Genomic DNA, 144,179 nt, shown 5'->3' on the forward strand with positions numbered 1-144,179 from the left:
TATTAACAAATAAGGTTATTTGTTATGAGAAACTAGTTCCTTGGCAACATTTCTAATATCTAGTGCCCTCAGTACAGAGTACATCACAAATTCTTCTCGCCAGTAAAATTATTTTCTATTAATTATCACATCTTAGCATATCTAGGTGTCTGACTATACGAGGGTATGATTATTCTCTCTGGTTAACAGATAGTTTGAAAAGCAGAGATTTCACAGCAAGTGCAAGAGCCAGGCCAGGCCACGCCAGGCCTTTTGTCTATAGCCTTGGGATCCTTCCTGAATAGACACAACCTGATTATTGACTGTGAAAGTCCCCCACAATTTATCAAAGAATGACTGTGGGGAGCTGTGCTCTCCAAGTCAAAAGTCATTAGCTCTATGTTGCTATTGAACACTTTAAAAGTGGTTCAGGAAAATCTATGAGTTCAATATTTTGGGAGACATCAACCTATGTGTCCCTGATGTTTTTCCCAACCAGGGCCCTGATTTTGATAAAAACAAGCTTCCTTGGTTGAGAGTTTTATTTTCTTTGCAGCTGGGGTAGTCAGATGGTTAAGTTTTGGACCAGGTCCTCAGCTTTCTCTGACTTCAAAAGAAGAAGGCATATGTGTGATCTCCCAGGGAGTCCCTTTCTTTATCTTTTGTATTACTTTTCAGTTACCTGTCAATTAGTAGTAGCTTTTTATTATGTTTTTCTAGGGCATCAGTTATGGTGCTTAACAATAGCCATTCAATCCCATTGTCCTTAAAATGACCATTTCCCCTTTACCTGTTACTGGAGTTAGTATACCATCTAATTCACTGGGTGGTCCAGAATTCCATATCAACTACTTTATTTTTATTTATTTATTTTTTGGCCTTGCCACTCGGCATATGGGATCTTAGTTCACCAACCAGGGATGGAACTCGAGCCCCCTAAAGTGGGAGGGTGGAGTCTTAACCACTGGATGGCTAGGGAAGTCCCATATCAACTACTTCTAATGAACTGTTGTTTATCCCTCAGCTCACATCTATGGCCTCTTAGGGAGTTCCCTATGACCAAGTGACAGAGAGGGAAAATTCTGGTCTGGTTCTCAGATGGGTCAGCTTAATAGCTTGATGTAAGCTGAAAATGTACACCTGCTGCACTTCAGCCAGTCTAGGTATGGTCCTACAGGACAGTGGTGAGAGAAAATCCTTCCAGTAAGCAGAGTTGGGAGTAGTGTCCTTGGGCATTCACTTTGTTGAATTGGGACCTAGACAGACAAAGATTGGAAGACAGAAAAAAAGGAAGTCTGGAGTATTATATGCAGATGGATTTGGGGAAGGCACAAAGTTTGTGGATTATTGTGCATCTCATATTAATGTATGATAGAGACATAAAGCCTCTATCACAGAAGAGATGTTCAACTGCTAGGTGAACAAGATGGCCCATCCTGCTGATGTCAGTAAGCTCATTTCTCAGCCAGCACAATGTTTGTGCAATGGGCCGATGAACAGATTGTCCATGGTGGCTGAGATGGAACTGTGCATGGACCCAACAACGTGGGTTCCCTCTCCCTATGGCTGATTAGCTATTGCCACTGCTGGATAGATAAACTGTCAATGGCAGCAACCAGTGCAGGCCCTCAAGTTGAATTTGGAAGCATGTTGAAATTAGACCCTTTCAACCTTGGAGGAGGCAGTGATTTAATCCCACCAGAGTTGACACAATTTTGGATATGAATTTGCTTTCCTACATACAGTACTTCTGCCAACCCTACCATCCAGGCTCTTACAAAATACCTAATTCATTGGGATGGGATCCTGCAAATTTCCTCAGATGAACAAGGCAATTTTATGGCAAAAAAAGGTGAGGCAACGGGTGACTTACCATGGAATCTACTTGTCTCTTTACACACTTATCACCACAAAGTGCCAGACTAATGTGATAATGGAACTATCTGTTCAGTAAAAGGTCAGCTCAGAGCCAGAGCAGGTTTGGTATGCTGTTCTTTAAGATGTGCAATATTCATTAAACTAATGTCCAATATTTGGTGCTGTGTCCCTAATATCTAGAACATCAGTTTTGTAACCAACTAATAAAGGTACCATTGGCTCCTCTTCCCATTACCCTTGTCAATCCATTTGAAAATTGTGTTTCATGTACTCACAGTTTAGACTCTTTTAGCTTATAAGCCTTGATTTCTACTGTGGGAATGTTTTTTCCAGGGGACACAGTAAAGATCTCAATGAACTGGAAGCTAGAATTACTGCCTTATCAAATTGGGCTGCTCATGTGCCAATGAACCAGTAGGAAGGAAAGAGGTTCTGATGCTGGCAGGGTATTGACACTGATCATGACAAAGAGTTAGAGTGCGTGCTATTTGATGGGGAAGGGGGAGGGTATACCTGGGACCAGGAAGATTCACTGGGTGTGTCTTGGTGCTTCAGGGCCCAGAAATAAATCTGGGTGGATGATTGCAGCAATCAGCGTCTGCCACAGACAAGTCAACTAAGTGCTCAGACTCCTTGAAGATCTGGGTCACACGTTGGGCAAGAAACCCACACTAGCTGTAGTGAGGGAGCTCTGGGAAAGAAGATGATGAATACCAATTATGACGTGGAATGATTTACAGATGATGGGACTATAGCTGCCAAACTAATCCTCACATATAAATTCTTCTGTAAAGTTTACAGCCAACTAACAATTTGGAGAGTTGGTTATGGATTGGAATTAATGGAGGGCCCAAGCCCATGCAAATGGTGCCCTGGAAGGACTATAGCAAACACCTTGTGTAGCATCTCGTTTCTTCTCTGCCTCACCTCTCATTTCAATCACTAATTCAGCAAACTGTATTGTGCAGACATGTCAAGTATGCATTGTCTTCCTTGCATGCTTCTTGGGTGCTTTTCTAGCATATGCTTTGGGACACCTGTGGGAGCTAGCTTAGGATTCATATGTGCAACTCAGAAGTTCAGGGAATTTATGACTCATAAAGAAACTCTCAATGGAATGTAGGATCTGATGGGTAATTGCTTCCTTTTTACACCCCTTGAATCCTGAGATCCTTATCATAAATTTTCTCAGATAGTCCAAGTGGGATCGCACACTCAGTATTCACAGAAGCAGTCAGTTTGAAAACATATCTTTATATAGGCTTTCTCTCCTTTACTGTTACACTTTCCCCATGTCTTAGCCCACTCAATATGCTATAACAAAATATAATAGACTAGGTGGCTTATAAACAACAGACATTTATTTCTCACAGTTCTGGAGACTGGGAAGTCCAAGATTAAACCACCAGCAGATTGCTGTGTGGTTTGAGGGTCTGCTTCCTGGTTCAAAAACAGCCATCTTCTTGCTGTGTCCTCACATGATGTAGGAGGTGAGGGAGCTCTCTTGGGTCTCTTCTATTAGGACACTAATCTCATTCATGAGGACTCCACCCCCATGACCTCATCACCTCCCAGAGGCCCTCCACATACCATGACATTGGGGATTGGGTTTCAACATAGGAATTTTGGAGGGACACATATATTCAGTCTATGGTACCCTGGTTCCACACTTCTGTTTCCTGGAAGCATTTGCCCTATAGAGTATTTACATTAAAACCCCTTTGAGTTGTGTTTTAAAAGGAACCTATACTGTGAATATGACATACATATGCACATTTTTCTATGAATAGATTCCTTAATTTTATTATCTCCACATGGTCATACATCTGCCACTTTACAAAGCATTGGAATCGATAAGATCTCTAGAGGTGTGGTGATAAAAGAAGACAAGAAAAATCTTACCGAAACATGTTTTAGGTAAGGACATAAAAAAAGGAGCCCACAGAGAAGAGAGAAGGCATGGTCATTGAATGAGAAGTAGTATTAGAAGGCTCCCATTCCACATCTTGGAAAGTTTGGTCATATGGATTTTCATATTCTGGAATCATCACAAAATCAAACTTAAAAGTCATGGTAATTTGGAAACATGTATTGAAGTAACAGAAATAAATCACTTTAAAAAGTCATTACTTGGAAGTAAGCACAAGATGCTTTCTTTTATGTGCATTCCTCCAAGTTGGAAATACAAAGTAAATATTACGACAGAGACATTTGGAAGTGGAGGGTTTTGTATAGTGGATACTTTCAATAGGTCTGCGGTTACTTAGTCTTGGGAGTAAGCTCTTGGTTTAGGGTGAATTTCAGCTTTATTAAAACTTGTAATTCAACAATGATTCTGGGGAAGTATGGTCAGGAGCGGGGTGGAAATTGTGTAAATTCCATAAGCAGGGATTGTTGAATATTTCAGTTTTTTAGGATAATAGTTTCTCAAACCCTACTCATTAGATTATAAAAACAAAAAAAGAAACAACAACAAAAAATCCCCGCTGGGTCTTCTGTGTTAATGGAGTATTGTTTGTCTTGATTCTACCACCTGACTACAAATCGCTTTCAAAGTAGCCTGTGTTCTCTGCCTGGCCCCTTCTGTACTGCCCTAACTCTCTGGGCACTCTAGGAATAGAGCACTTGCCACCAAAGGATATGATTATTTACCTTCATGTTTTTCTCTTTCATCTAAAATTTTATAACCATTAGAAAAGGTATTCCTCATGTTTCATAATACTGCCTAATAGGTAGTATTACTTTACAAAAGTTGAATAAATGTAACCATTTTATAAGATAAATTATTTTTAGATTTTACATGCCATCAAGATTTGCACATACATATTAAAAGAATTGATAAGCTCACATAAGAAAACATGCCATCAGTGTCTATAGAATTAAATAAAATTACCCCATAAATGAATGCCCAGTATATTGATAAAGAGTAGGACTGTGAACCATGAACACAGATGATTATTCTGACAACTCACAAGAACACTAACAATTACAATGTCTGTAGAAAAGCAGAAAGTATTCATACTTTTCTTTTACTAAGCCTATGTTTTACCTTTGTGAACTCAGCAAATACAGTCTTAAAATAAAAGCCCGTATTTTAAAGAAGAAAATCCTTGACTTATTAGGAGGGCCTTCAGAAACATTTCTTCATATATGTACATGGTAAATATTACACATTGGAGCCTGCATCTACCCTGTTATTGTTCTCTACCTAAGAGACAAACGATCTATTTGAACACAATGACCGTCTGCCCAAATCACGGAGATGGACGAACACAGAATCCAAAGCAGCACAACTCTGGTGGTAGTGATCTTTCCTGGAAAACATCTGCTACCAGCTGAGTGTGTTTACATTTTGGCAGCACTGGCAGATGTGCTTATAGACAGCCCATCTGTGTGGTGATGGAGGCTGGAGTGAAGGAAGCTGGGCTGGACAGACAGCAGAGCCACAGCTTACTATAATACACTGAGTTGTTCCGGAAAATGCAAATTAGCACCTCATAGCATGTTTTTTCCTTCCTGTGCTATTAATGTTTTAAAGCTAACTAATTTGTGTATTGCCCAGTATAAGCAATAAAGCTTAGGTTTGGGACTGCTCTTAGGAAAGTAGTCATGGTATGATTACTATTTTAGAAAAGAGAGTAATTGTTACTGTAAAAATTAATGTAAAAAGTTTAGAGAATAAATATATGTTTAAAATATTTTCCTATTTGAAAATATTTTCAAAAAATATTTTGGCCTGTGGGAAAAGAAAACACTGAATAAAGTAAGCATCGACCTTTCTAACTGAAGCTTCTTATCTGTTCTCTTCTTTTGTGTTGTTTGCTGTATTCAGAAGTGTTATCCAAAATCTGTTCTGAAGAACATAATTTCATACTTAATGGAAGTTATATACAAAATTATCCATGACTTTTTAAACAATAGAAATATCTCTCTTTATCTCAAGATTTCTCTGATCTTTTTCTATGTTAATGTATTTTCTGAATCTCCAAGGAAGAGATATACAGAGTTGTCATCCACTGAGCACATTTTTTGGAGCATGTCCTGGACCAGTGTTCTCTTGTGTTCACTTGAGAAATTCCACTTTGGGGACTGAATCAGAAATCAGCAATCTGGAAGCAAAAATATTTTTAAAGGAGATGTTTATGTTAGCATTAGATTCTTTCACATAATTTATTGATTGAGATTCCAGAAATTAAGTACCTAAGTGACGGAAATCTATCTTTTAAGAATGGATTGAATAATACTTATAGTCTTCTGAGAGTATTTATTTATTTATTTGTTTTGCTTTCATGAACTCATGCATGATGAAGCCAGTATATAGGGGAAATCACTAAACTGCTCCTTAATTTGGAGATCAGGTTACTTCCATTCTCAGGAAAAGAAGGAAACTAGTAAAAAAAAAAATCAATATAAAATGGATGAACTTAGTCATCTGCAGAATTTCAACCTTAAGATATTTCTGTAAATATCATCTAATGCTAAATTGCTAATGGAGATGAAACACCCAGATTCAATTAAAATGTTTGTATAGAAATCTCATAATTAGACTCTAAAATAACTGCAGTATGATCAATTTTGTGGTACATAAAGTCAGATTCTAACATAACAGTAATCCAGCTTGCATGAAAAAAATACAGGAAAAGTTTGGAGCAAGAAACATCAGTGTTTATGCAGCACCATCCAGGAGACACTGCCCTGGAAGGCATAGTTCTTCTTGTTATTAGAGATAATCATTTGTATTTCACTTATTAGACTGCCCCAAAGTCTATATGATATACCCTGCCTATAGACTTACCTCAACTTTTAATCTGTGCTCCATAAATAATGACTTATTTGCAAACTAAGTTTCCCAGGAAACTTCTTGCCAGTTAAAAAGTATTGGCATAAAAATCTGATCATTGGGCTTCCCTGGTGGCGCAGTGGTTGAGAGTCCGCCTGCCGATGCAGGGGACATGGGTTCGTGCCCCGGTCCGGGAGGATCCCACATGCCGCGGAGCGCCTGGGCCCGTGAGCCATGGCCGCTGAGCCTGCGCATCCAGAGTCTGTGCACCGCAAGGGGAGAGGCCACAACAGTGAGAGGCCCGCGTACCGCAAAAAAAAAAAAAAAAAAAAAAAAATCTGATCATTAAGGACGCTGAAGTCAGACAGACCACTTGGATTCAAATCCTTGTTTTCTCACTTCTGAGCTTTGTGACCTTCAGCAAATCACATAATCTCACATCTATAAAAATGGGATATTACAGCTCACATCTCACAGGCTCATGATGAGGTCTGATTATACCCCAAGAATACAAAGGGATTCCCTACTGTATATGGATTTTTGAAAGTAAAAGTTAATTATGCAAATTATTCATCAACCATTGTTAATGGTTCATTGTTGGTCTCTAGCAAATGTTTCAAAATTACAAAAGGTTAAAAGTGACCTCAGGAAAAAAAGTTAATAATTTCTGGAGAAAATAGTGCAGTCTGAAAACATAGACTAGCCAGTTCTAGAAAGCCATGGAAGATTTAAATATGCGGTTTTCAGAATCACCCCCTGGAAGGTGAACTGCAAACAGCACCAAGTGAGTGGAAGAGCAGTCAACATCACAAGTCACAGGGAAGCCATATGAATGTGCAATGTGTAAGGTGCCACTGGCTTCTTCAGCCACGAAGCTGGAGTGACCCACTGACAACAGTCAGTGGGAATACAAATTGGATATAAATGACTGTAACTTGTGTAACACTCCATTCCCTCAACCACAAACAGAATGCACTACACAGAAAACTGTCAAGGATCTCCTGATGTTCATGGGCTTTTGATATTGTTCATATTGCCAGGTATACACTTTAAATAAATGATTTGCCAAATTGCCAGTGGGTGGGGCTGAGGGGGAGGGAAAACAGAAGCACTAGCTAAAGCTTGTTAAAGCTTTACACTACCATATGTTGACATGTAAAGTGGAACAGAGGTCTTAGATATAAGAGATAAGAGAAAAATTGAAAAAAAAATGGGGGCTTAATTTATTTTACAGTTTTACAAATGATAAAACAGTAACACCCAATTGCTATACATAAACAAAAGGAAAAACAGTGTTGAACAGAATGAACTTGACAGAATAAACCTCATCTTTCAATTCCACAAATGATGTAAGAAATACTCAGTAGCAATTATCCTGTGCAGCAATACTATCTCTGTAAACTCTTTTTCTTCCCCCTGCTATATACATTTGAAACACTTGTGCTTTTGCCTACACAAAGAAACAGTATTTATTAAAAAGTGCTACTTAAATGGGGAGACACAGAGTCTGGAGCCACAATCTGAAAACTGCAATTCAAATACATTGCCAGCTTGAAGACATTTTTTAAATTTTTTTTTTTAAAGATTTGGATACACTAGACCCTTATTGTAACTCTAGGTATGAACAATGTAGAATTCAGTTATAAATAGATCCCTTTAAAGCAGGTTAGCAACTGAAGTTTCAAAAGAACTTCTTTATTCTAAAGTGGTCTTATCTCCAGAGTGCTTCACAGTGCAGGCCCCGAAGACATTAGCATAACACAAATCTAGTGTGTGTATATTACAGACTAAGTGTGTATACACACAGACACACATATATAACATTGTATATATGCATCACACATGTCTATTTGTACTATGTAGATATATCTATAACACATATATAATAAAATATCTATTTCTAGGTGGGCTTTATTTGGATTTTCTTCCATCAAATAGGAACAATAACCCTCTCTAGCTCAATCTGTCAAACGTTGGTATATTGATGTCTGATGGGGAAACTCTCAAACTTGTAGAGGTAACAACTAACTATACATAACTCTTCCTACACCCCTTCCACAATTATAGACACTCCAACAATAACCACATGAAAACAATTCTTTTATGAACCAAATACCACACTGTGTGCATTATGACTAACTGGCTCAATTAGAAATAAATTACTTTGTTCACCCTTTTCCTGTGTAGTAGCTTAATAACTAGTTGGTATGTACACTACCTATAGCATTATTTAAATAAATTGTTTTTGTAAGCATATATGTAGAAATTCCCATTAGCAACTGATATATATTTCGTATGATATACAATACATAAAGACATTTGAATGCCCAGCACCTTCTTTCAGACAGAAAAACTTCCACAGTCATTTCATCAGTCCTGTGGGCTGAATCATTAGATTTGCCCAGAAAAGTCTGTTACTGATTTATTCTTTTTATTCCAGCAACTTAATTTTAAGTATAGAACAGGCTGGGTAATAATGATGAAAATGTTTCCATGGCCTCTTCATGTCAACAGCACAGTAACAACCATGTTCTCTAAAGGACAGGAATATTTCACAATCAGCTGCCTGAGCATTGCCAGGTACAGGTTTAAATCGTGAAAAGGAAATAAAATATTAAAGAAGTGAACGTATGATAGTCTCAAAAGAAAAAAAAAACAGATATTTCAAGTATGTATTTATAATTTGATTTCATCATTATCCCTTTTGCCCCCTGATCGGTTAAATCTCAATTCTTTTTCTTATTCTTGCTGTTAGCCTTCAGTGATTTCCTTGCCCTATCCCCGTAAGAAGGCCACAGTGGATCGCGAAGGGGAAGGGGAGATGGAAAGGTATACAACAGGGAATGAATTGGTCTTGTACAGTTTGTCTTCTTTGAACACTAAATGCCTTTAATTGAATTCATTCTTGAGTATTGAAAGTTCCCTGAGATGAACAAAAATAGTCTCAGTCGATACTGAAGCCCTTTTTATATGCTGAGCATTTTCAGAACTGGGCACTGTATTTAGAGAACACAAAGCATAGGGTAACAAAGCAATGTGAAGCTAAAAAGGCACTACTCTATGTACATCTATGAGATAAACAATGCACAGAACAGCGAATGCCTGGGATGCTTTTGCTGTGGCCTTATAATTGTTTAAACACATTTGTTGAAAATGCAGTAAAAATGGCAAGGTACCTTGCTGCTGCTTTTTAAGACATACTTTTAATGAGTTCTGACATGTATTTTATCTACAAGAATTTACTCATGACTTCAAAATTTTTATTGAATTCAAATTAAAGGCTACTCAAACAACTTGTCTGCAAATAGTCCAAATTAAGTAATTACCTACTTTTGATTCATTGGGTAAATCAGACTTTTCAACCTTACATTCAAAATATTTATCTAGTACTTTAAAAACTTCCAAGAGGTAAAAGGTTCAATGATAAAAGTACATCATATTCTATCCATTTTTAGCTATGTGTCTTTATGGATTCTATTTTATGGGTTCTATTCTGTTTTCTTAGAGACACATAAATTTTCAGGAAATATAATCTTCTGTATCTCAAGGTTCTATCATATTTTTAAAAAGAATACCACATATTATTAATATATTGAAAACTGTAGTTACTGTGAATATCCTTTTTCTTGATAACAAATATATATATATATATTCTTTATGCTATTCATTCTTTTTCAGACGGTCTTCCCTAAGAAACAAAACATACATACTCCTCATGCTATTTCTTCTTTTCTCAGACTGCCTTCCCTAAGAAACAAGAAGTAATCTATGTTGTTTCAGGTCAAGAGTAGAAATGGGAACGCAGTATTTCTGCTTTCTAAAGAAACAATTTACCATCAGAATTACCTACCAGCATAGTAATTACCAGAAATTGGCCTATTGGTCAATTCTATTATGTGTTAAAATGTTTAAAAATCACTTTATAAAGAATTTCATGTGTTTCTCTGAAAACACATTAATGTGATAACGTGAATAAATTTAACTATAGAAAAAATATTGGTCAATTTAATTAATCTGAAGTGCAAAATACTGATGTACAGTTTCATTGTTAAACCTCTTAAAATTAATCATCTCCGTGATGAAAGCAATACTCTATTAATCATATTATTTCTGCTCTAAGAAAATTTAACAATAATCTAGAGAGCATGCCAATCTTTCCATCTGAATAACAAGGGGGATATCAAAGAAAAGTCACATTTCAGCCCTATCAAACATTTATTCTAATGGGCAAAATGCTTCCACAAAATCATTATGAAATGTAAAAGCTGTGGAACCTTCCTTCAAATAAAAATAAAGTTTGAATTTGGAAAATTTAAAATGCCTAGAGACAGCTTTCGCTTTAGTAGCATAAATAATATATTAATATGTTATTTTCATGAAAGGAAAATGGTTTGTTGTGTAGACACATCAGTATAATCTTTGGTACCAAAAGAACATTTTTTTCCTGCTAATTTTACCATCTCAAATGACAGAGTTTATCTTTCCTTTAGAATGGCTCAAAATTACTGAGTGATACAGTTTATCTGGTACCTTCTACACTGTTGGGAAAAAATCTGGAGGTTTAGAGTTGTGCAAAATAAAACTTTTTTTACAAAGTCATTGTGTGATAACCCTTTAAAAATACAAGAACTTTAAAAATGATCACTTGAAGGTTATTTATCTCATTCATTTTTATCTCAGAAGGATTTTCAAAGCACCCCAATACCCAAACCAAAAGAGATTCCAGAAGGCAAACAGAACAGAAACAAAAACATAAAGTTCATGATCAGACTCAGAATCCTGACTGAAGGCATTTATTTGAGTTATTTAATTTTATGGATTTCACTGCTCAAACTGTTTCCATCTTGATTTCTGCTGACAGGACGGTTCAGTTTCCCCAAGGGCTGAGTTGTGTTCCTGGGTTCCTCTTCTCATGTTCTTGGCGTTGCAGTGGCAGCCCAACAGTGATGAAGATTTTTGCTTCATTAACTAATGACGAGTGCATTGTTGGATCTTGTAAACACTACTGATTATACATTCAAACTGTGTTCTTAGTGGAAGTGGCACTTACTAGGACCCTTGAAGTCAAAAATACTTAATTTTCAGAGCACTTTGCAGGTATTTCATCAGTTGGTAGTGCATTTCTCATGAACGTCCTTTATCACCTTTCAGATAAGTGGTGGATGCTGAAACCCAGTCTTGTTTTGGATCCTGTTTTCAAATCTTAGGAAGCATCTTCAAGAAAAGAAGTGCATATTCAGTCTGTCTGTATGTTTCAGATGTGCTTTATTGCTTTATGCACTTTCCTGTTGTCAGTTTCAGAGCTCCTCTATTATGTAGCACATTTAATGTTTTGAATTCTAATGGCATTCTATGAGGGCTTGCATTGGAAAAGTACCTGTATTTTAAGTCATCATAGTAATGATATTTGACAGCTTTTCCATTCAGATCCTTAGGGAATGGCCAGAATCCATACAGGTGAATTTCATCACAGAATCTTGTGGCTAGGGTATACATGAGCAGACCTGTGCTGGGTCTTTTGATGGGAACTTTGTTTGTCAGCCAGTAACTGGGGAAAAAAACATACACACAAGAGAAGAATTTAGAGAAATGTTCAACATACCCTATAGCAAGTACACTTTGTATAATTAAAGTAAATGAAATTTGAAAAGTAACTGTATGAATGACATTAAAAAGACTGCTGAAGAAATAATATATTTCTTAAGAATTTAGAAAGTGGAATGCATTTATTTTATCTTCCTTATCCTTTATTTTCTTGCTTATTTTGCGGTCATATGAATAGCCAAGGGACCTGGAATGTGAGTAAATATTACTGTGGAATCTTGTATTCAAAAAGAACTAGAACAAAACATTTATATAACCTACAGAGTAGAATCTTCTCAGAAAGGGTTAAATATGACTGCAAAAGGTACAGTAATTGGGCAGTGATTAAGTAATTTTCCTAGATAAAGAGGATTTGAAACTATGCCTATAGGTTTTCAAAATCTTTAATATTTCAATTAAAAATCCAAACAAATAAATGCTTTGCCTGTATTATACTGACTTTTTCAACTCCAATTTCTAAGTCACAGTTTACTAAAGCTAATTAAGAATATTGCCTCAACCCGCAGAACAACATAACACAAATAACAAATATTTGTAAATAGTTCACCACTTATGCCATTTAAAATTTTGTTAGATAGGCAAACATATTTCAATGCTGGTAAGTATTTTATACTATTCATTAAAAAAGGCAATAAAATACTCCAAAATGTTTGATCCACCACTGTTGCCAAATTTTCTTCACCTGAAAAACATGCACACTCACAACTTAATCATTACCTCTGGCAGGGAAGGAGGTGGCCAATACTTCTTGGCACATTCATTATCTTATGTGGAATCAGCTACAAGTTAAGGAAGAGCGTGGATTTTCTCTGACATTCAAAGTTGTACAGTTATAAGTAAAGTTAATAAATTGTTTGGTCTTTTTATTTTTGTTTTTATTATCTCCTATTCAGGGAAATATATACCTGGTGATCCAAATATGAGGGGAAGATTGTTCAATTCTGGTCGTTGCTGTGCTTAAATACTTGCCTCAGATTTTACATAATATTATTTCCTTTTTCTTAAAAAAAAATAATTTATGAAGCTTTCCAGGCTGGATCAAATACATGTAGACTACTGAATATGAAAAAACCCAAATTTTGTTTTATTTCATTTGGTTGAAGAAATATTCACTACAAACATCCAAAAAGGGAAAAATATACTTAACCATTATTATTCCGGTTTATTTTTTTCCTTCTTTTTCACCCTTCCTTTGAACCAGGTTTGACCTTTCACATTTTTAATTTTTCTTGTTGGGTAAAGGCCATGTGCTAAATTTTGTGAGCAATGTGAAATGCATTATGAGCCTTTTGTTATCACAAGTGTTTTGAGAAAGCATATTCTCAGTAAAGAGGATTCATAGGGAATTGTTAGAGAAGAACATCTAAGAATTTTCTCATAACCCAAAGGTATGAGCAAAAGCCATAGCATGTATATTGTTAGCATCTTGAAGAAATCACAGACATAGATTTCATGCAAGGAGAATAGTAAAACCACAGTCTGAAGGCTTTGAAGAAACTTTGATACAGCCTGAAGCTCTCTCAGCTCTGAGAAAGCAGGTGTTCTTAACATGGAATGGTTATTATAGGAAAGTTTTGTGAGCATGATTTGTGTGTGGTTACAAATGCCAGCTGAGGCAGTTGGTTAGTTTAAAAAAGCACATTTATTTATAAATTTTTAAAGTGAGTGAGGCAAATTCAGTCAAAAAAATGATTATTTCCATCAGGGAATGTCAATTATTGGAAATAGTTTGGCAGTATGAAGGTCATGCTGAATTATCTTATTTCTAAAGCGGGGAAAAAATAGCTAGGAGAATATAACGTAATGCTATATCATTTGTATGGTACTCCAAGGTCACATTATATGTAATTATAAGATCACATTATAAATAAGCTTTGTGATGTTTGGCTTATAACAGTTTGAATAATTTCAAAGAAAAATAAACTACCCATTTGTCAGGACGTTTTTGGAGAAACAATGCAAAATAAATGGCTCTTATTGATTTCTAAAAAGAAATCAGAGGAAAATAGGCCTTAACAAATGGCATCAATATTTAACAGATAAATTGAAATAAAACCTTAAAGCAGGTCAAGAACTACCATCATAAGTAGTAACATTCTGTGAAATTAAAAAAACATAAGGAGAGAGGAGCTTCAAGATGGCGGAAGAGTAAGACATGGAGATCACCTTCCTCCCCACAGATACATCAGAAATACATCTACACGTGGAACAACTCCTACAGAACACCTACTGAACGCTGGCAGAAGACCTCAGACCTCCCAAAAGGCAAGAAACTCCCCACGTACCTGGGTAGGGCAAAAGAAAAAAGAATAAACACATTCAAAAGGATAGGGACGGGACCTGCACCAGTGGGAGGGAGCCGTGAAGGAGGAAAGGTTTCCACACACTAGGAAGCCCCTTCGCGGACGGAGACTGCGGGTGGCAGAAGGGGGAAGCTTCGGAGCCGTGGAGGAGAGGGCAGCAACAGGGGTGCGGAGGGCAAAGCGGAGAGATTCCTGCACAGACGATCAGGGCCGAATGGCACTCACCAGCCCGAGAGGCTTGTCTGCTCACCCGACGGGCGGGCGGGGGCTGGGAGCTGAGGCTCAGGCTTTGGTCGGATCCCAGGGAAAGGACTGGGTTTGGCTGTGTGAACACAACCTGAAGGGGGTCAGTGCACCACAGCTAGCCGGGAGGGAGTCCGGGTAAAAGTCTGGACCTGCCGAAGAGGCAAGAGACTTTTTCTTCCCTCTTTGTTTCCTGGTGAGCGAGGAGAGGGGATTAAGAGCGCTGCTTAAAGGAGCTCCTGAGACGGGCGGGCGCCGCGGCTAACAGCGTGGACCCCAGAGACGGGCGTGAGATGCTAAGGCTGCTGCTGCCGCCACCAAGAAGGCTGTGTGCGAGCACAGGTCACTATCCACACCTCCCCTCCTGGGAGCCTGTGCAGCCCGCCACTGCCAGAGTCCCGTGACCCAGGGACAACTTCCCCAGGAGAACGCACAGCGCGCTTCAGGCTGGTGCAACATCACGCTGGCCTCTGCCGCCGCAGGCTCGCCCCACATCCATACCCCTCCCTCCCCCCGGCCTGAGTGAGCCAGAGCCCCTGAATCTGCTCCTTTAACTCCATCCTGTCTGAGCAAAGAACTGACGCCCTCAGGTGACCTACATGCAGAGGCAGGGCCAAATCCAAAGCTGAACCCCGGGAGCTGTGTGAACAAAGAAGAGAAAGGGAAATTTCTCCCAGCAGCCTCGGGAGCAGAGAATTAAATCTCCACAAACAACTTGAGGTACCCTGCATCCGTGTAATACCTGGATAGACAACGAATCATCCCAAACTGAGGAGGTGGACTTTGGGAGCAAAGATATATATATATTTTTTCCCTTTTTCTCTTTTTGTGAGTGCGTATGTGTATGCTACTGTGTGTGATTTTGTCTTTATAGCTTTACTTTTACCATTTGTCCTAGGGTTCTGTCTGTCCGTTTTTTTGTTTAACTTTAAAAAAATTTTTCTTAATAATTATTTTTTATTTTAATGACTTTATTTTATTTTATTTTACTTTATTTTATTTTATCTTCTTTCTTTCTTTCTTAGTATTTTTTCTCCCTTTTAATCTGAGCCATGTGGATGAAAGGCTCTTGGTGCTCCAGCCAGGCATCAGGGCTGTGCCTCTGAGGTGGGAAAGCCAAGTTCAGTACACTGGTCCACAAGAGACCTCCCAGCTCCACATAATATCAAATGGTGAAAATCTCCCAGAGATCTCCATCTCAACGCCAAGACCCAGCTTTACTCAACGACCAGCAAGCTACAGTGCTGGACACCCTATGCCAAACAACTAGCAAGACCGGAACACAACCCCACCCATTAACACAGAGGCTGCCTAAAATCATAATAAGGCCACAGACACCCCAAAACACACCACCAGCCATGGATCAGCCCACCAAAATGAGAAGACAGAAAAACACACAGCAGTTGAAGAAGCAAGGAAAAACCACACCAGACCTAACAAATGAAGAGGAAATAGGCAGTCTACCTGAAAAACAATTCATAATAATTACAATAAAGATGATGCAAAATCTTGGAAATAGAATAGAGAAAATACAAGAAATGTTTAACAAGGACCTAGAAGAACTAAAGAGCAAACAAACAGTGATGAACAACACAATAAATGAAATTAAAAATTCTCTAGAAGGGATCAACAGCAGAATAACTGAGGCAGAAGAACAGATAAGTGACCTGGAAGATAAAATAGTGGAAATAATTACTGCAGAGCAGAATAAAGAAAAAAGAATGAAAAGAATTGAGGACAGTCTCAGAGACCCCTGGGACAACAATAAATGCACCAACATTCAAATTACAGGGGTCCCAGAAGAAGAAGAGAAAAAGAAAGGGACTGAGAAAATATTTAAAGAGATTATAGTCGAAAACTTCCCTAATGTGGGAAAGGAAAGAGTTAATCAAGTCCAGGAAGCACAGAGAGTCCCATACAGGATAAATCCAAGAAGAAACATGTCAAGACACATGTTAATCAAACTGTCAAAAATTAAATACGAAGAAAACATATTAAAAGCAGCAAGGGAAAAACAACAAGGAATACACAAGGGAATCCCCATAAGGTTAACAGCTGATCTTTCAGCAGAAACTCTGCAAGCCAGAAGGGTGTGGCAGGACATATTTAAAGTGATGAAGGAGAAAAACCTATAACCAAGATTACTCTACCCAGCAAGGATCTCATTCAGATTTGATGGAGAAATTAAAGCCTTTACAGACAAGCAAAAGCTAAGAAAATTCAGCACCACCAAACCAATTTAAAACAAATGCTAAAGGAACTTCTCTAGGCATGAAACACAAGAGAAGGAAAAAACCTACAATAACAAACCCAAAACAATTAAGAAAATGGGAATAGGAACATACATATCGATAATTACCTTAAATGTAAATGGACTAAATGCTCCCAACAAAAGACACATATTGGCTGAATGGATACAAAAACAAGACCCATATATATGCTGTCTACAAGAGACCAATTCAGACCTAGGGACACATACAAACTGAAAGTGAGGGGATGGAAAAAGTTATCCCATGCAAATGGAAATCAAAAGAAAGCTGGAGTAGCAATTCTCATATCAGACAAAATAGACTTTAAAATAAAGACTATTACAAGAGACAAAGTAGGACACTACATAATGATCAAGGGATCAATCCAAGAAGAAGAAATAACAATTGTGAATATTTATGCACCCAACATAGGATCACCTCAATACATAAGGCAAATACTAACAGCTATAAAAGGGGAAATCGACAGTAACACATTCATAGTAGGGGACTGTAACACCCCACTTTCATCAATGGACACATCATCCAAAATGAAAATAAGGAAACACAAGCTTTAAATGATACATTAAACAAGATGGACTTAATTGATATTTATAGGACATTCTATCCAAAAACAACAGAATACACATTCTTCTCAAGTGCTCATGGAACATTCTCCAGGATAGATCATATCTTGGGTCACAAATCAAGTCTTGGTAAATTTAAGAAAATTGAAATCGTATCAAATATCTTTTCTGAACACAATACTATGAGACTAGATATCAATTACAGGAAAAAACCGGTAAAAAAACCAAACACATGGAGGCTAAACAATACACTACTTAGTAACCAAGAGATCACTAAAGAAATCAAAGAGGAAATAAAAAAATACCTAGAAACAAATGACAATGAAAACACGATGACCCCAATCCTTTGGGATGCAGCAAAAGCAGTTCTAAGAGGGAAGTTTATAGCAATACAATCCTACGTTAAGAAACAAGAAATATCTCAAATAAACAACCTAACCTTACACCTAAAGCAATTAGAGAAAGAAGAACAAAAAAACCCCTAAGATAGCAGAAGGAAAGAAATCATAAAGATCAGATCAGAAATAAATGAAAAAGAAATGAAGGGAATGATAGCAAAGATCAATAAAACTAAAAGCTGGTTCTTTGAGAAGATAAACAAAATTGATAAACCATTAGACAGACTCATCAAGCAAAAAAGGGAGAAGACTCAAATCAATAGAATTAGAAATGGAAAAGGAGAAGTAACAACTGACACTGCAGAAATACAAAGGATCATGAGAGATTACTACAGGCAACTCTATGCCAATAAAATGGACAACCTGGAAGAAATGGGCAAATTGTTAGAAATGCACAACCTTCCCAGACTGAACCAGGAAGAAATAGAAAATATGAGCAGTCCAATCACAAGCACTGAAATTGAAACTGTGATTAAAAATCTTCCAACAAACAAAAGCCCAAGACCAGATAGATTCATAGGCGAATTCCATCAAACATTTAGAGAAGAGCTAACACCTATCCTTCTCAAACTCTTCCAAAATATAGCAGAGGGAGGAACACTCCCAAACTCATTCTACGAGGCCACCATCACCCTGATACCAAAACCAGACAAAGATGTCACAAAGAAAGAAAACTACAGGCCAATATCAGTGATGAACATAGATGCAAATATCCTCAACAAAACTCTAGCAAACAGAATCCAACAGCACATCAAAAGGATCATAAACCATGATCAAGTGGGGTTTATTCCAGGAATTCAAGGATTCTTCAATATATGCAAATCAATCAATGTGATACACCATATTAACAAACTGAAGAAGAAAAACCATATGATCATCTCAATAGATGCAGAAAAAGCTTTTGACAAAATTTAACACCCATTTATGATAAAAACCCTCCAGAAAGTAGGCATAGAGGGAGCTTTCCTCAACATAATAAAGGCCACATATGACAAACTCACAGCCAACATTGTCCTCAATGGTGAAAAACTGAAAGCATTTCCACTAAGATCAGGAACAAGACAAGGTTGCCTACTCTCTCACCACTATTATTCAACAAAGTTTTGGAAGTTTTAGCCACATTTATCAGAGAAGAAAAAGAAATAAAAGGAATCCAAAATGGAAACGAAGTAAAGCTGTCACTGTTTGCAGATGACATGATACTATACATAGAGAATCCTAAAGATGCTACCAGAAAACTACTAGAGCTAATCAATGAATTTGGTAAAGTAGCAGGATACAAAATTAATGCACAGAAATCCCTAGCACTCCTATAGCCTAATGATGAAATATCTGAAAGTGAAATTAAGGAAACACTCCCATTTACCACTGCAACAAAAACAATAAAATATCTAGGTATAAACTTACCTAAGGAGACAAAAGACCTGTATGCAGAAAATTATAGGACACTGATGAAAGAAATTAAAGATGATGTAAATAGATGGAGAGATATACCATGTTCTTCGATTGGAAGAATCAACATTGTGAAAATGACTCTACTACCCAAATTAATGTACAGATTCAATGCAATCCCTATCAAACTACCACTGGCATTTTTCACAGAACTAGAACAAAAAATTTCACAATTTGTATGGAAACACAAAAGACCCTGAATAGCCAAAGCAATCTTGAGAACGAAAAACGGAGCTGGAGTAATCAGGCTCCCTGACTTCAGACTATACTACAAAGCTACAGTAATCAAGACAGTATGGTACTGGCACAAAAACAGAAATATACATCAATGGAACAGGATAGAAATCCCAGAGATAAACCCACTCACATATGGTCACCTTATCTTTGATAAAGGAGGCAAGAATATACAGTAGAAAAAAGACAGCCCCTTCAATAAGTGATGCTGGGAAAACTGGACAGCTACATGTAAAAGAATGAAATTAGAACGCTTCCTAACACCATATACCAAATTAAACTCAAAATGGATTAAAGACCTAAATGTAAGGCCAGACACTATCAAACTCTTAGAGGAAATCATAGGCAGAACACTCTATGACATAAATCACAGCAAGATCCTTTTTGACCCACCTCCTAGAGAAATGGAAATAAGAACAAAAATAAACAAATGGGACCTAATGAAACCTAAAAGCTTTCGCACAGCCAAGGAAACTGTAAACAAGACCAAAAGACAACCCTCAGAATGGGACAAAATCTTTGCAAATGAAGCAACTGACAAAGGATTAATCTCCAAAATTTACAAGCAGCTCATGCAGCTCAATAACAAAAAAACAAACAGCCCAATCCAAAAATGGGCAGAAGACCTAAATAGACATTTCTCCAAAGAAGATATACAGATTGCCAACAAACACATGAAAGGATGCTCAACATCATTAATCATTAGAGAAATGCAAATCAAAACTACAATGAGATATCATCTCACACCAGTCAGAATGGCCATCATCAAAAAATCTGCAAGCAATAAACGCTGGAGAGGGTGTGGAGAAAAGGAAACTCTCTTGCACTGTTGGTGGGAATGTAAATTGATACAGCCACTATGGAGAACAGTATGGAGGTTCCTTAAAAAAGTAAAAATAGAACTACCATATGACCCAGCAATCCCACTACTGGGCATATACCCTGAGAAAACCATAATTCAAAAAGAGTCATGTACCAAAATATTCACTGCAGCTCTATTTACAATAGCCAGGACGTGGAAGCAGCCTAAGTGTCCATCGACAGATGAATGGACAAAGAAGATGTGGCATGTATATACAATGGAATATTACTCAGTCATAAAAAGAAACAAAATTGAGTTATTTGTAGTGAGGTAGATGGACCTAGATTCTGTCATACGGAGTGAAGTAAGTCAGAAAGAGAAAAATATATACCATATGCTAACACATATATATGGAATCTAAGAAAAAAATAAAAGTTCATGAAGAACCTAGGGGCAAGACAGGAATAAAGACACAGACCTACTAGAGAATGGACCTGAGGATATGGGGAGGGGGAAGGGTAAAGTGTGACAAAGTTAGAGAGTGGCCTGGACATATATACACTACCAAACGTAAAATAGATAGCTAGTGGGAAGCAGCCGCATAGCACAGGGAGATCAGCTTGGTGCTTTGTGACCACCTAGAGGGGTGGGATAGGGAGGGTGGGAGGGAGGGAGACGCAAGAGGGAGGAGGTATGGTAACATATGTATATGTATAACTGATTCACTTTGTTATAAAGGAGAAACTAACACACCATTGTAAAGAAATTATACTCCAATAAAGGTGTTAAAAAATCAAAAAAATACATAACCCCCCCCATAAAAACCATAAGGAGCTAATCCAAATGCCATCAGTAAGAGTTTACTATGTGCTTATATAACTTTAATGTCATGCTTGAAATTGTTTAGGCTAACCTAAACTATGAAGATTCAGTATTTCCCTAGGAACACAGTACAATTTTAAAGTATCTGAGAGTGTCCACTTATATACAAGCTGACATTTAAATACTATACATTTCTTGTGAAGAATTCATCAAAAATAGACAATTAAATTTTTAACCCTAATTAGGAAAAAAAGATGGAAAACAATGCATTGGTAAAATAATGAACTATTCATACTCTAAGTCAGTACAAGCTGTTCTAATTTTTATTTCAAGTTCATATCTGTTACATTTTAAAATTTAGCAATGTTTTCAATTTAGCAAATAATCTAGTTTCCATTGTATGTATTTCTTTTTATAGAAATCGATGTTTTAAAATCATAAAATCCATGCAGGCTCCCTGTAGAAGATTTGAAGCAAAAGTAAATGAATGAGGAAGAAAACTATTACCTAAAATCCAACCACATAGAGATAATTACTGCCACAATGTGCTGCATCCTTTTGTTTTTCTAGCTGTTTTGGATCTTAATATATATTACAATCATTCATAGACATACATAGAATATTTTTCATCAGCTAGGCTCAGTTTTACTTCAGATATTATTAATTCCCTCTCTCCCTCCCTTCCTTTCTGCTTTAATACTCTAATAGTCTGTCTTGTTGTATGAAACAAACTCACCCTGGATTTGCTATATAAGCTTTTGAACATTTCTTTTTATAGATGCAATACTCTCCCTAGGTCTCACAGCTTCCCAACAAGGAGTCTTATCTACTCTTCCTCCAGCATATCAGTCCCATTTCTTACTGCAAACAAACTCAACTTGGAATGCCTTTACTCACCAAATAGGTGAGGTATAGAAGGCCATATATATGGTTACAAGATGTGGATGTGAATCTGTAATATAATGCTCATGAGTCATTGGGAAAACTACTTCATTTCCTTGGAACTTGGTTAATAATATTTAACATACAAGATTGTTATGATAAAGTAAAAGAGATTGTAAGTATGTAAGAACATATCATAAAGCTTGACACATAGTAACAGTAGTTGAACTTCAACATACCCCAAACAACCCATTCTTCAATCCCACTCACACATCCTACTTTTCTCCTGGCACCGTCTATAACTACATATTGGTTGGACAATTGTGGTCATGTCGTTTCACCTCAGTGGTCTGTTTCCTTAGGTGAGAAACAGAACCATCTGACTGTATGGCTTTGGGGCTTCCTCTATCTATAAGATTCTATTGCTGTTTCAAATCTCTCCACGAAACTGCACGCTCCCTGAAGCTGTGTGAAACTCTCTTGCTACTGCTCCGCTTCCTCCTCCCCATTCTGTTCCCTTTACCTTCTTTTAGTTTTTAATATACTGCAAAGCAAAGGTACTTGGTGACAAGTTGATATTATAATGGGTAATCACAGGCAGGCGTACAAAATGGAGTTGGGAGGCTATTGAGGATCTGGTCTCAGACACATCTCTGCACCACTGAAAACCTGAACTGTCTTTGAACTGTACCAGGCCCAAGCACACCACCAGCCGTATTCAGAACAACACCTGCCAGCTGCAGCCTTACGGTCTCAAGGTCTCTCCCTGTAGCCATGCAACCATTTCGGATTCCAATCAATCTCTTTACTTAACAAACACCCATATTTCTTCCCAGCTCCAATTATAATTACTGATAAACAACTCATGTAACTAACTGCAACCTTGTGTTTTTTGCCTTTATAAGCCTCTCCTATTGTATAGTCCTGTGGAACACAATTCAAGTGCTTCTTGAATATATGTCTCCTGGGCCACAATCCTAACAAACCCCAAATAAACACCTTTTTATTTCCAACAGGTCTCCATTTCTAAAATTTTGCTTAACATACTTAATAGTTGCTTTTTAAAGCCTGCAATATGTTCAATTTTATCTCATAATAAATTAAATAATCACCTTATGAGCCAAAATAAATGATTTCAGGAAACCCATGTTTTAGAAATAAAAGCAAAAAATGTTATATTCAAAAGTAGTGATTAATATACTGATGACAGCTCACACTCAACACACTGGCAAACAAGGAATATTAATTTGTATTTATGTTTAAACAGAGAAGCCAAAACGTTTAGAAGTAATATAATATTTTTTCCTCTTAAAACATTATTATTCTTCTTAAAATCAACCATGAAAATGTCTGGAAGAATTTGAATACAGAGTATGAAATCCCACTGTGCCAAGAGTTTTAATTTAGTATTTATACTATATGCAAAGTTTCCATTCATGAGTCCAGAAATTCTCTTCTCTGGGATGGGAGATGGAGCACACAGCATATTGTGCCTGTGCATTCTTACTTCCGCAGGAGTCTTCTCTATTTCTCCTCCCGTATTTATCTTCCCACAACCGAGCTTTGTGCTTGGCTCCAGAGGAAGAGTCTGTTAAAGGTAAATAACATGGCTTCTGGTTGTAAAACAGCTGCAGAAATTTGAGATATTATAAAAGAATTAGCTTTCTGTAATACATCTTTGCAGAAGATGTTTGCATCTTCCCAATTCTACACTCCACCCCCCAAAACTAATTCTTTTATAATATCTGAATATTATATATGAGTATTATATTCTGGGATTTTGTCTTCCACATTTGTCAATATGTTGGTTCACTGTTAGGAAGAGAATGTGTGTACAGGTTATAAAATGTAAAACTTAAAAGCAATCATCCCTGGAATGGAATGGAATATCTCTGCTGTTTTATTTTCAACTGTTCAAATCGTCCTTTCATTGTATTCCCAGTCTGCGGTATACTATATAACATGAATTCATTTTTAAAATTTTAAAATTTTAAAATTTTAAAAATTGCATAAAACTTACTTTTTAAAAAAAACTGTTGTGGTAACATTCATGACACCTTTTAAGATTATGAGATGGCTTATCTTGTCACAAAACTAGGGTTGGTGATAATTTCTTTAAAAAAAAAAGAACTTCCAGCACTGTATTCACTGAGAATAATTCAGTCCACCATGAGTTATTCTATTATTCCAGAGAAGAAAAAAGTAATAGATCTTACATCCAATTCTTGTGTGAGGAAACAAATGGACAGAGTAGCATATTTAATGTGATTTGGCAAGCTAGGAGTAAACCCAGGAATAAAAACATAAGCAATTTATTAAATGGTAGTGTTAAGAACTCTACGTATGTAGTTTTTTTCATTTAATCCTCACCACAAACCTCTGAATAGATGTTATTTCACAGATGAGGACACCAAGGCCTAGGGAGGTTAAATAAACAGATTAAGGTCATGGAATTTGTAGATGATGGGACCAGTATTTAAGCCCACACCTATCTGGTTATGATGATTTCAGTTTTAACTAAAAAAGAATTGGATTCCTTAGCTTTTACAGAGCATTCAGCTAGGAATAGCAAGTCCTCAGGACTATTTGCAACACAGAGTTCACATGGGGAAAAATAAACATCTGTATGGTGTTTGGTGACTAACAGTCTAGTGTCAATAATGATGTGTTTTATGCACAGAGCTTTCTCGGTTTTCTTTGTTTTTTTCAAAGGTAAATAAGAGCTGACCAGTATAAAGGACCCACTTTTCCCATGAACACTCTCAAAAGTGAAGTCAGAAGATGATTTTGTAGTTTCAACATGTAACTTAACCACATTGCAAATGCCAAAGGCAATGACATTGAATCAAAGGGTAGGGATTTCCATGCAGATTTGCATAAGGCTTCTTAAAGTATTTTGAAGTGTCATTAAAATGAAAGCAGGAATTTGTAACCTCAAAAGGTCAAATCTATCAATATTTTTTTCTGTGTGTCCTTTACATGCAGAGCTCTGTACGAAGTAGGTGACAAAAAGAAGACAGAAAATTCTTTCTGCTGAAGCCCTTCGTAGTCTACATACAGAAAATGTTTTATCCACCTTCATAAGCCTAATTTATCAGAGGCGTAGAGGACTCACGGCATGGGAAAAGGAACAGAGATACTACTTTAGGCCTAAAAATCTCTACATTCTCTTTGGTACCTATTTATGTTACTTGATATCTACTATAGGAATCAGGCTTTGACCTTAACTCTGAATTCACCCTTCTTTTTTTTTTTTTTTTTTTTTGTGGTACGCGGGCCTCTCACTGTTGTGGCCTCTCCCCTTGCGGAGCACAGGCTCCGGACGCACAGGCTCAGCGGCCATGGCTCACGGGCCCAGCCGCTCCGTGGCATGTGGGATCTTCCCGGACCGGGGCACGAACCCGTGTCCCCTGCATCGGCAGGTGGACTCTCAACCACTGAGCCACCAGGGAAGCCCACCCTTCTTTTTATCTGACCAGGTACATGGTCAGGTTGAGTGTAAATTTAGTCTTAAGAAACTCTAGATCTACTTACATTATATTGGTTTCGCCAAGTCTCATATTTTATTAGTGAACATATAACTCTCATTGTTGTGATATTAGTAATTCCGCTTCATAGTTTCAAAGTACTGTCACATGATCCTCATAAAATCCTCATAAAATATATACTATATGCTATAGTATATATTACCATCCCCACTTCACAAAAGGTGCAGTTAATATCTCAAGAAGTAAAATAACTTGTCCAATTTTGCTCAGCCAATGCTGGTGTTGTACACTGGCATGTTGGTAAATGTTTTAAAGCAGACGCTGGTTCGGGGAGAGAGAGTATTTTTGTAGCATTTTCCAATTTCTGTGGTGTAAATATTCCCATCAGGGCTGATTTCAAGTGACTAACCTGACATCAGTGAGCACTGAGCTGGGGAGGGATAGAAAAATCAGCTCTTGCAAGCCAATACAAGCCAGCTTCAGTACACTACTGGCTGTAGAAAAGAGACAGAAAATACTCCTCTTGACCCATAGCTGCAATCAGTTTGCACAATAAAATTCAACACAAAAGACCTTGCCTTAGAAAGTTTCCCAGGTAGTTGTTTATTTATACCCTATTTGCAAAGAGAGAAGATGGGGTATAACTTGCATCTTTGTAAACGTAACTTCACTGAATTAAGAGAGAAGTTTAACATTATTATAGAATGAAAATAGAAAGAGTATTCTCTATTTTTATCTCATAATATTTGACTCAGTGCTGGAGACACAGTAAGTACTTAATAAGTGCTTACTTAATTTATTCTTGCTGGCATCTTAGAGATTTTCAGTGTTAATAAGATGGAGCATACTCATGGCTTGGCCATCTCTTAGTGACAATAGTCAACAGTGGGAAAGCACTGGAAAAACTGGAGTCTTGGGGCTTTGCTTTACCTTTAGCGAACTATGTGGTTTTGGGCAAACCACTTAAATTTATTCGGCCTCAGTTTACTCACCAAAAAAGTGAGATTCTAAATATGGTTTCTACTACTCTCATTTATAAAAGGTCACTAATAACCTGAATTCTGATTGAGGAACATGAGTGTTTATCCAGTTGTAGCAGCAGTCCAATCTTTATGTTTTGCTTATAGCTATTAACTATTCCTAACTTTTATAATGTGTCATCTGACAGAACACGCAACCTTTCCCTTCAACAACGTTATACAGCTGTTTGATAAAACTCATCCCTGCTGAAAAACTTAACATCATGTCTAGTTTCCTGTAACAGTTGTAACTAGAGATCATAAGATTTTATTTACTTTCAAAATCACAGTAAACTGATATTTGATTATCTAAAAATTATAAAATTATCCATCACAATTTCAAAGGCAAAGCTAATGGAAAATATATAATATTATAATGATATAATAGGAAAAATGAAATCTTGTTGAGAAGTGAGAACAATTAAACAGAAATAAACAGAAGAAATCCTCTTGACTTTATCTACCATGTCAGAAACTTGAATGGAATTTAAATAGATCACTCTGAAACTATATCATATGCTGGTTAGATTTTGGTGAAAGAGAATTAATAAAATAATTATATAGATGTTGTCTACCTGGATTTAATAAAACATCTTTGGGGACTTCTTTTTTTTTTTTTTTTTTTTTTTGCGGTACACGGGCCTCTCACTGTTGTGGCCTCTCCCATTGCGGAGCACAGGCTCCGGACGCGCAGGCTCAGCGGCCATGGCTCACGGGCCCAGCCGCCCGGCGGCATGTGGGATCTTCCCAGCCCGGGGCACGAAGCTGTGTCCCAGGCATCAGCAGGCGGACTCTCAACCACTGCACCACCAGGGAAGCCCCTTTGGGGACTTCTTGAAGATAATGCTTAAAAACTTGAACTGGCACATGAAGGCTATGGCAAAAAAATAGACATAATGCCACAGGCTTTAATGAGTTTCTCTTTTAACCCAATTGAATTCTGAAAGACAACTGAAATGTATAATCTAAACTGCCAGAATGAGGAAGTAGTGATTTCCAGATATTGGCAACATAGAAGGGGTATGGGTCTTTTGAAGCATGATGAAGGAATTAAATGAGGTTAATGCTAAAGAGCTTTGTGAACGATCCTTTTTATGAGATTGGGTTACTTTTTGAAAATAAAAAAATATGGAAACCTTACATTTTTCCTATTAAAATTAAAAGGAAGCAGTGAAATCATTTATCATAAGACATGGAGTCTTACAAGAAAAGAAAGAGGAATTAAGAGCAAGTAGAGTAGGTAATCCTAAAGCTTATCAAGAATGGCTTAGATATTGGCAGATGAAAATATTAGCAGTATTTTATCTATGTAATTTTTCCCTTTACATAAACATTTATTCTAAGGAGGCATTTAGAGATTATACTTCCACACTCCCCAGCCAGCATAAGGGCAGTTTCTCAATAGAAGTCCATTTTACTATAATAACAAAATGTAAATGACCCTTCTAATGGCCTTATGATCTTATTTTAGCTTCATCTGGACTATTTACAAATGGATATGCCCAGTTTACATCAATAAGTCAGGTTACATTAACCTTCCAGACAGGAGTTGTGCTAAAATCTATTTCAAGAGGAGTAAGGACCAGCAAATGTGATCTATAATCCATTCACTAATAATGTGATCTATAATCCACTCAATAATGAAAAATGCTTGCTAGCAAAGTGTACAAACTAAACATCAGCCAAAGATCAGAGTTCTCCTCAAAGCCCAGTGAAGAAACAGAATCAAGACAATCATAAACAAGTTCAAAGTAGTTATTTTAAGCTTTCTCAGCAATTATCAAAACAACATTTGGGGAGGTTAGTCAAATATAGATTATTCTCTATTTTTATTCTTGTCATAAAGTGTGTGATGCTGAAGAGACTGCCCATTTAGAAAACTGTCTTGTCCTTGCCATGAATTTATCACTCAGTAAGGGCTTTCTATGAGCATATAAGTCGAGAAAGGGGCTTCCAGCTGAGAGAAAAGCCCCATTAAGGAATATTGCCGAGACAATGCCACGGATGCAGGCATTGGGATCTGTATCATATATTAAAGCTACCTGTCACTAGAAATATTATTGCTGTAATTCTGTTCCACAAGGTTAATTAGGGGGTAATTTAAAATTTTTATCTTTAAAACCTTGAAGGCCAATGGGTGGTAAATAATATTTTTCATTATGTCAAATATTAATAAATATTTGGGCTTTTTTTCCCTCCAGTCGTCAATGTGCAGTTGATGAAAATCCAATCTAATGGAATCAATGCGAATTTTCCTCCCTTTTCTTTTTTTCAGTCTCACTTAATGCTGATCCCTTCAACATATTTGAGGCAGAATCAATTTATAAATCACATTTATTAAATAGTTGCTGAATGGAAGACCATTAGTAGATATTTAAAAAAATAATGTTCTTCTGAGGAAATAAAACAATCAGAAACCCAGCTGTAAAGGCAATTACATTATGTAAATACTATTCTTTGCAATGGAAAAGTATGGAAGTGAAAATAGTACTACAAAATCAGGCTATTGTGCAACAAAATTGTATTTTGCCTAAGACTTGCCCCTATTATGATGTTTGTCATAATATTCAGCGAAAACGCAATGTTGAAAAAGTGAAGTTGGACCCCTCCATCACACCACATACAAAAATAGAAAAAAACAACTCAAAATGGATCATAGATCTAAATCTCTAAAACTCTTAGAAGAGATACAGGAGTAAAATGCCATGACCTTAGGCAAGGCCTTGTTAGGTATGATACAAAAAGCTCAAGCAAAACTCAAGCGACAAAAGAAATAAATTGGACTTCAAAATTTAATTTTTAATCAAAATTAAAAATTTTTGTGCTTCAAATGAAGCCATGAAAGTTAAAAAAAAAAACCCCACAGAATGGGAGAAAATATTTGCAAGTCATATATCTGATGAGAGACTTGCATCTAAAATATATAAATAACTTCTATGATTCAATCATAAAAAGACAAAAACTCAGTTTAAAAAATGGGCAAAGGGATAGACATTTTTCCAAAGAAGACATACAAATGGCCAATGTGCACCTGAAAAGACAGTAAACATCAAACATCACTATCCATTATGGAAATGTGAGATAATTTTTGCAGCAACTAGAATGGTTATAATAAAAAAGACAAATGATGATAATTGCTGTTGAAGATGTGAATAACTGGAACCCTCATACATTGCTGGTGCCTGTGTCTGAGAGTAAAATGGGGTAGCCCCTTTGGAAAACAGTCTGCAAGTTCCTCAAAAGGTTAAACATAGAGTTATCCTATGACCCAGCAACTGCACTCCTACGTAAATGATTCTCTCCTCAACCAAAATTTAGTTAGATTCCTCAGAGCCCTTCTCTCAACTAGGCCTCTACTTTTTGGCCTTCTGTGTCCATCCTTTCTGAGTCCAGTTTCAGCAAAAATCCCGCCAAGTTAGTTTAATGAGAATCCCTCTACTCTTTATATTTGACCACCATTGATATCTGATCAAATTTCCCATACCCCAACTTTGATGTCCAAGTTCTTGGCCTATCTTTAGCAGAATCTCGTTAAGCCTGTTCAGTTAAGAATCACCTCCCCCACCCCCATGTCTTCTCTTAGAATTTTCCATCCCTTACTCTGCTCGTTGGCTGTAGATCTCTACTTGTTTTTTGCTGTATTCAGAATTGAACTCAGTTCTACACTGAAGTCTCTTTTCCCTTGCCGCAATAGTTTCTGATTAAAATCTGTCATTACCACTTTTGGCCAGTGTCTGGCTCTGTTTCTCCTTCATAATTATCAAGAGAACTGAAAACATACGATCATACAAAAACCTGTACACAGATATTTCTAGCAGCATTATTCATTATAGACAAAAAGTGAAAACAACCCACATTTTCATCAATTGATTAATGGGTAAGTAAAATGTGGATATATATATACAATGGAATATTACATGACAATTAAAATGAAATACTAATACATGCTACAAGAATGAACTTGAATACATTATGGTAAGTGAAAGGAGCCAGCTACATAAGAGCAAATATTACATGATTCCATTTATAGGAAATATCTGGAATAGACTAATCCATAGGGACAGGAAGTAGATGAGTGGTTGCCAAGAATTAGAGTTGAGGGTTTGGGGGGGAATAAGGATTGACTGCTAATGCTGGGGTTTCTTTTCGGGTGAAGAAAATGTCCCACTGTTGATTGTGATAATAGTTGCCCAGCTCTGTCAAAATACCGATTTAATTGTATACTTTAGAGAGTGCATTATATGGTATGTGAATTACATAGTAGTAAAGCTGTTATAGTAAAGAAAATGTAATACCAAACATTTATACCTCACACTGGTAAGGAAATAAACTCCTAAGTCAAACATGTTATTTTCCTTTAATGTTATAAATTATTCACAACTCTCAAAAATTAAAGGATAGAGAATTATAACCTTACAGGACCTAAACAACAAGTAATTTAAAATTAGGCTATCTATCATCTGTTTATCTATCTATCTGTCATCTATTATATACATCAGTTGTATGAACCATTTCTTCAATAGTATAGCATTTATCAAAACAAGAAATGGGAAAAAATGCAGAAGCAAGTATGAAACTGGCCTTATTATGTTGTACAACTGAGCAGCTTTGGTACAATGGAAAATCCTAGGACTCAGAATGGAGTCAGCTATCAGAGTGAGCTTTGCTCAAATTAGAATTTCCTTTGTAAGACCTGGTTGCTCCTTGTTATTTCTGTTTCTGTTTCCTATTCTAAATTTGGGCTAAAACATCTTACCTTCTGGGAATACTGGAGGAATTGAATATGATACAAATAAGAGTTCACTGTGAACTATTAATTTACATATAAATAAATTTTAATATATTATGTTGATGCAATTTCATTAGGTAAGATCAGTCACATTACCTATGCACACACCTATGTCACACTCAACTAGTGAATCTGAGTTCAGTTTAGTTTAGTTCTTTCTTTGTTTAAAGAACTTGTTGAACTATTGCCTGCGTTATGCAACTAGGGCTTAAAAATCATCTAGCAAAACAAAATAAACGAACAAACAAAAAACCCAATAGTTACTTCTTTTAAACCTGATAAATTTTAAGAGGCAAGGAGCAATGAGCATTAGGTTTCCATCTAGAATATGAACTATACAATTCGACTGAATATAGCAATCATAAAATTCACATAAATTTAGAGGCACTGCCTAAGACAAACATTTATTTCATACGATTTGTTTTCTTTTAGCCATACTGATATAATAGAAATTCAGGAATGAGAGTCACAAAACTTTCTTTCCAGGCTCTTTGAAGAAGAATATAAGTTGATGGAGTTAATTAGCTCAGACTTCATAACAATAAACTTATCAAGAGGGTGAAACATAACTCTCTTTAAAATGAAAATGTAATTGAAATGGTTTTTTGTTGTTGTTGTTCTTCAAGAGGAATATTTCCATAATAATGCATCTTAAATCACTTGTCTGATGATTGATTCTACTTGGGAAAAAAAATCTGAAGATAAGCAATCTGTGGGAGTTGGCTTACAAAGCATGTGTACAGTATTCTTGACCATCTGCTTTTCTTTGTGTTAGAACATTCACGTAATATTGTTTTGTGTGCTGACTTGAATTTCATTTATAAACTTCCATAATGCATGAAACACACATAGAGTGCAGAAAGCAAGAGATGAATCTGGGGAATATACAGGTTTGGAAAAGGAGTATGCACTACTTGAGAATAAATTACATTTAAATTTTGGAATAAGAGTGATCAGGCTTAAAATATTGAGAAATCTCACACTGAATCTCTAATGGTCTTGCTTAACAAATAAAACATCTCTGAAATATCTCAGTTGCTATCTTACTATTCATCCTTTCAAATACAGAGGATAAATGAAATGAAATACCCAAAAGGCTGCAAATCATTAAAATTCGTGGGCACTCCGTAAGAGCTGTCCAGAGGGTCCCTCATTTTGTACAGGCATAAAAACAAGCCTTTTCATCTTTGGTCTGACAATTGTGTATGAAAGCAAACTCAGGAACTCAGGCACAGAGCGATATATCTGAGGAACATTAAATTATAGACCCTAAGTGAAAAAAAGGAGCCAATGTAGGCCATTCTGGAGAGTTCCCCAATTAAGTAAGAAAACATACCTAATGAGTTCTTTAAAATGGCTGCCTACATGAGAGACTTGGTAAATAAGATCCGTACCCAGCTTATTAGAACCAGTGATTATTCACTGAAGAAGGGGAAACAGGTAGATTTCTGGAGTGAAGTAGAAATAGAAGAAGATTAATAAATACTATAGTTTTTTTGATTGGGTTTAAGTCATACTATTTAATTTATTTTGAAATTGCAAATATAATTAAAGGGCATGGAAATTTGGGGTTTTCAAAGGTGACAAAGTTTAAAAATGCTTTGAGGATGGTCTGTAAATTCTACCTAAAATATTTTATAATATTAGCATTAAGCTTTCTAAGTCAGTGATGTTGAAATGTAGTAATAAGCACAGACACAAAAAGTGCATTGATGACTGTCTTTAATAGTTCACATTTTGGTTATTAAATTCTGTCTGTAGCATGTGAAGCTCCCAAATTCTTAAGTGTTTAAATATTTTCAATTCTCTAATCTAGACCAATTTCTAATTAATTTAGTCTCACAGACTTTAAAGAAAGCTAAAAATACTCATCATGATTGTTCTTTTGGAAAGAGCTATCAGGTCAGAGACAGGCTCCGGAAGTACAAGTCAGTGACTGAATTCTAGACATTAAAAGGGCTTTTTAGGCCTGGCAACTGATTATTATATTGTTTGCAAGTAGATTATCAATGTACACATAAATGTGCATTTTAGAGCTATCGAATTAAGAGCTATCTGTCTTAGGTAGATTTTTAAAATCATTTTTTTAAAACAAAAGTGTATTTAACTAATTTATAGCCTGTAGATAGCTTTCCCTGAAACTGAATTGTCAGTAAGGCTCAATTTAAGTTGACTCTATGAAGGTCAAAAATAGAATTTTAATTTGTATAGTTTACTTAAAATATAATTTGGCAGAATAAACAAATCCTTGCTAGAAGAATAATTCATTTCCTTTTCTATTAACGTTTCATCAGCACTTTCTGTATTTCTAGAACTCTGGTTCTTTGAAGAGTATTTTGATGAGAGAGAAAAACAGGCAATTCTTACACTAGTTAAAAACGCTTTTTTCAAAATGCAATGGAAGTTTGGTTGGTTTGGAATGACTTAAACCTATTTTTTTATATGTGGTTCTACAGATTAAAGAAATTGGAACTCCACTGCAATGCTAAGTGGTGATCTTCCAGTTTTCAGTCACACACTGGCCAGTTTCCCTGTTGACTGTCTCTTGCTCATATTTAAGAGTTGACTACATATTTCAATGTGGGAAAACACTGTTCCTTTTCAAACTAAAGTTCTACATTAAGTTTCAATTTCCAGCTGATTCATCAAAACGAAGCTGGTTCAGAAAGGGGAAAACTTACAAACTGCTTACATCTGTTTAACCTAAAACATTATTCATAATCTGCCAGTGATGATGGCTAAGCCCTCTGGGGAATATGACAGGTATTTGGGGGACAAAAAAATCCGTCACAGTGCAGTGAAAAAATGACATGTATGAAAGTCTCAAGGTTACCTCATAGTTCAGTGATGGCTTTCAGCCCTGAATTTACATACACACAAACTACAAACATTTATCTACTAAACAATTTTACATAGTAAGTATGGACATACTTGTTAAATAAAATAACGAGTTATTGGAAGCAAGAGTTTCTGAAATAAACAAGTGAAACAAATTACTATAGGTTATGATTGGGAAATAGGACATTTCATTCTAATTAATAAAGCGAATCTCTCTATAATATTAAGTATGGCTATATAATATATATAGTTATATGTTGCACATTATATTTACATATGTAATCATATATAATACATTAATATGTAGAAATGTACATGTAAATAAACTATATACATATATACATAAATATATGTAATTATCACTAATTTGGTATGCAAATATGTGTATACACAAATATCTCACAGGTATATTAAATTCAGAATACATAGTTGACAATATTGCCTTAAAATCAAAAATAGTTTGGAATAACAAGTGTTTTGAACTGTAGTGTTAGTTGAATCAAATGTTTCTCTCCTTTCCTTTTTGCTATTAGAATGAAGTTAGTTGGCTGACAATACAGATCTGTATAATTCCGGATAAAACTTTGGCATTTTTGCTATGAGACTTGTTTCAGCCAGTTTTATCAAGACTTCATAGTTGAATTTGGTACCTGACTTTATTTCCTACTTTTCAGAAGCTTTAAAAATGAAATAAAGAAAGGAAATTTGCTCTAACGTTGATTTACTGCCACCTATTTGGGCACACCTGAGGGACCATGTATGTTAATTTCCTATTAAGAAAATGCTTATATAATCACAAATCTTACTCTCTGAACTTCTGTTGACATTAATGGTACAAGTTAGAAGTTTTCAAACCCTATTATACATTTTGGTTTTAGTGTTATAAATAGATAAAAATGTTGACTAGAATAAGTTCAGTATCAAGGAATAAATATGAAATAATTCTTTTAAATCTGGGTTATGGAACCATCTCTCCTTCAAACATTTCTTTAAAACACCTTGGGGGATCCATAGCAATTTTATCTTCATTGAGGAAAGAGAAGGACAACAATGCATATTTTAAATCTGTCTGGCTTCCAAATACTCCCTACCCCCCTCAAATATAGACCAAGAGAAATACTGAACAAGTTTGCCTCCAGAAAATGCTCAGCAATCAAAGATGAGAAGAGGTACTGGGGTCACTTCCAGTCATCTGAATATTTAGGGTAGACCATCCTGTTGGAAAAAATCACATTCAAATGTGACTGAGCTGTGCATTTGTATTCATTCCACCATGGAAACAGTTTGAATGCATTTCTCTGGAGACTTATGTATCTCAGTGACAGCTGCATTGCCACAATATGCTGAAGTGGCTCATCTTGACAGGTCATATCCTGGATTTCACATTCTGAATGGCAGCTGGGATACCAGAGAGTTTTCTCACAATGGGTAGGCCCTGTATTTAATCAGGCCTCCCTGGCTTCAGCGACAAGCTGCACGTGTGGCTACAGGCCATTCTGATAAGTTCAAGATGTACTTTTGTCACTCCCTAAATAGCAGTGACACTCACAGCAGCAATTTCTGCAGCTCTGTAAGAACCATGCTAAGTGCCTTTTAAGATCACAGATATCCCACGTCCCCTTGTAGCACTTTTCCCTGATGCCACATGCAGCATCAGCCCCATGCACACTGTTGGTAAACACTAGTTAAGTGGTTCAAGCTTCAAGCTGAAATCTATATCTACATCCATTTATCTGTGTCTATACAGATGTATAAACTGAAATAAAAAATCTTAATTTAATTCTGGGATACCTTGCCAACCAGAGCAAATCTGTGATCGTAACAACAAAACATGAGTCCACTCCCATTCACTGGAAGGTGAATTACCTGTCCTAGGTGAGTCCTTGCTTCCTTCTGGGGGTGAGTGTTCACTCCTTGAGTTCATTACCAACTGGGGCCTGCATAAACCAACCATGGTGCAAAATCCTAATGAGCTGATACATTTAATATGTGCTGAAGTAAGGAGTATCTCCCTCAGCTTTTCAGTACCCCCCGTTGTGCCAGACAGGCAGCTTTTCAGGGCATTCGCCCAGAGCACATGAGAGAGCAAATCTCTGCTACTCCTTTTGCACACTTGGAGCTCCACTTTTCACTCCCTGAGACCTCAGAAAGCAGCACCTCTTTGAAAACCTTTCTGAAAGTAGCTTGTAATGGAGTCAAACATTTTTCTGTTAGATGGGAACATAGGTTGAATTTCAGATTTCTAAGCACATCTTTGCAAAAAGACTCCTTTCAGGCCAAAAGCCTAGACTGTGCCCTAGATTTTCTCACTGGCGGGACTCCAGAGACATCTAGGGCCATGTTTCATGATTACACCTGCAGTTCGCCTGTGGAAAATCTAGGTAAAAGTTTCCAGCATTCTAATAGAGGAGGATCAGCAATTTGCATGGGGTGTGGAAGATCCTTAGTCTGCAGGTGTCAATTCAAGTCAACAGAGGTTAAGGCCTTTGGTTAATAGCACTCCCTAACTGAGCAAGGGATGAGAGCTTGTGAACCAAGGGCTCTGGCCCAGCACTGTCTCTCTCTCCCCTTCAAAGCAATCACCTTTAGGCTCGATGCCCTCTCCTGTCTTTTTTCTTCTCCTGGATTAGAAATTAAACCTTAATCTTTTTTCAAACATAGATACGTATGTCCTGTTTGATCCCTTTTCCTTTACTCCTCCCAGCTGCTGCCTAAATGCTTTGATAAATCTTTTCATTTACTTGAAGTTTTTCTTTGCCTTAATTGTACTTTAGAGTAATAAAGAAAAGGTTGAAAAACAAAGGCTACTGACAGTGATAGATCTACAATAGGGAAAGTCATATAAGTTAAACAGAAAATGGACATAATGAATTACCTGTGTTCTTAACCTCTAAAATGCTTGAACATCTTTTAGAATTACCACAACATTTCCACCTAGCAACAGTCTCTGCTAAGCAAAACTGATTTTTCTAAAGTACAATTAAATAGGATAAAGAGATACAAAATCTTATGTGTTTATTATTTATGCTGTACTATTGAGTACAACAGTGATATTTTTGCAATCTTTGGCCATGAATGTGAAACATTAAAGATAAGGGGCACGTGTAGCTCAGTCTAAGAGTTTAGCTCTTTATAAAAATTTTTAAAATGTTGGATAAGACTTGTTCCAAGGGACAAACAAGTGAAAGGCAGCAGAGTTTAGCAAGATGTATCACTGTGCAGTAGTTACAGGCACACTGGAGCCAGACTGATGGGGTTCAATGCCCATTGCTAGAACTTACTGTATGAGCTTGTACAAGATGTTTAACTTTGTTGTGTCTTACTCCATCATCATCACTCCATCATCAGTAATATTTACCTTATAGGTTTGTTATAGAGACTAAATAAGTTAAAGTTTGTAAAGTAGCACAAAAAATGCCTGACACATAGTACTATACTATTTATTGTTGAAAATAATAAAAATAAGAAAGCAAGTTTTTAAAGCTCAATCCATTTTTAAGTTAGAAACTGGGAATATGCAGCAGATATCTATATAAAACAAAGACTTTATTCTTCTGAATCCAAGAAACCCCTTCAAAGTCTTAAGAGACCTCGGGGCTTCCCTGGTGGCACAGTGGTTGAGAGTCTGCCTGCCAATGCAGGGGACACAGGTTTGTGCCCCGGTCTGGGAAGATCCCACATGCCGCGGAGCGGCTGGGCCCATGCGGCTGGGCCTGTGAGCCATGGCCACTGAGCCTGCGCGTCTGGAGCCTGTGCTCCGCAGTAGGAGAGGCCACAACAGTGAGAGGCCTGCGTACCGCAAAAAAAAAAAAAAAAAGTCTTAAGAGACCTATTTTATGTCTTGTAATATCTCTGGGTGGTAATATATTGTAATAATGTTTGTGAGTTTAGGCAAGCAGTCAAGGACACTTCATCAAGAGTGATATGGAGAATCACTGTTGTGTTATTTAGACAAAGATATCCTTTAGAATGATTGCGTTATATTTGTCTACGTGTGTGTACGTGTGTGTGCGCATGTGTATAGACATGCAAAAAGTATATGTGTGCAAATACAACTAAAATTAATTTTTAAAAGAGATACAGACAAATGATTTCTACAGAGGATTAAGTACATAGTCATATGTATTTACATAACCATACTTGCATATGACTTCAAATCTATGTATTATTTTTTATTACATTTGCTTAGGTTGTAACTATAAGTAGTGTTTCAAGAACAAATTGCTGAAAATATAGTATGACCAACACATCAGTTCTTAAAATTTAGACCCATAGTTTCTCAAAATAAATCTTACTGTAAATACATATAGGACTGACTTTGAGTGTCCACTGACAACTCCCTTTAACGGTATGAGTTGAAACTGAAGTTCCTGGTTTTACCAGTGGATCATTAGCTACATTAAATAAATATATTTATATGTTATAAATTACTTTTAGAAATATTTCTCTTTTTTGCATTTATGCTCCAGTCCTTCAGCAACCACTTAACTTTGAAGGTCTACTATCTGCCAGGTACTCTGCTGGGGAGCAAGTGCAGAGCAGGACATGCTCTTATCTTAAAAAGAGACTTAAAAAAAAAAAGAGACATAAAATCCACCTATTAGGAGGATTAAATGAAAGAATAAATGTTCAGTAAATGGAGTTATTCTTATTGCTATTGTCCTTCCTCCTGTGCAGAAACACAGAACTCTTCTCCAGCGTATTTTCCAATCTGCATCCTGCTTCATCGTATTCTTTTTTCCTTCAGTCTCCACTACTTCTGCTCTACTACTTAACCTTCCACTGGAGTTGGAGTCCAGTTATTAGCTAGAGTGCTCCTAGATGGGTCAGATGTGATTATTTCTGAGGGGACCACCCCAAAAAATCATTTTAGTTTTAAAATTCTCATCCGACTTGATCTAACTTTTCTACATTTTTTTTTTGCAGGGGGGATAGATGGGTGACATAGGAATTGAGACATAATAGGAATCTGTATATGCAAGTGAAAAATATTGGAGTATACTCTCAGGATCTAGTACCATAATTTGGTCTAAAACACTGATTCTTGAAAACACTTAGCATTTACCTCTGAGTTCTAAACAGAAACTAGTTTTGTTTAAATACAACACTATTCATATTGGTCTAAATAGATACCAATTATCAATAACAGAGACTTCATATCTAGATAAGTTAAATATGTTGTGTTCATTCATTCTTGAAGTAAGAGCTCAGGTACAAATCAGTCCATGCTTTAGGTTTTATCTTTTTTTTTTTTTTAACTTAACTCCACATGGACTAGTTTTTCCTTTCGAGGCTCTGTAGGCATACCACAGTTTTTGCAATTAGACCTAAAATGTGCTAGTGTATATCTGGGACATATGTCTGAGGGAAGCCTTCCCAATTCTTAAAAAATATTGAGGATATTTCTGTATCACAGATGTTTCATTACTAAAGACATTTCAGTATCACAGATGTTTCATTTTCAAATATGCTTTGGACCACAGCAACTATAATAATAAGAAGAAAGATTTGCTATTCCCATCAGTGAAGTGAAGGAAATTGTTCTTATTGTCAGTGTGACTCGCCCTTTTCAGTTAATGTAGGTTAGTGCACTAAAACATATCACAGCGTTCTAAAATATAATATACCCTTAGCTAACTTCCACATCTTTCTGTTTCCTTCTCTTCTTGTTTTTATTGGCCTGCTTTAGACCATCAGTAATTTGCACACAGTTTAACAAATCAGCCTTTAAAATAATCTTATAGGCTCTTGTTACCCAATACAAGACTAATTTTATGAAAATACAGCTCTGATCTTATCACTTCCTGCTCACAAACCTCTCCTGATTCTCTACTTTCAAAAGAATAAAGTTCCTTGTTACACGTTTCAAAGCTTTCTAGAACCTTACACTAGTCAAACTCTTTAGTAAACTGTCTCACCCTCTTACTCAATTATTCTCTCACTGTTCTTACTCAGTTATTTCTACTCTAATGATTTTGTTCATCTCCTCTCTGTGTCAAGCAATTTTCTTTTACCCTGCTAATCTACCATCTTCAAATAGGGAAATCCAATCCACATTTCAGGGCCCAAAATGCCCCCCTTTTAATAAAATAGCTCATGATTTACATTGATGAAAGTAATGCTTCCTTTTACAACACATTGTATATTCATGCATTCATTCTGTATTTAATCAGGTGCTAGACACTGTGTGATGAATTCAAAGGTGAATAAGGCAAATTCTCTGCCCTCATATTACACAGGCGTCTATTTGGTTGTATTTGTTGTAAGTTTTATATACTATTTTTGGTTAATATCTCACCTTACCCAGCAAAATTGAGAACCCCCTGGAGGGCAGAGATCAAACGAATTGATCTTTATATCCCTGGGTCCTAACAGGGAACTTGCATTTGGAGGAAGGCAGTAGGTCTTCGTTGAAGTGAAGTGAATTCCTAGTCTATTATGGACTTCTGATTCATGATAAATGACACACGGGCTTCTTGGTGATTCATAGTACTATAGCCCTCGTGAGTGGTCTCTAAAATAATCTTACTGGTTTTTTTAGACTCCAAAGTGAATACCTAGCATACTAAATTAAATTTTTATTTTAATGCATTTCTGGTGTAAATGGCACTAGAGAGTACAGATTATGAAATCAAGCTGCATGGCTTGGATTCTGGCTCTGCCTTTTACTAGTTGTGTAAACTTGGTCAAGTTACTTACTTCCTCAGTTTCCTTATGTGGAAAATGAAAGAAACCACAGAACTAGCTTAGTGGGTTGTTTACGAAGTGTGAAAATCACTTGTAATAGTGACTGGTACATAGTGTTACATGAGTGTTATAATATCATACAATGAAATGATTGCAAAAAGGCATCTGTCTTTACACATGTCATTTTCTCTGCCTGTACCACTTTCCCCCCATTCCTTACATTAACTAAAACACCCATTTCTCCAGCAGGTCTTTTTCTTTTAACCGATCTCCCATTCTCATTTCTTTTAGAAGTGATCCTCCCACAGCATCTTTACCTCCCCCTATCATAGCATTTGTTATACTGTCCTGTAATTTCCTGCTACTAATATAATCATCCAAATGAAGGTGAGAAACGTGTCTTTAGTCCAAGTTGGAACCCCAGACCTGCAAAGTACCTGGCACATAGCATATGTTCAATAAAAGTTGAATGAATGGGTGAAATTAGTAAAGAAAACTGAAGTTTAGGAAATCATCTTAGTCAAGTGAGTACTAATATAATAATAAGGGATATTAGTATAAAATGCAATCTAAATATATAAACATACACAAAATGTATATGTGAATATAATATTGAGGTCTATTTTCAATAAAATTAGAGAAGTCGAAAAAGGAAAGAATAATAAGTAAAAATAAAACATGAAATCCTACAGTGACAAAAGGAGCAACTGTTAATTTGCGGGGATTAGAAAGAGTAGAATAGGGCTTCCCTGGTGGCGCAGTGGTTGAGAATCCGCCTGCCGATGCAGGGGACACGGGCTCGTGCCCCGGTCTGGGAAGATCCCACATGCCGCGGAGCGGCAGGGCCCGTGAGCCATGGCCGCTGAGCCTGCGCGTCCGGAGCCTGTGCTGCGCAATGGGAGGGGCCACGACAGTGAGAGGCCCGCGTACCGCAAAAAAAAAAAAAAAAAAAAAAGAGTAGAATAGCTTAGGATTTAGCATTTCTTAAAACTTCACTTGGATATTAAACACAGTAACCTCATGGTTGTCTATCTCACATAAAAAAGAAATGTCCTTACTTTTGACAACGCCTGTAATTTGGTATCTAATGGGGACATTAAAACATATTTGCTGGAAGGAATTATTGTGACTTACTTTAACTTGATGGTTTTGAATTTCTGAATGCTTAAAAATTTATTTTCTCCTTCTCAAGTTGTCACGCTTAATGAAATTGACCTATCTTTCTTGAATTAATTTTTTCAAAGCCATAAAACAAAGACAAATGGGAAGAAGTCTTTCAATTTATATTCTTACACTTATAGCTATAGCACTTTTGCATCCCAAAAGGGATACTAAAGATACTAACTTGGTCTTTTCAATTTGTACACAAAGTTCTCATCACAAATTCTAAGAGACCCATAGGTTTAGATCTATTAGCAAGTGGTCATTTCATTAACTATACAAAGTGACATTTCTCTCTTAGATTATGTGTTACAATAAGAACTATATTTGGTCTTTGTCCCCCAGTTCCTGGCACAGAGCTCCTAAACCTTGGAACTTCCTGAGTGATAGGAGTGTCTTTTGTTCTAAATAAAGGTTACTAACATTAGTACTAAGTTTGTACTAATGAGGTGACTTAAGGTGAGGTCCCTAGATACCTCAGGACTAGTGCTGGTGATTAGAAAGGCCAATTCATTAGAGGGTGAAAAATTTCCGCCCACCCCTGACCTCTAGAAAGGGGAGTGGGGCTGCACTGGGGTATAAAAGGTCTTGAACAAGGCTATTCAGAGAGCTCCCTGGCTGGTATACAGTCCAAAGTGCTGAAAGCTCCCAGTCATCCCAGTTTTCCCACTCCCCACTCCATACCTTGCCATATGTATCTCTTCTATTTGGCAGTTCCTGAGTTACATTCCTCATAGTAAACCAGTACTAGTAAGTAAAGTGCTTTCCTGAGCTATATATGTGTCCTAGCAAATTATCAAGCCCAAGGAAGGGGTTGTGGGAACCCTTGATTTACAGCCAGTCTGTCAGAAATACACAAGACCAGAGACTTGTAATTGGTGTCTGTAGTGGGGAGGCGTGTGGAACTGGGCCGTTCAACTTGAGGGATCTGATGCTAACTCTGGGTAGATGTTGTCAAAATTGAATTGAATTGTTGGACACACAGTTGGCGTCCAGAGAATTAGAGAGTTGGTCCTTGGTATCAGAAAGCGCTCCAGAGATTATTGTGTGGGGAGTTAGTCAATTGTTTATGGAAATGTTAGATATTCTGACAGTCAATGTTAGATATTCTATTTATTTTGAAAGATGTTGCCATTTTCCCCAAACATAACCAGATTATGTGGTTGAAGAAATAGGAAAATACATGGGAAAAACATTAATTAAAAGAAAATGTCTTTCAGTCCCAATAAATGTGGCCAGCTGAAATCGGAACATGTATGTTACAGAAGGTAAACACACGACAATTTGCTTCATGCAGTATTGAAATTACTGGTAGTTGAAATATATTTCATATTTATTCTTACCAAATTTTGCACCAGAAGTTTTACTTGTCACTCACGTGAAACGTTAAAGATAAAGTTTACAATGGAAAAAGACATTATGGATGCTGTGGTTGCCAAATACTATTTCAGAAATAACGTAGTAAAAGACAATAGAGATTTACCAACGACTAATGCAGAGCTGTTTCACCTGCCAGGTTTAGAATAGACATATTTCCCCTTTTAGTATGCAGTAGACATATTTATCCATTATTAATATTCACCAGAATGGAAAGATAAACATCAGTTAACTTCAAACCAAATTGATGGAGATATAGAAGTGAAGAGGAAGATAAACTCAGACATCTGGAGTACAGTACATTCTGACAACAGGGTAAGGCGTAAGATGTAATTACTGGTCTCCTATTGGATTTTTTTTAGCCAAAGGTTTTATCTATGTCAATATATTTTATTAGAAGCACGTGCTCTTAATTTAAATAAACCAACAGAAAGAAGGGGAGGTTGCCAGGAGAGAGGGGGAATATCTGAAGAGAGAAATAAGCTTTTCTGCACAGCAAAGGAAACCATAAACAAAGCAAAAAGACAACCTACAGAATGGGAGAAAACATTTCTGAACGATGCGACCAACAAGGCCTTAATTTCCAAAATACGTATACAAACAGCTCATACAACTCAACCACACACACACACACACACACACACACACACACACACACACCAACCAACCCACCCAATTGAAAACTGGACAGAAGACCTAAATAGACATTTCTCCAAAGAAGAAATACAGATAGCCAATAGGCACATGAAAAGATACTCAACATCGCTAATTATTAGAGAAATGCAAATCAAAAGTACAATGAGGTATCACCTCACAGCAGTCAGAATGGCCATCATTAAAAACTCTACAAATAACAGATATTGGAAAAGATGTGGAGAAAAAGGAACACTCTCATGCTGTTGGTGGTAATGTAAATTGGTACAGCAACTGTGGAAAGCAGTATGGAGGTTCCTCAGAAAACTAAAAATAGAACTACCATATGATCCAGCAATCCCACTCCTGGGTATGTATCCAGACAAAACTCTAATCCAAAAAGATACATGCTCCCCTATCTTCACAGTATTACTACCTACAATAGCTAAGACATGGAAACAACCTAAATGTCCATCAACAGATGAATGGATAAAGAAGATGTGGTACATATATACAATGGAATATTACTCAGCCATAAAAAGGAATGAAATTGGGTCATTTGTTGAGACATGGATGGATCTAGAGACTGTCATACAGAGTGAAGTAAGTCAGAAAGAGAAAAACAAATATCATATGTATCCCTTATATGTGGAGTCTAAAATATGACACAAATGAACCTATCTACAATACAGAAACAGACTTGTGGAAATAGAGAGCAGACTTGTGGTTGCCAAGTGGGAGGGGGCTAGGAGAGGGATGGAGGGGCAGGTTGGGGTCAGCAGATGTAAGCTATTAGATATGAAATGGATAAACAACAAGGTCCTACTGTATAGTACAGAGAACTATATTCAGTATCCTATGATAAAACCATAGGATATTCTTTTCCATGATGGAAAAGAATATAGAAAAAGAATGTATATATATGTATAACTGAATCACTTTGCTGTAAGCAGAAATTAACACAATATTGTAAATCAACTATACTTCAATAAAAAAAGAAATAAGCTTTTCTTAATTACCCAAAGGGTAATTTATTGAACCTGTTTTTCAGTGATGCATTAATTAGAGCCAAGCCTTGTTGAGCACTTATAATGTGTCAGGCACTAATCTCTATGCTTTACATATAACTCAAATGATCCTCTCAGCAACCCTATGAAGTAGATATTCTTAATAAGCCCATTTTACAGATCAGAAACCTAAAGCATAATGAGCATGAAGAACTGGCCCAAAGTAAGAGTAGGTAAGCTGTGGAACTGGGAAATAATAAATGATCTCCCTCCAGAGTCTGTGCCCTAAAAATTATGTTGAGCTGAATCTTAGTAATGCTATTAATTTGGCCATGCCATTTTTAGTTGGATGTTTTTAGTTACATGAATTCAATTTGAAATTTAAAAAATAAATTAGTAAAAAGTAAAATGTGACTGAGGGTCCAATACTCCATGTTTTAATTTTCATGGCCATTATTCTGAGATTAGTTATTGGGCATGTTGCATTAACTAATAAATATTGCAGAGAAGTAGAAATACTTCTAAAATCTAAAGTAGAAAAAAAGGTTAACATGTTTTTCTCAGTTAAATCGATTGTACTCCTTATTAAGTACAACCTGAAATTAAACAACTTTCACTTTTCTATGGCAAATGTTAAATCCCAAGTTGACTTCTTAACTTGTTAAATCCCAAGTTAACTTAACTTGTCAAAGTTATCATTCTCTATCTCTGAAGGGGACAAATAATTTTAGGAATAAAAAATAATTTAAACAATCAACTTGAATTGTGCATGATTAGAAAAAACATTTCTAGAAAGTATTTTATCATCTCTGGATTCTGCTTCTACTTAGATTTGGCAGAAATAACACTGATACTTGGGAAAGAATAAAATCCATCAGAGAAAATTGCTACTGTTCTGTGCTGACATTAAAGTGGAATACTTTGGAGACCAACTTTCCAATTCCTAGGTCAACACACTCCTATGTCAGTTATTATCACTATTGACTTTACTCACAGGAGCTCTAATGGAAGTTTAGGGAATTTTCTCGTTAGTGCTAAAACACACACACACACGCACACACACTCACACATACACACGCATACTCATTATACCTGAGGAAAATAAGAGGCCATTCTGATTATTAGCTCTACTTTCACTTGTAAAATCCGAGTCATCGTAAGTGTCAGAGGTACTTCGGGAGTCAATGCTGAATTGGTTTACAAAGAAAGAAAGAAAAAAGATAGGACAGATATATGATGGATAGGTAGATACATAGCTAGATACATAGATATATGATAGACAGGTAGGTAGGTAGTAGATAGATTCCTGTAGCTTTATTTTCCATATTTTCTTCAAATTTGGGGAGAACGCATAAAACAAAATCATAAGCCAATTTATATCTTAGTCTTATGCACCCATTTCTATACCCAAATTCTGTCTTGAGGATAATTCTAAAATATTAAAACATAGGAAATTTTACTTTTATGTTCTTTTTTTTTTCACTGCTCACCCCAAACTCAAAGTCCTAACCTTCTCCAAACCACTGGGAAAAAGAGATGATTTCCTTTATGTGGTAGGTGAAAAACTATAAATAACAGAAGATAGAGTTCAACAACTGTGCCAAGTGATTCTCCCAGCACAACACACACATATACATACACACACGTGCGTGCACACACATGTTCTTCCATTTTGCCAGTGTTCTCACAGACAAAATAAAATAAATGGTGTTCACAGGTCCTGTAAGCAGCAGGAACCTTTCACTAGGACTTAATTGTTCAAATCCAAAACTAATTGTTCTTGTTTTTCCTAAATCAAATACTATATTTGCTGTTTCTTATTGCTTCTCTCAAGCAGGTAAGACAATTAATGGAAACGAATGGCACAGATTTGCTGTCTATAACACTTACTGGTTCTGTGGTATTGGACAAGCCATCTCCCAGCACCAGTGGTGAAATATTGTAGATGCAATGGTTACAATGGAACGACATTCAACCATGGAATGAATTTAAGAGATTTTAGGTGCAATGTCCACTATACTATTTTGTCTGTACAGCTCTATAAAATCAGTTTTCTTGACAAAAATCATCCTCCTCAATTATAAGGTTAAAACTGCTAAAAAACAGAGTAATGATGAATTCTGTATGATCTCAAGTATTTCTGTAAAAGGTTTGGTTCTAATTCTCTTTGCTGAGATGCTTTTTTATGGAATAAGGAGGAAACAATATTTCAGTTTCTTAACCTAAAACATCTCAGAAATAAATAACTAGGAGTTATAGTAAAACGAAGAGTAAATGAAATATTTTTCCTATAAATCTGAACTGCTGCTTTGCACACATACTTTCTTTCTATTTAGAAATGAATCTTAATCTGTAATAACAATTAATTCAATTAGTTCAATAGAAAACTCCATTAGAGTTCTGGAATATCTAGTACCTAATATAGAATTGGATGCACATTAACACACACATATATACAAACGTGTAAATATATAAATTTGTTATAGTATTTTAATCATGTGTTATCAAGTATTAAAACTTATTTCTGTTTTCTTTATAACATTTTTACCAAAAACTATTTTTTATTCCTATATTTTTAGTTATGACTAAAGGAAATGACAATAAAATTTTACTTTCTCAGATAGGTTATTGTCATTTTTACATATTATTTTTGTTTTTAGGTTATGTCATTAAGAAATCAAAATTTTCCAATTATGTAAGTAAACATATTTCTTACCTGTGAGAATCAATGTCAAAGCTACCAAGTTTCTAGGATAAAATGGAAAATTTTCACTCTTGTCAAAATGCTTTCAAGCTTTTATAATAGAGAAATTAGAACATAAGAATTTTGCCATATCATAACTATCATTAATAAGATTAGGAGTTCCTACATTTTAGAAAAAAGAATATGTAGGTAAATAATAAGTTTAGAGTACATATTCATTTCTGAGAAACATCATAAATTGAATGCCATTCAAAGCATTTAGCCAGGCCAAACTCAATAGCAGGGATAAGAAGTTGAGTACTTTTTCTTTAGTCAATAACATTCAGAGACTCCACTTTAGAAATTATCATATAAGTGATCCATTATGCATGCTTATATTTGATTAGAATAATAAACTAAAGAGATGAATTATATAAAAGTGATTGATTTGTCTTTTATATATATATCAGTGCTGTCAGTGCATTTTCATTAGCTGATCTAAACAATGATGACAGATACAATAAAAAGAAAATATTCTAGTAAGTGAGATAGACATTCCTGATAGAGTTGCCTGTGTGACAGAAAGGATTTTGTTTAATAAGCATGTATTGCTAGTGGCCTGAATTTCTCTGTAATATACACAAGATTCTCCTTGAATCATACATGTATTCTGGTTTGCTGGAGGTGGCTCTTAATGATTCACAAGAGCCATTGTTAAATTTTCTTGAATTTTATGAGCTGGTTGACGTCTCATAAGTAGGCTGAAATTGGACATGGTGGGAGTGTTTACGCTATGGAAATCAGCAAATGCTATAATCCAGGTTTGTCTGTTTTCCTAGAGAGCTGATTATTAAACATTTATTAGCACACACTGCCTGAAAAGAACCTCTATTGGTGAAATGCTGAGTAATTTTCTGCAACTATTCCACAACCAGTTTCTTAAGATAGTGAAAAGAACATGACATTTGGTATCAAAAGATGGATGTTTGAGACTAAGCTACTGTATGTACAGTCTCAGTAAGTCACTTAACCTGCCCATATATGCATTAATGTCATTATTTTTAGTGAGGCCTTTGATTAGATAATATGCAAAGTTTTCTCCAGTTCTAAGACTGTCTGAATCAATTGCCATATATGTTTATACCTCATTCTCCCCCCCATGAGTAGAACAATGAAACTAATGGTTAAGAGCTGGATAAAGCAGAGAACCAAGATAAGTTAATTAGGGTAATTGTCAGGATGGAAGAAACAAAGGGGTGTGTGTCTGGTGAAGACTGGATGTCTTCAACAACGCCTAGACACAGAAGACAGGACAACTCAGCTCTGGCTCACAGTTATCTTGAAGAAGTGAAGGTCCAGTATTGCCAGATCTTCTGATATTTAAAGAATCAACAGAAATTGAAATTTTTATTTGAAAGCTCATGGCTCTGAAATATTAGCAAAAAATTTCATTTTTAAATATCTGTGCTGTTAAACAAGTCAGCGGACTGGTCAGTCATCAGTTTGATATCCCTATTCCATAAACAGGAAGAGGAACAGAAACAACAATAGGGTGTTTCTACAAGAGAAATGAAAGAAATCAGGTATTTTAATGAAAACCAACATTATATTACTTATACCACTAACAAAGAGATGAGTGCCAAATAGACACCGAAAACAATATATTTAAAAGAATCTGTCTTGACCAGAAATAATATCTAAATTATACTTTTCTCATTCCAGTCCAAACATTAGTACCTGATTATGTTGGGAATACTACAGGGAGTACTAGAGAAAAAAACCTGTTAAATTAAATACTAAGATAAAACAGTATAACAAGTTGTTTGCTTATTTACCTATAAGAATGCAATTAGTTTAATCTGAATTAAAAATAAAGACTTAAAATAAAGACTTGAGTCCAGAGATTCAAGTCTAAGTCATCAACATTGTAGCTAGTTAGAATATATTCTCTGGTACTTTTCTCAGGTATATCTTCATGAACATTTGCTTTGTATGGACTAATAAACGTGTACGATAGAAAACATAATTGTCACTAGGTAATTTCAGCAAATTGTGAAACAATGTCATCCACATTAAGCTTCCCAGCAAAACTGTTTAAACTATGTTGACAAAGCTAGTTCTTAAAACAGATTATTTTTTATTCCTATAGCCTTTCACCAACTTAGAATGTGCAAGAATTGATATTTAGTTATAATACAAATTTCACTGGTTCTCTGGACAAATAATTTTAAAGCTCCTTATGGTATTTCAATTTTCACTTAAAATAAAATATTTCAAATTTAGATGGTTTGACTTTTACAAATAATATGGCACACCATCAATCAATTTTCTAGAAGAGATCTTGATTTTGCTCTGCAGATGTCAGCTGAAAGCCTGAGCAGATAAATGAACTTAAATTTAATGAAATGCTTCAGAACCCTCCTATAAGATTTGTGTTATCTCTTTTGGAGTTGGAAAAAAAATTGGAATTCTATTTTAGAATTACTTTAAAACTTGTGCCTGAAGTTTGGGGTATAAATCCTTAGCTAGACACACAGTTTATTTGGTTGTTTCCTCTTCTTGTCTATGAAAAATAATTTTCTTTTATCTCCTGCCAGGAAACACAGGCCAGAAACAGCTCAAGATCTGTGATAACATATAAACAGGAATGAATTCACTTTCTGAATATCATTTTGGTAAAGAGTACAAAGCTACATAAATTAATAGGTTTTATTGAAAAATCATACATCCAAAAGGAATGATAAAATGGCACAAATATTATCATACTAATATAAAGCTACACTTTTCTATAAAGATATGGGTGGAAAGTGAGCTGCTGGCATCAGCAGTTCTGGCTCTGCTACTATCTGCATGTCTAGCCTTGGATCAGACTGGCTCTCAATGGCCTGCTTTGTAAAATAAGGGGTTTAGCTCGATTATGTCAAAGGATCACTACAGTCTCTTCAAGATATATTAATTAGCTATGCATAACATATTTATATGTTTTAAAAATTATATCCTTTAAATATTTTCACTACACCTCAAATCTTTTTTTAACTATTCCTGATCCCGAACTTTATATTATATGTGGTTTTATCAGTGAGACACAGCAAAATTTTCTGATTGTGAAACGACAATCTTCAATGCTTTTCAAATGGGTTAAAATTTTCTAAGCAGTTATGAACTTCCTTGCACCTTTTTTAACATTTTCAAATATTTTATACTTATTTTAGGGAGGAATAGAGTGCTATTTTTAAAGAAATCCAAAGCAAAGGATATACTTGCTTGATGAACATACATAAATACATGGTGATTTTAGAGCTTCCTTTAGGGTTAAAGATGGGGGATTTTCAAAGAAACTACAAAACTTGTTTTCAATGTATTACTACAATGAAATGAAGAACAAGCTATGAAAATGTTCCCTAATATCATCAACCATCAGCTTGTTTAGAAAGTCCCCAATCAAACCTAAGTGTTAAAAGGTCCAGAACACTGAGTGAGGATGCCAAATTCCCCAAGCAGGTCATTTCATCATGAGTCACAAGGCTCGAGCAATGCAGTCATTTCCTAGCACACTAACTGCTGGAGAGGAAACTGCATGCCTCCATCATCTCCTGGCCAGTCAGGGCAGCATCACATTTGAATTGTCTGGTCTGCCTTTCAGTCTCCTTCCCAGAAAGCCTGTGCTTGCTCTTGTGACTTTCCTGTCCCCAGGTTTCTTAAGGATATAAGAAAGCCAGTCTCCAAAGTTTTCCTATTATATAGATCCAAAAGAATAAAGTGAATGAAAATAGTGGTGTGTCACCTTTTTTTTCTTTTTCTTTTGTAATTGTTTCTTCCTCTTCTATTCTCCAGTACATCCCTGCCATCCACCTAATCTATTTGCAGTCCCAGTATGCCTCCTCCTCATATTGTGTCTCACACGCTGTGAAAAATCCAAGGACTTAGTTCCTGTGCACACCAAGTAAAATGAGAAAACCAGAACAAGGGAAATGTCAAACCCACCATATATCATGGTGGACAAAGAAGAGAGATTCATAAATCCATCTGAATAAAATTTTGTTCTGTTACCTTGAATTATTTCTAAACAGGTTACTCATTTTAGTAGTTGTATACCTGTTTCCTTTTATCACCTTCCATCCCTTTCTAGAATAAATTTTAGCATGTGGAATCACTGTTCAGATCTTGAAGCTTTTTGTAAATTGGGATTCTGATGTATAGTCTTTTATTAAAAATCAAGCCATAACGTATCGAAGTCATTCTGTTTAGTTCTTTCAAAAGAGGACTATTGGGCTTCCCTGGTGGCGCAGTGGTTGAGAGTCCACCTGCCGATGCTGGGGACACGGGTTTGTGCCCCGGTCTGGGAAGATCCCACATGCCGCGGAGCGGCTGGGCCCGTGAGCCATGGCCACTGAGCCTGCGCGTCCGGAGCCTGTGCTCCGCAACGGGAGAGGCCACAACAGTGAGAGTCCTGTGTACCGCAAAAAAAAAAAAACAAAACAAAAAACCAGGACTATTATGCAGTATTTAGCTATGATACAATTAGAGAACAGGCACTACTGTGAGTTCTTGGTCTATACGCCTAGCTAAGCTTTAATCCAGCTTGGAAACTGTTTTGTGCATCTCTGCTCAGTGATCCCGCTCAGCTCATATATCCCACTGGAGATATTCTAGGCATTTGCCAAATCCCTTGGGCTAGCATTTCCAAATTACCTTGTCTCTTCCTTAAATGAATCTCTGGATTACGAAGGAGGGGATTCCATCACTTGAGGAAGCCCATGCTTTTGTTACTTTCTCTGCAGCTTCAGACCTAGCCCAGCTCCTGGCACAGGATGCATCTATAAGCGTTGAAGGGGTAAACATGCAGAAACACATCTATTCATATCTTCCAAATGTGGAATTAAGTAATTTAAAGTATTTTTCCACTTCAGTATAAACTTTTAAATGAAAAACTTTGTATTTCATTTTTTTGTGCACTCTGATAGGAATGCCATGCTTTCTGCATTACTAAAATATTTGTATGAAACATATTCTGTGTTAATTATTTCCCATAAAATAACTAGCTTACTAATTTGGAAACTGACAGCAATACAGTTGTAGGCATCTGTTCTAGGGAAAAAAGAAAGACAATATTTGCCAGCTGAATAAACTACAAAATGTGCTTAGCAGCACTGATTCTGCCTAGAAGTGACTTTTATTAACGGAGACCTGCTGACGGATTATATGACTACAACACTGTGAATTCACAAAGTATCAATTTCTTTTTCGTTAATGGTGACTACCAAGGAGCAAAAACAAACATGAGAGTTTTGGGAAAGTGCCCATATTCCACCCCAACACTGTTCCTTTAATTTTTATTATTTTAAAATAGATGCTATTTATGACTGTACAATTTTCCCAAGCACTACAGAGAAACAGATATTTTAATGCAAGATCAGGTTGTCATATTGCAAAAATTTTATATATGGCTATAAAATCATTTCTGCAGAAAGTTTGCAGAATTCTGTTGAGAAGAGTAAGATGATCAATGGAATAAAATGCAAAATTATAACTTTAGCTGTAAGTAATAATTTTACTTTAAGTAAGATCCATTGGAGCAAAGGGAAAAAATGAACTTAAATTCTATTAGACTAAATCATCAAAAAATATTAGTAATGTAATAAAGAATCCCTTGCATTTTAGATCATGTAAGAATATCCAGATGTCACATGATTGTTTTAGCTATTTAATTTCATCCAAGTTTGAGACTGGCACAAATATCATTGGATACCTGAAACAAGGAAGCTCTAAATCTGAACTCAGTTGCTTGGTGCTACAGCTTTATTAATTCTGGCCAATTCCTCTGATCTTATTGCAAAGGCCAAGGAAACTCAGTCCATATAATTCATTCAGTGGAATCTATACAAGCTAAGTATCCAAGAATTCCTAATTACTTTATTGCACTATTACTTTATTACATTTTATTTTTTAAAGAAGAAGAAATGAATTCTTCCACTGATTTTGCTATCTCTAGACTGACATCAAAGGACAATATTTTCTTCAAAAGCATGCTTTCAATGAGTAATTAGAGACTAGGACAAGCAATATGACCCATACTTTCATTATGAAAACAATTTGGTGTTGACAATGAAAATGTATACTGCCTGAAATAAAACCTGTTTCTTTTTAGTAAGGAATTAATGATAAGATAGCAACTGCCAGCCCAATCTCTCTGCAACACATTTCATTTGACTGCCAACATGGCCACTGGATGACGGTTTGGAGGATAAAAGTTAAAGCAGGGTAGGATTGAGTGATTGTAACTGAGTTCTTAATACACTAACATTCGACTGATATTCTCTCCAGGAACATTTAATCAGGGAATATAGCTAAATAATACCACTGCTGTGGCAATGAGATCTTATTCTGAAAACTCATGTAAAAGCAAGAATACAGCAGGCATTTAACCAATACAGAGCAGTGACTTGTCACCTACAGTTTTTTGGTACTGACCTTATCTGAGAGACCTAACTTCATGATCCAGCTGGATAAAGATGCACAGACAGGGTAAGAGCAACATTAGCACAGAAATCAGCAGTACTGCTGCTCCCAATGTATATTCATTGGGCCTTTACTATTACTTTCTTTTAATCCCAACAACCTATTTGCCATTAAGTAAAAATTACTTATCGGTTATGTGTACCTTACTGCTTATCGAAGCTGCTCTCTCTCCTGAATATGTGAAGTTTAGGTGGCTATTTCTCATTGAGACAAAAATCTGTTCATATTGTACAGAAGTAAAGTCTTTTGAGGAATCAGGAATCTTTCATGGCATATACAAAAATTCTACCATATAGACGGAAACTTAATTTATGGACAAGGCGTAACAATGGTATATCAGAAGGCTAAAGTTCTTAAGATATGATAAAAACTATCCGTTCTTAAGAACGGAGAAAATACTTTAGGATTTTACCTTCACTTAGGCCCATGAAGTGAGAGTCCCAGTATAATACCATTTGGAGGAAAGGATTGTGACAGTGAACACTGATCTGAAAAAATAAGTGTAAGAATTTGCAACTTATATAATGTGATTTGACTGGTTTTCAAGATAAACTACTGAACAATATTTCCCACATCTATCAACAAATATACATTGTGTTTAAATACAGTCTTCAGAAAACCATATTGAACCACGAATGCCCTACCTTCAAGGGAGAGCACACTCACTTATTAATACATAAAAAGGAACACCATTCAGCATATTAGTGGGGAACAAAGAACAACCCCTGGCTTCTTGGGATATGCATTGATGAGGACAAGCTGGCAGAGGTATCAGACTCAGATCACTGCCATGTGGTTTCCCTGCCTACCACTGAATATGGGTTGTTACTAGGGTTCTATGGTTTTGATTTTTCTCTTGTCTCTCTGAGCACTCTTCTTCACTTATTTCATCCATGAGGTGTGAAAATGTAAATGTCATTTCTGAAAAGTCAATCCCAGGTATCTGGCTGCAACTGGAATCCGTAGGAAACAGAGCTTCCAGTCTGCCCCTGGCCTATGTGCTTTCCAATTCTTTGTTTGTATATAAACACAAAACCAGAAAGAATTGTTCAAGGGACTTTAAAAATATAGTCAAAAGTCCTTATTCTTGTACAACATCCTTACTTATTCACCCAAATTTTTACATGATTTGGGGGTAAGGCTGAGAAGAGAGAAAAAGAAGAGATGGCCTTTTCCTTGATCTCTTGCCAATAGGAATCATGGTGTGCTGGTGCACAGGCCTTTGAAATATGCAAAAGACTCTCAATAAGTTGTTTCCCACATGATAATTCTAGTGGTCAAGCCCCAAGTCTTCTGCCTTATTCTCTTTGTATACATTACTGTTACTTGGTGTCATTTCAAAGATCTATAGCCATAATTTGGAAGTTGTAGCTTGAGGCTGTGATCATGTGATCAATCATATGAGGAGCTAGAGTTAGCTGACTATGATCAAACAAATGCAAACACTTAACCTAAACTATTTCCTTCAAGCTAAACCACATCTAAATTATTCTGAGGAGCTAAGAAACTGTAAATTTTAAAAGATTTTTGGGATACCTGATTCAATAACAATTCCTCAGCCAACTTAGGCTGTATCTAGTCATACGCACTGTTTAAAAATTTATTATTATACATTTGCCTTTTATTTTAAATTCACAACGAATTATTTTAATGTATATAAGAAATCTCTGAATGTGGTCACTTCCAGATCACTTGGATTTAAATTACAATAGCTTTATGCAGATTAATTCAAGATATTCATATTGAATTCAATTCAAGACATTTTGCATACTGATCAGTGTTAGTCTTTTTTCCTTAAAGGTCAGAGAAACAAGGGAATTTCTAAAGTTATTCATGTACTTCCTACCACTCATTACAAGATTGGGTCTTGAGAGTAGAAAGGCAATAAAAGAACAAAAAGCATGTAATGAATACAATCCATGAAGTAAATTCATGAATTTTTCCTGTAGCTCTTAAATATAGCAGTATAAATCTTTGTTCTGAATACTAAATGTCAGTATATGAATTTTAAAAAATGATGAAAATAAATTTCTTTCCTCGGCTAACATGTTTGAAATAACCATTTTCTTCTAGAAAGCATCATGATAAATAAATATATATATAGAGAGAGATTTTGAAAGATAATAATTGAATAACATTAAGTTATTAAATTATGGAACAGGGCATCCCTGGTGGCGCAGTGGTTGAGAGTCCGCCTGCCGATGCAGGGGACACGGGTTCGTGCCCCGGTCTGGGAAGATCCCACATGCCGCGGAGCGGCTAGGCCCGTGAGCCATGGCCGCTGAGCCTGCGCGTCCGGAGCCTGTGCTCTGCAACGGGAGAGGCCACAACAGTGAGAGGCCTGCGTACCGCATAAAAAAAAATAAAAAAAAAAATTATGGAACAAAGGCAATTTTCTCAGGCGGCCAGGATGAGTTTGTATATGTTCAGTCTGGATGTTCCCAAGTGTCACACTTCATTATTATGATCCATTTACTTTTTAATTAGAACTTATATTTTGATCCTAACAACTTAGGTAGGTAAAATTTAGTAAGCATTGCTTTCACAGTGTTGTGAATACTGGGCACAAGTTGGTTCTTGATATATACCAGTTGATTAATTAGTAAATTGCTGCAAAGACAAGTTATTCACATTCTATCCTCATTATTTGAGATTCAAGCCTTCTTACTGGCATGGTTTCCTTCTGTTTCAACATAAGCTGAATGGTTAATGTGATTTCCAGTGGTACCCAGATTTATATTAAAAAACCCTTTCCTCCCTTCTGCTTGCTGCCTTGCTTCTTTGATTGCTCTCAATAACTAACCCTAAACCAAATTTCAAAGTCTTTTTCCAGCACAATTTTGCCCTTTTTTCATGACTCCATTCTCTACCCCCTTGCACCTGGGCCCCAGGCCCCACCATAGCAAACACAGGGCTTTCATACTTTTTCTTAGGTATATAAAGGGATGAATAAATCAACCTTTTCTCTCATGAAATATACAATATAAAAAGACAGAGAAAAAAATAATCATACATTTTGATGACTGTTCTGTTTGAAACATACATACCTTGTGAAGAGAATACAGAGAAAGGATACCCAGGTTAATTTCAGAGAAAGGAACCAGAGTGAGGAACTGTGCCCAACTGGAACTAACCTTTAAACTGAAGAAGTAGAAATGATCTAGGTAGAGAAGAGAAAATAAAGCATACCAAGGAGAAACCCCAGGATATGTCAATATCACTGAGTGCCATGAAGGCTTCCCCACTCCTCAGAAGACACTCTAAATACTTTGCAAAAGCTTTTCATCTCAATGAGAGAGAACCAAGAATTGGGAAACATGTTGGCTAAGGGCAGCCTGGCAGGTCTGTTTTCCACAGGGTCCTGTTTGGGCCATACACCTATGAATGACTTCTCAGATACAAGCCATTTGTATTTTCATATTCCACAATGAAATATGAATGATGGGAGCTGCTAGAAAATAATACCATGACTCAAGGGTAACTAGATTAAGATATCAAGAAACATTGCAGTGCAGAAGGGTGGATATCAGAGTCCCCAGTGAGGGAAGAAATATTCCATCATGGAAATATCATGAGGTTTAAAATACCTATTAAGCAGTTTCTAACTACTCAAAAGCATTAATGAAGGACACACGTTTTATAAAGAAGTATTACAGCTGTGTTGCTCATTAGTCAAAATGGAAACCATATGGAAATGTTTTTGGAATAAGACTAAATTTAAAACAAGTAAGCCATTTTCAGAAAGCATTTGGAGTGAATCTCTCCATTTTCAAAGTTGTTTTTTAAAATTGCTTTTCCTTATGAAACTTTGAGTTGATTCAATACTCTAAAATAATCCACTTGAATAACAGAGGTAATTTACTCAAATTTCCTGAAGTCTACTAATGGTCTGTTTCAGCTTATATTTTTACCGGGGATTCTACTGGAAGCCTGGTCTGATTCAACTTCTTCTGCAAGTACATGCCATTCATATGAATTTAGCCTGCAGAGGATCAACCTAATTTTATACAGCCTTTTATCTCTATACTCATTTAAAAGTGGCAAATTTTCACATCTGAAGTATAAGTTCAGAAACTAAAGTCTGAGATACGGTATTTTTGTGTTAGTCTTAAAACTGGAATAAAAGTTGATGCTGGAAGATGTATAAAATACAACCTGTTTATTTGTAAGAACCATATAGAAAATCATGCGCTGTAACAAAGAAACTAATGTGTGCTTCTTTTCTTTTAATAGAAAAGTATACTTGACCAATAAAATATTTTACAACAGACTGACAGCTACACAGATAGGAGGTGAGCTAGAGATGTCACTTGATATAATTTCTGTAAGGCTTGTTATTCCTTCCTACATTGAAATCTACAAGCTAGGAATTATGAACTTGATCATTACATTGAGAATCAAATACTCAGCTAGTTTACAGGCTGAATGATAAAAGAAAACATCAGTGATTCAGTAAAACCCTGGGAAACTTAGGAGGTTACATTAAGGGATATCCCATTGCTCAACATAATTTTATTTAATAACAAAAATGAAGAAATGAGTACACTGGACATGAAATATTCAGATTAATTAGAATATTATCTTATATTTTGAATAAGAGGAAAAATTTCAAGTTATTTAGACACAGTAATAGTATAAAAGAATACTCAGTCTCCCAATACAAGATGAAATTACTAGAAATAATAAATTCAAGATAGCCAAAAACATAAATATAGAGTGGGAGATTTGCTGTATATTAAGCATGGCAAATCAATTTTTGAAAATCCAAGCGAGGACATGTTGAATATAAATCAACAATGTATCATCATTATAAAAAAAGACAATGTATTATTGAATATTGTTTGATACACTCATGGTCTAGCAGAGCAACTTGCATGGAATAAGTTGTTATATATATATATATCACTAGTATACTGTATTATATAACTGTGTGTTATACATTATATAGTTTGCAAATATATGCAAGATCCGAATAGTATATTAAATATTGTATTTTGTGAGTAATATATAGCATATGTGTACGCTTTTACTTTTCATATATGCAACAAATAAACACTTCTCCAGAAATAATTTTCCATAATTTGCATTTATAGAAAGATCTATGCTTTTTAAAAATTTAATAATTGTAGAAATCCAAAGAAAGAATAACTTCAATAGAATGAATGGCCCCATAACAAAGATATATACTTATCTCTTCTATACCTGCTTATATACATATGTATATACACATGCACATATACATATTTGTGTGTGTATATGTGTGTGTGTTTGCCTGTGTGTATTTTTACTGTAAACAGGAAACATTTAGTGAGGGTGGGTTAGCTTAATTATGGTCTTGAAGAACGCAAAGAATATTCAAATTCCTAGACAATATTTAAATTCCAGACTTTAAAGCAGGAATATTTTAGTAAGCTACCTCAGTTAGTGATGATCAAAAGTTAAATGAACCTCCTTTAGGTTACAGAGAAGATATTCCTGAGGACGTTTATGAAAATTAAGTACAAATGTTTGTGGCATTTTGAATATTCATGTGAGTAAGAACAACTAAAGTACAGAACCAGTGAAACTCAAAGCCCAAGGGATCTAAATGATTATTTATGTCAATACCCACAATTCAAAGGCTACAAATCTGAGACTCAAGATTGTAAATAGTCTTGTCTGTGGTCAGAATAAGAAGGGTTTGTTTTGACCTTCTTTGATCAAACTTTTAAGTCATTCTTAAAAATTCTGTAAGCCAGTGTTCTCAGCTTGGATCAATGTAAAAACACGTTTTAAAGGGAGTAAGAATATTTTTTCTCAGAACCGGCAAAATACATCTGTGAACTCCAATTTGAGAAACATTGCTGTAGGTCATGAGGGTTATATCAAGCATTTCAAATGAAATTCTAAATTCCAAGGAAATTTAAAGCAGTCATATAGTCAACTTATCTCACACTTGCACATTTCTTTTGTAGTTGTAAAAGTATCCCTCTAATAAAAAAAATTTGGAAGATTTGTCAAATACAAGGGTAGCATATGTATTCTAAACTAAAAGATAAAGAAGAAAGAAGTAGAACTCATATAGAAATTTAAAAAATCTATATGAATTGAATTTATCTTTTCCTTAAAAATCATTTTGGTGAAGATGTTTGTTTACAAAATTGTTGGATAACTCTAGAATTATTAACTATGAAGGAGGTGATATCACTGCACTATGTATTTTTATCAATCTCAGTGATGACCAGTGAATTCTCAATCCAAGTATTTATCCTGATTAAAACAAAGTATTAGCTTGTCATTTTAATGAGTATAGTTCCTATTATAGGAATATTTATATTAAAACAAATTAATAATTAGAATGTGGTGACAAAATAGGGCAAAGACATCATTTTTGTTACAGTAAAATTAAAATAATAAAACTAATGGATCATAAAAAATTATAAAATAATGAAGGGAGATATTTTATCTTTGGCTTAAATACTTTAATAATAGTTCACAATATTTGCCAAGGGGCAAAGATTTCAAATAGAATTGTTTGCATATTTTTTCCAGAACTAATTATAAAGAAATCTAAAGTTTAAATCAATTAAGCTCTAGTATAGATATCTGAGTAGAGATAAGAGCATTATAATATAAGGGAATAGGGATGAGAACTACAAGAGCAAACTCCCCAAAGTACAAATTTCAAAAAAAATGCAGAAGAGTACACATGATTCTAATCTAGAATGGTTTACATATATTTATGCATATAAAATTTTAAAAATGCTTATTTATTTGTCTATTTCCTGGAAGAATTCTTTTTTTTTTAACATCTTTATTGGAGTATAATTGCTTTACAATGGTGTGTTAGTTTCTGCTTTATAACAAAGGGAATCAGTTATACATATACATATGTTCCCATATCTCTTCCCTCTTGCATCTTCCTCCCTTTCACCCTGCCTATACCACCCCTCTAGGTGGTCACAAACCACATAGCTGATCTCCCTGTGCTATGCGGCTGCTTCCCACTAGCTATCTATTTTACGTTTGGTAGTGTACATATGTCCATGCCACTCTCTCACTTTGTCACAGCTTCCCCTTCCCCTTCCCCATATCCTCAAGTCCATGCTCTAGTAGGTCTGTGTCTTTATTCCCGTCTTACCCCTAGGTTCTTCATGACATTTTTTTCCCCTTAGATTCCATATATGTGTGTTAGCATACAGTATTTGTTTTTCTCCTTCTGACTTACTTCACTCTGTATGACAGACTCTGGGTCTATCCACCTCACTACAAATAATTCAATTTCGTTTCTTTTTATATATTCCATTGTAGATATGTGCCACATCTTCTTTATCCATTCAACTGTTGATGGACACTTAGGTTGCTTCCATGTCCTGGCTATTGTAAATAGAGCTGCAACGAACATTTTGGTACATGACTCTTTTGGAATTATGGTTTTCTCAGGGTATATGCCCAGTAGTGGGATTGCTGGGTCGTATGGTAGTTCTATGTGTAGTTTTTTAAGGAACCTCCATACTGTTCTCCATAGTGGCTGTATCAATTTACATTCCCACCAACAGTGCAAGAGTGTTCACTTTTCTCCACACCCTCTCCAGCATTTATTGTTTCTAGGTTTTTTAATGATGGCCATTCTGACTGGTGTGAGATGATATCTCATTGTAGTTTTGATTTGCATTTCTCTAATGATTAATGATGTTGAGCATTCTTTCATGTGTTTGTTGGCAATTTGTAATATCTTCTTTGGAGAAATGTCTATTTAGGTCTTCTGCACATTTTTGGATTGGGTTGTTTGTTTTTTTGTTATACAGCTGCATGAGCTGCTTGTAAATTTTTGAGATTAATCCTTTGTCAGTTGCTTCATTTGCAAATATTTTCTCCCATTCTGAGGGTTGTCTTTTGGTATTGTTTATGGTTTCCTTTGCTGTGCAAAAGCTTTTAAGTATCATTAGGTCCCATTTGTTTATTTTTGTTTTTATTTCCATTTCTCTAGGAGGTGGGTCAAAAAGGATCTTGCTGTGGTTTATGACATAGAGTGTTCTGCCTATGTTTTCCTCTAAAAGTTTGATAGTGTCTGGCCTTACATTTAGGTCTTTAATCCATTTTGAGTTTATTTTTGTGTATGGTGTTAGGGAGTGTTCTAATTTCTTTCTTTTACATGTAGCTGTCCAGTTTTCCCAGCAACAGTTATTGAAGAGGCTGTCTTTTCTCCACTGTATATTCTTGCCTCCTTTATCAAAGATAAGGTGACCCCTGGAAGAATTCTTAAGAAATTATCTATGGTAGTTGGTAGTGGAGATGATGATCTACTTTGTGCACTGTTTAATTTTTCTTACACCATGTTAAAAAAATGAGAAAATAAAATATAACCATCCCATTATAAAAAACAGCACTTGACTATTATGAATCAAATTATAGTAACTACAATTTTTTTGTCTAACATTATATATTTTGTAAAAATATATTTTAATACATCTTATATAATAATTTAATTGCATATTAAATTACATCATTGGGTTAAATGTTTTTTACAGATTTTAGGTTATACGTTGATAATTTTGTTATCAATGTATAAAGAAAAAGCCTTGATTTTTATATCTTGTAGTCACACATTTTTAAAGTTTCAACAAATCAGTTTAATGTTTCAAAATCTCCTCTTCACTCTTAAAGTCTTATGAAAATTGTTCCATTCTTCACAAGAAAATTACAAAATAATAATATTAATATTGGACATGTGGGGCTTCTGAATAAATACGAATGAAAAGCTTGCAATCCTAAACCAGTGTAATACATTGATGCATTCACTTTAATTTGTTACTATAGTTTTTAAAATTTGTCCCCATTAGGCTACTCTTTCATTATTTGGTAAGATTGTTTTAAAATTAGAATCTTGCAATACCTTCCCTTCCTGTTTCACTTAACATGGCTTGGGAAGAATGACCATACATTAAAAAACATCACTGAGTTTTGTGATTGATGGTTATATTTTCAGAGCTTGAAAAAATCTACAATTAAATGGATGCTTAAAGTTGGTAAGCCATCAAAATTTTCGGAGAGGAAAAAGTTTAAATGATGAGGCTTGACGATATGAAAACTAAAGGATTCTCCTAGTGTTCAAGGACTTTTTTGCTTTCCAAATCACTTAAACTTTCTACTTGTAACTGCAGTACTTGGAAGGACCTTTGCATTTTAACATTGTGATTACGTGCACTGTAAAACGCACGGACTGCACGAAGATCTGTCACGAGAGACAACAAACTCTACTAATCAACAGAGGATATGAAACTCTCTAAACTATTTTCCTGAATTGTATTAACCACAGGGTTTCAGAGACGTAAAAAAGATACTTAAAGAATAGATCTTTGGGGATTTTGCTCTTGCTTTCATATCATGTGAATCATCTTTGTTTCATCAGTGTTCCCACTTCCTTATTTTCTTTCTGAGTTTTAGTAGCTTAAACATTATGTTGAAATGCTACATTTGCATGTATTAATGTGTTAATTTCACTAGTTCCATAAATGATATTACCTTTCACATACATCATGAGTACAAATTTCCAACGTATTTGAAAGGTGAAAGGCAAATTTAGAGCTACTTTTTATGCCCTGGGCCGCCATTTAGAACTCAATCACTTGACCTTTAGGGGAAAGATGTAGATGTGTAAGCAGGAAAGTTGCAAGTTAAGTTCTTTCTGGAGAATTCAAAATAAGTCTTCTCAAAAATACCTAAAATATAGTAATCAAAAGAAAGCATACCATTAACTTCACCAGTAGTCAGAAGTTTGGCCCTGTTGTTCTTTGGAATAAACTGTTTAGGAAATAGTGAAACAGTTTATATTTATAATGTTTATGGAAGAAAAGTAAATAAGACAAAACATAAGAGAGTATTGATGAACTAATTAGTAAAAGGTTCTGCACTTTCTATATTTAAAATAAATGTAAAAGGGCGATATGAATTCACGGTTGTTAATCATATATAATCCTATCTAGATTCTAATTTACTGAAAATGCTCTATTTCAACCATGCTTCTTATTGTTTTGCTATTGGTAGTAAATGGAGAAATATAAACCAGAATCTAAGGAACAAAAGTACTAATTTCAACATTTATGCAGAGATGCAAAGACCCAGAATACTCAACACAATATTGATAGAGGAACAAAATCAGAGGACTGACACTACCCAACTTCAAGACTTACTATAAAGCTACAGTAATCAGGAAAATATGGTGCTGGCAAAGAATAGACAAATAGATCAAATGACACATGAAGAGCCCAGAAATAGACCCCCATAAATATAGTCAATTGATGTTTCAGAAAGAAGTAAAGGTAATACAGAAAAGGCAGTCTTTTTAACAAATGGTGCTGGAACTATTGTCCATTCCCATTAAAATAATGAATCTTGACAAAGAACTTTACATCTTTCATAAAAATTAACTCAAAATGGATCACAGATCTAAATGTAGAGTGCAAAACTATAAAACACTTAGAAGATAATATGTAAGACAATCTAGATATCTCTGGGTTTGGTGATGACTTTTTAGATACAATACCAAAGGTGCAATCAATGAAAGAAATAATTGATAAGCTGGACTTCATTAAGACAATGTGAACAGAATGAAAAGACAAGCAATGGTATGGGAGAAAATATTTGCAAAAGACATATCTGATAAAGGACAGTTATCTAAAATATACAAGAAACTCTCCAGTAAGAAAACCAACAACTTGACTAAATTAATGGGCCAAAGACTTCAACATATACCTCACTAAAGAAGAGATACAGATGGCAAATAAGCGTATTAAAAGATGTTCCACATCATATGTCATAAAAGAAATGCAAATTAAAACAATTAAATATCACTATATACCTATTAGAATGACCAAAATCACCAAAATGACAGTGAAAACACCAAGTGCCAGTGAGGATGCAGAGCAACAGGAACTCTCAATCATTACTAGTGTGAGTATAAAATGGTACAGCCACTTTGGAAGACAGTTTATCAATTTCTTACAACACTAAACATACTCATCATAAGGTCCAGCAATCTAATGAGTTGAAAACTATGTCCACCCAAAAAACCTGCACACAGATGTTTTCAGCAGCTTTATTCATAATTGCCAAAACTGGAAGAAATAGGTGAATGGATAAACAAACTGGTAAATCCAAACAATGGAATATTATTAAACTCTAAAAAGGAATGAGTAATCAAGCCATGAAAAGACATGGAAGAAACTTAAACATATATTACTAAGTGAAAGAAACCAATGTGAAAAGGCTATATACTGTATGATTCCAACAATACGACATTTGGGAAAAGGCAAAACTATGGAGACAGTAAAAGGATCAATGCTTGCTATGGGTTAATGAGGAGAGAGGAATGAAGAGTCTGAACACAGAGGATTTTTAGAGCAGTGAAACTACTTTATAAGATACTATAATGGTGGATACATGTCATTTAACATCTGTCAAAACACATGGAATGTACAACTAAGAGTGAACTGTAGTGTAAATTATGGACTTTGGGTGATAATAATGTTTCAGTGTAGGTTCATTAATTGTAACAAATGTAGGTCCCTGGTGGAAGATGTTGACAATGTGGGAGACTATGCATGTGTGGAGGCAGGGAGTATATGGAAAATCTCTGCACCATCTTCTCAATTTTTTCTGTTAACATAAAACTGTTCTAAAAATAGTCTATTAAAAAAAGTACTAATCCACAGTAATCTTAAATTTTCTTATTAGTTTCCTATAGTCAAGGAGTACTTCAAAATATTTATTTTAACCTTAATATCACTGGAGTGTGTGTGTATGTGTGTATATATATTTGTATGTGTGTGTTAGAGTGAGTGTGTGTGTGTGTGTGTGTAAGATAGGACAGAGTGACTTCTTTATTTTTCTATGAATCAATGATACTCAACTTTTAACATATCAAAAAAGAAGATGTGTGGAAAAATAAACATCTCACTAAAGGTAAATTCATGGGCAATTATAAAAGCTAGTATTACTGCAACAAGGATTCATAACGACATTTTTTCATTTGTTTCTACATAATTTAGGAGACTAATACATTAAAAAAATCGTTAGTGTAAAATCTAGTATTACTGTAACTTTGGTTTATAACTCCAAATCTTGTTTTCTACATAATTTAGGACACTGATGCATTAAAAAATTATTAGTTTATGTTTTCGGACACACTATATATACAAACATAATTTTGTGATGTCAACAATGGAAAGGGGTGGGGAAAGAACATTTTGTATGTCATTAAAGTTAAGCTGGTGTAAATTCAAATAAGAGTGTTATAACTTTAGGATTTTAAATGAAACCCCATGGTAACTACAAAGAAAACAGCTCTACAATACACACAAAGGAAATGAGAAAGAAATTCAAATGTTTCCAGATTGGTTCAAGAAGGCAGAGTAGAAGGACATGCTCTCACTCCCTCTTTCAAGAACACTGGAATCACAACTGGCTGCTGAACAATCATCGACAGGAAGATACTGGAATTCACCAAAAAAGAAACCCCACATGCAAAGACAAAGGAGAAGCCACAATGAGACAGTAGGAGGGGTGCTATCACAATAAAATCAAATCCCATAACTGTTGTAGGGGTGACTCACAACCTGGAGAACACTTACACCACAGAAGTCCACCCACTGGAGTGAAGGTTCTGAGCCACACGTCAGGCTTCCCAAACTGGGGGTCTGGCGATGGGAGGAGGAATTCCTAGAGAATCAGACTTTGAAGGCTAGTGGGATCTGACTGCAGGACTTCGGCAGGACTGGGGGAAACAGAAGCTCCACTCTTGGAGGGCACACACAAAGTAGTGTGCGTGTCGGGACCCAGGGGAAGGAGCAGTGACCCCCTAGGAGACTGAGCCAGACCTACCTGCTAGTGTTGGAGGGTCTCCTGCAGAGGCGGGGGGCAGCTGTGGCTCACCAAGGGACAAGGACACTGGCAGGAGTTCTGGGAAGTACTCATTGGCATGAGCCCTCCCAGAGTCTGCCATTAGCCCCAACAAAGAGCCCTGGGTAGGCTCAAGTGTTGCATTGCCTCAGGCCAAACAACCAACAGGAAGGGAACCCAGCCCCATCCAGAGCAGACAAGCAGATTAAAGTTTTACTGAGCTCTGCCCACCAGAGCAACAGCCAGCTCTACCCACCACCCATCAGGAAACTTCCACAAGCCTCTTGCATAGCCTCATCCACCAGAGGGCAGACAGCAGAAGCAAGAAGAACTACAATCCTGCAGCCTGTGAAACAAAAACCACATTCACAGGAAGATAGACAAGATGAAAAGGCAGAGCGCTATGTACCAGATGAAGGAACAAGATAAAACCCCAGAAAAACAACTAAATGAAGTGCAGATAGGCAACCTTCCAGAAAAAGAATTCAGAATAATGATAGTGAAGATGATCCATGACCTTGGAAGAAGAATGGAGGCAAAGATAGAGAAGATGCAAGAAATGTTTAACAAAGATTTAAAGAATTAAAGAACAAAAAAACAGAGATGAAGAGTACAATAACAGAAATGGAAACTACACCAGAAGGAATCAATAGCAGAATAACTGAGGCAGAAGAATGGATAAGTGACCTGGAAGACAGAATGGTGGAATTCACTGCTGCAGAACAGAATAAAGAAAAAAGAATGAAAAGAAATGAATACAGCCTAAGAGACCTCTGGGACAACATTAAACGCAACAACATTCGCATTATAGGGGTCCCAGAAGGAGAAGGGAGAGAGAAAGGACCAGAGAAAATATTTGAAGACATTATAGTCGAACACTTCCCTAACATGGGAAAGGAAATAGCCACCCAAGTCCAGGAAGCGCAGAGAGTGCCATACAGGATGAATCCAAGGAGAAACACGCCAAGACACAGCATAATCAAACTGGCAAAAATTAAAGACAAAGAAAAATTATTGAAAGAAGCAAGGGAAAAATAACAAATAACATACAAGGGAACACCCATAAGGTTAACAGATGATTTGTCAGCAGAAACTCTAAAAGCCAGAAGGGAGTGGCATGACATATTTAAAGTGATGAAAGGGAAGAACCTACAAACAAGATTACCCTACCCAGCAAGGATCTCACTCAGATTCAATGGAGAAATCAAAAGCTTTACAGACAAGCAAAAGCTAAGAGAATTCAGCACCACCAAACCAGCTCTACAAACAAATGCTAAATGAACTTCTCTAAGTGGGAAACACAAGAGAAGAAAAGGACCTACAAAAACAAACCCAAAACAATTAAGAAAATGGTAATAGGAACATACCTATCGATAATTACCTTAAACGTGAATGGATTAAATTCTTGAACCATAAGACACAGGCTTCCTGAATGGATACGAAAACAAGACCCATATATATGCTGTCTACAAGACACCCAATTCAGACCTAGGGACACATACAGACTGAAAGTGAGTGGATGGCAAAAGATATTCCATGCAAATGGAAATCAAAAGAAAGCTGGAGGAGCAGTACTCACATCAGATAAAATAGACTTTAAAATAAAGAATGTTACAGGAGACAAGGAAGGACACTACATAATGATCAAGGGAAAAATCCAAGAAGAAGACATAACAATTATAAATACATATGCACCCAACATAGGAGCACCTCAATACATAAGGCAACTGCTAACAGCTCTAAAAGAGGAAGTCGACAGTAACAGAATAATAGTGGGGGACTTTAACACCCCACTTACACCAATGGACAGATCATCCAAAAAGAAAATTAACAAGGAAACACAAGCTTTAAATGACACAACAGGCCAGATAGATTTGACTGATATTTATAGGACGTTCCATCCAGAAACAGCAGATTACACTTTCTTCTCAAGTGCGCAAGGGACATTCTCCAGGATAGATCACATCTTGGGTCACAAATCAAGCCTCAGTAAATTTAAGAAAATTGAAATCATATCAAGCATCTTTTCTGACCACAATGCTATGAGATTAGAAAGAATTACAGGGGAAAAAATGTAAAAAACACAAATATATGGAGGCTAAACAATATGTTACTAAATAATGAAGAGATCACTGAAGATATCAAAGAAGAAATCATAAAATACCTAGAGATGAATGACAATGAAAACATGATGACTCAAAACCTATGGGATGCAGCAAAAGCAGTTCTAAAAGGGAAGATTATAGCTATACCAGCCTACCTCAAGAAACAAGAAAAATCTCAAATAAACAATCTAACATTACACCTAAAGGAACTAGAGAAAGAAGAACAAACAAAACCCAAAGTTAGTAGAAGGAAAGAAATCATAAAGATCAAAGCAGAAATAAATGAAATAGAAACAAAGAAAACAATAGCAAAGATCAATAAAACTAGAAGCTGGTTCTTTGAGAAGATAAACAAAATTGATAAACCTTTAGCCAGACTCATCAAGAAAAAGAGGGAGAGGACTCAAATCAACAAAATTAGAAATGAAAAAGGAGAAGTTACAACAGACACTGCAGAAGTAGAAAGCATCCTAAGAGACTACTACAAGCAACTGTATGCCAATAAAATGGAAAACCTGGAAGAAATGGACAAATTCTTAGAAAGGTATAACCTTTCAAGACTGAACCAGGAAGAAATAGAAAATATGAACAGACCAGTCACAAGTAATGAAATTGAAACTGTGATTAAAAATCTTCCAACAAACAAAAGTCCAGGACCAGATGGCTCCACATGTGAATTCTATCAAACATTTAAAGAAGACCCATCCTTCTCAAACTCTTCCAAAAAATTGCAGAGGAAGGAAAATTCCCAAACTCATTCTATGATGCCACCATCACGCTGATACCAAAACCAGAAAAGGATACTACAAAAAAAGAAAATTACAGACCAATATCACTGATGAATACAGATGCTAAAATCCTCAACAAAATACTAGCAAACAGAATCCAACAACACATTAAAAGGATCATACACCACAATCAACTGGAATTTATCCCAGGGATGCAAGGATTCTTCAATATACGCAAATCAACCAATGTGATACACCATATTAACAAATTGAAGAAGAAAAACCATATGATCATCTCAATAGATGCAGAAAAAGCTTTTGACAAAATTCAACACCCATTTATGACAAAAAGTCTCCAGAAAGTGGGCATAGAGGGAACCTACTTCAACATGATAAAGGCCATATACAACAAACCCACAGCAAACATCATTCTCAATGGTGAAAAACTGAAAGCATGTCCTCTAAGATCAGGAACAAGACAAAGATGTCCACTCTCACCACTATTATTCAACATAGTTTTGGAAGTCCTGGCCACGGCAATGAGAGAAGAAAAAGAAATACAAATTTGAAAAGAAGAAGTAAAACTGTCACTGTTTGAAGATGACATGATACTATACATAGAGAATCCTAAAGATGCCACCAGAAAACTACTAGAGCTAATCAATGAATTTGGTAAAGTTGCAGGATACAAAATTAATACACAGAAATCTCTTGCATTCCTATACACTAATGATGAAAATTCTGAAAGAGAAATTAAGGAAACACTCCCATTTACCACTGCAACAAAAAGAATAAAATACGTAGGAATAAACCTACCTAGGGAGACAAAAGACCTGTATGCAGAAAACTATAAGATACTGATGAAAGAAATTGAAGATGATACCAACAGATGGAGAGATATACCATGTTCTTGGATTGGAAGAATCAATATTGTGGAAATGACTATGCTACCTAAAGCAATCTACAGATTCAATGCAATCCCTATCAACTTACCAAAGTTTTTACAGAACTAGAACAAAAAGTCTTACAATTTGTATGGAGACACAAAAGACCCCAAATAGCCAAAGCAGTCTTGAGGGAAAAAAACGGAGCTGGAGGAATCAGACTCCCTGACTTCAGACTATATTACAAAGCTACAGTAATCAAGACAATACTGTACCGGCACAAAAATAGAAACATAGATCAATGGAACAAGATAGAAAGCCCAGAGAAAAAGCCACGCACCTATGGTCAACTAATCTATGACAAAGGAGGGAAGGATATACAATGGAGAAAAGACAGTCTATTCAATAAGTGGTGCTGGGAAAACTGGACAGCTACATGTAAAAGAATGAAATTAGAACACCCCCTAACACCATACACAAAAATAAACTCAAAATGGATTAGAGACCTAAATGTAAGACCAGACACTATAAAACTCTTAGAGGAAAACATAGGAAGAACACTCTTTGACATAAATCACAGGAAGATATTTTTTGATCCACCTCTTATAGTAATCAAAATAAAAATAAACAAATGGGACCTAATGAAACTTAAAAGCTTTTGTACAGCAAAGGAAACCATAAACAAGACAAAAAGACAACCCTCAGAATGGGTGAAAATATTTGCAAATGAATCATCAGATAAAGGATTACTCTCCAAAATATATAAACAGCTCATGCAGCTCAATATTAAAAAAACAAACATCCCAATCCAAAACTGGGCAGAAGACCTAAATAGACTTTTCTCCAAAGAAGACATAAAGATGGCCAAGAAGCACATGAAAAGCTGCTCAACATCACTAACTCTTAGAGAAATGCAAATCAAAACTACAGTGAGGTATCACCTCACACCAGTTAGAATGGGCATCCTCAGAAAATCTACAAACAACAAATGCTGGAGAGGATGTGGATAAAAGGGAACTCTTGCACTGTTGGTGGGAATGTAAATTGATCCCGCCACTATGGAGAACAGTATGGAGGTTCCTTAAAGAACTAAAAATAGAATTACCATATGATGCAGCAATCCCACTACTGGGCTATACCCAGAGAAAACCATAATTCAAAAAGACACATTCACCCCAATGTTCATTTCAGCACTATTTACAATAGCTAGGACATGGAAGCAACCTAAATGCCCATCGACAGATGAATGGATAAAGAAGATATGGTACATATATACAATGGAATATTACTCAGCCATAAAAAGGAACGAAATTGGTGATTTGTAGAGACGTGGATGGATCTAGAGAGTGTCATACAAAGTGAAGTAAGTCAGAAAGAGAAAAATAAATATCGTATATTAACGCATATATATGGAACCTAGAAAAATAGTATAGATGAACTGTTTTGCAGGAGAGAAATTAAGACACAGATGTAGAGAACAAACGTATGGACATCAAGGGGGGAAAGCAGTGGGGGTGGTGGTGGTGGTGGTGTGATTAATTGGGAGATTGGGATTGACATGTATACACTGATGTATATAAAATGGATGACTGATAAGAAAAAAGAAACATAAAAAAATACACTTCACTATGTCAGATATGTTATTTTTTAGGTTCACCATAATAATAAACCAATTTGTTAGACAATAAATATCTCAAAAAGTATATAATTTTTTTAAAAAAAGAAAGAAATTCAAATGTTTCACCATACACATACACAAAGCCAAAAAAAAAAAAAATGATGGTAATACAAGAACGGGAGTGGCTATACTAATGTCAAACAAAATAAAATTTAAATTAAAAAAAACCCACAAGAAACAACGTACATTATGCTAAGTGAAATAAGCCAGTCATAAAAAGGCTAATACCGTATGATTCCACTTATATAAGGTACTTAGAGTAGTCAAAATCATAAAGACAGTAGAATTGTGATTTCCAACGACTAGGGGGAGAAGGGAATGGGAAGTAATTGTTTAACAGGTAGTATAGAGTTTCGGTTTTGCAAAAGGAAAAGAGTTCTGGATATCGATGTTAGTGATAGTTGTAAAACAATATGAATGTACTTAAAAGCACTAAATTGTACACTTAAAAATGGTTGAGATGGTAAATTATGTTATGTGTAAACTTTACCACAATTTTTAAAAGAAGCAAAAATATAGACAAATTAGATTTTGTTAAAATTAAATTCTTGTTCATCAAAAGACAACATTACGAGAGTGAAAAGGCACACCACAGACTGGGAAAAATATCTGCAGTACATTGTAATCAATAAAAACTTAAAAAAATTAAAAAGATGTGTTCTTAGAACAACATGTTATGAACCTGCTCTCTATCAAGAACGCATCTTTTTTTTTTCAGATGCAAATTGTAATTTCAGGACTCTGTTGCTTAAAAAAATTGCTTATCTTCCAAATGCATTATTTTATGTTACTTTGTTGGAAATTCATGCCAAATGTCAAGAGAATGAATGTTGAATAACCAGGATCTAATTATAAGAATGCAATTTAGTTGCGTGCAGAATAACAATTCAAAAAACTCTCTCAAGGTTTAAACAAGGAAATGGTAAATCCTTGAAGGAAAATATCTCAGTAACAAAACAAAACAAAATGAAAACACCTTAGTCCAGTCCCAGTGACAGTATACAAAGCAAACTATTTTTAACTCTGGGTTTTGACAGCTTTTTCTTTTAGGAGTTCTAGCCATTGTATTTACTTGGTCCCCTGAACTTGCCCAATCCTTTTTAGGTCCACTGATTTTGCCTGATGTCTTTATCATCTTATGAGTAAATTAATCAAAAGCCTAAATGGCCTTCATATCTCTAGCATCTCTGCTTGTCAACAGAGACTGTAGTTACAAGATTTACTCTCCTAAATTCACATATCTAATTGTGCTTCATGATTATCTTCCCAACCAGACAAGTTATTTTTCCAACTTTGTATTCCAATGCACCACAATGGACTCCATTATTCCACAAGTCTACAGTGTATTTAATTATTTTCTTGCCTCAGTTTGCTCTAATGATGCAATACATTTCCTTCTGGTTTCTTCTCTCTCTCCCTGTCTTTTTCCCCCTGAGAATCGCTCTAAAGTTCTTTAAAATCATTTTCTGCTTTAAAAGTTTAGTTCAAATTTTAGATTTTTAGGACTTCTTTGCTAACCCGAGGAACAAATTCTACACTTCGGACGATATACCCCCTTATCATTTGTTTATACCTTACCTAGCTATACATGCCTCTGTTTCTACCATAAAGCCTATGCATTCCTTTAAAGCAGTGATCAGCTCTTCCATTGTGAATCTACAGCATTTGACATTAAGTAGATATCTAATAAATATACAGTATTGCTTATCTTTGTGTTACATATCTCACACACTTATATGTATGCATGACTGAATTTAGCCTTTTGGTCATTTACCACTTTTAAACAAGAGTCTGCTTCTTAGGTCTTTCTTTTGAGCTTGTATTAATAAAAGGGAAATGTTGACTTATTTCATAAAAATGTCATCTATGACTTCTGGGGGGAAGCATTAAGGCATATCTCAGCCAGCCTTCTCTACCACTAGTTGGCCTCTTAACTACAGATGGGACTTAATTGCTCCTTAAATACATCTAACATTTAAGCTTCCACAATATTGCCCACTAGCCATTTAGCACTTCTGTTGGTAGTTTTTACCCCAAATTCATGAATTATACTATGAATTCTCATTACTCTTTAACGCAGCAAAATATAAAAATCAGTAGTTTCTTCATGAGCAGATATAAATAAGTGCCAAGTTCAAATATTTGCTTTTTCAAGAAAGAGAATGAGCTAAAATAATATAGCACATGAACGAAATTCAAGTTGGTAAACAGAGCAGCCATTATAAAACAATGGAAACATATATCCATTGGGAAATTACTGAGGCTCCTTCCTGTCTAGGGAAAATGTGTAGTTATATGTACCATGTGCCAAGGACAGACTGGTCCTTTCCAGACACTTACCCTCTGACAGCATGAATAAGTCTCAGTGATGGATAGGCAGTTCGCACTTTCAGTTTATTCTTAAGGATTAACGCATTAACCCACTCCACGTGCTTCTCTCCTCCTTTGACCATGAAAGCAGGGATCCAAAGGACACTGTCATTCAGCATGGAAAGTCTATGCACAAATTTTTCTCTGTCACTCTCATTCCGAAAGCCTCCAAATGCTCTTTGTACAACTGATGGATTCATGGTAATAAAATCTGATTTAGTTCCCACATCTGCAGCAAACTCCACCACAGGGGCTAGATTACACCTGAAGAGGAAAAAATTAATGGACAAATGAAAAGTAAATATGAAACAGTCACTCCTAAAATGGTGTGCATGAAGAGAAGAATGGGGAATGAGCATTTTTTTTTTCACCAGGTGGAAAAATAAAAAAGATAATCTGCCTGGTAAAATTACATTTTCAGTAAGTCAACACACATTCAGGAATGCTGTCTTCAATAAAGATGTGCACTCCTAGTAATGGGGCTCAAATTGTCATTTATATTAATTCACTCTGCTGTCGAAGAATACTCATTGCTGTTATCTTCATAAAACCACATGATATGAATTCCTAATAGGTGAATTTATGATGGTAAATTCACAAGAGCTCTGCCATGTAGTAGGCAGTCTAAACCACATGCTGTTCCATAAGTAAGTAAACCACATTTGACCTGATACTCCAATCTGCATCACTTGTCAAGCTTAAGTCATTTCGACAAGCTTATGAACATAAGTAAGTGGAGATGGCTTTTCTGCACCTTGAGGTTAAGGGAAAAATATAACTCATGACGTTTTCCACAGACATATTTGTAATTGCTTTCTATAGGCCTAAATGTGAAGGAAAAGGAAGAAAAATGGAGTTATCACATTTAATATGCCTTTTTGAGATGTTAACTAATGCAGAAAAGCCTCTACTATAGGATCAAATATCTTTCTGTTCCTCAAAATGCCTGTTTTCCCTACTAAGAGACCATGTGCGTTTGTGGAGAAGGGACAGAATTTGTTGCCCTGTTCTCACTACCAAAGCTCCAGGGCCTCAGAAAGTACCTGGGTCAGATTTTACTCTCGTAACCTGATTTCATTCCTGTATTACAAGAAAGCTTTGGAAAGCACCTTGAATTTTGCCTTCAACCAATTTGTGATGCTTCTTTGATTCTGTCACATAGACCTTTGGATTTGATGTAACTTAAAAAATAGCTTTTTAATTTTACAATATTTTAACTTGCTAAAAAGGGCACATTTTAATTAGTTGATAAGTGAAAAATTAGATTTTTAACAAACAAGAGTTTACTAATTTGGAGAAAAACCAACTGAATCTATACATTCATGAAAACACTCACACACACAGATTTTTTTCTTTTCTTTTTCGTTGTTTATATCAGCCTTTCAAGGGAAGGGAAGAGAAACTAATTTCCTCTTTCTGCATTTTTGCAGGTTTGACTGCATTATGAAAGTTTCTCACATTTCTCTTCCTTGTGCATTTTGCCACATTAATTAAATTCTCAAACAAGTTAAATTTAGTTAGAAAGTAAAGTGTGTGCTCCGCTATTAAAATTACTGGTTTATATACCTTTCTTATCTCTCTTAATTAATATATCTTATTACTTCCTAGACCTTGACAACATTTATCTAACGCAACAAGTATCTTTCATCTCACACAATTAAGCAAAGTCTATGTTATCTAGGATAACCTACTGAGAGAAAACAAATAAAAGTTAACACATATTATTTAGAAACAATCATTTCAAGTTATATAACTTTAATTATACACACTATATTATATGATAGAGTATTTATTTGTCTCTATCCATGATCCATGCACTACTGGAGATTAGTTATTATTCACTCACCTCACAGTAAGAATATTAGGAATGGGACTGCCCTGGGAAAGAACAGCTACATGTGAACAGAAGCAAACTGAACATCTTATAGTGGAACTCATGGAAGACTGAGGATATGATAATTTTTGAAGTCCTAAAATGTGCTCCACACCAGCTTTAAAAATAGTCTAAAATTCTAAGCAAGCTGATTATAAGATGAATTTGGATACTGTGAGGAAATGCTTTCTGAACAACATTGGTACAAACACTTCTCATTCCTCAGGTAAAAAATAAACAACACTTGTTAACATGACAGTTAACATGTTCCTGTCAGGGGAGATGGCTTCAGACAGATCTTTTTGCTGTAATAATTCCTCAGTGATTCTTTTCAGAGGATTTCCACCATAGGAAAAAATATCTATACTTCATTTTCTCTATAATTATAAAAATAATCAGAGCCAACCCTGTTAAAGAAAGCCAAAATAACATCCCACTGAATTATCTTTTCAGGAAAAAAAATCACTTAATTACTTCATGCTTTTCATTACTTTTTCTTATGACATATTTAAAAGCCCCTCCACACCCATGTTTGCTAACACCCACTCTTTTAGGACTGATTCAGCATGTTTCTGAAACAGGATTGTCTGGCCATGTGCCATTTAAGAGCTAATAAAATAGTCATCAATAAAATTGGGTGCTGAAAGACAGGGACTTTCCACCTTGGAAGCAAAAGGAAACAAACAGAATAACAATATTTCTGGAGAATAGGGTTGGATCTAGGAGAGGAGCCAATATATTTGATGTAGTCAAAGAATGTTAAATGGCTGTGATGTAAACTGAAAGAGCACCAGGAGATCAAAGAGTAATCAATCCACCTGAGCTTTACTGTAAAGTTTTTATGACCTAAGCACAGCCCAACCAGAGTTTGTGAGGAATGGAAACAGAGGTACTGGAAATAGCATGACAGAAGGACACACTGTAAAATATGAACTATGCTGGCTCCACAGCCTGCTTGTTCATTTTCCTTGGAGTGACTATGTCTAATTTTTCACAGGAAGGAAAGATTAACATCATGTCCACATGTGGCCAGCAAATTAACTTCTCTGTAGTTGAGTTAGATATCTAGTCATATAATTAGCTGAATGTCACATAATCAGGGCAAGCATTAAGGAAGCCAAAATAACCAACCAGCTGTGTTACACTCCAGCAATTCAGTAGACTTGTGAACTTCACAGCGTTACTAGTAGCAATACTGCTGATTGAGCAAGATTATAAATAGATTTGCAATCACACATTCTTAACTTTCCTTTTTAAAAAATCTTCTCAGGGATTACAATCATCAAAAGTATCCAGAATGTGTAGCAAGCATTTATGAAGCATTATTTCACATGTTATTCTTAATCTCATAAAAGTGAAGTGCCCAATTTTTAAATGATGGATATCTGTGAGTCAAAACTACTGAGGGCACAAGAATATTTAATACACTCAAGTTCTGTTTCTTTAGCCAAATTAAATTTTTGTACTGACCAACTATTTTGACATATCAAAAACATGAAAACATATACACAGAATTAGGTCTGATGGCCAAACTCCCTGTTTACTCTAAGCCGCCCGATTTTCAATTTGTTTGTTTTTATTTTCCATCATTGATTAAAAATCCTTGGGAAGGCAGCTAGCTCCTTGTACTCTAGACCAGTGGTCCCCAACCTTTTTGACACCAGGGACTGGTTTCGTAGAAGATAATTTTTCCACAGATGGGGTGCAGGGGGGAGGATGGTTCAGGCGGTAATGAGAGTGATGGGGAGCGATAGGGAGAGATAGGGAGCTGCAGATGAAGCTTTGCTTGCTCGACTGCCACTCATCTCCTGCTGTGCAGCCCAGTTCCTAACAGGCCGCGGACCAGTAGTGGTCTACGGGCCAGGGGTTGGGGACCCCTGCTCTAGACCTCTGAAATTTCTTCTGTGATCTCAAACTAGATGTGATTGCCTCTCAACATTCCTTTTATGCAGAACTGAAGGCACTTTCATTTATTTCACAGCCATATAAAATATTTTTAATAAATTTTAATTCACTTAATTATTTAAGGAAAGATATGTTTATTTCATGTATAGCTCAAGACCACTCAGTTCTCTAGCAAGACATATCTCTTAGATTTGTTAGTATTCTCTGCATGTCCCTTAAATCATGGCTCAACAGTCTAAGCAACTAGGAGGTCCCTCTTTCAATAGCTCAACAGATATGCTTTGAGAGTTCATTGCGCAAATACTGCACAGTACTCAGAACTCTTTTTCCAGCTATCTTACTATTTGTGCTAATTTACAATGATATAACCTGGCCAAAACATGATCTTGACAATTATTATTAGTAATAGCAATAAGATAATACTCATTCAATTAGCTACATGTTTATGTATCCCACATTTGTGCTACCTATAGAACTAGTCATCTGAGATACTGAGGTACGACAGCATGTACTGTGATATAGGAGGTGGTTAATTACTTCTTTACACATACAACATAGATTAAATGAGAAGGGAACAATACTGAGTGCACTACAGCCTTATCTCTATTCTTTCTCACCATTAGTTAATGTTCAGACAAGTTCCCATCACACAATTTTCCAAACACATCCTTTTTTTTGTTGGCCAATCTCATTGTGTATTTATCTGTACTAACGCTGAAATCCCACAGCCCAAACCATCGTTGCCAATGGAACCACATTTGTCAACTGACTATGAAATGAGAGATAAGCTCTTCTCCATTCTGCCCTCAGAGGAAGCATATGGTTCCTATCTGCTCCCATCCTGTTTTTGAGCTTGAAGAGCCAAGAAAGAGCACAAAGAATCTCTAATACCTGGTTTTGTTTTAGGCTTTGTGGTTACCCTCTCAAAACTTCTAGGGGAAGCTGAAACATGCAACCTATGAGCCTCTTTGACTTTCTTGAGGTGAGGATAGTAGACCCGAAACCAATAATTTTTCAATACTTTGAGGTAAGGAGTAGTATTATCTCCACTTAGAGGTAAGGAACTAGGTCAAGGTGATTAGGAAACATGTCCAAGGACATGGCACATATAAAATAAAAGCATAACTATTTAAAAATGACTCCAGGACAGGAGTTTTAATTGACACTACTTATACATTGATTTCTTTCAGAATCAGCGAAAAACTACTTATACATTGATTTCTTTCAGAAGCAGCGAAAAATGTCTGTATGTTCATGTTTCACCCCAACCTTCCTGTAAGAGAAAGAATGCCTTACCATTTGGTCTTAAGCATATTATACAAGGCCATTCAGCCATGACATTCTCCAAATCCTGAGCAGTTATTAAACAATAGGTATCTAACACATAAAAATAATACTTATATTTCAGATCTCTTGAGGGAAAGGATTTTCAAAAAATGCTGGTAAAAGGACTGAATATCTAATTGATGTGACTTTTTGAAATATGAAGCTTAGGGTTAACAGATGACTTATATGTGGTATATCATTATGTAGTAAACAAAATAAACAAATCCTCAAGTTGATAAAAATAAATACAAAAACGACACATGTCATGAAAATAACTAAGTGATTAAACAGAAGAGAGACGTTTTTCACAAACCCAGATTTGTTTACATATTTGGCAAGGGTGAGAAGAACAGTGTCATATTATTTCTACGGAAATCACAGAATGAAAAAAAAATTAAACTCATTCTAGAAAACGAAGATCCAAATACCAGAGAAATATGTTAGACTATGGCATTCCCACACTTCAGTCAAGATCAAAACAGAGTCATTAGGCACATTTGCTACAACTGCACAGATATTATTCAATAACTTAGTTTGTTTGGGGGGAGAGGGAAAGGTATGCCAAGGAATGGATATATTGTGCTTAAATCAAATAAACTTGCATGCACGTGATTGTTTTCTTTTTCACAAAAGTGAATATATATAGTAGCAAGACTAATATTTATTTGAATTATTATAAATGTTAAGTTTCTGGAAAATTCAAATAAAGGAATATTAAGGATACTCTCTAAATCCTTCCTTTGTAATTAAAAATGAAGGATCATTTTAACTTTTCTGAAGAGGGTATGAAGAGAAAATTCTGGCAGCTGTTGAGAAATTTTCTGTTCATTGTCTCGGGTAAAAATTCATTATTGGGATATTTCAGACATGCGGGTGGGAAACCAAGCAAGATCTTAGAATGTATTTTCAAGTACTCTTGTCCTAGTCAGGGAACTGGACTACTCCATTGATCAGTGGTTGCTGAGCAGTTAGTACTGTTTTACAGAGGGAAGAGAACTGATTTAGCATGGAATTTATGTTCTTAAAAATTATGTTGTACATTAAAAGGAAAGAAACAGCATTCATGAAATATTATGGCTGATACTTTAATTACCCATGCCAGAAAACCAAGGCAGAAGGACTATAACATTTTCTCTTTGCAATTCATGGTGTTAATAAACTAAGTACAATGCGGTCATCACAGTGGTTGTGGGAAACATACTTGAGTTTTCTAACTTTTAGTGATTACACCAGCAAACCTGTCACGGTACCAGTGCGTTGACATTTAACTTCCTTGTTTAAGAAAACAAAAATATTTTTGATTTGTTACTCTAAATTATAAATTTTTTCTTCTTTTCATTTTTTGGAAAGTATAATCCAAGATTGAAAAATGATTTCTAATTTAGTATATATAATTTACTTGACACTTGGTCCTGGAAAGACAGTTGGTATAATGTTCAGAAGAGTTAGGTATTCTGATACCATCAAGCATTCAGAAAAGTATCATATCATGAGTGGATAAAAATGAATGTTTCATTTTCTAATATCACAAGGCAGGCCAAGGCAACTTCACATTCATTACATCATATTTATTTTAAGTGGATCTTTCTCATACTCTGTTTAGTAGAAAATAACATTTTGACTGGTGGAAAGCCCTTGATCTCCATAATTCTTTCATCTTCCATATCTGATTCATCACAAAGCCCTAAAAATTCATCTCAGAAAATTCCTCCTGAATATACTCTCTCTTCTCTATTTCTATTGATATTTTCTCAGCTTAGGTACCACCATGTTTTTTTGAACTATCATTGGAATAATTTCCTAATTAACTATTTTTCAAACTGTTAGCTGGAACAATTGGTGCATCATAAATTGATCTGCAACTTTTAAAGAATGAAAAAGAACAAAACTGTCTATAATAGAAAATGACAGTGTTCCATGCACATAATTTTATGGAAATTTATTTCAGATTTACGTGTGTGTGTAGTAATTGTAGCTGAGGAAGCAATAGCAGGAGTATATCATGATATAAGCTGTATTTCTTGCTATGCATTTTTTTTAAACAGTACTGAAAAACATTGCTCTAACCAGTTCTGTAACACAAGGACTCCAGCTTGATCATTCTCTGTTTCAAGGATGGTATCATCTTATTAATATGCACATTTGACCACGATACTATCCTAATCAAAAACCTTCAGTGATATCAGTCCAAGGGCTTTCATAATTTGCCCCTACCCTTACTTTCCAGAATTTTCTCTCTATACGTTTGCCTGTCTTAGATCCCAATGGCATCAGACTACTCCATGTACTTTTCTGTCTGTGTCCCTTTATTTATGATGATACCTCTGCCTGAAATGACTACCTAAGACACTCTAGCCTCCAACCTCAAAAAATCCTACTTTTTCTTAAAACTCAAAGGTTAATATCCATTGCAATGTTTCACATGATTTCTTTGGCAGAACTAAGTGCTTCTGCTGCACTGTTCTAAAATATTTACTTATATCTTTATTCTACAATGTATGGAACTTGATTACATTTAGTTGCTTGTATAGGGTTGATATCTTTAATGCAATTAGTCAAGCTAACCATAATAATAATGACGGTTACTCTGTGTAGGTGAATTGAGAACCTGTTTACAATGGTATTTGATCTCTGTCTTCTAGGAGCACTGCTAAGCGTTTAAATCAAGTCCTGAAAATTCACAGGCCCCTGGGCCACAGGTTAACATAACTCTGAAAAATGGGCAATTTTGCTGGGCTATTTCCCCATTTAAAGGGGACAGGCTCTCATGGGCTTGTGATGAAAAATGCAAAAGAAAACATATCTGCCACCTGGTTTGGGCCCTGAGGCTGTCAGTTTGTGAGCTCTGCACTAAATCTTCTGATTCCCTGTACAAACACTTCAATTTTTATTTTTAACATGTATGTTCTGTTAAACATGTTAAACATGTTTCATTAGAAAGCTGATACAGTGTGTGTTTTGGGAGGTGAATTAAGGAACACAAAAGGTACTAATAAATATGTGTTAAGCTGAAAACTGCATTTTAACTGTAGTTGTTAAAATATTTAACTCTCAGAAGGTGTGCTAACTAAAATACACAAAAATTGAAAAAAGTCATCCTTTTAAGTTGGAATTATTTAAATTACAACAAGAAATACAATCTGTTTCACTAATGTGAATGTATGTACATGTTTAAAAGGTAAGTAGGATTATTGTTAATGATCTCAGTCATCGAAGCTTAAAAAGCATGAAAGGCCCATTCACACAATACTTCGGTAAAATGATGTATGCCAAGAATAAGGGCAAGAATATCCATACAAATATAACATTCCTGGAAAGGGAATTATTTTCCTGTCCCAAACTGAACTGCCTTAAAACTTAGCTTCACTCATTTTTATAATTAGTTCCTTCTGTCTCCCTGGCAGCAATGCTTCGTTCTTAGTTCTCTTATTACTGTCACTGTACTATTTTGTTATTCCTCCCTCCATGTATATCTCCTCCATCAGACTACAAACTCCAAACAGAATAGACCATGTAATTTATCTTTATATCCTTAATACCCAATGAAGCCCCTCAGAACTTGCCATCTAGTGGCTGCTTGATAATTGTTTGTTGAATGAAGAAATACTTGTTGAATTAATGGACTACAAATTAATGGAACCACTGTTTCCATTTTTAAACTTCAAATAAATGTTTTTTATTTTTTAAAATCATCATATTTAGGAGCCATACATTTATGCCAAAGGATACCAGTACTTAAGAAATAATTATGGGACCCTAATTTTGAACTGTTTTTCTAAACAATTCTTAATCACAATAGAAAAATCCCTCTCAATTCTTTATAGGATCACATGCTTTTGACTCAAGACCATGTTGTTCAGTCTGATCATTTATATAATTCACTAAACATAATAAGAACTATCAGTTACTACCTTATGCAAGATATTATACATATCTAAGTTATTCAAACTTTAAAGAACATCCATATAATTAAGTATAAGTAATCATATTCTACAAATGAGGGGAAAAAAATTCAGTTTACAAATCCTCAGAGCTGGGATTTAAATCCAACTTTGTATCTAAAACACTATGAATCCAAAATTTACTGCACGATACTACAGGTTCAAATGATTTTCATTGTCCAAAATACATGCTCATTTTCTCCCTCTCCCCCCACCCATGCACACATACACTACACTTGACACTAATGATAGAATACTCAGAACTAGACTACAAAACTATAAGTTGCATTTTTATGTGTTTGTTTAAACGAAAAACATATTTCCTGCTTAATATCACTCAGGTAGTGCTAGAGCTGTAACATGACCCCAAATCTCCTAACTCCCATATATATCACTCTTCTCATCTATACTCCAGAATTTTAACATAATTTTCAAAATTAAAATTGTTTTCATTTCCAATTTAAAAACAGTATTTGTGTTCACATACAAACACTAACAAAAAGAGAAGTTAAAATACTTTTCAAATATAGAACACTTGTACGTCTCCCTCTAAAATATAATCACTATTAACATTTGGTACCATACTGACTTCTAATATGTTAAATAAAAGTTTCCAGTAATGGCATAAGGCAAGCTGTGGTTCCAAGAATTTTGGTGGATGCCAGTGAAATAGATATGGGAAGTAGGAGATCTTATCTCCCAGAAAAATGTCAAGGTCCTTTCCCCAAAACTATACTAAATGATGTTGCTATAAAACAATTTCTCTCCCTTTTGATAATGCTTGTATTCACTGGTTCTTCTTTATATATTTTGTTCATATGGTGACTTCCCAAGGCCCTGACCTCATCACACTTACAATAATTCATATGAATCATTAAAATGTAGTCTTGTTCCATAGAAAACAAGCTTATGGTTACCAAAGGGGAAAGGGGGGGAGGGATAAATTAGGAGTTTGGGATTAACATATACACACTACTGTATATAAAATAGATAACCAACAAGGACCTACTGTATAGCACAGGGAACTACACTCAATATCTTGTAATAACCTAGAGTGGAAGAGAATGTAAAAAAAAGAATATATGTATATCTATATATCTGAATCACTTTGCTGTACACCTGAAACTAACACGACATTGTAAATCAACTATATTTCAACCAAAATTAAAAATAAACAAACAGACAGAAACTTAGTCTTGTTTTTCTTTGGCTAAGAAGTGATACCCTTCCCCTGATTTTAAGTCTTAACATTGGCTTGCATACATCAGGAGGAAAGGCAACACTCCTGGACCAAAGGAAACGAAAAGCCAGATTAGAGGATACAGTATTAAGTAGAGAATGCTATTTCCACAAGTTGACTGATGAAAAGGAAATTTATTCATAGAACATGGCAACCAGAAGGGAAAAAAAAATCACACAACAATGCAAGTTGACAGGCTCTATTCCAAAGTTGTCTACTGAATCATAAGAAAATAGAGTCATAGAGTTTCAGAGCCAGAAAGGTATTTATGAGTCCATCTAGTTCAATGGCTAGATTTGGCATATCAGGAAAACTGAAGCTCAAAATGGTTTATATTACTTGTTCAAAGTCACACAGCTATATTTAGTGGCAATACCAGCAAGAGGATCCAAGTTTCTGAATTCTCTCATGAGTATTATCTCAACTACACTCTTTGGGAGAATATATACTGATTAGCAACAATGACCATTTTAGTGCAAATATTTACATCTTCTGTGTACCTGGGTCACAGATATAATTTTACTACCATGAATATACAATACCACCAATATGTTAATCCTAAACCATCAAAAGGAAGAAAAATTTACATTTATTGAATAACTGATTTGTACTTGGATTTATTCTAGACAGTTTCACACATTATCTCATTTACTTCTATACTCACAAAAAAGGGAAGATAGAGATTATTTTCCTCATATTATATATAAAGAAACGGGGGCTTAGAGAAGTAAATAAATCATTTAAGACTGAATATAAATTAGATGGAAAAGATGGAACTTGAAACTAGATTTACCTGACTTAAAGGTTTATCACATTTTTTGGGGGGGGAGGGTTGTACACGGGCCTCTCACTGTTGTGGCCTCTCCCATTGCGGAGCACAGGCTCCGGATGCACAGGCTCAGCGGCCATGGCTCACGGGCCCAGCCGCTCCGCGGCATGTGGGATCTTCCCGGACCGCCCCTGCATCGGCAGGCAGACTCTCAACCATTGCGCCACCAGGGAAGCCCCGTTTATCACGAGTGATAAATGAGTCTCCTGCTTGATGATCTGTCTCTAGAATATTTTGACATATATTTTTGGCACATAGTAAGTGCTTAATTAAAGAAAGGAATTCTCACAGGATGGTCCACAGACCACGACTGGAGAAAATACTAAACATTATAAAGTCAGCTTGGTGTTTATTTAATTTTTTACTGTTTTTTCCCTAGCTTTATTGAGATATAATTGACATATAACATTATGTATGTTTAAGGTGTACAACATGATTATTTTATATATGTACATATTGTGAAATCATTGCCACACATAGTTACCATTCACCCAGTTACCAGTTTTTGTGTGTGTGTGATTTTATTTGTTGTTCAATTTTTGTTAGCCTAGACTTTGAAGAATGGCTGGTAGTTTGTGGAAATGTCAGACATTAAAATGACCTTCCCTCTTCTGTCTTTCATGCTAAGTCACGAAAATTTGAAATGTACACTAATTAAGACCATTTCTCACTGGTCTTCACATTTCAGAATAAACGTACAACTAAAAACTTCACACTCTAGTGCGGCACTGACTGCTATTTCTAATTTAAAAAGATAAGTGTTTTCAATCTTCATTTGAAAATAAAGTGTTGGACTTTGAGTATGAGAGAAAAAACTTCTGTTGTTGCTTCCTTCTTCAACTTACCGTGTACACTCAGGAAAGTCACTTAGACTCTCTGTTCTATGGAAAAATGTGGTTTGTTAACCTAAGCCTAACTTCTACAGAGGAACCCCTAAGCCTAACTTCTTCAGAGGAAACAATGGGAACCAATTTGGATTATTCAAGATTAATTTTCCGTCATCCAAAAAATGTTACACTTTAAAACGTGGCATATTTATATTCACTATCATTTGCCCTTTCCATGTATTATATACTTCATAGAGTCCTTGATTTTCTTAAATTGCCTTCCACCGTCTATCCCCACTGTCTCTATCCTACTTTGCCCCTCATTATCTCCATCTTTAGACTATTTTCAGTATTCCCATCTTTGTCCCCCTGTAATTGATCACCTAAAAATCTTCCTGAAATTTAAATGTGATCATGACATTCCTCTCCTGAGTGGCTCCACAGACTACTTGAAAAATTAAATCCAATCTCCTTAGCAAGATACAATGGACTCTGCATAACCTGTCAGCTTCCCTCTCCAGCCTTACCTGCTTCTTTTGACCCACACAACCTTCTATTCCATCATACTGAAACTACTCACAGGCCCAGAAAAGCCACTCATTCCTATACTCAGGTTCCTTGGTGCATCATAGATCCAGTTTGGACTAGGTCTCACTTTCTTTTCTCTCCTTTCCTTACTTCTTCAGTTTTCATCATAATTTAACTTGTGTTGCTTCTCTCAGGAAATCATCCTTGACCATCCAGCTTATGTATCCTCTCTGCCTCATTATCAGTGCCTAGTTCTGTGAGTACCTCTAATAAAGCAATTTGTGCATTATCAGTTCATTACTTTATTTTCTTTACAGGACTACAATCATCTCAGATGTAAAGAATTGATCTTCATTTTTGTATCTTCCTGATAAATAGGTGAATAAAAGAGTGAAGGAATTAATGAAAAAATTATAAGGAAGATCAAAGCTATGCTATGTATCACCTGAAAACAATAGGTCTGAAAAGTTCAATTGTGTTTGGCTTTGGAGTACATATTTTGGGCTGATGTCCACTTACAGATGAGTTTAATAGTAGACAAATAACAAATGCTTTAAACCCAAAACTGAAGGTATATTTTGAAAATCCATGGAATGACCAACTGCCCATTTGCTAATGCTCCTTTGATACCAGGAAAGGATGATTTCTACCATATTTTACATTAGTATGAACCTTACCACTGAAGTTTATCATCTTACTCTGTCCTATGATTTGGATTTCATCACATTTGCCTCCTCTAGCATCTTCCTTATTGAGTGTTCTTTCTCTTTCTTACCTTTGATTTATTTATTACCATGGTCCTTCCATCTGCAAATATGCTCATGCTTCTATACCTTTACATTCCTCTTATGCTTATAATAAGAACAACAACAAAACTCCAACAAGAGCAAACAAATAAACCAACAAACTGTAAGGATCTTTCTTGGACTACAGGATACCATGTAAATCCTGAACATGGTGAAACGATCCTTCATTATTTAAGGCCAACATACCCTGCCATTTCCCCTTCCACATTGTCCTTCAATATGAACCTAATAGTAGAGTAGTCCCAAACACTGCCTTACCATAAGACCATTGAAAGCATTTGTCTTTGTGCTTACTGGTCCCTTTGCCTGAGATTCCTCTTTTCCATGTGTTGAATGACTAATCATCCAGATGTACAATGATTTACTCATCCTTTCTTGCTGTGTGTTATAAAATGCATTTATACTTCAACAATTGTTCACATTTGGGTAGATTCCTAGAACTGGAAATAGTAAATAAAGGAATCTACTATTTTTAAGGGTTGGGGGACATTATAAACCTGATTTTTGGAAAAGTTGTATCAATCTATATTTTTAAAAGCATTTCAAAGGAGTGCCAACATCAGAATAACTTTATGCTGAATACTAAGAATGTTAAATATCCTTGCTAGATTGATAGATGAGAAACTGTAGTTGTTTATAATATTGCATTTTTAGAAAACAGTCACCCAAGTCCAGGAAGTGCAGAGAGTCCCAGGCAGGAAACCCAAGGAGGAACACACCAAGAGACATAGTAATCAAACTGACAAAAATTGAAAACAAAGAAAAAATACTAAAAGCAACAGGGGAAAAATGACAAATAACATACAAGGGAACTCCCATAAGATTATCAGCTGATTTTGCAGCAGAAACTCTGCAAGCCAGAAGGGAGCGGCATGATATATTTAAAGTGATGAAAGGGAAGAACCTACAACCAAGAATACTCTACCCAGCGAGGTTCTCATTCAGATTTGATGGAGAAATCAAAAGCTTTACAGACAAGCAAAAGCTAAGAGAATTCAGCACCACCAGACCAGCTTTGAAACAAATGCTAAAGGAACTCCTCTAGGTGGGAAAGAGACTAGCAACTTAAAACAACCTGGTACATACATAGACTGCTATATCAAAACCTCACAGGAACAGCAAACCCAAAAACTACAATAGATACACACACAAAAAAGAAAAAGCAACCCAAACACAACACTAAAGATGGTCATCAAACCACAGGAGAAGAGGATAAAAGAGGAAGGGAAGAAAAAAGATATACAAAAAGAAACCCAACACAATTAAGAAAATGGCAATTGGAACACATATACTGATAATTACCTTAAATGTAAATGGATTAAACGCTCCAACCAAAAGACATAGACTGGATGAATGAATACCAAAACAAGACCTGTATACATGCTGTCTACAAGAGACCGACCTCAGACCTAGGGACACATACAGACTGAAAGTGAGGGGACAGATGAAGGTATTCCATGCAAATGGAAATCAAAACAAAGCTGGAGTACCAATACTCATATAAGACAAAATAGACTTTAAAAATAAAGACTGTTATAAGACACAAAGAAGGTCACTACATAATGATCAAGGGATCAGTCAAAGAAGAAGATATAACAATTGTAAATATATATGCATTCAACACAGGAGCATCTCAATATATGAGGCAAATACTAACAGCCATAAAAGGGGAAATCAACAGTAACACAATAATAGTGGGGGAATTTAACACCCCACTTTCATCAATGGACAGACCATCCAGACAGAAAATCAATAAGGAAACATAGGCCTTAAATGACACATTAGATCAGATGGACTTAATTGAGATTTAAAGAGCATTCCATCCAAAAGCAGCAGAATACACATTCTTCTCAAGTGCACATGGAACACTCTCCAGGACTGACCACATGCTGGGCAACAAAGCAAGCCTACGTAAATTTAAGAAAATTGAAATCATATCAAGCATCTTTTCTGATCACAACACTATGAGATTAGAAATAAACTACAAGAAAAAAACTAAAAAAACCCACAAACATGTGGAGACTAAACAATATGCTACCAAACAACCAACGGATCACCGAAGAAATCAAAGAGGCAATCAAAAAATACCTAGAGACAAATGAAAATGAAACCACAACAATCCAAAACCTATGGGATGCAGCAACAGCAGTTCTGAGAGGGAAGTTAATAACAATACAATCTTACTTCAGGAAACAAGAAATATCTCAAATAAACAACCTAACCTTACACCTAAAACAACTAGAGAAAGAAGAACAAACAAAACCTAAAGTTAGTAGAAGGAAAGAAATCATAAAAATCAGTGCAGAAATAAACAAAGAAAACAATAGCAAAGATCAATGAAACTAAAAGCTGGTTCTTCAAAAAGATAAACAAAGTTGATAAACTTTTAGCCAGACTCATCAAGAAAAAAGGGAAGAGGACTCAAATCAATAAAATTAGAAAATGGGATAGTCATTTTAAAACAATGTTTTAAAATTTAAAATAGTTTGTCAAGTCATTGTCATTTCCATTTAAAAAAAAAGTATCTCTTGTAGATAAAATCTTTTTTTTCCAAGGAGTGACATGATTGGAAGAAAAAGTTAGAGCCTTACCTCACATCACAATCCATAACAATTCCATATTTAGTTTTCAGTAAAATTTTAAAAACCATAAATAATTAGAATAAAATAGAAATTCTCATTTCTACCCAGAATATGAATTTTATGGTTAAAATCAATAGAAATAACAAAGATAATTAGTTTTTTTAAAACTATAAAATTTCAGCTTAAAAATATGAATAAACCATTAAGTAAAAATAAGGTAGAAAATATATGTAGCAAATATCACATAAGCAATGTTGGTATTTCTAAAATATAAAGTGGTTATTTTAATTAATAAGAATTTTAAAATATCTTTCTAATGCCTGCACCAGTCTCCCTACCAGAAACTTAGTTGTTTGCAGTTAAAACATTTTATTTAAGCACAAACATTCTCAGTGAGAGTGCAAGGGAAAAAAATAAGGCCATTTTTGTGAACACGTAGAAAAGTAGGCATATTTTTTCTCCCCCAGAGAAGAGTCTATTTTGCTATAAAAGAGTTAGCATTCATAGAAGGTCAAAAAAGATGATTTAAAGTTTGCCATAAATTATCCACCAGTGGAGAATCAAACATTGAGTTATAAAAATGTATCAGTCAAGGTAAGTAAATTCTTCCATCTTTTTCTTTTGTGAAACATCTCATCCCTTCTCTTAGGAAGCTACATCATCATAAAGTAAAACATTTTTATCTTATTACTTTGGTTTCCTGAAGAAATATATCTCTTCACTACAATTCTTTCTAATTTTATACACTCAGATTTTATAGACACTCCTGAGTAGTGTTCCTGTGTCTTCACATTTCATATTATCTAATATGTTATTCAGTGTCAACTATATACACATTTGATATATTTGATAAATTTGAGGAAGGTTTGACTTCTTGTTTATATAAGACAAAGAGAATTTGCATTTCTAGCCAATGGTCATGGCTTAGAAAAAGTGGTAATAAATTTAACTTTCAACTACAACATTTGACTCAAGCTAGGTGTGCTTTAATATCAGTTGACATTAGTTTAGATTTACAGTTTATGCATTTCTTTACTATTTATATTTCCCAACTGATACTTAGAAAATCACTTTGAAATAATAGGCCTATTATTATTATTATTAATATCATTGGATGTTGGAAATAATCATGTTTAGAACCTAAGGTATTTGTCCAATACTACATTTCCTGGCTTTATTTTTTATTGAAGTATAGTTGATTTACAATGTTATATTAGTTTCAGGTGTACAACATAGTGATTCTAGTAATTGTCAGGAACCCAGCTTTTCTGATTCCCAATATCTAGGACATTTCACTATACTACTCATCATATTTCTGTATTTTCTTTTTAATTTTAAGGGTTTAAATGACCATAAATGACCTTATATATGACTCCTCTTACATATTAATTTTGGAATCCAGTGTTGTATTCAGTGTCTAAGGCAAGAATACATGAACACAAACCAAAATTTTCTCAATTCCTACATTAATTCTTTCATTCAATAAATAAATAGCACATACCTTAATGTATCAAATTTGGTACTAGGTCCTAAAGATACAGGCTAACTAAATCAGACATGGTGGGGAGTCCCAGCTTCCCTAGATCATACTGTTTAGGCATATTGAGAATTCCAGAACACTGAAAACCTTAATGAACATAAGAAGCACCTGGGCACTGTGATCAAATGCACATTCTGGCTCAGCAGGTCTGGTGCAAGTTCTGACATTCTGTATTTCTAACAAGCTTCCAAGTGATGTTAATGCTGGTAGTTCAGAACCACAATCTGAATAGCAAGGATTTACTTATATAAATATGTATATATTTAAATGGCTATTTTAAGTGATCTTTCATTGCTGTTCCTATATTTTAAGAAAAAAAATATGAACCAAGAGGAAATTAGAAGGAAATTGGTCAAGCACTGCAGGAACTGAAGATGTTGATTAACAAAGGAAAAACGAGCAAAGTTGTCTAGACTAGAAGAAGATGGGGACAAGAAAAACTGCAGAAAAGGAAGGCAGAAAGAGAGAAATAAACAAAATTAAATTTGGAATTCCAACCAGCCAGAACAACAAAGTGTTTTGCAGCTCTTAGTTCTGAATCATTCAAGTCATACTCATTATTTCTAGTATCTCTGTTTAAGCACAGTGAAGACTGGCATTTGATGGTCAAAAAATATCAGTTGCCAATTGCAACTGTTAAGTAACCCCTCCCCCAGTGTTCTCTATATAACATCAAAGCTAGTACACTGTGGGACCAGGTTTACTTTAGATGAGGCTGGACAAGATCCCTCTTCTATGGAAAACCAGTACTGACAGGCTGCCTGACATTTCCTACTATCCACAGACAGCCCAGAGAATGGAAAGAATGCCCCATCATTCTTACCTGGGGGGAAGAGAAGAGCAGGGAAGGTGGAATGAGAATTTGTTCTCCACCACCTTTCAGCATTAAAATTAGGAAATATCTGAATTTTTTGGTTCTCATTAGAAAACCACAATTGTTAAGTTTATGAAATTCTTGAGTATAGACAATACAGATATTAGAATGTATGTTTTTGTAAATATATATGGGACTAAAATATCCAAAAAATGTGAAAAATAAAGGCAGAAAAATTGAAAAGCACTTTATATATCATTTTGCAAAATCCAAAACAATTTTCTCCACTAAATAGTTGTATTCTTTAATGTAAGATATGCACTGTTACAATAATTTTATACCTAACACCAAGTAAAAAAAAAAAAAAAAAAAGACCCAAGAAAGGATTCAAATATACTTTTAAACAGATTGCACGAAGGGAGCTTTTTAACCCTGTTTTCCTTTACCTACAGTGATATATAAAGGACATATTATGTCTTCAAAACTCTAGATTCTTGAAATATTATAGCAAACCTTTAGATAAGTAATTATACATGGGGTAAACTTAGGGCTGAGATTTCGTAGAGACAATTCTGTGGTTTCTGTGAGTAGGTATGTTGTAACACTCTAAGGAAGAAAGGAATAGTTCATACAATAATCTCAGTTTCTAAATTAGAAAACTAAAGTACAGCAAGGCGTACAACTTCATCCAATATCACCTACAATGAACTCTCCTCGGACCCCTCGGACCCCTGGAACATATATTGGGTGACGGTTTTCCTCTGCAGCACTGACTCCATCTCTTTCCAATATTTAGCATATGTCAGGCCATCCAAATATAAAATATAGAATTTAATATCAATAGGACAGTGTCTCTAATGCTCACCAGGTGAGAGAAGGTTTATAACTGACACATCAATGCCAGATTAAACTAAATTTTTGCTTATCTGGAGCTGTATGACAAGATCTTTAACATCACAAGAACTTTATTATCCTTTATGAATTTTCCCTATCAGACAGAATTGCAAGTCAAGAAAAGCATGATATTTTCAACCTGAGTGAGTGACTGACCACCCATGTTTCTCTATCCTGGCCTCTTCCTTACAACATGGCACTCGCTGATTGAGGAACTATAGACTAACTGCCTTGAGGGTTCCACATATAAAAATCACTGATCAAGTGGACATAACACTATTATTTGAATTATGATTTTAGGCATTTTTTATTAAGAAATAAAATTATTTCTCTTATGTCCAGTTCTCTGTTATTTAGGTACATATGAAGCCTAGATTTTACAAATCAGTTCAATATTTAATCAGTACTTAGAGAACCAAAGTAAGGCTTTAATTGATTTTCTTATCCTCATTTTTTTCCTTTAAGCTCCTATTTTGTATGATATCCCACAAAACCCAGCATTTAATTTAATTGATTAACTTATGATACAAACAGCCACTGAGGGAATATCTCTTCTAGGAGAGGAAATGCATGACATTGTGTGTGTGTCTGCATTTATGTATAGTTACCATTACATGGGCAAAAATACAACGTGAGCACTTTTCACTGGCTTATTTAAAAATATTGTGGGATATTAAAAATAACTTTCTCCAGAACTACACTTCACAGGACAATAATGCCATGTATCTGCACCTTGCCCTCCTCCTCAATAGCACAACTGTTTGGAGCAAGAGATTCCTGTGTGCATATGATGATGCATTCTGTACATCATTAAACAAAGAAGATAGCATTTTATTTCTTTAAAGTACTTTCAGAAAAAATAAAGTTTAAAATCTAACTAATGCTGAATGAAGATATTATCTAAAGATAATGCTTTGCTTTATAAAGTTAGAGGTCAACTTGAACATAATACCTGGGTGAATCTGATCCTTGAGGGGGGTCACTGAATTAACAGTGCCCTCTGCAAGCAGATCAGGTGTCAGTTATCTCTCTCATAACAAACTTACTATCTAACAAGAAAAATGGGAAACAAACAAACAAACTGGGAACAACAGGTTACACATGCAACCAACCAACCAAAGCTATCTATACCTATGCTGATATGCATACACACAATACAGCTCTGGGAAGGTGGGAAATTTGAAAGATTTTTAAAGATTGTTACTAAAATTTGTAACAATATTAACCAGTTTGACATGGATGGCAAACTATTTCAAGGAATAGGGCTTTGATTGAGGTTTAATGCAAAAGTCCTCTTTGATGTTCTAGAGTAGGATAGACACATGTACAGAAACAAAAGGTCATATACTCTTGGGGAAGGAAAAGATATTTGGCACACAGATGAGTCAGATGCCATGAGAAAGATTAGAATTTTAGGAAGGATGGAGGTCTGGTAGTGATATGTCATTGAAGTCCCTTGTGTCCATGAGACTCAAAGGGATGAATTTCCAAACTAGGTATTATTACAAAAGAAAAAGGTTTTTCTCCAGGGATTATTTGTTTCTAATGCAAAATGTATTCCTGCCAAAGTTTACCTGGAAAATCAGAATCCCAATCATGGGCTACACTTCCCTAGTATATACTTTAATCTACAACATTCCAACTTCTAATTTTGGAAAGCAGTAAAAATAGGAGGAAAAGAATAAAAAACAATTATGGCAATAATTTTCATGCCTTCATTAAGATGCTTATCCTCATTTTTTTATACTTCTTGGTAAGAGCATAACAATTATAGATGCAGGATTGGTCACTATTGTGCTCTTGTTAAATAAGTTTTTAAAATAATCATAGCTTAGAAAAGTATAAAGAACCTCTTGAAGTTCGATTATGCTCAAACACCAGTGAGTGACTTACAACAAACATAACTTCTGGAGATCTAATGCACTGCCTAATGATTATAGCCAACAATACTGTATTATTAACTTAAAAGTTGCTAGAATACTAGATCTTAACTGTTCTCACCACAAAAAAAGAGAGGAGATAATTATGTGATCTGATTGAGGTGTTAGCTGACACTACAGTCTTAATTTCAGAGTTAAAGGTGAGGCTGAATCTAGTGGGTTATGTAGATCCCAATGCTAAAGTTTAAAGGGGTGTAGGAACAAGGAGTCAGTCACATTCAGATCCTGTAGCCCTCCAGGATTAATCAACCTTACAAATTCTCTTCTTCACCTTGCAACAATTTCTACTGTGCTCTAAAATCTTTTCCTCTTCACTTAATCTGCCCCCTGATTTTAATCTCTTCAGAAATTCTAGAAGCCTTACTCTTCCTTCACAGCCATACTTCACACAGACTTCAAAGTTTGAAGCTCATTACTTCCACTTCCACTGTCATTCCCTCATCAAATATTTTTGTCTCCTCTTTGGACACAATTTTCTTGGTATATCTACATATTGACAAGGTTTTTCTTTCAGTTCAATCAACTTAAAAGTTCAGGTTTTTAAAGGCTCAACTGATGTCAAATCAATCTCTGACCCTGCATCCAACTGAGAAATGATAGTATGGCAAAATGTTTGTAGTTATATTCATTGTTATGAATTGTATTCCCTGAGAGTATTCTCTTATGATTTTTCATGGTTATTATTCTTTTATAAAAAACTGTTGCCTATTTATGATTAATACTTATATAATTGTATTTATTTTTAATACTATAGTTCAAAAAGATTTTTTTCAAGATCTATACTTTCAAAGGCTGGATTCCAGCATAGCTTCAAGACTTCAAGTTATTTGTCAACATGGCAAATCAGCATACTTTCCAATCTATCTTTATATTGCAGTATTTCATATTTCAAAATACACATTTCATTTATTCAGCAAATATTTCTGAAGAACTAAAACAAGCCAAAAAACTCTATTTAGATATACTGAGAATTAAAAAGTGCTAATTAATATCTGTTGTCATTACAACCTTAAGTCTACTGTTGTCTTTTTTTCAGTTAATCAAAAGCTAGAACTAAACACATGACTCATCAAATATCTGCTGACCATCAATGAAAAACAAATAGCTATGTTTAATTTTGTGAGAAAACTAAAAAACTAAAATATACCACCATACACAAGTACCATGTATAAAGAGTGATGAAAGCAATTTGGTCCAAGGTATCAAATATAAACTTGTTAAATTATGTTCTTAGGCTATGCTAAATAGTTGTCATTAAAAAAGTAAAATTAACTTATATCTGTTACATCATTGTATAGTAATGTTCATAATTTTATGAATAAATAAAATAATACAATTTATTGAAATAAAATAAATAATTATTTCTATTAGTGAATAAAATAGTTTTTCTGTGTATTATATTTAATAAAATTGTCATTTGGCCAAAAAGGAAAGCTGGTGTGAATCTTATTGCTATGAGATCATCTTTTCTTTCAATGATATAATAATTTTAATTTTACATTCCAGGGTAAGTGTAAATTTGGATACTACACAAATAAAGACATAAAAGATAAATATTTGAGATTTCAATAATTCATAATATTAATATTAGATTTAAACATTTCTGCCAGTGTTCTACTCCTAAATAAAGGGTCTTTGAAGAAATTACAATCTTTAGGAACAAAAGAAAGCTCACCTTATTACAAAGTTGTGACTGTCAATCTCTTTTCCACATTCACTATCTAGTAGAATGCCAGAATTTCCAACAACTGCACAGGTCTTAAATCTTCGATTTTTCATTGGTGAAACTTCAGGTAGGAGGCTATGCAGATCCTGAGAAATATTTAGTGTCCGGCGTCTGTCCAGCACATAGTGTATGACATCACCAGGCTTAAAACTGCTCTTGACCACTGAGACATCTCGTTCTGCATCTAGGAAACGAAGAATGTTCTTCCTGTATTTGAGATACAAGCAAAGTTTTCCATTAATGACAACATGTCCAAGGACTGGTAATATCATTTACAAAGTAACATATGATAAGATATAAATTGGTAAATCACTAAACTTTAATATTCAGGTGGTAACTAAACCAACCAATTAAGTAGATTCTAAAGGAAATAAAATATATTTTTAAAACGTCATTTGCACATAGTTTTTCAATGATTTTGTAAATAGATATATAGTATACACACCTATCTGTGGAGTGAAAAAGGCCCCCTATCAAAATTTATAGAAAAGTTTATTAAATGAAATACTATTGCCATGACTTGACTTTCCTTAGCTAGATAGTATTCTGCCAGCCTTAATTATCTATAATCATATATTTTGTTCAGTGTTGTCTAGTTAAGGTGAATAGAAAAACTTGAAATTGTTTAGAATCATAATTTAGTTAACTCTATTAAAAGGATTGAATTTCCTAATAAAATTATTAACATTTATCGAAATCATGTGTATATTATAATTATTTGAAGTAAAGTTAAACTACAGCACTATATATATATGTGTATATATGTATATGTGTATATATATATATACACATACATATGCATATATATATGTGTATATATATATGCATATATATGTGTGTGTGTGTATATATATATATATATATATATATACACACATATATATGAAAGTTTTCTTCCAAGCTCAAGAATCCAGGAAATAAGATGGCTATATTAGAGGAAAAGATGGACAGATAGAACATTGGACCTTGCAGGGCAGAGATAGCTAACTGTTCCTCAGTGTTCTTTCTTCCCTTCTTTCGTTTCCTATTTGAATCTTCAAAGTTTTACTTGGCCACACTGATGCTCAGCTAGAACATTTCCAAGTTTCCAAACCTAAGTGCAGCTGGGTGTGGTCACATGAATTAGTTTTCTTAAACAGGATATGAGTGGATCAAGTGCATCACTATAGGAGAAAGAAAAAAACTTCTGATTTGTTTGATTCACTGTATTTTAAAGTCTCCTTTTTTATGGAAGCTTAGCCTATCCCATAACTAATAAAGAATCTGATAAAAGATATGAGATACTACATACACATATACGCACATATTAAGTTAGATGATGGAAAATAAGAAAATAGATATGGCTGCCTGGAAAGTTGGTGACTCTTGGCATGATACAGAATAGCACCTTATAAAACTGTGGTCTATAATAACTTAGGAGTCATACCCTATACGTAATAAGCTTGTTGCTCTTGGATAATTGCTTAAAAGGTGCTACTATGTTGTTTTATGTTGGTTACCCATTTTAGCAAGGAACTAAGAGGCGAAGTCAGACATGAAATACCCAAGTTGCAAGTTGAGTGGAGGAGAATATCTCTGGCAACGTCCTATAATCTAAACTGTGTGAGAGTCCAGTAACTGGGACCTCCTAAATGACTCCAATAATCCAATTAGCAAGAGATACAACTATAAATCAGAGCCATGCCAGCAGCAAGAAGGGTATTGTCTTCTCCCCCAAGTCTATAGATTCAAACGTTTTAAGAGTAGCTGCCAATAAACTGTAGAAAAGGAGGGTTAGGTCAGAATAATTAGGGGAGAATCCGAAGGCTAAAGAACTGTGTTCAGAAGCAATCTTTAGGTGGGGTTATTCATACCAGGAACAAACTCCAAAGAAATAGCTCAGGAGCCTAGTAAGTTTTTGAGAGAATTATATTGACAAAGAAATCTATGAATCTGGCTTACAAAAGTTTGGGATTGCTTGATCCTCATGCTACCAAACATATACCACCCAGAAGTAATCTGAGAAAGCAGTCTTCTGGGTTGGAAGTTGGATAATACTTACTGAAGTGCTCTTAACGGCAAGCTTGAATTTTCAGAATGCTCAAAACAATGTCATTATTATAACATTCATGATAGGATAGACATTTTCCTCTAATGCTATTATTGTTTAAGCTCCATCACTATTTATAAATTTTATTATTAAGCACAAAATATGATCTCTTCCTATCACTCCATCAAAAGGGCAATTCCCCAAATCATACTCATAAACCAGAAGCATGACTAGCAAGGAGGGATGTAAAATAACTAACTCATCTTTCTTTTTGTTTTCTTTATTTTGGTTTGCTTTAAATAGGTCCCACTTTAACGTGTGATCTAATTAGGAAACCAGATGATTGAATACTTTATTTGGCCAGATTTTATACACAAGGAATACACCCATCAACTCTCTGAAAAAGAGACCATTTAAAAAAATTTTTTCTCGGGCTTCCCTGGTGGCACAGTGGTTGAGAGCCCGCCTGCCGATGCAGGGGACACGGGTTCGTGCCCCAGTCCGGGAAGATCCCACATGCCATGGAGCAGCTGGGCCCGTGAGCCATGGCCGCTGAGCCTGCGCGTCTGGAGCCTGTGCTCCGCAATGAGAGAGGCCACAACAGTGAGAGGCCCACACACCGCAGAAGAAAAAAAAAAAAAATTTTTTTTTCTCAAATGTTTGGAATTTCAGGTTTGCAAGGAGTAAAATTTGTACAGCAAAATCTATATAAATGCCCTACAAATGAAATTTAAAAATTAATAGAAATTATCAGGCATTATAATAATCTTAACAAAGTACAGACTACATAAGAAGAGAATTGCTGGTGAAATCAGCAGCCATAGAGAATATGAATTGCAGAAAATTGAGAACTCTTTCATTATGTTAAGCACATGTGATTCTTCACAAAAGTTAACAGCTAGCACCAAGAGCAGCAATCAACTTTTGTACAAATTAACTACCACTTACTCGTTTGGTGAAAAAATTAAATAATGCCTGACACCTGTATTTCAACAAAAAAATTTTTTTCATTTCCTGTGAAAATGACAAGCTTGACTCTAAAATGAAGACTGCACGGATGTGGTCAGATCGCCAAACTAGATGGTGTTATTTTCCTTTGAACATAATTTAAAGGGGTTGCTGTAAGTATTTGAAGATGCCACTCACAAGTAGTGGCATGTTTGCAAGCATGAAGTGAATAGAGGTCCAGATTTCAAAGAAGACTCTTTAGCTTGGAAATCCAAAAAGGAAAATCCCCTTACTCATAAAGTTAACACTTAAATGCTTGTCAACTGATAGCAAGAGGGACTTTGCAATCACAGAACCTTTGCTGTGTTATAGAAAGCAGCAAAAATATTTTCAAACATATGTCTTCTAAATCTGAGTATAAGAGAACACCTTTAATTTATTCATTCTTAGGGAAAATTGATATTTAAAAGGTGGACTGTAAGAGTTCAGGAAGAAAATAATGCTTAATGTGATAAATAATTATTAAGTACAGATGATACTATTGTATGTATTACTCCAATGCTGTCTTACAGGCTCAACAGTTTATTTTTTAAATGGAAGCAGTAAAAAATAGTAAAAGTATTTTCCAAGACAGAATACAAAATACCAATTCACACAGTCTAATCAAAATATAAAAATGTAAGTTTCGTAGAGAAAACTCAGAACAATTGTTAGTGTTGAATTTGCTTTTTTAAACTGAAAAGGGTGGGGGGACCTTGAATGTCTCTAGTTTGTTCTTTTTCCTGCATTGAACCAAACTTTCATTTCTATTTTAGGGCTTAAATCTATACATGGAAAACTATCTGAGCTAAGGTTCCTGGTGTAGGATACAAGAAAGACTGAAAATAATTACTATGAGTGAATATATTGATAAAATGCTTAATATTTTCTGGTAACAGTAAAGTTAGTTTTTTTTTTTCTCCCTAGTAGGCTGTAGGTATTTTTAGATTATAGATTTAATGGACTGTAAAAGTTCTATGGATTTGCTAAGTCTAACTGTTGTTCACACTGTAAATCTATTAAAAAAAAAACAAAGAAGAAAACTAGTGCTTAAATGTAATTAACTAAATATCACTGGAAGCTTGAAAAACTCTTGTACTTATGCTGAACTGAAACAACACGTTAAGTACTACCAAGGAGAATATATACGCTTTGCTCAAAAGGTACTTGATATAAATGAAAACAGCAAGTTAAACAAAATTACTTTAGAATGAGAGAGATAGAAAGAAAACTCTAACTTCTGGGCTCTAAGGAAGCATGAATCAACAAAAGCTGATGTTTAATACGCAGGCTGTACCAGTATAAGTTTTTGTAATATGTGGTTGAGTTACTACCAGATTTTTAAAGCAGATGATTGTGTTTTGTGTGTGTGACTTAAAAGAACAGTAACAACATAAGATTCCTTACAGGTCTCTGTCATTCTGTTAAGCATAATGTAACTTTTGAAACCCTATTCGAAAAGCGAACACCTAAGTTCAGCAACTGTTTTAACGATAAAGATAACTGATAGAAATCAGGAAATATGCTTCACTTTTGGTAAGACTAAAAAATTAGTCATAAAGATTATATTTTTTGTTAGGCAATGCTGGCTTAAACTGAAAGACTGGTTTAGACTGTGAAACTGACAGGAATAGATTCTATACAGAAACTTTTCAGCTGAATTTTCAAGTAGAACTTCCCTTTCAACATCACCCACCACTTGAAATAGCAGCTGCAGAGTCCTGGGGAATTAATTTTCTAAACATTGTTTTCACTTGTGAAATGTTACATATAGCTAACCTATCACCAGGTGCCACTCTTTCTTCTCTGTAGGTTTCCTGTCAACAACAAGCACATGTGCTGTGGCAACTAAAATTTAATCTAAATGACATTGTTGACTCCATCAGCAAGTATTGTGAGGCAAATCTTACAGCTGGAATGCATCTCAAGTTGAGAAACAAATTAGGTAGTGATACATATATTAGGAATCAGTTTTTGCAAACTTTTGACTCCAGACAAAAATCAGTGAATCAATTCAGTTGTTACTGACATAGTTTACTAAAAAGAAAAAAAAAAGTTTAAGAAATGCCAAGTGTTTCATTATGCCTACAAAAAGCAGACAGAACACAATTTTTTGTCTCGAGATTATTTCTGCAAGGCAATATGCCTCGAAGCTCTGAAAAAAACATAATCTATAGCTTGTTAGGGCTTCTGAGCTAAGGGTCTTAGCTGTTATAGGAAAAATATTCTAGTTAGTATTAAAAGAAAAACCCTGAGCACAACCAAATGAAAAGGCAAAATTGTCTCAAAAAAGCTTGAAGAAAGCACTTTTTAGTTTACACCTCAGATAGACATTTGATATTTGGCCCAGCATTTGGTAATATTGGATGAATACTATCTTATATTATTTTAGAGCAAAAAACTCAACTTCTCTGTACTTCATAAAGATGCATTTTAATAGTATGCATTTTTAGTATTAAACAATAGTCTTCCAGAAGATTTATCTCATAATAAGAGCTCTGGCTCCACAGTCAGGCCTGGCTTTGAAGCTTGACTCTGGGACTAACAAGCTGTGTGACCCACGACATGTGCTATTGAATTGTATGTGGACCTTTTTCTAAAGTAAATCAATGCACGCAACAGCAAATTCTTTTTGACAGGTGAAGCACATATAAATTTGCAATTATGTTTAGTCAACCTGCAAACCTTATCTGGTTAAGAACTTCAATATATGATGACACTAAGAGTTGAAAATATTTTTGCTGACTAATTATGATGTGCTTATTCTGGTCCTGATGAGTAGCTGAGCTCATACATTTCTATACATCCATATCTGGTACTGTACGTAATTCTTTAGGTTTCTATCCAACATATGAAAAATGAGGGGGAAAGAAAGAAACAACCCGAAGATGAAAAAAGTCAAGTCACAAGTGTTGGGACATGACTAGATAATTTCTCAGTACAATGTTCACAGATATACTCACAACATCTGATACATCTTAAATGTATCATTTCTTAGCTTACAATAATAAAGAACTACTACCAATAACATCAAGCCTTTAACCAAGCTAATTAGTTTAATTGTGAAGTTAGCTGTGGAATTCATGAACTTCCCTAAATCTTGATGAATTTTCAAAGTACAATGAACTAATACATGAAACCGTCTCTCTCAGACAACTCCCCAGAGGTACAGTTGTTTGATGAATATATATGAATCAATTCTTGATGTGCTTATGAAAGCGGCAGAGTGCATATAGGGCTGGAAGAATCAGTAATAAGAAAGAAAATCATGTCTACAAATGTAGGGAAAAACAATTTATCTTCAGTGACTGTTTCACATTTTAATGCAAATAGATAAATAATTTATTAGGAATATCACAAGTGCATTATTAAGTTTAATGAGATTTTTTAAATGAGAAAAATTTGTAAGCAGAGTTCAATCATGTAAGATCAAAAATGATTAGTTGTAACATCTTAATCAAAAGCTTCAAAGTAGAATTTTGAAAACACTTGTAAAATATGCCCATACCCACTCATAGACACAAAATAATGTGGTTCTTCATAAATGCTATAGATGTGGGGAAAAAACAAAGGAAAATAACCAAAATATTTTAAGATTAGTTTCAAGTATGACTTAAAAAGAAAGCTAAGCCAATAATCAGGTATTTTTATATTCTAAATTTTTTATTATAGGTGTCAAATTGATTGATACTTACTAGTCACTACAGCTATAGGCAATTATAATTTTTATGAACTGTTTGTACATTGTACAGTAATGGTTTTACAAATTATTATTTCCTTGTAAGGAAGTGACAACTTTGTATGTCTTATTCAATATTTGCTCACTGTTTTATTGTTTACTTATCTGTTAAGGAGAACCATATGAAGAGTACCAACATTTCATTCATATTATTAGCTGTTATAATTGAAAATAAATCACCCTCAAAGATATGAATGCAACCCTCATTAATTTGTAAAGTTGCAATAATAAATTGCTTGGGTCAATTTATGTTAAATACCCTTAGCTTGAATATCTTAAAAATAGCAATAGATATAGCCTCATGCACATCTATAGTATTCATTTTTTCATAGATACTAGGAAGGCATGGCCAGATATATTGATTAAACTATTGTTAATTATGTATTTAATTTATTTATTAGACTTTATCTGATATATTATTTAGCATGGCTAGATATATTAAGCTGTTACAATTTCTTATTTTACTTTACTTTCTTCCATTACTTTCCTTTACCTGATCTACAGAGCCTTACATAATTGACACCTTTCTTGCCAAATCATTCAAACTTGAAGGTTCTCTTTCTAGGCATCCTCAGAGATCAAATATTTTCTTTTTTAATCACCCATATGTCTCTCTTTCCAATCTACTTCTAAGAAACATAAATCCTTACTCTGTGCTAAACTCAACCACACTGTATTTATGGTCCCATCTAGTTCCATATCCTGTAGCTTTTTCCTCATAATTATCTCATCTCTTACAGGGTTTCTAAATTCAAATGTGGGTATAGGAGTATGAGTTAGTGAGGAAGACACTAGGTAGGTATCATGAGAAAAGGGAGCTCCAGGTGTAAAACTGTCAAACTGGAGAGCTCGTGGTTAGTGTTGGCTTCAGCCAAAGAGTTCTCAGGAGGAACACAAGTTCAGAGTTGTCACATTTTAAAATGTCTTAAGAGTATCTGAAAATCTGTACTTTTATAAGGAATCTGCTAATTTTTAGTACTGCTTTAAGTTTCTTTTCACCCAGTTGAAATAAATATTGCTTTCTGAACATATTCTACACAGAAGACACTGATTTACAAACTCTGTCAGAGTTGCACTGCATCACACGCTACTCATCTCACTGTTCTTGCACTCTGCCTACAAATACACAAAGTTCACCCTAGACTAAAAACAGCCAAACATACACCACTTGACATTGCCATGGTTTGATTCCTGTCTCCATTCCAGTCACTTTGAAAGCTTTAAAACAAAGTAGTCTAGCCATTCCTGCATTTCCATGGCACCCATTTCTTTTTAATTTCCAGACATTCTTTCAACTATATTTCAACATGTAGTGAGTGCCTTTGCTGCAATGCATTCTATGAATTGCGATGCATACTCTAAAGATGAAGGTAGTAGACTCTTCCTTAAAGGGGCTTATAATCTACATTATACGTACGTGTGATCCAAGAAGTGAGGAGGTAGAAACCCCAGCAGATCAGCAGCTTACCCTCGTAACCACTAACCTACTCTTACAAAATCTGTGTGTTCGTATCCAATCATGGAGTAATTAGCATTTTGCCAATACTAGAAAAATGCAATGATTTTATTATGTAAAGGACGGTTGTTCTCTTGAACTTTTTTAAAGAGTTCTGATTTACTGAAATGCTGATTTAAACATACCAACCAATAGAGCAACGTAACTATAGAGAAAATGATCTGCTTGCTTCCTCCATAATTAGGAAGGTCTGGCCCTAACTTTCTTATTAGAGAATTATAATTGAAGAAAACAAGATATAATGGATATATGTAGGCACTGAGTTTGATTTCAAGAGCTTATCTAAGCGAAAATACCAGAATCTTACAGAGAATAAACCTGTACTCTAGAAGCCTTATTTGCTAATTGTTACCTATTTAGGGTATAATTATTGAGACTTTTATTATAGGAGCACACATAGAAATACCCCTTCATAGAATAAGTCAAATTTATTTATAATTGTTGGCTAAATGGCAGTTGAATAGGCTCTACTTATATCCAGTGTGAGAAAACACAAGATCAGTATGAAGACTTTAGAGAAGTTAAAGATAATTCTCAAAATATACGTCCATCCTGAGTAATAAAGAAAAGTGTGTTAAACATTAGGATTCTGTCGAACATTTTATTTCATTAGTATAAAGACAGTATATTAAAAACTCACATATTCATCCTTATATTTCTGGCTGTATAATGATTTCAGTTTTATAGTTTCACATCCTTCAGTGAGAAACATTAACAGCCTGTTCACTCTTACTGAAGTATTCATACTTAAACTATAAATTAAGCATTGAATATAAGTTTGCCAAGCCCAATGTATTCTAGAACATGATATGAAATTTATTATGCCTTATTAAAGAAACTCACCTTATCTCTAGGACCAAAGAGGAATTGATTTTCCAACCTTCTACAGAATGCTGGAAGACTGAAGAGCCAGACTTTCGAATGATTTTATCCGAACTATTGACAAGTGATCGACTCAAACACAGCTCACCATCTCTGAAACAAATCACAATGGCAGCTTTGTGAAAGTAAGAAGCATTTTGTATAAACAGCATAATACATAATTTGATTTAGATTACTGGTGACAAGTTGTAGATACAACTTTTTCTACCTGTTAGAAGAAGAGGTGTAAGCATGATGAAAGGTATTATAAAGATTAGGTGAATATGACTTTATCAGGAGAATCATTTACACTTATTATTTTACTTATTATTTTTGAAATAAAACTATTTTTATATAAAGAAAAGACCTTTGTAGTATTTCAGGAAAAAAATTCTCATCGAAGTTCTGTTCCCCTTTAGCCCCTCCCTCCCCTGCTGTGTTTAACAATAGAGACAGGATGTTTGGCCAATTCTCCTGCATCTGTGTAACTGTGACTCCTAAGATTGTCACAGAAGACATACAGACATAATGGAAAGAGCTTTTGTTTTGGAGTAAGAAGACTTTGAATGTCAGGTGATCTGGGCATGTTTGTGATTCTATCACTTGCTAGCCCATATGTCCTTTGACAATATTCTCTTTCACGGTGGTAAAGCCACCGTGACTTTACCTTACCTTGAAAATTGCAAAAACATTATCTAATATGCTTTGACTTTGTGAGAAGTGGAGCTCTGCACGTGAAAGTAATTTATAAAACACAATTGAAGTGCTAATTCTAAAATTACATCGGTCTCAAAACATCTCAACAATGAGATGCTTCCCTGATAGTTGGTGGTGGGGAGATAAGAGATTGCAATGGGGGGAAAACTCATTCAGTAGCCATTATTACTGGTATTTTCTGTTATATCAAATAATTAACTATGCTATCCCCACCAATTAATAGCAACAGGCAAGTATATCATGCTGCATGCTACTAGCAGGGGTGTTGGTGGTAGGTGACAGACACCTATGATCGCATTTATACCATTAGGACCTTTATAGACGAACCTCTTCATTGCTCAGTAGACTATTCCTTGGTACTTTATACAAGTAAACCCGGATTCAGAGAATAAAAAAGCCACCTCTCTAGGCATAGCCCTTTCAATATCTGTATTTCATTACATGTCACCTCAATTTTTTAGAATCTCAAAAACATAGTTAAAAAGTAACATGACTAGGGCTTCCCTGGTGGCGCAGTGGTTGAGAGTCCGCCTGCCGATGCAGGGGACGTGGGTTCGTGCCCCAGTCCGGGAAGATCCCACATGCCGTGGAGCAGCTGGGCCCGTGAGCCATGGCCGCTGAGCCTGTGAGTCTGGAGCCTGTGCTCAGCAACGGGAGAGGCCACAACAGTGAGAGGCCCACGTACCGAAAATTAAAAAAAAAAAAAAAAAGTAACACGACTATTTGCTCAGTCACAAAGTCTAAATCTGTGTTTATTATGTAGGCAATCCTCCCCTACTATCAATGGAAACATTGCCTGTGCGACAGCTGCTAGATGAATTCTGTAATTGGAGGCTGATAGTTTGGTATTTTGGTTTGCATTCTTTTTTAAACATGTAGTTCCAATTTGAAGCAACTCAAAGCATCAAATGCAACTACTCCCTGTGAAATTTAGAACTCTATAAAAATTAATATTTTAAACTGTCCTACTGATGAAAATGATACACTTGCATGCCTATACATGGCTAATCATAGTCATTTTATAGAGGTCATTTAGGATGCAAGGAAACATAGGGTGCAATTACTACTCAGTAGCCCCGAGTCAATTTTTATATTACACGTCTAATGATAATAACTATTACATATGAATGAAAATGTGGATATACAGAGTTAACCTTCACACTTTTGGAGATACGCCTTCAAGAGTATGGACACAAACTCTCACCATTTCTAGGGGTAGGGACCTTCCCCATCTTCATCTTGTTAATAACTAACTGTCCTGTCAATATCATCTTTTTCTAACCACAGATTGCTACAATTAAAATAATTATTTTCACCACCAATAAACTTTTACAGAAGAAGTAAGCTGGCATTTTAAATAGCTGTGGGAGATTGCTTTACTGACAGGTAGCTAAAGATACATTTTTATAAGGCAGAATGATTTCTATGATATTGTATGGAGGCTTTTCAGAACCTCTAAGATTTAAAAAAAGTGCTTTAAAAGTTTAAATCAGTTTTATGTTAATGAAATGCTACCACATTACTCTGCTCTTTGAACTGGTGATAAGTCAAATTTCAGACTTTTACCACTGGAAAGAATTTTGAATGAAAATAGCTTACAACTAGTCACACTTCTTGAAGTCAATGGAATTCATGTGTGAGAAAGAAGGCCAGGCTGCCAGCAACCTGAGGCTCTGGAGCAAATTTCTTTGTATAAGGTTAAATGAGTCCCAAGGGGTTTTTCTGCTTGTGACCTTGGTAGTACTCGGTCTGGAATAGGCTTTTCCTTCCTGTGAATGCAAGGCATGAAGGATGTTGCCACCCCCTACTAGTTTCTCATCCCAGATCAGAGACGAGTGCTAAACAGCTGCACTGAAAACATTTCTCTGATGGGGCTGTATACAGGAAGATTCAACACATACTTCTAAAGGGATAAGTACACAACATATAAAAGAAATACAGCAGTATATATTATAAAGTATCCCTGCTTATATCGAGCTAAGAAAAACCCAGTTAGATGGTCATCTGTGCGATACCAGTGACAGAAGCTAATCAGCAGTTATATTACTAGTCTTTACAAATATTTTTCTTTGAAATATGAGTTGCCAGGCATCACTACAATTTATTCTATTAATTCTGAAGTACATAACACACAAGATTAATTTTCGTTCATGAAATTAGGTCCCCAAAAGCCCTGCAATGAACCCCACTGTAAGCTCTTCTTGACTTGGCTTTGGAATGAATGTGTTCCCTTAGGTTAAACTTTCTCTTTAATAGAAAAATTTAAGTCATTTAAATGAAAAGAACTTGCATCAAATTAAGCCTGAACACAAACAGCAGGCAATTCTGTGTTTTCATTCCCTGAGTGCCAAACAACTAAAAATAAAGATGCGATGTACTACCTTAACTTACAGCCTATGGCTTTTAGTAGAATTCCAAATATAACATATGAAGTAACATGCAGATTCTGGTTTCCTGAGTTACAAGAGTGTGTTTCCACCCTAGAACAAACTGGAACTAACATTGCTAACAGTGATAATACTCTAAGTATGAATGCTTATCTCCACTGTCACTTCTATCATAAGTTTCAGAACTAATACTGCTGATCATCTAGTGAGAGAACCTAAAGTACACAGTCAAATTAAAAATGAAATCTGTAGATAGTAAAAAAAAGTAAGTTAAAGTGTCATTTAAAGTCACCCAGGGAAACAGTATGTAGCAAGTTTTAAGGAATAATAATCAAAGCAAATGTCTATTTGGTATTAAAGTTTGTTACACTTTCAAATACATTATTTCATTAAATGCGTATACCCACATATTTTTACCTGTAGGACCCTTAAGTTAACATATTTCTAATTATACCAAAGAGCACACAGAGCCAGTAAAATTACAGGCCAGTTGTGAGACAAGTGCCATTTTTCCCATTAAGAAAAAAATATCAATTAAGAATAGACCACTTCATACCCCTAATGCCCTTTCAGTTAAACTTCACTAGTCAACAGACCAGGCAATTGATAGGTTAGCTTCGAAGGAAACAGTTTTAAATGTCCAATTATTACTTGACCTATTCTCCAATAATTCCTTATTACAAACATGCTGCTCGTATTCCTCTGGAGAAACGAGAATGTGGATGGTTGGTAGGAAAGCTGGGCTGCTGTTCTTTTTCCTTCTCTGTGGAATGACTGCTCCATATTGCATACAAGAACCTTGTTACACTGACTCTAGATGGGGCCTCCAGTGTTAAAACGGAGGCAGGTCGAATAGATAAAGAAACTGCTGCCTATTGCAAAATGGTAGCAGGGAAGCTAAATATGAATCTAGGAGGATGTTCTAAGAATTGAATCCGCTGCCCACTGGCAAGGCACGCAGTGTCCCCCAAAAGGTCAGGGACTGCCGTTTACCTCACTGCTGACGACTGGCCTGGGTTCTGAGGCCAAACCGCCACTCTAGTTTACTCATCTCAAAACGAGTCCCTCCACGTGGCTTGGGTAGAAAGAGAGTCAAAGAGAAGAAGGCCGTTTGATGAGTCAACTCCTCCACCAGAAGCACTATTCTGGAGTTGAAACGAAATTATAAGCTGGTATCACAAGCTTTTCCTCTGAACGTTTCATGTGAGGGAAAAGCGAAACAGCGCTCAGGGGGAACTAGCTGTCCTCACGTTGCCCCCGGCAGCGCCAACCCCAAGGGCTCAGGGAAGAGCTGGCGGCGGCTGCCCCGACGCTGCGGGGCACCGGGAGACGCGCGCTGTCTCGCCCTGCACGGCCGTAATTGCGGGATTTAATTAGGAAGGAGGAGCCCGGTTGCCGACTGAGCAGCAGTTATTATTATTATTTTTATTTTTAAAGGGGGCCTGATTCCTGCAGTAAAGGCTTCCACGTCTCCTCACTCATTCTTCCACCCTCGCTGCCAGCTCTCGCGGAGCAGCAGTTGCTCCGCCGCGCACTTCTCCTTCTGTTTGATGAACCCGCGCCCGCCCCGCGCAATCTCGAAGGAGCAGGGAAAGCAGGCTCAGCCCGAAAAAGGTGCAAGAGAATCCCCTCACCCCCAGCTGGCCCGACCGCCGCGCCCCTGCCTGCGCCCGCCTCCTACTCCTCCTCGGCGCCCTGGGCAGCGCCCACCGGCCGGCGGCGTCCAGGAAAGGCCACGAGAGGAACGTCGCCCGGGAAATGAGGCGCATCCCAGGTCGGTTATTTGACCCGGAGTACTCGGGATACGCTCCTTCCTGCCGGCGGCTAAGGGAGGCCCGGAGAGGACGCCTGGGTGGCGTGTGGCGCCTCCTCTCGCCTGCCTCGTCCCTCCCACTCTCGCTCTCCAGGGTTGCCAGCCAAGGGCCCGAACCTCAGAGTCCTGGCGAGGCTTGGCCGCTTTGTCTGGGCTCAGGCATATCTTCGGAGCCCACCAGCCGGGAAGGGAACAAAGAGCCTCGACCCCCACGCCCCAGCCTCCGCCTCTCTCCCACGCGCCGGTTCACCACCTTCCTGAAGACCCCTTTGTCTGCCTGGGAAGCACAGGTCTCTACCGGGGGTGCCCACACCCCCGCCCAGAGTCCTTCTTTTCTGACAATCGAGCTAGGCTGAATTTTCAACCCACCCCACTCCCTGTGTTAACATCATACAGTTCGGCGTTTTTCCCCCCAACATAGACCATTTAGAGATTTGTTGATGAATAACAATCAGCCAGCCCATCCCTTATTAGCTTTTTCATTCTCTTCCAGTCCCTTTCGACTGTACTTCTATGTTAATTTTCTATAAAATAACAATTTCTTCTGTAAATTTAAGCCGGCGTCTTGCTGACTTAAATTCTCATTACTTAGGGAGGAGCAGGAATATTAAGTAACGGAGTGCATTAAGTTTGTGTGTGCGTGCACGCGCGCACACGTTTTAGCAGTCCTGTCCACCGCCCACCCCCGACCCCGCCCGCCCCAACGTCAAGGGTTCTATCTTGGTTTTCATAAATCTTAGGGAAAATAAAAACCAGGCTGGCATCTCTGCCAGTGTGGAGTTTCCGATAGCGATAGCAGACGCCTCCGGATGAGGCAGGATTTCCGAAACAGGACTTTGAACAGAGTTGACAACCAGGTTCACATCCTCAGAAAACGCTTCCAAGCTATGTAAGCAACACAAAGTTGCCACCACCTCCTGGGTAAACTTCAAAGACACAGAGGCCAGGGGGGAGGGAGGAAGGAAGTGTGATATTTAGAGAACTTACTGGGGTGGAGGAAGATTCTGAACTCATCTAGACAAACTAAAGAGCAGAAATATAGTCTGTGTGAAGCTACAGCACCCAGTTTCCAAAACTGTAACCATGACGCCCATGGGTTTTACCCACGGACAGCAAATAAGGAAGTATAGTTGGTTGACCTGGAGTTTCTAATCAAATTATGATACACAGATCTACCCGACAACAAAGAATTGTAAAGAAACAGAGGAGACACATTTCCTGCTTTCTGAGCTTTAACTTCAGCCTTTCAGGAAGCCAGCTTTCTCTAGTACCTTCCTAGAGTGATAGGGCAGAGAAAGAAGGAAGGGCAACCAGATGGTGAATAAAGACATCTAGATTGAGTTCTGTCCTGGGACTAAAAGGACAAGGGCACCCATTCTTTGTTGACACTTCTGCAGTGACTTCTTTGGCGTGCGAGCCCCAGCACCAACACAACCGTCACTATCACCGCACAGGGCAAGTTGAACTCGTACTGAGAACCCGCTGTAGAGAATCACACACACCTCAACAACAGCCTTTGTTATTTAATTCACGAGACTAAACACTCACAAGCTGACACCAACACAAATACTACCCCAACCCTCACTCTGTCGTCTATATTCACATTTCATTTATGGCTTGACTTTTTATCATATCCTAAAATGAAGCTTTGCATTTACCCGATGAGTTGCGTCTCCTGGTGCTCCTCAGTTCTTGCTATTTCTTTTGTTTTATAAAAGATCAGGAGCAGACTTATCGTGCAGATCGTCCACCTCTTCCTAATGGAGCGCATCTTGGATGCCCGGGAAAGTCCTGGTTGCCCCAGCTCCCTCACCTTCTTTTCATATAAAGGCTCCGTTTTGGGGAGATGTAGTCGCGGGGAGGGGGGGAGGATCTGTAAAATGGGAGGAGAGCGTGGAGCTGGGATCTCAGAAGCAGGTCTCGAGGGTCCTCTGCGGCCAAGCTCCCGCTGGTCCTCGAGCGCTGCCCAGCGCACTCTCTCGCGGTTCCCGCCAGCCCTAACCCGGTCGCTCCTCGCCGCCTCCCTGGGGCTCAGGTTTTTTTCCGAAGAGACACCTTGTACATTGGAGGTGGCGGCCGCTTCTGCAGCCGGGTTCGGGGGCGTCACTGGCCCTTCCCTTTTCCTAGCATGGAAATGATGAACAAAACCAGCCAATCACGGGACTCAGGGGCGGAGGCTGCTGTTGCCTTTCGTCGCTGGCGGCTGCTTGGAGAGTAACGTCGCCGGCCTTGCCTGAACTGTGCACAGAGAGGAAGCTCACAAGCTCACAGTCGTGTACACACACGCACACGCACGCACCAGTGCTCGCACACCGTGGGAAGAGAGCAGCGCACTAAGAAGTCAGGTCGCCTTCTCGGGACACCAAAGCGTTAGCTCTGTGGACAAGGAAGCACCGAGATAGTCCGCATCAGCGTGGAGAGGACACCTCAGCTGGGGACATATCGGAGACGCCTGCTCTATCGGATAGAGCTGGTGGTGGGTAGTAAGAGGGGTACTTTCTTCCAAGCGTCTTTGCTAAATATACACACACGCGCGCGCGCACACACACGCGCGCGCGCACACACAAACGCACGCCCTCTTAAGTGGAGTGAATGCGGGGAGGGATAGGGAAGGAGTTTATATTCCGTGCACCGCTCAATCCGGAAAGTACAAATACACACGCGAGCAGATCAGCCGATCGCCCACTCAGCGTGGGTGGTGGATGACGACCCAGACTCAGGATTCTGCAGGAAACAACTGATGACAGAGGTGTCATTAGGAACTTCATGGATATTTATGTGACTCGTTCATTGCCATTTGGAAACTCCTCACGCAGGAGTCAAGGAAACTCCAATCCCACTTGAACTTCCCTGCTGAGAGACAGGATTCTGAGAAAAGTAGGACCTCCTTTTCAAATGCAAGTACACCTATACACACACACAACACACACACACACACACACATACACGAAGGAAGGAAGGAGAAAAGAAATGAAGGAAGAGAGGAAGGAAGAAAAGAAGGAAAAAAATGGAAGAGCCAGCTTTTCTCTGAAAGTCTTAGTAATGTGCATTTAGCCTGATTTTCACCCTCTCCTCCCCTTTACTCTTTGTTTTTACTTCTATTGTATTGTGTGGCAGGGGCACTTTTCCCGTCCTAGGTTCTAGTCTTCAGAGACCTTCTCCAAGTCTTGGATCTCCGCCCTCACCCAGAGAGAAGCTTGCAACTCAGGTTGTACCATGCCTTGGCTTGGCTTTTACTGAGGGGTGGTGGAGGTGGGTCGGGAGCCACTCCTCGGGTGACATAGTGCCTGGAAGCCAGGATTTCCCCCATCTATTTGAGCGGGTCCCAAACTCTTCACCTCCACCCCTTCCTCCGGAGCCTCTCAATTCATTTTCTTGTTCTTTCAGGTTGAGCGGTGTCTCCAGCTGTCATCCACTCTTGGCCCCTGGGGTTTACACCTTCCTAAACCCAGAAACGGTGAGGTTCACCCCCAGTCCTCTGCTGGAGGGGCGCAAGAGTGGCTGTTCCGATTTCCAGTCCCTTGACAGCTTAAAATAACAAGGATAACAGCCAACACCTTTGCTTGAAAACCCGAGAGCCCTGGCAATGTTTGCCATTCTTCCCCTAAGATGTAGAAAGTTAAGAACCTCTCAGGTCTCTGCTCACAGCAGGGCGAATAGGAGGTTGGGTCTAAAATACTCAAAGGAGCAAGTAATTATGAACATTTATTGGTGGCCTACCGGGAGCGTTTCGAGTTTATTGATGTCTAGGCAAATCCCACTTGCATTAATGCAGCTCAATCACACTGACTTCTCAATTAGCAGAAACTGCAAGAATAAAACAGCTTCTTATTTAAGTGAAAAGGGTACTGGGGTGCGGAGGGGGTGGGCAATGCATGGTTAGGATGCTAACTTCTCTAGGTTAACTTTTGATTTTTAAGCAGTAAACAAATATATTCTGGATTTCAAATAAAACATTACCTGCTGCTGCTGATGCAGTAATATGTATCACTTAATTAAATTCATCCAACATTTCTTAAGCAATTACTATGGGCCAGAAAATACATGTGGGCATGGGAACATAAAGATGAATAAAATACAGCATCTAACCAGACAGAAAGATCACGCACTCAGAGGGGGACAGATTGTGAAAAATAAATAAATAAAAATAAGTTGCAATATGGCACCATGAACTAACAGCAGCATTTGAAGTACATATCGTGTATCTGGGTAAGCTACTGGATGGAAGCAGATAGAGTGTTTAAGTCTTGGGGAGCAAGGAAGGTGAGTTTCCTAGGAAAGGGCACACATAAACTGGGGTTTGCAAAGCTAAGGGGTAAGCCAGGCAGAGGGAGGGTAGAACACTGCAAGCACAGGAAAGAGTATGTATACACAGAGAGGAATAAAATGCAGGAGCTTTGGGGTAGATCAGTACTGTTGGAACAGGAAATGGGAAAGGAAAGTAGTGGACATAAGTCTTCAGTGTGATCATAATAATATAAAGCTACACAATGTCAAATTGTCTTCTCTAATGGGAAAGTTGCAACATGAAAATCTTCAAGAGCAAAGTGGGTTTAATTCATGTATTAAGCTATAAGTTTGGCGAAACGGTTCACATGGCCCAAATGAAACAAAACAAATCCACCAACAGCAAAACTAAAGCAAACCAAGAACTAGTTATAGGAATACATGGCAGATTTAAATGCCTAGAAAAAAAAAAAAAGAACTCTCCAGTTGTATAATGCTGCTGCTTCTGAATTTGTTAAGCATAGCACATTTTATTGATACATAGAGGTGAACACTTCTGAATGACTGATAATGGTTCAGTGGAACTCAAGAGATTCCCCTTCCCATATTTGAACAATTAAGTTTTTTTTAACATCTTTATTGGAATATAATTATTTTACAATGGTGTGTTAGTTTCTGCTGTATAACAAAGTGAATCAGCTATACATATACATTTATCCCCATCTCTCCTCCCTCTTGCGTCTCCCTCTCACCCTCCCTATCCCACCCCTCTAGGTGGACACAAAGCACCGAGCTGATCTCCCTGTGCCATGCGGCTGCTTCCCACTAGCTATCTGTTTTACCTTTGGTAGTGTATATATGTCCATGCCACTCTCTCACTTCGTCCCAGCTTACCATTCCCCCTCCCCGTGTCCTCAAGTCCATTCTCTACGTCTGTGTCTTTATTCCTGTCCTGCTCCTAGGTTCTTCAGAACCACTTTTTTTTTTTTAGAGTTCATATACATGAGTTAGCGTATGGTATTTGTTTTTCTCTTTCTGACTTACTTCACTCTGTATGACAGTCTCGAGGTCCATCCACCTCACTGCAAATGACTCAGTTTCGTTTCTTTTTATGGCTGAGTAATATTCCATTGTGTATATGTGCCACATCTTCTTTATCCATTCATCTGTTGATGGACACTGAGGTTGCTTCCATGTCCTGGCTATTGTAAATAGAGCTGCAGTGAACATTGTGGTACGTGACTCTTTTTGAATTATGGTTTTCTCAGGGTATATGCCCAGTAGTGGGATTGCTGGTCATATGGTAGTTCTGTTTTTAGTTTTTTAAGGAACATCCATACTGTTCTCCATAGTGGCTGTATCAATTTACATCCCCACCAACAATGCAAGAGGGTTCCCTTTTCTCCACACCCTCTCCAGCATTTATTGTTTCTAGATTTTTTGATGATGGCCATTCTGACTGGTGTGAGGTGATATCTCATTGTAGTTTTCATTTGCATTTCTCTGATTAGTGATGCTGAGCATCCTTTCATGTGTTTGTTGGCAATCTGTATATCTTCTATGGAGAAATGTCTATTTAGCTCTTCTGCCCATTTTTGGATTGGGTTGTTTGATTTTTTAATATTGAGTGGCATGAGCTGCTTGTATATTTTGGAGATTAATCCTTTGTCAGTTGCTTCATTTACAAAGATTTTCTCCCATTCTGAGGGTTGTCTTTTCGTCTTGTTTATAGTTTCCTTTGCTGTGCAAAAGCTTTTAAGTTTCATTAGGTCCCACCCATTTGTTTATTTTTGTTTTAATTTCCATTTCTCTAGAAGGTGGGTCAAAAAGGATCTTGCTGTGATTTATGTCATAGAGTTGAACAATTAAGTTTTGAGAGTGTAATTTAATGTCATTTATTTGATATTATTAGATTCATGAAATATGCATCCATAACAATTTGCCAAGTTTAAAAATACGTATAGACCAACACTATGGCCAAACTGAGGACAGTCTGGTTCAATATGCTATTAGGTACAAGAACTATAAATATATATGTTGGGTAAAAAGTCTTACCCACAGCAGTGTCTTTGGACTTACCTCCCTCCATTAGAATGCCTGTTCTGATGATCCTGAAAAATTAAAGTTGTTCCTAAATTTCCATTCTATCTTTGGACTGTAAGTTCTTCAATAAAGAGAACACATTTGTCTTTATTCAGCACAAATCTGCAATTACACAGTAGTACCCTTTGAATAAATAATGCAAGTAATGGCAGATGGTTTTAAAAGGCTACTTTATCCTTTAACTTAATGTAAATCATGTTTTAATTGCTGGCTGTGCCCTCAACTTCAGCTGGAAAGAAATGAATAGACACTTGCAATCTCATAGTGGGGTTTTTAATAGCCCATGACATTTTTTAATAGGATATTTTTTAGAGCAGTTTTAGGTTTACAGTGATATTGAGAAGCAAGTTACACACTTACCCAGTTGGGAGGTGGAGATATCTAATAATATCCTCGGAACTGAAAAGGAACTTTGAGACCAAAAAACAAAGCAGGCAACTCCATAAAGTGCAACTATGAAGCTTATTGTGGGTAATTTACATACAGGCAGGCAGGATCCCCCACACAGATGATCCAGAGACAATTGTAGCTGCATTTAGCACCACCAAAAGGGGTACAGGGGGGTTTAAAGGGGCCAAAGCTAAAAACAGAATCTACCAAGTGAGAAGCACATCCACACGAACTGGAACTGGAACTGGAACCAGGCGTTTTTCCTTCCCCTCAAGGTCTCATGACCATTAACCAACTGCATCAGCAAAAGGCATTCTTCCAGTTTTCATGTCAGGTGAAGGCAAGAGTAAAAGTTGACAGGAAACTCATCTGGCTTGGGTGCATTCCCTGTGAGTAGACAAAAGTTTAGCCCTGAGGAAAGGGGGATGGGTAGGACTATGGGCCTAACATGGAGCTGACGTTTGTCAAAGTCAGTGAAAGTACAGTGAAAGTGGCATCATTGTCACCCACCGTCTGTAGTTTACAATAGGGTTCACTCTTGGAATTGTATATTCTATGGGCTTTGACAAATGTACAATGATATCCACCAATATAATGATGGTATAATATCCACCATTATAATATCATACAGAGCAGTTTCACTGCCCTAAAAATCCTCTGTGCTCTGGCTATTCATGCCCCCCTCCCCAGCCAGTTCCAGGCAACCACTGATCTTTTTACTGTACCTATAGGTTTGCCTTTTCTAGAAGACATATAGTTGGAATGATAAAGTATGTAGCCCTTTCATATTGGCTTCTTTTACTTAGTAATATGCTTTAAAGATTCCTCCGTATTTTTTCATGGCTTGAAAGCTCATTTCTTTTTAACACTGAATATTCCATTATCTGCATGTACCACAGTTTATTTATCCAAAGGCCTACTGAAGGACATCTTGGTTGCTTCCAAGTTTTGGCAATCATAAAGCTGCTATAAACGTGCAGTCTTTTGTGTTTGTGTGTGGGCATGTTTTCAACATTTGGGTAAATACCAAGGAGCGCTGTTGCTGGTAAGATTGATGGTAAGACTATGGTTAGCTTTGTAAGAAACCTGAAGTGATTTCCAGGTGGCTGTATTATTTTCATTTCATCAGCAGAGAATGAGAGTTCGTGTTGCTCCACATCTTTACCCGCATTTAGTGTTTTTGGTGGTTTGAATTTTGTCCATCTAATAAGCATTTAGTGGTATCTCACTGTTGTTTTAATTTGCATTTCTCCGATGACATACAATATGTTTATTTGCCATCTGTATATCTTCTTTGGTGAGATGTCCAGATCGTTTGTTCATTTTTAAATTAGGTTTTTCATTTTTTAATCGCTGGGTTTAAGAGTTCCTTGTATATTTTAGATAACAATCCTTTATCACATATGTCTTTTGCAATATTGTCTTCCAGTTCGTTCTCTTGACTTTCAGAGCAGAAGTTTTAAATTTTGTTTAAGTCCAGTTTATCAACTATTTCTCACACTGATCGTGCCTTTGATGCTATATCTAAAATATCATCATCAAATCCAAGGTCATCTAGATTTTCTTGTGTGTCATCTTCTAGGAGTTTTGTAGTTTCCCAAATTACATTTAGGTCTATTATCTATTTTGAGTTAATTTTTGTGAAGAACATACCTAAGGTATATTTGCATGTGGATGTCTAGTGTTTCAGCATCATTTGTTGAAATAACTATTTTTTCTTAATTTTTTTGCTTTACTCCTTTATCAAAGGTCAGTTGAATACACTTGTATGGGTCTGTTTCTGGGTACTTTATTTGTTCCATTGATCTATTTGTCTATTCTTTCACCAGTATCACATTGTCTTGAGTATTATAGCTTTATAGTAAGTCTTGAAGTCTGGTAGTGTCACTCCTCCAACTTTGTTCTTCTTCAATATTGTGCTGGCTATTTTGGGTTTTTTGTCTTTCCATATAAACTTTAGAATCGGTTTGTCAGTATCCTCAAAGTAACTTGCTGTGATTTTGATTGGAATTGTGTTGATCTGTTAAAAGCTGGGAAGAACTGACATCTTGACAATATTGAGTCTTCCTATCCATGAACCTGGATCATTTCTTCATTTATTTAGTTTTTCTGTGATTCCTTTCATCAGAATTTGATAGTTTTTCTCATATACATCTTGTACATGTTTAGTTAGATTTATACCAAAGTATTTCATTTTTTGAATGCTGATATAAATGTTTTTTTTCCATTTCAAATTCCACGTGTTCCTTGCTAGTACCCATGACATTTTAATAATGGGAATGTTGGTGTAGTAGTCAGGAATCTCGAGAGAAAAAGAACCAATGGAATGTGTGTATTTACAGATATAAAGAGATTTATTTTAAGGAATCAGTCACATGATTGTGGAGGCTGGCAATTTCTAACTCTGCAGGATAAGCCAGCAGCCTGGAGACTTGGGAAGAGGGAAGAGTTGATGTTGCAGCTCACATCCGAGGTCATCTGGGGGTAGATATCCCTCTTTCTTGGGGAACCTTTGTCTGTTTTTCCTTAAGGTCTTAAGCTTACTGGCTAAGGCCCAGATTTGCTTTACTCATAGTTTATTGATTTAAATGTTACTCTCATCTAAAAAACACCTCACAGCAACATCTGGACTGGTGTTTGATCAGATATCTGGGTGTCTGGCCTAATCAACTTGGCACATAAGATTAACCATCACAGATGAGCTGATTGAAAGTCTTGTTTATGACCTAGCAATATAGTGAGAATTATTCATACAAAGCCTTTTACCTATGAATCAATGATCAAGAAGAACAAGAAGCATATTAATGAGAAAATTCAGCTGTTCACAAACAGGCAACTCAATCTCTTTATTTGTTTCTGGACAAAATATCTAGTTTTTAAAAATTTATTCTAAATTAATTCATTTTGCCTATGTAAATATTCATAAAAGCTTCACATATTTTTCTGTATGTATGTTCATTGTCCTTTTGTTACTCTTTTTTTCATCCATAGTAACGAAATATCGTAGGCTTACAGCAGAAGGGTGATTTTGACTTTAGGTACAAGATATAATCATGAATCTAGTATAATTTCTGGAACAACAGGAAAAATCCCATCATTGCCATTCTCAATTCTTCCCCGTTATTTAACCCACGTCACTTACATCATCCTTTGCATTTAATACTTAATCTCTATTTAAACATGAATGTCCTTAGAAGAGACAATTTTTACATACTGTTAGTCAAATATTTAAAAATTTTTAATATCCATTTGAAATGTCCTCTGACATCTTGTAACCCCTGCCAGTTAAATATGCCTCATTCTGAAATAAGCACTTCAGCTGCTCACAAGTCCACATTTTAATTGTTTATCAACTCTTATCTCTTTCAGTTCTATAGTCCTAGTTCTTGGTGTTTTATTTCCTACTGCACACACCCCTGAAATGTTAAAATGAACAGGCACACTATCCCATACATGTTTTGGCAAGTCCTAGATGCCCTACCTTATTACCTAGTGATATTTTTTGTGTTCTCCTTTTGCTGTTTTTCTGTGCTTAACAGTGATGGGAGAAACTATCTCGTAGGAAGAGAATAACCATCAGGCTAAATATTACTCCAAACTGGTCAGCTATTGAATAGTGGTCACTTCATAGGCAATTGTGTGTGTCACTACCTAGGGAATTTACTGTTTGGGGTTTGTAATTTCTTCAATCTTTGTGTACCTTCTAAAAGTCTCTCTTGGGCTTCCCTGGTGGCACAGTGGTTAAGAATCCGACTGCCGATGCAGGGGACACGGGTTCAAGCCCTGGTCCAGGAAGATCCCACATGCTGTGGAGCAACTAAGCCTGCGCGCCACAACTACTGAGCCTGCGCTCTAGAGCCCGCAAGCCACAACTACTGAAGCCCGCATGCCTAGAGCCCATGCTCCACAACAAGAGAAGCCACTGCAATAAGAAGCCCACGCACCACAATGAAGAGTCGCCCTCACTCGCCGCAACTAGAGAAAGCCTGTGTACAGCAACGAAGACCCAACACAGCCAAAAATAAATTTTAAAAAACAATAAAAATTAAAAATAAAAGTCTCTCTTGTATCTGATTTAACCAATTTCTGTTCTCCCCTCTTATCTTTATTTTCTTAAATTGCCCAATCTAATCACCCACTTAATGTTTTCTTTAATGGAACCCACATTCCTTTTATATTATTTTCAATTCATCATAATAAAAGCAAAAGAGAAATAGTAGTAAAACTTGTTCATGGCTAAAAAATTAGTTCTGTAAATCTATCTCTTTCTAGATATCTATATCTATGTAACTTTTTATAGTTACAATAGTTACAGTGAGTATCTCTAGAAAATATTGCTTTTATATACATATACTGTTATAACATGGAACAGTCCTATGTAAATTGAGTTTTGTGAAGCATTTTAAATGATTTTTAATGTTTGTCATTTGAAGATTTTAAAGAAAAATAATATTGAGGTCATCACTAACTGGTAAACTGGTGATCGACATAGCCTGCAGAAGACATTTTGTTTTCCTGCAAAATGGATTGAAATAAAATACACACACATGCATACACATGCACACACACACATACACACACAATTAGTTGTCAGTACTTCAAATTTATTTTCAAAAATATAAGAAGACTTGTTAATACCAGATTCATCTACTCTGATGATAACAATTAGGGGGAGTTAAGTAGCAGCTGTTTCATCTCTGTAATTTGTGTTTATTCCAGAATTTTAAAATTTATTTATACTTTAGCTTCTTGGCCCCTGCAGGTATTTGACTTTGCAGCCCTTCAAGTAAGTAATTCTATTAGAAGATATACACTTCGTGATTTACCTGTCTAATGTATTAAAATTTGGATAATTTCAGCTTTTTTTGTAAAGTAACTAAATAAAGCCCCTATTAACTAAAATTTTGAATGCCAAGTCTAGAAGTGCCTAACCTGTCAGCAGGAGAAAGTTGCTCTGGGAGAATGAATCAAGATACTTACTGGAGGAAACCTGTGGGAATAGAGGAAAAATAATGAGTCTAATTCACGCATGACCTGTGCCTCACAATATAAATAAATTATCTGTCTTCTGCATTAGCACTATAGTATTTCCCTACATTCCACCAGAAAACTTTATGTAAATAGCTATGGATACCGGAGGCATTGTGGCTAACCACATGCTCACAAATAGGCAGCTTATGCAAACTGTGATAGCTTATGTTAGTTACAGTTGTGATCCTATCATTAGAAAAATAAAGAAATGTGTTTTAGAATTCTACTGGGAAGATCAAAAATATCTGGGGATTTTACCCCTCTTGTGTGACCTAAATGTAAAACTATTTACCTTTTGACCACATGTCTTAGATGGAGATAGGAAGAAGGAAGTAGATTGGATTTATCCACTTAGCATCTTTTTGACAGAGGAGTAGTAAATTTACAGAGAATTCTCAGAAGTGAGTGGATTATGAGTATAACATTTATGATGTATGGAATTCCTGTGGAGACTCACCTAGAACCTATGAAGATTTTGAATGTGTGTCCTTGGTATTAGAGATATCTGTCATAGCTCTGTTGAGGTGAGCAGAGATGTGTGGGCAGTTGATGATTCTTGTCCATGGTTGCTGAGATCCCTTTGAAGATGAAGTCATGTATAGAAAGCATTAAAACTAGCCTTATATAGTTCTCTGATGACAACTGGTAGAACAAGCACAACAAGACATGTCAAACTACCACTCCAACTGGTATTCAACTACCCACCTAATCCCATGATAGTTACTCATAACTTACAGTTAAGGGGTTAAAGAGATGAGTAGAATCTTTGGAAATCTAGTCAAAATATTTATTGAATGATTACATACTGTGATTAGTGTGTGAAGGAGTCAACAGGGCAATGTAACAGAGGGTAATAAAGGAGTTCTTTGAACAAGATGGTCAGGCAAGGGCTCTCTGAGGAGATGACATTTGAAATGAGACTTGCAGAATAAGAGGAATATAGCAATACACAGAACTGGGTTTAAGAGCATTATAGGCTAAGAGAATAGCAAGTCAAAAGGCCAAGAAGTAGAAAATGGCTAGGCAGAAATGTTAGAAAATAAAGAATACAATGGCAGTCATTATATCGTGCATAATAAATTAAGGGAAATAGAAGATACCATATAAGAAGGTATTTGAGGAAAACAAATTTCTGAAATATTTATACCAAAGTCTGTGAAAACAAACTTATTTAGGACATGTAGTATTATTTTTAGGCAATGCTACTTCTCTATTTGAGGCCTGAGCTCATGAATTTAAGCAGAGGTCTGTCAGTATGGTTATACGACTATTTCTAGTTGAGTTGAGTTATACAGGTTTCAGACACAGAATGTATATACTTGAGTTCAACCAGGGTTGAGGTTTTGCCAGACAAGACGGCAGAGGGAGAGAGTTGACAGCATTTAACAAGAGTTGAAAGGGCTACCAAATCTAAGATGGGAAAAAGGGTGTCAAAACAGAAGGGCACAGATGCATAAAGTCTACAACTCAATGGGATGAAATTTCAATACAATGAAATAATTTTAAGGGGCTATAGGAGAAAGTTAGCTGAAAAGGTGGGAGGTAGTACTCAAAGAGTGAGATACTTGCAACTTGGATTTCAGGGGAAAATAAGTTAATGGCAGTGCAAGACATAGAATTTCTATGGGAATGGGAGACTAGATTGAAATGAAACCAAATTTTGCTAGACATGAGAAAAAATGCAGAGAAAGACTAGAGTTTTGGATGGATAATTTACACAATTATTTGAAAATCACCAAGAATGACAACAGGAGTAAGTATAAATTGCATGAGTTGAGCAGGCCTTTAATTACTGGGAGTGAGTAGGTGGTCTGTAGATGACAGCATGAGGGTTGGTAGAAGAGGATACCAATGATGGCATAAGTGTCAAAGGAGATGGAGAGATGTTTTGTATATGTAATGGGGAACCAAAAAGGATATCTTTCCTATTACTGGCCATGATTTATATAACATGTCAAAGAAGAACAGCCTTCACTTGTGAGGACTTGTTGGAGAAAGAGAGACCCCTTCTCAAATGCTCTGAAGTGATCATTAAGTGATGAGAAGACAAGTTACTTAACCTTAAATTATTATAACCAAAAGACAAAGAAAGCATTTTTTTTAGTAACTCTGGATGGTAGACGCTGTCATACTTAAGATTTTTTTCTTATTTGTATTAATTTTAATATTTTTGCTTAAACAGTATATTCTTCACTCTTATGTGATACATCATCTAAAAAGGATTCACATTTGCTGTTATAGTATATCATTTTGATAATCCTAATCCAGCATATGAATTTTGTTAGTTAGCTTTATTAATAACAAGTGACCCCCGCAAAATCACAGTGACTTACAACAACACATATTTATTTCTTGCTCATGATAGATGTCAGTGGCCTGGGTCAGGTTCTGTGATTCTGCTCCACATGTCTTCTCATTCCAGATTCCAGCCTCAGGGAGCTGGCCTTATTTGGGACATTCAGAAAGACAGCTGGCAGGAATTCCTGATGCCTCCTAAAGTTCCTTCTCAGATATTTCTGTATGCTATGTTCTCTCATATTCCTTTAGCTACAGCTTGTACTGTAGCCAAGACCCAAATCAATAAGTCAGTACTGTAGGGCCCTGCATGCCATGTGTCCATAATAAGGCAGGGTAAATCCCTTACTAGGAAGAGAGTGAAAATTCAGCAGAAAAATAAGATCTACCACTGGGAAATCTAATACCTCACAAAAGATTAAAAGATATAATAATAAATCATTAAGAGCCGAATACTCAGGAGATAAATCCACATTGGGCAGATAGAGTTGTGTCTGTCATGAATAGAAATCCAAGCTGACAAAGTCTGCAGGGTCCAAAGGGATAGGAGATTTAAAGACAGAATAAATGTCAACAATATTTTTTTTCTGTAAAAAATCACAGAAAATAAAAGCAGGTGAAGCAATGGGAATAATACTGTTAGAAAAGAAAGGTTAGCTAGTCCATATCCTAAAACCCTCACAAACTGGCAACTCTTCCATGGTAAATTTTTCATGATCCAACATCTAGCCACCAAATTTACTGATCCTGATATATGAATTTTGTCATCACTACACAAATGCTCTGTGTGTCAAAGAACAGACCCACATTATTAAAGCCTAGAAGCTAACAGCTTGTTTTATTCATCTCAGCATAGGGCTGGTTTTGCCAGTGGGCTAAATGTGTTTGAAGGCTGATGGCCAAAGCCCTCTTTCCATAGGACTATGCTTGGACTGCCAAAACTTTTATCTTCAATTTTCTTTTCTGTAGTATTTCTGGTTTAATCTTGACCCTTTCTGATTGGCACGTTTATTATTTAGCATTCTTATCCCATATAGTCAGGTTACATTTATGTATTCACAGCTATGTAGCTATCCTGTAATTCCACAGAACCAACATGATATACACATATTCCTGAATTTTAAACCTGGAGAAAATTTTCCCTTGACTATATTGCCTTAGTAAATTAATAATATTTATAGAGTAATATAAACATATTAACATAAATTAATGTTTATATCTTTTGAAGATAGGCTTCAAAACTCTTGAATATCAAACCAACGAACCTACATAATTATCTGATCAAGGCAGAAAGACTTAATTAAACAAAGAAGCAATTAGCTATGAGAATTGAGGTGTTCATAGAGGCATAAAAATGAGTTAGCTATTCTCTCTCATGGTCCACTGTGGACTTTAGCAAGCATCATTTTAATTTCATTATCAATATATCATAATAACTGACATTCGGTGAAATGTACTATTATAAAGGGTAAAATCTGATGAGTTTGGTAAAGTCTACAAGCAATAACCAACACTCTGATCAGAGCACAGAACATTTCCATCATCCTGGAAATGCACTTTGTTCCTCTCTCCAGTCAATCTCCATCTACCAAATGCAATGATCTTCATTATTTATCTCACCATACATTAGTTACCTTGTTCTTGAGCTCCATAGGGATGGACTTACGCAGTACACACTCTTTCCTGACTTGGTTTTGAGAGTTTTCAGTGTTGTGTTACAGCAAACTGTATTCTGTTTGGTTTCTAATTTCCTGCATTTTAATTCAGAAAGTGGCATGCATTCAGAAAGTAGTGTGAACATGAGGCTCACCTTAAGCATTTCCCTTCTCTTAGGGATCACATATGCGTTAGTTCATTTCCTCTGAGAAGCAGATGCCAAGACAGGATTAGACATGCAAAAGATGTACCAGAGGAAGGGACTGTGAGGAATGCCAGGAGGCAGCCAGAGGAGGCAGGGGGTCCATCAGACTGTTATGCAAGTCTTATCTCTGTGAAGGAAGAGGGAAGGAAGGTGAGCTATGCAGGAAAATAAATGTCAGCCTTTAGAAAAACTCTATGAGAGTTTCAGTCAAGGATATGAAGAATCCTTTAGACAAAGTTGCCCACTGGAAGACACTAGTATTTCTGCCATAATCACTCATTAGCTGGGAGCAGCCCATAGGAAGTGGGGTCCTGGCAAGAATGAGGCAGTGAATTCAGAGTGTAGCACCTGGGGTCTTCTACCATTTATGCTTTCTGTAGCAGGATATATGAAGAGGACATTTTCTTTTTCGTTTTTTTTTTAGAGTATAGCTGATTTACAATGTTGTGTTAGTTTCAGGTGTACAGCAAAGTGAATCAGTTATACATATACGTATATCCACTCTTTTTTATTTTTATCTCATTTTATTTTTTTATTGGAGTATAGTTGCTTTACAGTGTTGTGTATCCGCTCTTTTTTAGCTGTGAGGGGACATTTTCATGACCACTCACCTCTACCCATCCCCACCTAGCCCCCCACCCTGGCCCAAGATTTACTTCTCCACACATGTTCAAGAAGCAGTCCTTCTATGATTATCATGGGCCTCTCTTTCTGAGGGGACCCTTAGAAGACAGTGGTTGGTAGAACAAATATAGTCCGTCACTGCTGTTGGTCACAGGGCCATATCTTGTACTCATGGTCTCCCTCCTCTCACCCTCAGCAGGCACCTTTGAAGGTCTTGATGGCTTAACTAGTGGTTTGACTCAAACCTCCATTCATGAGGGCTCCAACCCCTTGGTGATCATGATCTTCCTAGAACAGGGTTGCTGCATGTGTCTCTTCCCAATTACGTTAGAGGAAAGGAGTAACAGAAGTGTCCAAGTGAGTCACATGAATTCCACATTTTTTCCTCCCTGCCCCCAACAGGCACACCTGCAAACGTATTCTCTTCTGCAAGGCCATTTTTGCAGATCACCACTGGTGTGATTATTAGGGGTTGGGCCACACCTTGCACCAATGTCCCACCTTCCATTCCGGATTGCATTTTCCCTGCTTGCTGGGTTCCAAATCTTGGTCTTATCACATGTTTTTGGGGGGTTAATACCAGTACTATTTGCATTATTTCACATTGTCTGAAAGGTAACTCTCAGATAGGCAGTGCCTGTGGCAGTCACACCAGTTTTGCTACTCATTATGGCAGCCCACTTTGCTTCTGATGGTTAGATGCTACCTTTGACCTCTATGTTTTCAAGATTCCATCATCATTCTTACCTTCAGCAAACACAGTTCTGTAACAGCACTTATTTCCACGAGCCCTACCAACAGACCACAGCTGCCCTCGAGCTTCTCAAGGATGATGGTGTTTCTTTCACCAGTGTATTACTACTATTGCTTTTGTAATTGAGGTGTATTCCAAGCTCTCCCTCAGAACATGGTTAACTGGTGGGTTTTCTGGCCTTAAATAATATACCCAGTAGCTTGGCAACTTTTGTGAATTTTTAAAATTCCTTTTTTCCATGTCTGCCATGGCAGTTTTGGCTTTTCTACTGTACTTATTATGGGCTATCACTTTCTCCAAGTTTCCAAGAACCATCTTAATAGTGTATCAGCACTATTTTCTGAGGTCTTGTCAAGCTGCCAAACGCTTTATCACAAGATAGGTCTCCCTTATCAATAACCTAAGGAATCCTTATCCCAACTCATGTTCTACTGTTTTTGGTACAGGATCATCAGGATGCAATCTCAATAAGATTGTCCCAACTCCATCCAGTGCATACTGACGAGCTCCTGCAGACCCACTAGAAGCCTACTGGGAGGTGCCCACAGGGATCACAGGTCCTTATCTCCTTTAGCCTGCCCAGCACTTCCCCAGCTTGGAATCTAAACGGGGAGCTACAGCCAGGTGCTGAGGGGTGTTCATGTTGTCTTGTGCAGCAGTGATCACTCAATCATTTTCAAGCAATGGAGGCATGCAGACCCTTATTAGGAAGGAGAAGGCCTCTTCTTCAAGTCCAAAGGATTCAAGGGATCTGGAGTTAATATAATGAGTTCATCAACCCAAATGTCCCCAGCTCAAGCCTCAGTATCTCACTCTTTCCAAACAGGAATCCATCACTGGCACAGTCTTTGCTGGAAAGACTGACAATTCAACCTCCTCTGGAAGGCTCTAGGCTATTATTGTAATGAATTCCTGGGCCGAATACTCAGTTTTTTTCCTGTCTCCAGCTGCAGGAGATAAGAGCCCCTTTGCAAGCTGCAAAGGAGGCCCTCTAAATTTTACACTTCACCGTCAATTGGTGATTAATCACCCACAGCCTTTTATTGGTCTTCTCTGATGCATCAAAGTCATTCAGTAAGAGACACCTGATGTGATTTCCTTCTAATACTTCCCTCAGCCATGCAAAAGCCTGAGATACTGCACCTGTGAATGCATTCATTTGCACCAGCATACCAAACCAATTCACCACAGGTGAGAGTCTTAATAAATGCACTGCTATAATTGTAGGGCTGGGCCTACTACCAGTGATGGAGTCCTCCTTGCCAGCTTGCTGGCAGGGCATCTGGCCTCAGTATCTCATATAAGAACTATTTACTTAGACCACTGCTGACACTAATTGTCTTAAGTCAGAACTTTGGAAAACAGACTTTGAGATTTGCAAGTCGAAAGTGTTTGGGGCAGCACCCTCAATACCAATATTTAGATATAAAGGCACTAGAACTAGGCAAAGAGGAAAGCTGAACTTCAGTGAGTTACAAAGGATGAACTCATATAGTTTCATGGGAAGCACTGGAGTTGGGTTGGTCCTTTAGAGTGGCCTTGGCTTGACACCACTTTGGGATGGGACCTGACTTGAGTTTAGATGCTCACTTGAGCTAAAGGAAATTTCTGGAGAGGGACACAGCTGTTGGCATTCCCAAAAGGTGGAGGAATGAGTGTCTCAGTCTTGCAGGGGGAGTTTGGGTGGTCCATCATATTATCTACTATTGAAAGTGACTGAGAATGACATTGTGTTTGTTGGTCACTCCTTCTTGATTTTTCATTCCTAAGAATTTTAGGACCTTTATTCTTTCCTATTTTTACTGTAGTTTCTGGGAGTATTGATTCAGGTTTCATTAGGTTTATTCTGTACTTTCATTAATGTTGATTCACGTGACAGCTATTTTAAGTTACACATGTCGGAGTTTTGTTACTTAATATTTCTCTGAGAATGACAATATATTCCTTTCAAGAAACCTGGGATTTTATAGTAAAAAGGAAGATTATGTCTGACACTTCTTACAAAGGCTAAGTTCAGCAAGCTCAGTATCTCTGTAGGCTTTAGAAAAACTGGCTATTTAATTAATTCTTGGAGGCTTAAAGGAAAATAAAAAGAAGTGAAGAAAAAAACAAACACCACCTACAGTTTTAAGTGGATTTTGTTCATCTTGCTGTGTGAAGCAGCCCATTGTTAATTTTAGAAATGCTTTACAATATTTAACTTTCAGATCACCCTTAATGACACTGAGATTTACTGTCTAAGTGAAACAATCAAAATAAGAGACAGTCATGTAAGTGACAAACACCTCTGCTCTACTTTCTCTTTGCAGTGGGATAATAAAGCTCAGGTCCGCTGATCCAGGCAGTGGTGTATAGGAGCATCCCATGGCTCATAGCACAAAATCCCAAAGATGATATGTGCAGAATCACACTCTAATATATTAAAAGCCCCATGGTAAAGTAATATGTAACATTATGGTTTGAAGAAAGAGGATTTTTTGTGCGAGATTGCACATTCAAACATATTGAATGCTCAATGTGGCATTTATTTGGATGAGCAATGAAAGATTCATATAAATGTTCATGAATTATCACATGGTTGCACATAATGTTCAGCTACACTTACCTAAATGTTTTCATATTGTGTGAGATAGATTCATCTATAAAGCCTGAAAGTCACATTTGAATGAATGATTAATGAAAACAGATCTAATTGATATCCTCCTAGCATCACCTACTCACTCTAATGTTTCCATATGTCTTTGTATTGTTTCCAAACATCAAAATAAAATGTTGTATAACAGCTATAAGAATAGTTTACAGGTTATTCTGAAAAATGAAGAAATAAAATGACAAATGAATTAGCCATTTTATGATATTTTCATAGATTAAAGAGAGAGTGTTATTTTGTTTAGAACCTTGTGATAATGGAGGTGGCTCAATTACCTCTGAGTACTTGGGAGAGTGCTGTGTTTGACACAAAAGGCACAAGATTCTGTTCTTTATTCCCCATTTCACCCAGTGTGACTGCAGAGTTGAACTAAAATATTCCTAATCACTGGATAGAGCAGGTATCTTTGAGGGTGGAGGATAACAATCAAGGGAGCATAGGAATTTTACACATTCTAAGAATCCTGGGAGAAGAAGAAAGAAAGTAAGGTAGCCAGGGAAAATTCCTTACAAATCATTCAGGAACACATTCATTTTTTGGCTCTTGCCTTAGGACTGATAAGAGAGGTTCAAAAAAGCCAAAAAAGAAAAAAAATCAATCCAGTTACTATGGATTGGGAGGCAGAAAAGGAACTCTTCCAACAAAGTTTAATTATTTAACTATTGCTGTGTATAATATTGCTTTCTGTTTAGGAATGTTTACACCAAAGGCTAAGGTTAAAAAATCTCTTAGCCCTTGTGTGATTAAAACTGCTAATTAATTGTCACATAAATTAATTGTAGGGTTTTCACATATGACTCTTTGAAGTATCTGCTGTCATTAGTTCTCACAAGTCTTCACAGCTCTCATTCTATGCCACTGGCATGTAAGACTTTGGGACATTAGGTACTTGATAGACATTCAATAATAGAATACAACAAATATACCACTTTTTCCTTTATCGCAACCTCTTGAGTATTTCCCATTCTAATGCATTTTCTTTAATCCACACCTTTACCTCCTCGCAACACCTCTTCTCCATTTCATCCTATAAAATGAGCATATCTTTGTTAGCTTATCAAAAATTTTCATTGTAAGTTGTCTATCTTGTTAGTATTTTAATAGGCCTAAGGGATTAATATAAATGTTACTGTGATGGCTACTTTTATATGTCAACTTGGAAGGTGTTGTGGAAGGTGTGTTTAAATTAGTAGACTTTGGGTAAATCAGATGGCCCTCTATAACCTGGGTGGACCTCATCAAATTAGTTGAAGACCTGAATAGAGTAAAAAGAATAGCCTGCCTGAGCAGGGGGGGAATATTTAGCAGACTACCTTTGGACTTCATCTGCACCATTGGCTCACCCATGCCTTGAGCCTGCTGGTCCACACTGCAGATTTTGGACTCACCAGCCTCCATAACTGTGTGAGCCAATTCCTTATAGTGAATCAACCTCTCTCTCTCTCTGAACATATATACCTTATTGGTTTTGTTTTTCTGGAAGACCTTGACTAATAGAGCTATCATATGAAACCTGGATATTCAAATTTAGGTAAAAGTATATTTCAGAAATTTAATTGTGATTACATTGTTAGCTTCTCTCTATGGTTACATCTAGGCCCTTAAATACTGTCTGCTTGGATAGCAGAGCTTGCTTAATGGAGATATTACATCGCTAATTGCATTGCCAGGGCAGGTTTATGACTGCACAACAGCTATCTCTCTCAGGAAAGTGACAATAAAAGCAGTTTATTGAATATTTGAAATCTCAAAAACAGCAACAGCAAACGGAAAAGGAAGAAAGAGGGAATTACATAGAGAAAGAGCTCTGGAGATCTACAGAAGGATCTCTTGGAGTCTTAGGCTGAATACCAATCTGCAGGTGTACCGTGAAACTCCATGAGAGCAGACACAGAAAAAATCCGGAGGAAAGAATAATTGCCAGGTACTCATAAGCCAAACAATTGCTATACATTAAAGAGGTCCATGGATCCTTCCAAAACCCAGAAACCAAAGGAAGAAACCTTATTAAATACATGAGCCATTTAGTAGAGATACAAGAAAGGCCATGCTTTAGTAATTGGGCTGAACTACTCCTACAGAATAGATTATTCTAGACCAAGGTTCAGCAAACAAAGAACCAAATCTGACCCACTGCCTGGTTTATTAAATAAAGTTTTATTGGAACACAGATATTCTCATTCATTTATATTTTATCTATGGAGGGTTTTGCGTTACAACAACAGATTTGTTTAGCTGAGGTAGAGAACGTAGGCCCTGCAAAGCTTAAAATAGATGCTGTCTCATTCTTTACAGGAAGTTTGCTGATTCCTCCTCTAGAATTACCCTGATCAAAAGAACTTTCATGCAAAAGATGCTCATTTTTGCTAATTACTAGAGAAAGGCAAATCAAAACTACCACGAGGTACCACCTCACTCCAGTCAGAATGGCCATCATTAAAAAGTCTACAAATAATAAGTGCTGGAGAGGGTGTGGAGAAAAGGGAACCCTTTTACACTGTTAGTGGGAATGTAAATTGGTACAACCACTATGGAAAACAGTGTGGAGTTTCCTCAAAAAACTAAAAATAGAGTTGCCATATGATCCAGCAATCACACTCCTGGGCATATACCCAGACAAAACTATAATTCAAAAAGATACATGCATCCCTATGTTGATAGCAGCACTATTTATAATAGCCAAGACATGGAAACAGCCTAAATGTCTGTCGACAGATGAATGGATAAAGAAGTTGTCATACACACACACACACACACACACACACACACACTTTGGAATATTACTCAGCCATTAAAAAGAATGAAATAATGCCATTTGCAGCAATATGGATGGACATAGAGATTATCATATTATGCGAAGTAAGTCAGAAAGAGAAACACAAATACCACATGCTATCACTTATATATGGAATCTAAAATATGATACAAATGAACTTATCTATGAAACAGAAACAGACTCACAGACATAGAAAACAGACTTGTGGTTGCCATGGGGGAGGGGGTTGGGGGAAGGATGGATTGGGAGTTTGGGATTAACAGACGCAAACTATTATATATAGAATGGGTAAACAAGTCCTACTATATAGCACAGGGAGTTATACTGAATATCCTATGATAAACCATAATGCAAAAAAAATGGAAAAAGAATATATCTATGTATAACTGAGTCACTTTGCTGTACAGCAGAAATTAAACACAATATTGTAAGTCAACTATACTTTAATAAAATTAAAAAAAAAGAATTTTCATGATTTCCATGCAACTCAACAGCCTGTCAGAACAAAGTCCAACATTATTAAAAGTCAGACAACAAAATTCAGCAACCAACAATTTAAAATTTACAATGCCTGTCATCCAATCAAAACAATTTTCAGGTTTTGATCAAGATGGCAACGTAGGAAGCTCTCAAACTCCCTCTTCCCATGGATGAATGAAAAAATAACTTCAAAATGGGTAGGAAAGACTGAGGTCTTCCAGCACAGCCCCATACAACTGGGAAGGAACTCCCATCTCCCACCTTCACTGAGCTTTGTGTCCATGAAACCTACAAGGCTATAGCAAACAAGGGAGCAGTTGTTAATGAAGGCAAAGGCACTCTCATTTCAGTGCTTTCCCGGCTCCACCCAGGGCTCAGTGTAGAGGGAACAGATAAAATCACCCACCTCCCAGTCTTTTCCTGAGAGGGGTCCATCTGCATACTTTGAAGGCACTATATAAGAGTAGTGTTTCTAATTTAGCATACATCTCTATCTCTATCTCTATCTATCTCTCTATCGATCTTTTGTCTCCTATTTCTATCTTTAGATGTCAGGACTTGTGATTTTTATTCTCATTTATATATATATATATATATATATATATATATATATATATATGTTCCATAGTGATTTTTAAATGGAATTTGGAAGACAGAGAATGAAATACTCATAGTAACCTACCTCATAATTGAGAGATTTACTATATATATATATATATATATTTTTTTGAGGTACGCGGGCCTCTCACTGTTGTTGCCTCCCCGTTGCAGAGCACAGGCTCCGACGCACAGGCTCAGCGGCCATGGCTCACGGGCCCAGCCGCTCCGCGGCATGTGGGATCTTCCCGGACCGGGGCACGAACCAGTGTTCCCTGCATCGGCAGGCGGACTCTCAACCACTGCGCCACCAGGGAAGACCTACTATATGTAGTTTTGATAGTTGTCTTATTGGCATCATCATTGTCTTAAATTTAATGGTTACACTGCTATATTCATCCTACTAAGAACTGTTCTCAAGTTAATAAGGTCCAGTCTGCTAAATAGACCATTCCTTTTAGGTTTCTTCCCATTTTCCCACAGCATGTTGGAAAGGTAATCTGTATGCTCTGGCTGCATATTATTATTACAATTTTACTTTTAGATAGTTTAATATACTTACATGATTAGTTGTATTATGTTACATTTTAATATGACATTCTCATTTTCACTAGATTACATGAGTCAGGTCCTCTTTCCTAAAAGATTTAGCTACTTATATATAAATCTTTGCCATAATTTTACCAACACTGTGCTGTCTGTAAAAATTTCATGGCACCTAACTGCTAAGTGATATATTAAATGACCTCAGACCCCGGTATGGAAGACATATTTTGAATCAAGTTCTAGCATTTTGTTTGAGCTATTACAATGCAAATTATAACACTGTACTACAGTTCTGAGATGTACTAAAAAAATAAGAGGCATAACACTAATTGTGCCAGGTGGTGCCTTTCATTTGCAGTGACAAAGCTGATTACTCTACAAAATGAGTTTACTGTAAAAGAATGTTAAAAATTTCTATCTAGTGCATCACCAATTTCTTTAATTACCTACTGTTAATGTACCTTCAATAGAAATACATGGTGCAGACAAGCTACCAGAATTAAATATTTAAATGAAATTGTGCGTTTTTTATTAAAGGAAGTATTTAAATAAAGCAAAAGTAACTTTATATCCAATAAGCTTCACTTATATGAATGAAGATTAAAGCAGTTCATATTCTCTTTTAGGGAACTTGATAGCAATTGCTGAATTTCTTTAATAATGAAAAGTTGGATTCAACAAAATTTAAACAATACAAATAATCATGTATTTTAGTGTTTCAACATTTTAGTGTGTTAATTACCTTCAAAGATACATTCTGCCTCAAAGCCTCCTTACATGCTGAGGAACATATTGAAGAATTATAAAGGTGTCGTGTAAAGTATGTTGTCACATATTCTGCAGTAAATGGGTTTCAGAAAAACCTGCCCAAGGCTTAAGGAAAAAATAAAAGAGTTTAAAGTGTTATCTGTCTACATCAAAAGCAGTAGCTCATCAGTTAAATGAATTATGGTAACTTTGTGAAATATAGAAATTAAGATTTGTGTAAAAGAATAATGTGTAACCAGAACAGTATAAGAATACCTGAAGTTATTAAAATGTTCATGATATATTAAATAAAATGCAGTTGGTATAAAACAATATGTACCTTATGGTAAAAATAGCATGGGTAAATGTAGTATGTGTGTGTACATGTACATGAAGAGTGCATGTAGAAAATGAGAGAAAGACTGCTAGTCAGCATCCTGAAAGAATGATAACTGAATGGTAACAAGCATCATCTGGGTAGTGGGGTTATGTGTTCTTATTTCCCTTCACATGCTTTTAAAATATATTTAAAGTTTTCATTATGAATGTGTATGACCATTATAATAAGACAGTGATAATTGCAAGAGAAGTATTCATTAATGATTGTAAAAAATTGTTATTAACTATTTAATACATACTACACTAATAATTGCTTATTTCAACAGAAAAAATAGACACAAATATTAACCAATTACTAATAAGATATTATTATATCTTAAAATTATTATAACCCCTAGATTCATCTGCTCCATTTTATACTTATTTTTCTATATACCTCCAAGAAAGGAATCCTGTTCTTTCTTTTACCTCTTGTTTCTTCTATCTTGTCTTTTCTTGTTACTCCCATAAATGCATATGAAGTTTGTGGTAGATGTTGGGTGTGCCCCAGGAAACTCATGCCATTAGAAACAGGGAGTGTTGCATGACGGTTACTGGCAGCTGAGCACTTCCCTCAGAAATACCTTTGTTTGAAGAGAGTTGAGCCACCCGAGATTTGACGAGACCTCCCGTGGAGTGGCCAGAGTCCAATGATGGCTAATGTGGGGCTACAGGTGGCCAGCCCCTGTGCCTTGATTCAGGACTTCTCTCGAGGGCCTTCCCCATCTCAGGTTCCCTGTTGGGTTGTCTGAAGCTTCTGTTCCTTCTACATCCAGTTGCTCCCTCTTCTCTTCCCAACCCTGCCTCATGTATTCCCTCACAAATACTGTCCCTCAGAACATGGCCCAATACAGTTACTGCTCACACATCTCTGTTTCTGGGTCTATTTTGCAGAGAACATGTCAAACTGATGATACAGAATTGCTTCCAGGGAATAATTTATTGGGAAATGTAAGGCCCTATATAAGAAGAGGAGCCCATTTTCAGTTCAAATCCCTCATGAGAGAAGTCTCTTTCTCTTGTCCTCACACTTAACATAGGAAGGGAATTTCAGAATAGACAGAGCTGCAGCCAAAGCTGCCAGACAGACACTATTCCTGTGGAAAACAAGTCAGGCTGTTAGTCGGCATATTGCAGAACATCTCAGGGGGAAGCAAAGTCTCTGTGGAAATCAACTGATGTAAATTCTGCTTAAAGTGAACTGTGGTCTTTTATAATTTCAAAGGCTAATTTTTAGTGGTAATGGCTCATAAAATCATTGTTAGAAGGAAAAGGATCAGCAGAGTTGGGATAATTTAATTGAATTCAATTAAAGCAATACTTATTAAATTCTTACTATATTTTTCTAGCACTGTTCTGATGCTGGGAACAGAGAGGCAATGCACATAGTATAAAATAAAAATCTTCTTCATTACTAATGATAAACATTAAGGAGAAAAACAAAGCCAGGAAAAGAAATAGGTAGTTCTGGGTGGAGTTTGGGATTTCAACAGGATGAAGAAGGAAGGAGTAGGTGATATTTGAGTTAACACCTGAATGAGTTGACAGAGTGAAGCATCTAGTTATCTGGGGAAAGAAAATGAAAAATGAGTTTTAGAAAAGATTATAATAGAGATTTTATGGTGAGTAACATGGGTTAACATCTCTTTACTTCCATAGTGAGGTGAAATGCAGAGCTCCTTACCTGTCCATTCCTCACCCACTTCTCATTGTTCAATCCCTTCGCTTGCTTGCCTTGCATTCTATCTAGCACTCAGCCAGTCCTGTCTTACATCCCCACAATTCTTGAAACCTGATAGCTAAATTTAAATATTACTCACCCTTAAAAAAAGAAGGAAAACCTGCCAGTTCTGACAATGTGGACAAACTTGGAGGACATTATGCTAAGTCCAAATAAACCAAATAAACCAAACACAGACAAATATTGCATGATATCACTTATATGTGGAATCTGAGAAAATTGAACTTAGAGAAACATAGAGAAGAATGTTGGTTTCCAGGGGCTGGGGGTTTTGGGGGAGATAGGGAGATGTTTGTCATAAGGTACAAACTTTTAAGAGGAATAAGTTCTAGAGATCTAAGGTACAGTATGGTAACTACAGTTAATAATTTGTTGCATATATGAAATTTGCAGAGAATAGATCTTAAGTGTTCTCAACACATATGCACTCACAAATGGGAATTCTGAGGGTGCTATTGTTGCCAGGTCAGAAATCTTCCTTTCCTTTTAACGGCATGATGCCCACTCATCTTCAGGTCCCAGCATTAATGTCAGATGCCTTGAGAGACATTTCCTTGACCTAAGAATAAGGTAGTCCCCATTGAGGAAATGTGTCCTTAGCATCCTGAGTCTTCTATAATCTTATTTAATTATTCTATTAATCAGTGGATCATTTGGGGTTAAGTCAGGAAAAGAATCTACATGACACAATTTATGGAGGTTTAGAAGAGCTGAGAAGACAAAAAGAGGATAATAAAGCTAACAAGATATTAGTAGCAATTGGAATCTTGAGGAACAAAAGGAAAACGTGGTGCTAGGAGAGCTCAAAATCCAGGATGACCAGCTGAGAGCTGAAAACATGCAGAGGAAGCTCTCATGAGTCCATGGTCTCATCTGGGACCATGCTCAGAGTGGCCCTTGGAAGAAGTGGGAACCACTGAAGAGGTAGAGTAACAGGAACAGAGGTAGAGTACGAGGGCAAAGAATATCCTATCTTCTCTCTCCCTCCTACTTCCCACCAGTGCTTCTCTGTGGCGGGACCCAGACTGGTGACGTGGGAGCCAGGGAGATGCTGTCTGAGAGCATCAGCCCCGCTGTGGTAAAGAGAGTGAGGGGAAGAAAGGAGATACATATGATGAGCACTGACTGTATGTTTTGGGAGCAGAAAGACTGTTTTCCTTGTTTCCTAATTGATTTTCAGAATATGGCCTTGTGCCTAGTTCACAGCAGGTGCTCATAAATATTTATTTGAAAGATTAACAATACCAGTGTCCCCATATATGTGTATGTATTTTACCACACACATAATTTATTTCTAGGATTTCAGATATTCTCAATAAACCTTTTTTCTTCACAGCACACTGTTTAAGAAATTCCTCTAGACAGAGTTTGATAGTTTCCTGTTCTATATCTGAAACATATTTGTCTATGAACATTCAAAATTCAGGTATCTGAAATGGATAAAACCAGATAAGCACTACTGCTTTATATATGCCATCTTAATTCAGGTTGTTTCTGCCTGAGCTTCTTATGTCTACACAATTTACTTCGCTTCCTAATGTATCCTTCACTATCTCATTCCCTCTTTCATCTATTTCTTTGGGTGATTTTTGCATCCTTAGTGAATGCCATCCTTGATACTTTCTTTCATAAGACTCGTGTTGGCTTGTGGCCCAGGATACAGCAAGTTATACTGGGTTTTTTAATGTATTTCAAAAGCTCTGAATTGCATCTTGACACCAAAGGGCTATACAATGATAGAATGACAGCCCTAGATTGTACTTTCAGAAATCATCTAGTTTAATCCCTCTCCTAAAATGTTAATAACTGCAGTCCAGGTAAGTCTATTGTATACAGTTTTATCTTTTCCTTTTACTCAAGCTGACATGGATGGCATTCCACCATGTCACAAGTTACCCTATTCCAATATTTAAATACTGACAAAGAACTACTTCTTTTTCTTCTCCTCCTTCTTTTAGGCATACTTGCTGAGTATTTTCTCTTGTCCAAACATTCCGAAAACATGAGGAACAACTTGTCAGTACTGCTGTCATATAATGGTACTAACTTTATAAGTTATATGGTCAATATAAGATGACCATTATTGTATTGAGATGTCTTCACTGGTAGAACAGGTGCAAAGTTCGTAGTCTGCAAAGACAAATTGCCAAAGTAAAACTTTGTTTTTCATAAATGTCCTTAGGTGTTGCATCCTAATTTCTGCTTTTATTAAAAAATTAGTGCCCACTTAAGGTAAAAGCAGTTCTCTCTGTCTCTCTCTGTCTAAGTCTTCCCCTCCCTCCCCGTCCCTCTCTTCTAGAGATTAGACAATCAGTCAATTCAGTACTTTCCATTCTCCTTCATTATTTTTTCTCCTCTCTTCCGAGTTTGGAACGTGAGTGAGGTGGGCAGGGACTTACATGCCAGCCATTGAACTGTCCTCACATTTGTTCTCCAGTTGCCATGTCACTGTGGCTACCTTTACCCATAGGGAGGCCTCTTCATGCCTACTTTTCTGCTCTCACCCAGGTCCTGTGGATGCAGAATACTTGGAGATGTTCTCCCATGCTATTTCAGATTTAAAAGGAAATGGTGGTGGTGATAGATGAGAGTGAATTTTTAAAATGTCTTTGTTTTGCTTTATTTGCTTTTTAGTTTTGTTTCCTCAATTTTCACATGGTGTACACCTTTCTTTACCCAGAATCCTTAAAAAATTATATGGATTTATCTCCTGAAACCTACTTCCCTAATAAGCCCAAAGGATAGGGAGAGATGCTAGTTTGCTTTCTGTATGAACATCCACTTTGATCCTCAATCTCTTGCCACATGTCAAGCTATTTTCTCTTTTGGGCTTGGCAAAATGACCTCACATTACCATAAATTCTCCTTCAGGCTATGGTCTACAGCAAAAACAAATTTTTTTGTGCTGAATCATCCAGATCTGAGAGCGATATGAGTACTGGTTAATGTTCTGCTCCCATGGACTCCACAGGGGTCTGCAGTCTCTGGTCCTGGGAGCTCTAAACCATCATGAATGTTGGCTGTATGGCCATGGGTTCTTCTCCCACGGTCTTGCTGTTTCCTCAAAGTACTGTCTCTTCCAATTTGCCCAAAGTCACCAAATTTACAATCTGAAATCTTTTTTTTAGAATTAGTATTTCTTTTCTATTAAGACATTCTGTTCCGTTAGCTCTTCAGACTTTCAGATAGAGACTATACATCACCAAGACTCAAGATAACTTATCTCTATGTACACGTTTTTTGTTTTGTTTAACTTTGTTGTGTATTGTGGTAAAGTTATGCTTTGCATAACAATTTTTTGAAAGCTACTGTGTTCCCTTTAAATGTCACAGTTTATATCTCATAATGAATTACAGTGGCACAAACTCAGGGGTACAAAAATGTTGTAGTCATTTCTATATAACTGAAATAATGGTTGTATAACTTTTAAGCCTTTATTTTCCCTAGAAAGAAGGAACTTAATCTATTAATTTCCAAACAAACATTGGGCAAATTGAAAGAATTTGAGGAAATAGGAAGACATTGGAAAACTTGTTTCCTTTTTTTTTTTTAAAGTTTTCTCTTTATTATACAGAAAACTTTTTATTATTTTCTAGCTTTGAATACATTTATTTTAACATGAATGAAATAGACTTAGTATATCCTGTATTACGTATATGCTATATAATGTATACTATATTTATCTCTGTCTCAGTCTCTCTGCCCTGAGCATGTCTGACTCAGATGGAAAAGCTGCAATCACTTTGGTTCAGTCTCCAGTGGTGCTGGTGTCAGTAGAATGCAGTCCTGTAGTCCAGAGTCATTTCAAAAAACTTACATTCTTAATTTTTTTAAACTTCTCAAACATTCTAGAGGAGAAACACTGTTCATTTTATTTATCCTCCTTTGCTCTTACTCCAAAACTGTTCTCCTTCCTCTTGTTTTACTCTTTCCTCTCTCCCCAAAGAAAGACACGTCAGCACCCACAACCCCAGCCTTCAGGGCTCAACCTGAGGCACTCTGTGCTCTTAATATAACATTACACTGTTTTTGTACACACTTCAAGCTATATTTATAACATTAGCTTTATGAGGTAAGTACAATCAGTGACATGCATTTTCTCTTCTGACAAAGTGAGAAAAGGACTGCAGGTCTAATTTTCAAAGTAAAACTTTGAATTGGAAACAAAATAGCATATTTTTGGGGCTTCTCTGGTGGCGCAGTGGTTGGGAGTCCGCCTGCCGGTGGAGGGGACATGGGTTTGTGCCCCGTTCCGGGAGGATCACACATGCCGCGGAGCGGCTGGGCCCGTGAGCCATGACCGCTGAGCCTGTGCATCCGGAGCCTGTGCTCCACAATGGGAGAGGCCACAGCAGTGAGAGGCCCGTGTACCGTAAAAAAAAAAAAAAAAAAAAAAGCATTTTTTTTGTAAACAGATTACTGAATAATGACCACGGCTCAGATTTTTTTATTCCAAAGCAATTCTGAATTTTTAAAAATTATTTTCCTATATGTGAGTTGCAGACATGATTTACGGTGACAAACTATTTCACCAACGCCTCTTCAAAAAACTTAAAAAATGTTTTAAATTTTAGAAAGAAAAGCTTGCATACCACTTTTTTTCCCCTACAGATAAAGAATTGAAAGAGAGGGAAATGTGTATAAAAATTTTGGCATAGCAAATGAAAGATAATTTATCTTAGCTTATTTTAGTCATTCTCTTCAGTTAGATTGGTGTCAGTAGCTTGCCTGTGATGCAGCAAGACCCTGTAAAGATTTTCTCTGATTTTTACAAATGGATTTTCTTGTGAACATTGCCAAAAAAAGCTGTGTGTGTGTGTGTGTGTGTGTCTCCCCTCCATTGGTACTGACAGCCACTGGCATTTTCCTTATCCACTAGCATATCATTTATAGAACTATTCTTAATCTCTTAATCCCTCAGTATTGCTTCAAAAATATTTGCCAGACTGGGCATATTGCTAATTTATTTTCATTTTTATTACTTGTACAGCATCCCAGAATGTACTCAAAGAGTATCTGAATATTATTAATTATCCTTATACTTTAGTTTAATATTAATTTTTATTCAAAAATATTGCAGGGAACATCATGGCGCTCCAGCTCT

General features: G+C 36.3%; 1 protein-coding gene across 1 annotated transcript; it reads right to left on the minus strand.

Moving 5' to 3' along the window:
• Positions 1–8,552: 8,552 nt before the first annotated feature.
• On the minus strand, positions 8,553–113,941 carry ST8SIA4 (ST8 alpha-N-acetyl-neuraminide alpha-2,8-sialyltransferase 4). Its single transcript, XM_029216609.1, has 5 exons — positions 113,534–113,941; positions 106,941–107,072; positions 97,776–98,033; positions 75,026–75,319; positions 8,553–12,185 (listed from the first exon to the last, which is right to left on the minus strand). The coding sequence occupies exons 1-5, from the start codon at positions 113,644–113,646 to the stop codon at positions 11,903–11,905; spliced, it is 1,080 nt and encodes a 359-aa protein (XP_029072442.1). The 5' UTR covers positions 113,647–113,941; the 3' UTR covers positions 8,553–11,902.
• Between the last annotated feature and the right edge of the window lie 30,238 nt (positions 113,942–144,179).

The sequence above is a fragment of the Monodon monoceros genome, unplaced genomic scaffold, assembly GCF_005190385.1.
Source record: "Monodon monoceros isolate NGI ecotype Baffin Bay Population unplaced genomic scaffold, NGI_Narwhal_1 Super_Scaffold_12, whole genome shotgun sequence".
NCBI classification, from domain to species: domain Eukaryota; kingdom Metazoa; phylum Chordata; class Mammalia; order Artiodactyla; family Monodontidae; genus Monodon; species Monodon monoceros.

Coding starts and splice junctions, on each gene's coding strand:
- ST8SIA4 (XM_029216609.1), bottom strand. CDS start 113,646: ATGCGCTCCATTAGGAAGAGGTGGACGATCTGCACGATAAGTCTGCTC. Junction 75,320..97,775: donor AGTCACAACTTTGTAATAAG/GTGAGCTTTCTT, acceptor TTTCCTCTTCAG/GTGTAATCTAGCCCCTGTGG. Junction 12,186..75,025: donor CTTATTCATGCTGTCAGAGG/GTAAGTGTCTGG, acceptor TTTTTTCCCCAG/TTACTGGCTGACAAACAAAG.